The sequence below is a fragment of the Arvicanthis niloticus genome, chromosome 15 (assembly GCF_011762505.2).
Source record: "Arvicanthis niloticus isolate mArvNil1 chromosome 15, mArvNil1.pat.X, whole genome shotgun sequence".
NCBI classification, from domain to species: Eukaryota; Metazoa; Chordata; class Mammalia; order Rodentia; family Muridae; genus Arvicanthis; species Arvicanthis niloticus.
In genome coordinates, this window is record NC_047672.1 from 25017888 (window position 1) to 25132897 (window position 115010).

General features: G+C 40.5%; 1 protein-coding gene across 6 annotated transcripts; it reads right to left on the reverse strand.

The window, feature by feature from the left end:
• Window positions 1–11130: 11130 nt before the first annotated feature.
• Ubn2 (ubinuclein 2) lies at window positions 11131–104424 on the reverse strand. 6 transcript variants are annotated; one of them, XM_076913527.1, is made up of 18 exons: window positions 101974–104424; window positions 95877–95966; window positions 86533–86634; window positions 78291–78428; window positions 76796–76899; window positions 75788–76283; window positions 66573–66643; window positions 59892–60021; window positions 57269–57387; window positions 56526–56639; window positions 54340–54483; window positions 52828–52878; window positions 50540–50582; window positions 48372–48422; window positions 45755–47302; window positions 38675–38906; window positions 38319–38408; window positions 26930–34311 (listed from the first exon to the last, which is right to left on the reverse strand). In XM_076913527.1, exons 1-18 carry the CDS (start codon window positions 102397–102399, stop codon window positions 34262–34264), a joined length of 3999 nt encoding a protein of 1332 aa, XP_076769642.1. In that variant the 5' UTR covers window positions 102400–104424; the 3' UTR covers window positions 26930–34261. The 6 variants fall into 6 exon arrangements, with proteins under 6 accessions (XP_076769645.1, XP_076769642.1, XP_034375013.1 ...); XM_034519122.2 differs by having other exon boundaries at window positions 75794–76283; window positions 95877–95969; XM_076913526.1 differs by having other exon boundaries at window positions 95877–95969.
• Between the last annotated feature and the right edge of the window lie 10586 nt (window positions 104425–115010).

The window sequence follows — 115010 nt, forward strand, 5'->3', positions numbered from 1 at the left end:
TCTGAGTTTGAGGCCAGCCTGGACTACAGGGTGACCAGGACAGCCAGAGCTACACAGAGAAACCTGTCCTGAAAACTCAACAAAACAAACAAATCCTCCTGATTTAATGTCCACTAACAGGAATGAATAAATAAGTAAAACATGGCATCCTGGATTAGGGAGGTGACTTAATGAGCAAAGCGTTAGATATTCTAGTGTGAAGGCCTGAGTTTAGATCTCCAGCAGCCCCCAGCACTGGGGAGTTGTAGACAGGGAGATCAGATCGCTGGGGTCTGCTGCCAGATAGTCTAGCCAAAATGACAAGCTTCAAGTTCAAACAATCCTGTATTCAAAGATAAGGTGTAGCAAAACAGAAGATAACCAGTCAACCTCTGACCTCCATTCATGCACAAGTGGGCATACTGGCAAGCACACACTCCAAAACACACATTTTTAAAATTAAAACTAACATGGAGTTAGAGAGATGGCCCAGTGGTTAAGAGTACATATACCATTCTTCCAGAAGACCCAAATTCAGTTTCCAGCACGCGTATTCATTCCACATTTTAATTCTGGTTCCCGGACGTCTGACTTCTAGCCTCCTTGGGCATCTGCATTTACATGACCATACATCTAACACACACAACATAGACACATACAACACTCACACACACACACACACACACACACACACACACACACACGGGTGGTGAATGTCTTTAATCCCAACACTCAGAAGGTAGAGGCAAGCAGATCTCTGAGTTCAAGATAGATAGATAGATAGATAGATAGATAGATAGATAGATAGATAGATAGATACATGTGTCTTAGGGTTACTGTTGCTGAGATGAAAAAAACGCCATGACCAAAGCAACCTGGGGAGGAAAGGTACACTTCTGTTTAGCAGTTCATCATCAAAGGAAGTCAGGACAGGAACTAAAATGGCAGGAATCTGGAGGCAGAAGTTTATTCAGGGGCTGCAAAGGACTGCTGCTTACTGGCTTGCTCCTCATGGCTTGCTGAGACTGCTCTCTTGTAGAACCCAGGACCAGGTGCCACCCCATCCCAGGGATGGTACTACTCATAAAGGACTGTGCCCTCCCCCATCAGTCACTAATTAAGAAAATCACTAATTAAGAAAATGCACTACAGGCTTGCCCACAGCTGGAGCCCATGGAAGCATTATTTTTTCAACTGAGGCTCCTTCCTACTGACATAATTTTATGTCAAGTAGACATAAAATTAGTGTGTTTAAAATAAATTTTAAGTATACATATAAAACAATAAGATGTGGTATACCCTGATGGTGGAATATTGCTTAGAAATAAAAGGGACAAACAAGTGACTCATGCAGTAACATGACTCGATATCAAAATCATCACCCCGAGAAGAGTGACTCACAAAGCCTGTATACATCTGTGCAAAATGTAAATCTGTGGTGACAGAATCCCAGTGGCGTGATGACTCAGCAGGTAGGGGCACCTGCTGCTGAGCTTCACAGCCTCAGTCTGACCCCCAAGCCTCACCTGGAGGAAGGAAAAAATGAGCTCCCACAGAGTTGTCCTCCAGGCTCCACACAAACACGGTGGCACACACAGGCCTCCTGTTGTGTTCTATTGCTGAGGGGAGATACCATGCCCAAGGAAATCATATGATAAAAAGCAGTTAACTGAGACTGGGTGTAGTCCATGACCATGGCAAGGAGCAGTAGCCGAGGGCCACACCCTGATCTGAAAGACCCCCCCCTCCCAGAGGGAAGACCTTCACTCAAGTCTCGGGATGTCACGGCCACCCAATAATTCACAAGACACCGATTTAGATGCAATCATCAAGAGGTATATTTCAGGATCGACCAGCTGATGGATTCTCTTTTTTTTTTGGGCCAGTTAGTTGTAGCCCGTTGGGTAGGAAATGTATCTGGGTCCCCATTCTGGGGAGTCTTGACCCAACAAAAGGTAGGACAGTCTGGGATGACCATAAATGAATGGGATACCCAGCCCATTTCTTGGTCCATTATTTTTTGGGTAGTCCATGAATATATTTTGGTAATCGGGGCCATCGGCTTGGAGGAGGACTGAGTGTTGAGTCCCTGTGTCCACCAAGAGTTGGGTGGGTCCAAGCCCCATCTACCTCAATCACTGTCTTCACACAGAGCTAATACCCTCGCCATTTGGAGTGTTTTTCTCAAGGCCTGGGATTTCCTGACCCTGGCTTCTATTTGTTAGGGCCCTCTCGGGCTCAGCAGCTGGCTCCTTTACTTGCAATGTGCACACTGGTCCTTTTCAAGGAGTTTCCTATCTCCCTTTGATTGGAGTCTCTCTTCTCTGCTTTTTCTTAACTACTATAGCCAAGCTTTTCTGTAAATTCCTTTTCTGTCACCTTTCTTTTTCTTCATCTCTCCTCTTTTATCTTCTTTCTCTGCTCTTTTTTCTCCCTGATATGGTAGACTTTCTTTCATTTTTTTTTTTTTTTCTTTTTTATTTTTTTTTTTTTTTTTTTTTTTTTTTTTTTGAGACAGGGTTTCTCTGTATAGCCTGGGCTGTCCTGGAACTCACTCTGTAGAACAGGCTGGCCTCAAACTCAGAAATCCACCAGCCTCTGCCTCCCAAGTGCTGGGATTAAAGGCGTGCGCCACCACTGCCCAGCCTTAGACTTTGTCAGCAACTTGCACTAAACCTTTTAATGACTTATCTCGTAGTCCCTCTAGCCTCTGAAGCTTTTTTTTCTGGTATCTAATAGCCTTGTCTATATTGATAGAATGTCTCTGTGAGCTATTATAGAATGGCTATGGGAAACTCATCTGATCCCTGCTTAACCTCATGTGTCTTAGTCAAAATTAGTGGGGTCTCATGTAGCTCTCTCAAGATCTGCCAATGGAATCTGGTGTGGGCTTTCAGGTGCCCCTTACCTTCTGCCACATGAAGGTCTCAGTCAGATCTGGTCAGAAGTAACCCACTGTTGACCACGGCCTGGTCAATTGATGGTGTCCCCATGTCTGAGGGAACATTCTTTCTTTTCAGTATCTTCTCTTGCTCTTTAGTCCTGAAGAGCACTCTTGACAACCAGAACCTACGAGGGTCTTGGGGAAGAAAGGCTTTTATGGGGCAGGGAAGGGTGTTCTTCTACTGGATTCACCTAGGTGACTATATTGGGCACTTGGTCTGGGTGCCCGAGGGTCCTGACCTAAAGACTTTTTCCTCTATTGCTTTGATCACCTTTATGGGCGGCCACCCTAAGCAGAGACACTACATCTTTATATCTTTTTGTAATTGTTTTGTCTGTTTGTTTTTGTTTGTTTTTTGTTTTTTAAAGACAGGGTTTCTCTGTGTAGCCCTGGCTGTCCTGGAACTCACTCTGTAGACCAGGCTGGCCTCGAACTCAGAAATCTGCCTGCCTCTGCCTCCCAAGTGCTGGGATTAAAGGTGTGCACCACCACTGCCCGGCCTTTTTGTAATTGTAACTGTATTAAAGACTAGATAGCTTGCAGTAGCAGAGACCTCAAACAGTAACATACATTTATTTATTTACTTACTTATTTTACATATATGTATATTTTATGTATGTGAGCACATTGTCACTGTCTTCAGACACACCAGAAGAGGGCATCAGATCCCATTACAGATGGTCGTGAGCTACCATGTGGCTGCTGGGAATTGAACTCAGGACCTCTTTAGAAGAGCAGCTTGTGCTCTTAACCACTGAAGTCATCTTTGCAGCCCCACACAGTAACTTTTTAAAAATATCTCTTATCCTTTGACCATTTCACACATGTAAATCATGCAGTTTGAACATATGCACCCCTAACTCCTCCCTCCCCATCCTCAGAAGTTCCGATCATCCTTCTCACTTGCCCCAGGAATTTTGAAATCTTTCATCTGTGAGACCCTATAAAAATCAAAATTACATTAAATAAATATCTTCCAGAGGGAAGAGCCAGTCACATTCTGAACCAAGCAAAACCAAACCCGATAGTATAAATAACTCAGTGCTCAATTATCTAGGATTCACTCATGAAGTCCTAGGCTCCTCCAAGGAGCCACTTCCCGGCTCCGCCTTTGCAGCACACAGGGCTTGTCCTCTAGGCTCCAGCTGGCTCCACTTTACTGCTGTTCTTCATGGACACCCCCATGGTGCTGGCATCTTAAAAACCTTCTGCTGCCACTAGGCTACACTTTCACCAATAGCCTCTCATAGGCTCTCACAGTGCTGAGCCTCAGCTGTTCCCCATGCCTCCTTCATGTCTCAAAACAGTACCACCTGGGTGACGTGAATCAGGTTTTCTTAGAACTCTCTCTCTGTAGACCAGGCTAGCCTCTAGCTCAGAGATCCACCTGCCTCTGTCTCCTGAGTGCTAGAATTGAAGGTGTGCACCTGTTGGTATTTGTTTTGTTTGTTTGTTTACTTATTTTCTATGTGCATTGGTGTTCTGCCTGCATGTATGTCTGTGTGAGGTTGTCACATCCTGGAACTGGTGTTACAGATAGTTGTGAGCTGCCACGTGGGTGCTGGGAATTGAATCTGGGTACTTTGAAAGCAGGTAGTGCTCTTAACTGCTGATCTATCTCTACAACCCCCAACACACACACACACACACACACACACACACACACACATACACACACACCCCTGGGCGACTCTTACACTACCAAGCTCAGTGCCAGCAGGTGGTAAAACCTTGGCTGCCTCTGGAAAATAGCTTCTGTGTGCTGACTTGGGAAACACTTCCCAGAAGATTTCAACTCAACTGAAGACCCCCAAACTCGGGAGACCCTTACTCAAGTCTTGGGAAATAAGGGCCACCCAAAAATCACAACACACCGTACCTGGATGCAATCAGCAGAGATTTATTAGGGAGAGTTGGCTAGCCAACGGTCAAATTGCTTGCCCACACAGGAGCTGAATTTGACAAAGCCAGTCAGTCTGAGAAGGGTTTTTAAAGGGGGAAACCACAAACCTGAAGAGTGAGAAGGGGGTGAAAGGTTGCTAAGGAAATATAACATAAAAATAGCAGAGAATTCCAGAGGAACCCAGCCTAAGTGAATCAGGGTCATGTGGAAAACACTCTGTATACCCATTCCTCTCAAAATGTGGTCTTGCCCTGTCACTTGCTCAACTATTTCTCAGTTGTTGTCCTGTCATTGTTGTTTCTAGTTTCTCAGCCCCACCTAGATGACTTGCATTTTTCTTTGAGGTCAGGAATGTGTCTTCCTGCTTTGGGCCTTCCCCACCCACAGGTGGGTTCTCTTCCCTGAGGCTTGAGGAATGTTAATCCAGCAAGTGTCCTCTGACTCAGGGATAATGTACTCCTCCTGGAATGTATCCCGGGGCAGTGAAGGCCTGAAATCTTACATTCGGTTCCTCTTCCTTGGAACTAGTGAACCTGCATTCTTTTGCTCAGGTCTAGGGGTCATAAAAACTTTCTATATTTTTCATGTCCTTTAAAGAAAAGTCTAAAGAAAAACCTGTATATATTTTATAAAATGATCTTTATAATATTTCACTCTACACAACCATGCTGATATCATTGCTAAATTCTCAGCTCCAGCCAACCAGCACAGAGCACCTCCTTTAAAGCAAAGGTTTCGATTTAATGGTTCTGGTATCTTGTTAAGCACAGCTGATTCTTCGGCCCCAACTAACCAGAATGACAGCATCTTAAGTCAAAATAGCAAATGGCCTTAATAAGAGTCATGAAACTTCCCTCTGAAACATCCCAAGCCAGGCTTCCATCCTCTGCATTGCTCTCAGCAGTCTGATCTTCCAGGCACCCACAGAACATCCCACAGAGACCTCAACACTCACTGGCTTTTCTAACCCAATGTTCCAAAGTCCTTCTATAGTCCTCTCCCAAAACAGGTAAAGTCTGTTTGTTACAACAACACCCAACTATGCTGGTACCAACTTGTCTTAGTTAGGGTTACTGTTGACATGATGAAATACTGTGATCAAAAAGCAACTCGGGGAGGGGTTTATTTGGCTTACACTTCCACACCATTGTTCACCACTGAAGGAAGTTGGGACAGGAACTCAAACAAGGCAGGAATCTGGAAGTAGGAGCTGATGAAGAGGCCATGGAGGGGTGTTTCTTACTACCTTACTTCCCAAGGCTTGCTCAGCCTGCTTTCTTATATAACCCAAGACCACCAGCCCAGGGTTGACACCACCCACAATGAGCTGGGCCCACCCCATCAACCACTAAAATGCCCTTACATTTTAAAAAATTAAAAAATGCCTTTCAGCTGGATTTTATGGAGTCTCTCTCTCTCTATCTCTCTCTTTCTTTCTCTCTCTTAAAAATTTATTTATTTGTATTTATGTGAGTATACTGTAGCTGTCTTTAGACACACACCAGAAAACTACATCAGACCCCATTACAGATGGTTTTGAGCCATCACATTGTTGTTGGGAACTGAAGTCAGGACCTCTGGAAGAGCAGTCAATGCTCTTAACCACTGAGCTATCTCTCCAGCCCTTTTAAAGATTTACTTATTTTATATATGTGAGTACACTGTCACTGTCTTCAGACACACCATAAAGGTTATAGAGGTAACTTACTATTTTTGTATTGAATTTCAGGCCTGCTTCACAGGAATGAATTCAGGCCTGATATTGTAAACCTGATCAATGGCTTTGGGAGGCTATAGGTCATCTACAATAAGCCTGACAGGTTGATACTTGCAGGGCAGCCACAGGATACAACTGATACCGTTTTCTTACCTAAAAGTCTGAATATACTTTCCCCACTGTGAAAGCCACTCAGCTTCCAGCACTCAGTGCTAGCTTGACTTCTCGGCACCCAAAGCATGTTGTGTCTTCATCAATAGGTGCTACATCCTTGCACAGCTTAGATCCTAGAAACTTGATTAGCAGTGGCAATGGAATGAGAAAAGGATACACACACACACCAAAAGTCCTGGATTAGATGTTCTGGCCTCTCAGATGGAGAAGCCTCAGCATCCCAGAAGCTTGGCATGTTTATTGTATACAGTTGAACAGGGAGGCAAGGTTAGTGCATAGAGATAAACAAGGAAACAGTTCTATTATTTTATATACAGCAGAACAAAGAGACAGGCTTAGCTAATCCTGGTAGGAGCAGTCTATGCAGAGGAGATTTCGGCACATACTGTCAATGGCCTCACTGGAACCCGAGAAGGCTTTGCTATCCTACTGAGCCTCACTGGAACTGTGGAGGCTTCCCCAGTTTCCCACGGGTGGAAGCCTCAGTCTTTGACATGGCTGTGTTCACATCAATAGTAGAATTACTCAAGACTTCATTCACTTAGGACTTTCTATTCTCCCTACAAATAGGGTCTTATCATGGAGGTCCAGTGGGCAACCAAGAGCAATGGCGCTGACTGTGTTGTTTAGAGGGCCCTGTGGACTTCCTAACCAATAACTAGTAGGGAGGACCCTACACGTGCTACTGAATGTTTATTAACACATGTCTTCCTGAGGGAATCACTGTCCTCCCATTCAGGGTATCTGAAACGCAGTAACTTAAACTTGTAAAATACTCTGTCTTCCTTACAGGATTGTAAAACCTACCCCATAGCCAGCAAGGCTAAGTCTCTGTGAATCAAAGGATACTCCAAAGACCTGAACGGGGTACCAGGGGACTTCAAGTGTTTGATCTCAAGAGTAGTGCAAAGAATGTGCATCTCACTTTTATTATTAAAGCAAGCAAGACATGAGGTGATGTTTACAGCTAGCTTAAGCATATACAAGTATAGCGAAGGAATACACCTGGTGTTATGTCTTATCATCTTTGGTCTCACTTGAAAAGAACCAAGTATATTCCTCCTGGGCCTTTGCCTTTCCCACAGAGACAAAGTACACATGCCAGGACATCCACTCCCTGTCCTGGCTTTCAAGTGCATTTGCTCATCACAGTTTATGTAATACATCTAGAAGGCCGCCTGTGGGAAGAACATTCTGCACTCTGCCCATACTCCTCTGTAACAGCTTTCTTACAAAGGCCCCGACACATGATGCTCTCTAAGGGGTTGTTTCAACAGGGACTTCATCTTCTTTTCAGCTGCTGCCCTCCTATCTTGTTTATCAGTGTTTGGTTGCCACGAAAACATACAAATTCAAAGAAAGTTATTTCCTTTTGAACAAGGTGCAGAGGACTCACATTATTTTTCTTGTGTAAGAGCGAAGTTATACTGTTAGACTGGGAGGAGAAGCAGGGAAATATACTCCAATTAGATGCACATAAAATTAGTATTTCGTTATGGATAACAAGTGTGGTGGCATATACTTGTAATCTCAGCACCTGGGAGACTGAGACAGGATTCCTTGATTTTGAGGCCACCGTGGTCTATAGAGCAAGACCTTGTCTCAAAACAGCAAATATTAATAATCACTAAAGTGCTGCTATTATGGAGGACAAGGTAAAATGGGATGCCTTCTTACAGACTCGGCTCTTCACCTCTGTTTCCAACTTCCTTTGTTGTCTCTGCAGATCTCAAATTCACTTTTGTGTGTGTGTGTGGGGGGGGGGGTGGTGTTTCAAGATAGGGTTTTTCTGTGCAACCCCATCTTGGAACTTGTTCAGTAGATCAGAATGGCCTCTAACCCAGAGATCTGCCTGCCTCTGCCTCTGCCCCCGCCAGGGTCAAGGGCGTTGGCCACCATCATCCAGCTTCAAATGCACTCTACTTTTCATTTGCTCAGTCCATACGTTTTCAAGAAACAAACATCCTAGAGAAGCCTGGACCCCTGACACTAGGGGAATCATAGGATGGTGTCTCCTACCAAGGCAGAGTGACTAGAACAACCCCTTTCAGCTGCTAGGAAAGTGGTCAGGGTTGGCCTGCAAATGAAGCCTTGTATTTGCCTCAGAGCACTTCTCAGTTCCACCACTCATTAGATCCTGCTGAGTTGCTAAGGTGGTTTGTGGAGCTGCAGGGTTTTGGTATGTTGACCAACCTGGCCTGGAATTCACTAGGCTTGGAATCCTTTCTTTCTTTCTTTTTTTTTTTTTCTTTCTTTCTTTCTTTCTTTCTTTCTTTCTTCTTTCTTTCTTTCTTTCTTTCTTTCCTTCTTTCTTTCTTTCCTCTTTCTTTCCTTCTCTTTCTTTCTCTTACTATCTTTTATTGAGTATTTGGAAACTTCACATAATGAACCCTGATTCCATTCACTTCACAGTCCTCCCAGGTCCATCTCCATCTCTTATAACCTCCCCTAAAACAAAACAAAAACAAAACAATAAGGCCGAGCAGTGGTGGCACGTGCCTTTAATCCCAGCACTTGGGAGGCAGAAGCAGGCTGATTTCTGAGTTCGAGGCCAGCCTGGTCTACCGAGTGAGTTCCAGGACAGCCAAGGCTATACAGAGAAACCCTGTCTCAAACCTCCCCACCCCCCCCCCCCAAAAAAAAAACAACAACAAATTTAATTTGTGTTGCCCATATACTCACTGGAGCATGGTCAAAGTCCCTGGGGCCAACCCTTAGAGATAACTGATTTCTTCTCCTACCCAATCCCCACCAGAAGCCACCAACAGTGAAGATCTACATTTCAACATCCTTATTGCCCACTTCTTGTTTTGGGACAGAGGGAGAGGCGAGAGCAAGTATTTTATCATTTGATGAATTTTATGAAGCACCTGTTATGAGTCCTTGTTTCTCTTCTAGTGTTTGGGAAACAAAAACAAGCAAAGTAGTTAACAGCTATACTCAGAAGCCGCTCTACTGAGCAAGGTGTAAAACACATGAGCGATGTGTGGAGATAAGGCTGGGGTTGTTGGGATCCGGGCCTTTGTAAGGCGTTCAGGGTCTTTGGTAACAATGCGGTATTGAGCACAGAGCCAATCCTCCCACTCTACATGGTGTCTTCAGCCATGTGTGTATGTCAAGGACAAAGCCCATACATTTTGAAGTTGCTTCTTTTGAAATTATACATTTCCCCCTTCACTTCTTTCCCTCTAAATCCTCCCATATACCCGGCCTAGCTCTTTCAAACTCATGGCCTCTTTTTTTGTTTTTGTTTTGTTTGTGTGTGTGTGTGTGTGTGTGTGTGTGTGTTCAAAACAGAGTTTCTCTGTGAAGCTTTAGCTGTCCTGGAACTCACTCTGTAAACCAACCAAGAGACCTGCCTGCCTCTGCCTCTCCAGTTCAGGGCCTTTTTTCCATTACTGGTCTGTCTGTCTGTCTGTCTGTCTGTCTGTCTGTCTGTCTATTCCTAAATACAACCTGTTCAGTCTGTATAATGTTACTTGTATGTTTTCAGAGCTGACCATTTAATATTGGATAACCAACTGGTGTGCCCTTCCCTGGGGAAGCCTATTTCCCTCCGTCTGAGCTTTCCTGAGTTTCCTGTAGTTGTAGGAAGGTTGAGGCCTTGTGGTCTCCCCTCCCGCCCGCTTTGGTATGTTTCAGGCAGTCCTGTTGGCAAAGCTTTTTAGGTCTAGCTCCTGGTGTCACAGGAGACGTGGGCTCACAGCTCTAGCTCTTACCATTTTTCTGCTCCTTCCTCCAGAATGTCTCCTGAGGTGTAAGAGAGTTGCTTTATAGATGAGTCTATTGGTACTTTTAAGTAGCAAGGTCTTCTTCTGCCACTTGCCTCCCATGTGGTGAGCTGACAGGCAGGCTGTTCATCCAGCTCTGCATAAGGGGGTTCTGGAATATCAGCTTCTTCTACCCTGAAACTAGGGAAGTGGGTCACTGTAGGTCCCGTCCTTACTGTGTGAAACGTGGCAGTGACTGGTTACCTGGCTATGCATACAAGACTGTGGAAAAATTGTATGGGGGCTGGAGAGAGGGCTTAGCCTCCTGCTCTTCCCACACTATGTCCCCACAGGGCAGGAAACTGCAGTTCCAGGGTAGTCTGTCATCTTCTCTGGCCTCTGTGAGCATTCACGCACACGGCACGCTTTCATACACACACAGAGTGTACACGAGAGTAGACAGATGCACATACCTGTTTCCTTCAACAGTGATGTCTGCTTACTTGCACCCTCCAGCAGGGAGCTCTAGACTTTCTGGATTGTGTGCCCAATAATCTTGTACCCTCTTCTGCAGGTACTTGGAATTTTCAATTATAGGCATGTAGTAAATATTGAGCCAATATAGCATAGATATTGGAAAGCATTTTAAGGCAGAAATGAGAGCTATTTTCAAAAGTAAACAATATTTGGAAAATACTTTTATTAACAGTAAAAAGTCCTAATTTCTCAGTAAAGATTATTTTATTGAAAACAATGTAATTCAATAGTTTCAGTATTTTGAAAAACATCATTGTTTATCACACTGTTTTGGACAATAGAAATCACAGTCCTAAACACTTCTAAGCATCCATTGTTAAGTTTTTCTTCGTATTTCTTTTAAAATGACAGTTAACATCTCACTGTTTTAAGAAAAATCACCTTTTAACTTAAAGAGACCCATGAAATACATTTTTTTCTTTCTGTGTATCAGCTAGGTAGGTGGGTCAGTCACAGTTCAATTGCGAAACCACTGCAGGGCTCTGATGCAGGCAGCAGCCGAGTTAGGAGTTAGGGATATTTGCGCCACACAGCACTTCAGAATATAGGAGCTCGTTTGAGTCTGGTGCTTAGCGCAGAAGACTGCTGATTCCTCTGTCGCTCTCGGTGGCTTGGAGGCTAGTAGAGAATGTGAAGTCTACCTTAGCCTCCACAGTCACTGAGTACTGGACACTTTTCCCTCCTACCTGAGGCTTTGCTTGAGTGCACTGGCAGGAAGAAATCACACCCAGGACCTTGAAGGCAGAGATGGGAAGTTAAGTTTCTAGACTTTGAGTTCCCATGGCTTGCAAAGAAGCCTTTAAGGACATGGAATGAAGGCTGGTTCCCAAACTATCCAACCGCACTGCAGCGCCCTCCTGAAAGCCTCTGCCCCACCCCTGGTGGGCGGAGAGCAGATGCTCCACCCCCTGGTGGGCGGAGCGCAGGTGCCCCTTCCACCTGAGCAGGCTTTTTGTCAAAGGAAAATAGGTGGGTGGTTTCTGCCACTGCCTGCTCTCTGGAGGGGAGGTCCATGCCTATTTCCCACCACATCATGGTTTCTACAGTTACTTAAATGTCTAACTTTCAACCGATTTTTTTTTTTTTCAGACAGGCTGGCCTGGAACTCACTTTGCAGTCCAGACCTCAAACGTATGGGGATTCTCTTGCCTTAGGCTCCATGTTAAGGCATGTGTCACCATGCCCAGCTAAGGTCTTAATTTTGATCAGATCCACTCTGTTGATAAAATCCTGTAGCATTTAAATTGCAGAACAGTATAATCAGAAGAAAATGTGACTATTAACAAGCACGCCAGGACAAGCTGTTTCTTTTCCCTTTGGCCACCGAGAACCTCCACGATGATTCCTTCCTCTCCGGCTATAAACCGGAGGTGGTTCACACAGCTTTTCCAGGAGATGCTGGACCATCTTCGGTTCTGAAAAAGTTCAGTCTGTATCACATTAAAATACTGAGCGTTACTGGATGAAATGGTATCCACTGTCTGCTGGGGTGCCCTAGGCTGCAGTGTGGCCAGGAGCTCCAAACACAGCCATAATAGATTACTGAGCTTCGCAGACACAACTTTAAACTTCCTTCTGAGAGAGCACCCTTCCTTTCTCATGCGTGCTCTCACAAATCTACTGCAATGATACGTTGTTTTTCTATACCTGGATGAAATGTACAGCTTTAGCAGGTTCTTCCTGGGTAACACACAGGTTACGTTTTGTGATTTTTTTTTTTTTTAAGTCTCTTTTTCTAGGTATCAAGTCTCATACACGGTCAAATCAAAACACCAAGATTCGTGCCACTGGAAACTTTGCCTGCCGTGCGTGGGTCAGCATCCTTCCTGTTTCACACAGCCCTCCTCCGAGTTTGCTAGCTTCTGTGCCAGGGCAGCAGAGACCGGGTTTCCCTTGGTTGTTAGAGCCGGACACTGTCTGAGTGGCTGGTTTGGAATGTTGTTTCTCTTCTTGTTGCACTTTCTCACAGGGGTGCAGAGGCGGCTGCAGTCTAGCCCTGTAGGGGCCTCCTCAGTTACATGCTAGGACATGCGCCCAGGCTTCCATTCACCAGCAGTTCTTCCTTGCATCAGGCCATCCCGTCCCTCTGACCTTTGGCTGGACCCCAATACCCACCTCCACCCCCACCCCTACCCCAGCAGTACTGGGGACTGGATTCAAAGACTCCTATGGATTTCTTCTCAAAAATGGTCAAATTGGTCTCCCGTCCTCTGAGGTGAATGGAGATTCTGAGAATGCCAATGATTCCATGAGCAGCTGTCTTCTGAAGGTACTGGCCACTGACTGTCCATTTGTAGACATGAGAGCAAGTCTGGTACCAATCTCTTAAGTCTCTCAGACTCTAGGTGGTGTGCTGGCCACACTGGTCCTCTGGAAGGCCCCTCACTGGGTCTGAGATGAAGAGGAGCTGCTGTCAGAGAAATCTTCTCCCAGTCCATGGTACAGCCCAGAGGTAGATGCTAGTGGTCCTTCCCGACTCGGAACTAAGGGCTGCAAGGTCTCTTAGCATGGGCTGAAGAATTAGTCATCCAGCTCCTCCCTTTAGAACTCAGAAGGACAACTATTGTTTTGTTCTCAGCCTTTGGAGTCTCTGGTGAAACTGACTCAGAAAGAGCCTCATTTTAGTAAGTGGGGTTACCATGGTTACCACGGTTAATCTTCCTTTCTTACAGAACGCCTGTTCTTGAAGTAGGTTATCTGATGGACCAGAGGTGACACACAAGTTTGCCTTATGAACTGGGCTGTGTGGAGATAGTTAAACAGAACTATTAACTATTTTTATATTGTATTCTTACCTGGGTATTTCAATAAAAATACAGGGGATGTATAGTTTTCACATATGTACAATTAGACGTGCAGAGATTTATGTCAATAAGCACCTTAAAGTGTTTGTGAAAACTTTACCATATAAACCACTCTTCTAAAGCCTGATATAGCTGAAACAAGTGGGAAGTGATGGTCAGATGGAAGGGGAACAGGCAACAGACCCTGCTGCAGCATTTCCCCTGACAGTGTATATTGATATCAGAGGGAGGGTTGGGCTGTGCATGCCAATTTGTCTCTGGAAGTCAAGGGGAACGAAAGACTCAGACTGGCACAGGAGGAGGGCAGGTCACAGATCCACAAAGAAGGCTGGGGCTGAAGGAGTAACCTTTTAGCAGAGAATGAAAATACCAAAACAAACCCCTTTCATCTCTGGCTTCCTGATAGATTTTTCTATGTTACTTCAAAGTCTGGGCAAGTGACAGGGTAGGGATCCTCCCATGAGAGTTCTTAAGCTCTGGTATTAACCATTCACATATGTTAAAATTCATTCTATGTAGTCCCAATATCCTGAGCTAAAAACTCAGTTTAGAGTGGTCTTGGGTTAGTAATGTCCTTAGAGCCTGGAAAATGCAAACTTGGATACTCTTTTTAAAAATAATACACTTTTAGCCAGGCATGGTGAGATACACTTTTAATTCCAGGAGAGGCAGGAGAACTTCTGTGAGTTCAAGGCCAGCTTGGTCTATATAGTGAGTTCCAGGACAGCCAGGACTCCATAGAGAGACTTGTCTCAAAAAAAAAAAAAAAAAAAAAAGATTAACAATACACTTTAGGGCTGAAGAGATGGCTCAGCAGTTAAGAGCATTGCCTATTCTTCCAAAGGATTGGGGTTCAATTCCCAGAACCCACATGGTGGCTTAAAAACATCTGTAATTCCAGTTCCATGGGGCATGACACATTCTTCTGGCCTCTGAAGGGTGAGGCATGCAAGGGCACAAACATACATGCAAATGAGACCAAAATAACGGCAACAAAACATTTAAACCCAGGACTTGGAGAAATCATAGCTAACATTCCAATGTGTAGAGATCTCTAAAGAATGATCCAGGAGCATGGGACTACACACTGTAAAGTTACACAGAACAGTAAACAGAAAAATCAGATTGATTAGGGACCGAGGTGGTGCCTGTGCTTTGCTCTGGGACAGGTTTGGTGCTCCTAACTGACTTGCTGGTCTTAGGACCTTGGTCTCATCTCTTACTAGATATCACCAGCTAAGAAGGCCGATAAACCCAGGGAAAAACATAAACACAGGCTAAAACAACCAGTTACGTTAAGAGTATATTCACAACAAGAAAACGGACTGAGCAGAGCACTAGGTAAATCCAAAAGGATTAGGAATGGGCACACAGGCTGGGGCGCTGCCGGGCTGGAAGAGGGTCTGCACAGATTAGGAATGGGCACACAGACTGGGGCGCTGCCGGGCTGGAAGAGGGTCTGCACAGATTAGGAATGGGCACACAGGCTGGGGCGCAGCCGAGCTGGAAGAGGGTCTGCACAGATTAGGAATGGGCACACAGGCTGGGGCGCTGCCGGGCTGGAAGAGGGTCTGCACAGATTAGGAATGGGCACACAGGCTGGGGCGCAGCCGAGCTGGAAGAGGGTCTGCACAGATTAGGAATGGGCACACAGGCTGGGGCGCTGCCGGGCTGGAAGAGGGTCTGCACAGATTAGGAATGGGCACACAGGCTGGGGCGCAGCCGGGCTGGAAGAGGGTCTGCACAGATTAGGAATGGGCACACAGGCTGGGGCGCAGCCGGGCTGGAGGAGGGTCTGCACAGATTAGGAATGGGCACACAGACTGGGGCGCTGCCGGGCTGGAAGAGGGTCTGCACAGATTAGGAATGGGCACACAGGCTGAGGCGCAGCCGGGCTGGAAGAGGGTCTGCACAGATTAGGAATGGGCACACAGGCTGAGGCGCAGCCGGGCTGGAAGAGGGTCTGCCTGGCACCCATAGGACCTCTGCTTTGTTTGATCTTCAAGGTGTCTAAATCTGGTGTGGTAGTGCACACCTGCAATCTCTAATCCCAGTGCTAAGATGGTGGAGACAGGGCTAAGAGAAGATCAAAGGCAGTCTCAGCTACATTTCAAGTTCAAGGCCAGCCTGGCTACATGAAACCCTATCTCAAAAAACTAAAAGACAAAAACAGAAGAAAAAGACATGGAAAGTATGGAGGGGGGGAATCTAAGACAACATAAAGTCTCAGCAAAAGAGAAAACAGATGTCGTTAGGAGAATAAATCCTAAAAACGAACAACAAGCAGCACCAACTCAAGGTCTCCAGGACCCAGGAGACAGAAAACCTAAACCCAGGCATTCAAGAGTGAGATCTGAGAGCAGCAAAACAAGCAAAGCGTTAGAATGATATTAGCTTTTCAAACAGAAGCACCAGGGAGGAAGGAAAACAATGAAATCGTACTTTTAACTGATTTTAAGTAGCAATTATATTTAGTTCAACTGTTAGTTATAAACAGGAGACTTAGGAAGCCCATCTGGAAACTTTCCTGAAATACAAAATTTTATAACAAATTAAAAATATACTAATCAGTATCCTTAATATATGACTTAATAAGCACATGGAAAGAAAGGGAAATGATATGGCACTCTATACCTGTGAGGACAGGCCAGATACAATTTAAAAACTGTACCTAGGGACTGGAGTGGGGGCTCATCAGTTAACAGTGAGGACCTGAGTTCAGTTTCCAGTGCTCATGCTCCAATTCCAGGGCATATGACATCTTCTGGCTTCTATGAGTAGGTACTATATATCCATCCATCCATCCATCCATCCATCCATACATACATACATACCTCATACACCCACATGTATTTACATATATGCATACATATATGTGCCGCACATACAATGAGGAAAAGCACTCATACACATAAAAATATTTTTAAAAGATACAATGAGCATGTACCCACTGACATTCAGAATTCTTTGAAAATTTAGGAGAAATAAGACTGAATAAGGGGGAGATATACATAAGCAAAATGGGGTGTGAAAACTGAAAAAAAAAACAGACATAAAAGATTATACAAATAAAGGGGACTATGAGTATCTTTCTAAGCATTTTGTGAGTGTTGCTAGGGAAAATACTAGAAATTATTTAACTTGAGCACACGATGATTTACATTCCTAAGCAACTCTAAGTTTATAAATACCACACATCCAAACTATAACCCAGGCATAATGGTTCAAGTCTGTTATCTCTGGACTGGGAGGTGAAGACAGCTGAGTTCCAGGCCAGCCTGAGCTACCTTGTCAATAGCCCATCTCATAAAACAACACAATGAAGTCTGAATATGGACTACACTAAAGAAAGTTTTACTCTGGAGTAAAGGTTTTAATGTTTATCATTAAGGAGTAGAGAGGCTAACATGACCACTGCTTAGCACCATGGCAGACAAGCCAGTATAATGCTCCAGAAGACGAAAGTCAAAGAATGGGATGAGGAAGTAAGTCGGCATAGTTTGGTGGCACAGTGCTTGCTAAGCTTGTTCTGGGCCCTAGTAACAGGAGATACTAGAATAGAAAAAGCTTAGTGCCGGGATGGAGCTTGGGAGTCAAGCTCATGTCTTCTGTGGGTGAGGTTCTGCGTTCAATCCCCAGTACCATCACCACCAAAATTAAAAAAAACATTTAGCATCAAATATGAAAAACCAGCGGATATTTGGGTGTGGTGGTGCAAACCTGCAAGCCAGTACTTAGGAACCTGAATCAGGAGGGCTTTCTGTTCAAGGCCAGATCCTGCCACAAAATAGCAGTGATAATATATGGCAAATAATACATGGAGCAGGCTGGGCTGTGGTTCCATCATGGAGTGTCTGGGCCCCGTCTGGGCACAGCAGAAAAGAAGGGAAAAGAAGTGAGAAAGAAAAGGGAGAGCAAAAAGGACCCAAGGAAAGGAAATAACAATGGTAAATGAGGTGCCTTGTTGCACATCTGCAGCATTCAGATGAAGAGGAGAGCTGAGGAAGAGAGGCGAGGAAGGGAGGGAGTGTGTGAAACATGGACAGGAATCAGCAGTAAGCTGGGCAAGGTAGCATGAAATCTCAACGATCAGGAGAGAGCCTGAGGCAACAGACCAGTCAGTGCTTCAGTTTAAATGTCTTCCATTCCATGCATTCCAAGTCTTTCTCCTTATCTGTCCATCTTTCCTGTCACCCTCAAATCTAATGCTACTTTAAGAACAAAATTATAAGGATTTTACCTCATTATAATTATTATTTCAAGTGTATATGTTTTACCTACATGCATGTGTGTATACCATGTGCTTGCCTGGCACCAGGAAGTCCAGAGGAGGGCATTGGGACTGGAGTGGCAGATGGCTCCCAGTTGCCACGTGGGTGCTGCTAATCAAACTTGTATCCTCTGGAAGAGCTGAGCAAGTGATCCTAAGTGCTAAGTCATTCTCCAGTCCCTAAAGCCACTCCTGCTGGCCTCCCCACTGAAGTTCCTGCTTTGACATTTGACAAGGTTGAGCTCAAACTCCAAATTTTTGAATTCAAGAGGTAATTACAGGAGTGTGTGAACCTGCTTGGCTACACATTTTTTTTTTTTTTTTTTAAGATTTATTTGGTCGGGTGGTGGTGGCGCACACCTTTAATCCCAGAGGCAGGTGGATTTCTGAGTTCGAGGCCAGCCTGGTCTACACATTGAGTTCCAGGACAGCCAGGGCTACACAGAGAAAACCTGTCTCGAAAAACCAAAAAAAAAAAAAAAAAAAAAAAAAAAAAAAAAAAAAAAAAAAAAAAAAAAATTATTTATTTTATGTGAGTACATGGTCACTGTCTTCAGATACAAGACACACCAGAAGACATCAGATCTCATTACAGGTGGCCGTGAGCCACCATATGGTTGCTGGGAATTGAACTCAGGACCTCTGGAAGAGCAGACGGTGCTCTTAACCACTGAGCCATCTCTCTGGTCCAGCTAAACATTCTTTAACACGAGTAGCACAAGTCCAGAAAATAGAGACTAGGGTATTTTTGTGAAAATGGCAACCATTAGGTCCCAAGATGACAGTCTGTAAGACTTCTACAGAGAAAAGTAGAGAGCACAGAAGGCAAAAACTATTTGAATAAATGAACAAACCACAGATATTTGTCTTCTAGTCTAAAACCACTCTACAAATTGAATTCCATCTAAATAAAAATTTCTACTTTGTGGTGGTTTGAATGAAATTGGCCCTCATAGGCTCATGTATTTGAATGTTTGGTCCCTAGTTGGAACAGTTTTGAGAAGGATCAAGAAGAGTGGCCTTGTGGTGGTGTCACTTGGGGTGGGTTTTGAGGCTTTAAAACTCAACACGAGGTCCAGCCTCTCACTCTCTGCCTTGTGCCTGTGGATTAGATGTGAGCTTTGAACTACTTCTCCAGTGCATTGTCTGCCTGTGTGCTGCCATGTTCCCCGCCATGATAATGGACTAACTCTGACACTGTAAGCAAGCTGCCAATTAAATGCTTTAAAAACAAACAAAAAACCTAAAACAAAACAGTTGTCTTGGTCAGTGTCTCTTCCTAGCTATAGAAAAGTAACCAAGACAAGCTTAAAACATTTTTTTTTTAATGTGTGTAAGTGTTTTGCCTGAATATCTGGGCACTATGTATGTGTACCTGGTTCCCCAAAGAGGCCAGAGGGCATTGGATCCCCTGGGACTGGAGTTACAGTTATGAGCTGTTGTGTGGGTGTTAAATCCCACCTGGGTCCTCTAGAGGAGAAGGCACTGCTCTTAACTTCTAAGCCAACTTGATACCCACTTCAGCTTAGTTTTTTAATGCAATGTGATTTTTTTTTTTTTTGAGAGGGGTGGGGGTGTCTCACTATATAGCTCTGGCTATCTTGGAACTCAGTATTTAGACCAGGCTGGCCTTGAACTTAGAGTGATCCACCTGCCTTTGCCACTGGAGTGCTGAGATTAAAGATAGGTGCTATTCATGCCAAGTGCAATGGGAATTAATTTTTAAAAAAAAGATTTACTACATTTTTCTGTAGCCAGCAGATGGGTATGAGGTTTTAATTGCATGTATGCTTGTGCACCATGTGCGTGCCTGGTGCCCACCAAGTTAAGGAGAGAGCACTGGATTCCCTGGGGCTGGAGTTATGGGTGGCTGTGAGCTTCCACAGGGACAGCTGGGTCCTCTGCATGAACAAGTGTTCATAACCACCAAGCCACCTTGCCAGCCCCACAAAATGTGAAATTTATATGACAATAAAAATCCACAATTAGCTCAATCAACACAGGTGCACAGAGGACAACTGGGGAATTGATGTGACACATCCTCTAAACCCACAGGTGTCAGGGCCAGCCTTGCTTATACATTGACGGTCTAAAATTAGCCATAGGCCTAAGTCAGCTTGCTAACACAAAGTCTTGGGTCTCTGTGGAAAAACACTGAAACAGATAGCTATAAGATATTGTAAACAGGCAGCTTTGGTGGAAATTTACCATCCTGGATGAGAAAAAGTAGTCATAGGTCTTGTGGATAGTCATAGACCTTGGGTAGCGGTGGATAGTGCCAACTTAGATAAGGACAAGTGAATCATAGGTGGAGTCATAGTGACCTGTCCCCTGAACCTTCACCTAGCTGATACCCTGTTCTGGAAGATATCTGTACTCCCCCTGAACACCTATGCTCCTGCGTCATCCCTTCCCCACATCCTGCCTTTTTGTGTAACCTGTGTGAAAAAGTAAAAATTGCGATTTGATCAGCCTATAGACAAGCCGCTGTTCTTTGTGTCTGCCTGTTTCCCCATTCTCTCTTTCAGGTGATCTCCCTGGACCCCTGTTCACTGCCCTGCTGGCCGGGGCAATAGGAGTGGCAAGCAGCATGGTGCTGGTGCAGAAGTACAGTCCCACGGAGGAGAGCAGACAGAGCTCAGGGGCAGAGGCCTCTGTCCACGAGAGCTGGGCAGAGGACAAGACTGGCACTCCCAACTGAAAGGGGAGGACTGATTAGGTGATTCTTTTCAGGGAAGTAACTGAGTGAAACAGAAGAGGAGAGAAAGGTAAGCTAAGTCTTCAAGGAGAAAATGAAGGGGGAAATCTGTGGTCTAGGATAGAGAAGCACATTAAAAAGAACCCCTGGCAAATACCTAATATTCTCATTCATCTCTCTCCCAGCCCCTTTGTGACAAGGTCTCATTATGTAGCTTAGGTTGGTCTCAAAACTCACAATCCTCCTGCTTTGGCCTCCTGAGTGTACGCTACCATCCTTGCTAAATTTGACTATTAAAAAGCAAAGATTTCTGTTCAGTAAAGAATGCCATACACAAAGTTAAAAGGCAGGGGATGGGTAAGTGTGACATCCAAGACTGACAACAGGAGTGTCCACAATGAAGACAGAGAAGACTCTCAAAAAGCAAGCAAGGATCAATGAGTAATTTCCAGAAGGGAAGACTACCTAGAGCCGTTTTTGGTTTGTTTTTTAGTCTTTCTGTGGTAATAAGGAATTAAAGACAAACTAGGGTGCCCACCTCTTGGGAATGAGCAGTATGCAGTAGAGTAGGAAACAATATAAATGATGCCACAGACCATGACAGCACACAAATATGTAGACCAATGTAGAGAACCCAACAGCAAAGGCAGGAAACTTTTATACCTTAGTATCAATTGCATACATCAAATCTGAGTGTATGCAGAGAAATATTACTTACCAGGATGCACGCACAATGGAAGGCATCAAAAAAGCAACGGGGCAGTGCAGGGCAAGAGACTAAAGGATGGACAGAGGAACAAAGTGTATGATCAGAGAAGAGAATGCTTTTGAATGGACACATGATCAGATATTTGGAAGTGCAGTAGCCAATTGGCTATGAAGCAGAAGCCTGAAGCCGGCAGCAGGTGGGCTACTGGTAAAGAGATGAACTTTAGTGACCTCGAGATAGACTTCTCCAGAACCAAGGTAACTTTTGAAAGTCTGCTAGGTATGCAAGATGCTCCTTACTTTGTAAGTCAGGAGTTGCTGCTCCTGCGATGAGAGTGTTTTAACTGGGTTTTATCCATGCCTGTATGCTAAGCAGTGATCGCAGCAGTTTACAAGGCTGTTTCGTTTGTTTTGGAAAAACGGGAAAATGAGGAACCATGCACTGAGAAGTAAAGGCATGAAGAGTAACTGTAGTAGCTGTCATTACTGGTACATGCTAGGCACTCTGCTAGGTCCTGTCTGCACACAGGGGAGCAGGGGAATAGGTAAGAACACATTTTATGTGAGACTTTCATAGAGGAGCCATGTGAACCCAAGACTGTCTAATAACAGTGTCCTTCACACTATGCCACCCTACTAGTAAAAAAATAGTGAAGAGACACACACCAGGACACAGGACGGTAAATACAAAGGGAACACTCATATCAAGGCATGATACACACGTCTGTGAGATGACAAGATGTACTAGTATATACCTGGAGAGGAGGTGACTGCTATTATCCTTTGAAAAGCATAGATCCCTCCTGACACGGACTCACGCTGTGATCTCAGGCTCATGATGTAGCTGAGGATGACCTGAGTTCTCATCCGTCTCCCAAGAGGTAAGATTACAGGCAAACGGTGGCACGCTCAGCTCTGGATCAGGAAATGCTATGAAGTGTTAATCTGATTTACCAAGCCAATTTTATGTCAGACTGCATTCCTATACTGCTACTGTAATGCTAGCGACACACTTGGACCCAAACCTCTGCACACTTCCACCCCTAGAATTTGTAAAAGCAAAAAAGCAAAGTATCCACATCAACGATTTGTAAATCTGGCTTGAAATTGCACATAGCACCCCTCCTTAGCCACCTTCCATTTTGTTGCCTCCATGGTGAATAAAACTGGTTTCCTTTGGCTCTCTGTGTCTCCCTCTCCCTCCCGGCCCCCCTCTCTCCAACAGTATGACCTTATCTAGCCCAGGCTGGGCTGAAAATTGCTGTGTAGACCAGTGTGTCCCCGACTCAGCCTCTTTATTCTCTACTAGCATTAAAGGTGCTGTACCACGTCTTTAGTTTTCCACATCACTGAGCTCTACAAGTCAGCATCAGTCTTACCCAGTCACTCCTGAACTGTAAACCATCCGCTTATTCTGAGACCCTTTACCTCCTTGGATGAATTTTTCTTCAAAAAACGTTTCTGAGTTCCATTTTCATATACAGAATAAGTGATGAGACAGCAAGATTCCACCAGGAGCATAATTACAGCACCAGCTGTAATCTAGCATTTAGGAGTCTGAAGTACGATTACAAATTCAAGGCTAGCATAGGTCACAGAGAAGTCCTGTCTCAAAAACTGTTTTTAGTATCTATGATTAGCAGTAAAGCTATTGCTTATCTGCTACTTTGGGTAAGACCATGTGTCAAACCAAGGATGGGGCTTTTTTAAAAGTATATTTTGAGAAGGAGAGAGAGAGAGAGAGAGAGAGAGAGAGAGAGAGAGAGAGAGAGAGAGAGAGAGAGAGAGAGATTGATTGAGATTGATTGTGATTGCATGGATATGTGAAGGTCACAGAGCAACTTTCCTGAGCTGGCTCTCACCGTTCACCCTATGGGCCAAGGATCAAATTCACGCTATAGGCTTGGCAACAGGTGCCTTTACCCATTGAGTCATCCTACTGGGCCAACGGTAGATCTTTTAACCACCTTGACTGACAACAATGCATCTTTAGGGACCTGGAGAGATGGCTCAGTGCTGAAGACCACATTCTTTTCCTCTTCCAGAGGACCCAGACCCAGTTCCCAGCCCCTCTTAGCCTGTTCCGACTCCAGCTGCAGGAGTTGGCTCTTTTGGCCTTTGTGAGCACTCACATGCATGCTCCACTCACGTACCAGTACTTGGACACTTACATGTAAGTAAAAATCAAAATAAATCTCTAAAAAATGACCAAATGGTATTGTTAATACATCCATATTATACACTGACAAAAGAATGACATCATTAATTATGTCAAATTATTTAACTCAGGTGTTTTGGAGTTTTTTTGAGACGTGTTAAGTACCTTCAGGGCCAGGAAGAACAACAGGAGAGACCTCAGACACAACTTGTCTTTAATTTGTAGTTCAAAGTGGTTGATCCCGTTTGAAATTCTTAGTCTTTTTTAGCTTCAGGATAAGACACTTTTACACCACGTAAAAGAAAAGAAAGTGAGAACAAGCACTCAAACCACTTCGGATCTTGGGCGTCTATGTTCTTGTCTCTATTTTCTATGCACAGATGCGTATCACTCAACATGTTGCCCACAGGAAGGATCTAGTGAGCCTGCCTGTAGGACTCTACCCACTCAAACACTCACCTCCCAGCACACCTAACTGTCTCTGTGTCTGACTGCCAATGGCTTGGAGGGCCACCTCAGGCCTTCTCTATGTCCTGGAGCCCTCCTGTGCTGTTCCAGAACAGAACTCAAAATGTCTGGTGGCAAAGTAAGAATTTGCTTTTTGTACACTGACAAGTGATTGCAAACTGTTTAGGAATATACGAGCAGGCCATGCCCTTTCTTTTATTATACTGTATCTAGGCACAATATAAGACTCTCAACTCTGACAGCGGAACATTTGAACCCAAGTTAACCCAGTAACACAAGAGACACAAGAGTGATATTTACATTCCTTTTATTTAATACAACAAACACATAACATATACAAAAAGAAAAAAAAATCACTCATGTAAAAGGTCCTGTCATGGAGGATAGACAGGAAACATCTATACTGAATCAAATAAGGCTCTCATTTCAAAATGGGTTTGCTAGCTACACCTGGAATATGAACAAGGCTGTTTCAAAGCAAAATGAACACAGAAATCCCTGCACGGAGGAGTGCATCATGGGGCCAGTTTAATAAGTTCTCAGATGCATGTTTGGGAATATCCAAAATCCACCAGCAGTCCTAAAAATGTGAGGCTCTTCTGTTGCTTTTTATTTAGTTTTTAATCTGCCCCTTTTTTTTCTCTCTCTCTTAGGAAAAGTTATAAGATCTCTAAAACCAGGGATCCTCCAAGTGTGGGAGCTTTAATGCCTGAGTGCACAGAATGCTGGTGCTAGACCAACAACACAAAGGCAATATGGCCGCACAAGAAGAGCTTAGCTCCTAACTGACTTCCAGTTTGCTAGTCCCATGGACCACCAGAGGGCAGCATGAAGGACCACCTCCTTGCTCACTGCAGGATCAATAGCAGCAGTTTGTCCATATTCCTGCTGAGTTGAACTAGAAATTCAACAAGCACCAGTTTGTCTCAAAAGAGCCTTACACACACACACACACACACACACACACGCACGCACGCACGCACACACGCTCACACACTCACACAAACATACACACATCATTACCACCCCCTTTTATTAAATTTATTATTTATTTATTTATTGTTTACTAAAATAATACAAAAAAAGGGAGACAGGTATATTTACAAAACTCCATGGCTGGTACAGTACATAATTTTTAAGACACACTAAATGCTACAATCTTTCAGGTCCTGAGATTATTACAAATACCAACTCAAAGCTGTGTTTAGGTCCAGTTTTAGAGGGAAAAAAAATCCCAAAGTATTAAGTCACACACTTATTTGAAGTACAGCATTATTCCTTCAAGTTAGCAAACACACCTTCCTACAAGCAGATGCAACCCAGTAACTGGGGCCTTTCTCCTAAAGGACTACCAAGTCTCAGGCTCCTTTCTTGGAGACTGGCTTGCTGACATGGTAGCATCTGTGTAGGGTGGAAGTGACCAAAGAGGAGGAACTGTCTCCCTGTGGGAAGTGGCTTTGCAGGGTGGACACTCACTGTACAAATAATTGTTTTTCCTTCTGCTACTAAACAAAAGTCTCCCCTTATTAAAAACTTTCACCATAGGGTTAGAAATCTGTGCTTAACCGACTAAAATTCACTCTTGTTTTCCAGTTACAGCAAATCGGTCTGCAGTTCCATGGTAAGTCTTACAATCATAAATAAACCTTGCTCAAAAGTAGAGAGAGAAAACACCCATCATCTCTTAGTCACCTTGGTTAGACTTAAGTTCATTATTTGGAGCACAAAATTCACCAGTCAGAGATTTCTCTTCCTCTCCTTGAAGTCTGATGTGTTTAATAAGACAAGAGACAACAGGAGGGTCAAACTAGCACACTCTCCTCCAAGAACAGTTTAGCATGCCAGCAATTTCTAGAATAAGACAGTCTTTCAAAGACAGCTGACAACAGGTCACTGAAAAGCTTGGCTCTCTTCCCTGAAAGCCATATGGGAGGAAAACCAATCTTTACTGGGAGAGGGCCCCTGATGATCACATGTCAAAGTGTACATGCAATCTATTATGGAGTCAGAGCTGAAATGTCAAGAAAGCTGACCAAAGATGGCTCAACTTTCTAACTGTTTAAAACAAATACCTTTGTCAACTGAGAAAAATGTATTTTTCTTTTTATGTTACTAGCCAAAATTGGGCAAATCCTTGGTAATTTTGCCAGTGAATTTCTGACAGGGTTTAAGTTTCTGTCACAGTAGAGGTAAGTAAAACAGGAGGAAAGTCTATGGTTATAAGTACAGAAAATACAATATGGTTGTGACATTTTAAGAACAGACTATCACACACACACAGTGGCTAGCTAGTCTTGGTTGCTGCTGACTCTCGTGTTACCTCAGGTAACTAGTCTAATAGACAGAGCTGCTGACGCTCGTGATACCTCAGGTAATTAGTCTAACTGTATTCCAACCAGAGTTCTATTAACAAGCATCTAACAACCAGAGTTAGCAAAAAATGGAATACTGTAGCAAACTGGGGGCAAATAATGGTTTTCTGAAGAACCTACAATTAGGACTAAGGATTCAATGATCTGGTTGGCTCAGACCTTGGCAGAAGAGCTTTGCTGTAGGAGGTATGAGCACATAGGGAGGTATAGCAAGGCAGACTGTAGGAGCCCCTAATGAAGACCTGCATTTCTCCTCAAGAGTCTTAAAAGATACTGGTCTTACCAGGCTATGTAAAAATGAGATCTATTTATTGTTAGTTTGCACTGCTGTGTATGGACCTCCAGCCTATGCACATGCCGGGCTAGAGTTCCACCACTGAGATATACTCTCAGACTATAAAATCTATGTTTTAATATAAATGAAAAGAGAAAAAAAAAAATCCCAGTCATCAGTGACACCCCCCTCCCACTCACCCCCCCCCCCCCCCCAATTATAGACTACTTGTACCATAAAGACTTCAAAACGTGTCACTGACTAGTTTGGGTAGCAGTGTAAAAAGTACACAAAGTTTGAATACTAACCGCTATGGAATGGAAAGACAGGACAGACAGACAAGTAGAAACATCACAACACAAGGAATCACAAATAGCCACTTTAAAGCAAATGGTACTTTGAGTGTGCATAAGAAAAGTGTCATTAGCATCAGGCCAGTCAAAGGTAATTCCACTAAACTCTAGAGATAATCTCTGCTTGCATCCTCCACTGATGTAAACTGTCCCCTGTGCTATCTTTGCGTTTGACAGAGACTGACAGCAGACATCAACGTGAGGGAGAGGAGGATGTAAAGACAATTTGCCTTTTGTCCCTAGATCTAACAACAGGCAACTTATACTGCAGTGGAGCAAGTGGTAACTTAAGAGCTCACACCAAAGGCAAGCCTGAAGACTGAAAGAAATGTAGAAAAATTCAACATTAATATTCGGAGCTATTTTTAAACAGAGCCCAAGGCGAGTTTGTAGCTGTGCCGACCTGAACGCTAATCTAAACTTCTCAGCATTACGCTGAGGCGACTTTATCATAAAAGCACAAACACATTCCACAACATCAACTCTAGATCTGCACGGGCAAGAGGATCTTCAGCCAGCGTTTTATGTAAAGCTCACATTTTAGGGCAGACAAACACAGATGACAGCAATCTTAGGCATCTGTTACTCTTCCCCAGAAGAAACACACAGATTCAACAAAAACCGCAAATCTTATTACTTTGGGTTAATCTTAACATTTGTTATTGAAGAATAAGAAAGAATATCATGTGGAAAATGAAGTGTATGCTTATCTGCATAGCTGATATTCAGAGGCTACTGAAGAGAGAAAAAAAAAAAAAAATCAACAAAAATCCCCAAAGTGATTTTAGAAGAAGGACTAGAGAAAGACTAGGTCTGAGCCAGTTCTGGGTCAGTCCCGATGTGCTGGCTGCTTCAGCCCAGAGCTACCTCCTAACTCCCTTGAGCTGTGTGACTGCTCTTCAACACCCTGCACCCCAGTCTCTCTGACCCTGGATAGGTGCTGCAATTTAAAGTCACCCATACACATGCTTTCACATACATGATTCAGCCCTAACAAAAACTGTAGCATCCATCTGTTCCTGTTGTTATATAGAGAAAAATATTATGCATTAGTACTTAGTGTGCATGAATGGAGGGTAAGATAAAATGATCCTAATTTCCTCCCAGGAGCTAGGGAAATCATATTTCTTTCTATCCTGACCATCTTCACCTCTGCCCTAGCTAGGTAAAGAATCCTCTCTTTCTTCCTCCCATTTTACTACAACCTGAGCAGCTGATGGCTCTGACTGAAGAAGCATGAAATAAAAAGTTAAAAGATGCAAAAGAAAAAAAAGGTTAAAAAAATGTACAGCTGCCCAAGTGCAGGCCTGCCCCACCCCCCAGGGCAAAGGTGGATAATCCTACTGATGCTGGAGTCATATGCAGGGTCTGACGTACTCTTAGAAAGGTAAGAAGTTTCCATCACCAGGCAAGTACTACAAGGAAATTAGATTCAAAAGGTAGACAAGGGAGGCTATAAACTTTCAGGATCATTTATCCATAATTCAAACTTTATCTTTACTTTCACAACCTTTGCAAAATATCATACAAGTAATAACATCATAAAAGCTTTAAAAAAATCTATTGGTAGTTAAGAAACTTAGTGTTCACCCCCTTTGATTTAATCTGAAACTAATAATTATACCACACGACAAATATGGTATGTTTAAATATCAAATATACATCTAAATTAAAATTCCAGTGATTTTTTTTTTTAACTTAAAGACCATAGGGTGCTCTTTATATCTACTATAAGGAAAACGTTTGTTTTTTCAACCTCTGCAGGAAGATAATACTATAGTTATATAGAATGTTTTAGAAAAACAAAATATTTTTGAAATAGTAAAGTCTCTGATATCCCTGGGAGGTAGGTGATTATTATTATACCCAATTGTCTCATGGGTAATCTGAGGCACGAAGGTTAAATGACTTCCCCCTAGATAAAGTAGTTTAGGAGTTACACTCACTACTGATCCTAAGCTGGCTAACAACAGCTTTGCCAGCAGGAACCTCTTCTTTTAGCCACAAGTCTCCTTTTCCAACTAAAATTTTACTTAAAAGGGGGTCCTTTGTAGATATAGAGGATCAGTTCAACTTAAGTCCCTTTCAACATGACACATCTAAACAAAACAAAACACCACCACCCCTTAAGTCTTAGATACTGAAAGTTATATTATTTTGCTCAAGAAAGACTTTGAAACAATCATGAAATCAGAGCAAATCTGATCATGTGGCAATAAACAAACTGAAATCTCTCAAGTATGTCCAGATTATGAGTGTCTCCTCACTGTCTAAAATCTGAGCTCGTTCAAGTTTAAGCTATACAACTTCAACATCATTTTCCAGAAGAAAACATCTTTTAATATTAACATGAGTGCCAACTTCCTTCAAAATGTATTCAGATACCACCCCATGGTTCTAGCTCTAGCCTCTGTGTACTGAATCTTGTCTGCATAGGGCACCATGCCAACTTGACCAACAAGATACTCTTGTTACTCTGATGCTTTCTCATGTACTACTTCTGCAAGATTTGAGGGGCAGAGACAAGTGGATTACATCCAGATAGTCAATGAGTCCACCGAGTTTATTATGTTTGCAATAACCAATACATATGTTATATATATATATATATATAAAATGCCCTATATATACACACACATATATATTAACTTCTACAGATATTCAGAAAGGGAAGCCAGCATCATGTGCAAAAGACTACTTCCCAATCTGCCCATCCGAATCAACTCAAAGCAATGGAATAAACAAGGCAGAAGTTCTGAAATGTCAAAAGGGCAGTGCTTAGAAAGATTGCCATAGAACAGCTGCTCCTGGTTTATACACACTGTGCATCTCATACTTGTGTCTACACACACAAAGCAGAGGAAGAGAGTTATTACATGACATGATTTTGGCAAGTCTGAGATTCTTTCTCCTGAATCCCCTGACTTAATCAGTCTGTACTTGAGGGTGTCTGAAAGTTTCAAAAGAGGGAGAAAAAGAAAGAAATAAAAGGCACTTAACAAAGACAAAGGCCTGAATTGAGCATGGTTTCGAGGAGTAATATAAGCATTTACCAGAGATAAGAACTTATTTACAACGAGTTAAACTTTTCCCTTAAAACTTTATAAAATAAAATTGCATAACATGTTTGTGATCATTTATCTACTACTGTACTTTTCTCTGCTTTGTTTTTACAAAACCAAAAGCACCCCCAAAGCAAAACCAAACAAAGAGTCACACATGCACAACTAGAAGTCAAAGTGCCCTTCAGAGAACGTGGATCAGCAGAAGCACCGTGCTGAAGCACAGGGCAGTTCTCGAGTCTGGCCTGGATTATAGACTTTTCTTTCTTCTATTTTTCAATTAGAAAAATAAAACAAAACAAAAACCAACAAAGGAAACAAATTCAAAACCTATATAATAACAACAATACAAGGACCAGTGTGCTTTTATAGTACACTCCTAAAATAAAGTACCCTAGTTCTTCTACACAGGTGTGACATGACAAAATCTCCTACAAATTAAGCAGGTAAAATCAACCAACACAGGCAAAGTTCATCTTCCAATGTAGCAGCAAGTAGGACAGACAATGAGTTCTAGAGACCTTCCCAAAGGACAGAGTTCTCATAACCAATGGCAGTCGCAATAAACAGTAGAAGTTTCATTTCAGAAAGTCTTGAACCAAGTAGAGGTGGGAAGGGCTGTGGGAGAGGGCAACCAGAGGAGAGAGAATAGGGGTGCCTACCCTTTCCATCTCTGCATAGTAAACAATTTAGATCTGCTTTGGGAAAAATATATCCTGGATTAAGATTACTTTCAATAAACTGTTTCCAAGCAGGTGTCAAACCCACAGTCTTCATACAGGTATATGCCCGGTTCTTTCCCCAGTGTTGGGACCCAAATAAGCCTTATTCAGTGTCTGTGACACAAAACAATATAATTTGGGCTAATAACATCCATCAAAGGGGTGGTGGGCATGAAAGAATGTACTCATTGAATCTTCTTGATTTCTTCAAAGTATCAGGACTTTGTTATGATAGATTAACTTGGCTTGTTTTCCCCAAATCTTTTCTCCAGATTGTTTTAAAATCATGATTTCTCACTCTTTGTTCTCAGAATCATGAGAAGAACTATAATTTAATTTTGATAGAAATTATTGCTTGCATTTCCTTTGGAGGCTCTGAATGAGCTTGACACTTTGCTCCCAAACAGTCTCCAACTGCGGTTCAGCACTGCTGCCCGAGGACAGCTCTGCTGACTGTTATTGCTTGTGAATACTGAGGGTCACCTTGTATGTACAGTAACAGCTTATACATCAGTGAAGGCAATTTCAAATATAAGACAGTTGGAAACAGACAGTTTAATCTTCCTGAATCAAGTACCCCATTGAGTGGGCCCTAAGTGTGCTGATTTACTTCTGCATTTGGATGTTGCTATGTTCTGTAGCGATACACATTGCTCTCTCTACAGATATCCTTTCCAGTTACTCAACATTTTAAAAATAACATAATTTGACTTTAAGTGCAAAAATACAGTATGAATTGCAAGTCTCTGTTAAAAAATAACCAACTTATATGCTTGTTTAGTAATAAAAACTGTCAAGACAGGTAACCATAAAGTATGGACACCATTTTCAATGTTATGATATAGAAAGGAATGTATTTACATTTAGAAAGGACTTTGATTCATTTGTATAACATGAGGGGTTGCTGGAGTGGGGATCTGGCAGCAGTCCTTAAGGAGTCGAGACTGACAGGAACAGGATATACTTCACACATCATATTCTCAGTGCCCAGGGTAATTTTATAAAATGACATGGGAAAGAGAATTACAAATAGTCTTCTTTTCTAATGATGGCAAAGAACCATCAACGGTCTTCATATGGCATGGTTCAGAACTGATGGATTTAAGAACCTACAATTACTGTTTGTCTTTTAATAGCGATTGATTTATATTAATGTGTATATAGCAAGAGAGACACTAATACACACGGACTTCCCTCTGGGTAGAGAAAATGAGGCACAAGGCTGCCTTCCTCAACAGACACCCCAGCACAGCAACCCATGGAGTATAAGCAGGCCTGTGAAAGGAGGTTCCCCGGGGCTGCTGTAAAGCCAAGAGCTGAGCAAGCTTCTCTAAGAGACCTTTCAAATGAACCTTAACATGCTAAATTCAAGTCAATTATCTCTGCAACATCCCAGTATCTTTCCAAAATATCTACTGGGGCTTACATAGCCTCTGTATTGTTTTATTGGTAAAGTTCTACAGTCAAGAAATTATACCAATGATTTCTTTCCTTTGTTTTTCTTTTTTTCTTTTTTTCTTTTTTGAGACAGGGTCTCATTGTTAGCCCAGTACAGACTAGCCTGGAACTTGCTGCAAAATACTTCAGGGTGGCCTCAAACCTGAGATCTTCCTGCCTCAGCTTCCTGAATGCTAGGATTACAAGCATGGGCCAACATGCCTAGCTTCAAAAGTTCTAAACAAATCATCTTCCCTTACTGTAACGAGTTCTTGGAACTAAAGCTTTCAATTATTCATTGACTTTTTGCTATTAAGCATGCCATTGTGACTTGGAAGTCAAATTATAGGCACACCAATTGGAGCAGATTTGTGGTTGGTTATTAGAGTCCTAGAGGCTTCTTGGGACTTTTGCTTATCAAAGGAAAATGGGGTCTGGTTAACACTCTCATCTGAATAAACTCAATGATATAGGGTAATATGTAATGAGACTATGAGCGCAACCTTGTTATTAACAGGTCTGTCTGTCACCATATATAAACTAAAGTTATATCACTCAGAGCTTATTCTTGGATAGTCTGAAAATACTCAGAAGTTTAAAATTCAAGGGCCACCACAAACATAGCCGAGGCAAAATAAAATGTGTCCCAAGAGAATTGTGTTTTCCTCTTCACACCCTTCACTGCCTCTATCTAGAATTAAAGAATCTTATAATCTGTAGGCTGACTTCAATATTAAGATTCTGAGTAAATCCTAGTAAAACTTTTAAGATTCCAAATGCTGAAAATATACTATGCTGGATATGGGTCATAAAGCTTCATTGTGATAGCTATAAAGGTGAATCCTTGTGCACATCCACATTCCTATTGGAATTCATCCCTTTAAAACAGCACTTCAGAATGAAAACAGTATACTACTATAGTTTGACCTATAGCTTAGCTATTTGTTTGACCCATGAATAGACAGATGCTGTGCGCACTCCTGTTTACATCAACAGCTCTCGTCACCTAAAGGACCACTAGTCAAAGAGCATTGTGCAGGGAGGGAACCGGGCATTTGCAGTTCTTGGCAGGCTGCAAGGGAGATGAGCAGCAAAGCAGCAGCCCAACAACAAAGACCCACATGTCAAGAGAAAATGCGAGCAGTCACATCTGCGCATCAGGACTAGAAATAAATATTAACCAGTCAATACCAGACGACACGTCACCTGCTTCTGGAAAGGATTCAGTACTTACTTCTGAATGGAGGGTGAAACCGACCCTTTTATAAAAAGGGGATTATTTACATTTAGTCTCTTAAGAGCACGGGCTCATTTTCCTGACTTTAAAAATCTAGAAGCTATAGTAAGTACTATATATCACTGTGTTACAGCAACTTTGCTGAAGCATCTTCAGTCCGCTGACTTGCACCGGGACCTGCTACATACTGGAGAAGATTCAAGTTTGCTCAGGACATTTCAGGGTACAGTACTCTTCTGCTACTGTCTGGAGAGCATCATGCAACTGACTGTGGCAAATCTGTCCACTAAAGAACATGACTGATTCTCCTCAAACTGGGCTAATTCTACTTGCAGCTGCTTTTATTATGCACGTATATGTAGAGCGTTCAGATCTAACCCCCAGGATGGATGGCCATTTACCCAAATCCTCTCAACTTCCTTCCTTCTCCCCCAGTTTTCTTTTTTATAAAGTCAAATTGATACTTCTGTGGGTTTGACAGCTGAGGCTGTTTTAAGTAGGTTAACATGGGAACTTTGATTTTAAAAGACCAAAGGTCACTAACTTTGCACAAAAGCATTTCTTCTTCCTGCACTGGCTTTGCTCAAGTAACATTTTCTTTCTTTTCCTCCTCACCACAGTGCTTGGGACAAGAATGTAAACATGGACAGGAACAGCAGCCCTGTGACCACCAAGACTTCCATCAGCTCGGTTCGCCAGCCAGCCAAGTGGTTCCTCTCTCGATTGCTGGAAAGTCACTGAGGTTTCCGTGGTAACTTAGTGTCCCCTTTACTTTGGCCTCCATCTGAGAAAAGAAACATTAACTTGATATGTTTTGCATATTGTAAAAAAGCAAAAAGCAAAAGCAAGAATTATCAGTTTATTGTGAATTACATTTCTAAAAAAATAACCTTTACCTCACATGGTGATGGTATTACAGAAGCTGATTAAACAAACAGGTAGAAAGCAGTGACTGAAAACTATGAAAACCACCCTGGCAGGCATGTACCATTTATTTACCTCATGACCATGTTCAATGCTGGGTTCTAAATAAATCAGATCACACAATGCCCACCTTCAAGAAACCTACTCCACCTTTTGATTTCTTTGGAAGACTAGGCCATTTTTACTTTCTTGTATGTGAAATTAAGTATTCTGGTATAATATGACATGTGATAATTCCCATGTACTGTGAACACAGCACACTGGTGGTCAAGAAAATGCGCTATGTGTTTGTTTAGGTCCTAGCCTTGTGGTACCAGATGCAAGTCTGCTGCTGGGCAGCTTAGTCTCGACATCCACCTATGCTGCTGCACGGCACTGTTTGCAGAAAATATCTGTGTGTTCTACGTAACTCTCAGCCAAACATTTCTAAAAACATTGGAGGAAGAGAAGATGGGGTTCCTCGGGTAAGACTGGCATCCAACAACCCAGAGCACTGGATAGTCTCGGTTAGTTTTCAAAGCCCTAGTAAGAAAAACAAAGACCCAAAGAGAAGCCAGGCCTGAGAGAAAATGACAAAGAAAGGAAACTTCTCAAGAAGAGGAATCCTAAGTCACTCGTGTCATATCCAAGTAGTCACTCATGTCATATCATATCAATGTTAATGGTTATTTCAAACTTGTATTAACAGTTTACTAAATAATCAGGGCTTTTTCATTCACAATATGTTTGTAGAGAGAAATGATTTGATCTATGGTATAACCAAATTATTAAAATGGTAAGGTACTATTAAAATAGGATTTTGTTCGAAGTAATATTGTTAGAGAGAAAATGACAAAGAAAGGAAACTTCTCAAGAAGAGGAATCCTAAGTCACTCGTGTCATATCCAAGTAGTCACTCATGTCATATCATATCAATGTTAATGGTTATTTCAAACTTGTATTAACAGTTTACTAAATAATCAGGGCTTTTTCATTCACAATATGTTTGTAGAGAGAAATGATTTGATCTATGGTATAACCAAATTATTAAAATGGTAAGGTACTATTAAAATAGGATTTTGTTCGAAGTAATATTGTTTAATTATCAAAATAATTTAACTATCAAAATAAAGCAATCCCGTTAACTGGACTGTGAAATTCTTTATAGCAGTTAGGTACAGTATGGCCCATGGCCAAGTCTGGCCACATTTGTTTTTGTTAATATAATTTTATATTGGAAGTCAACTTTACTTGCTTGTTTAAAAGTCATTTGTGGCTAATTTATAATGATAAAGTTGGGTAGTTATAAAAAAAAAAAAAAAAAGACTGTAGAGACTACAAGTCCAAAATGTTTATTATTATTTATGCCACCCAAGTATGATGCCACACAGCATGCAATGGGTTCAAGGCTGCTATGCTCTACAAAGCACACATGACAGGCTAGCCAGGCCTACACAGTGAGATCCTGTTTCAAACCACAAACCACAAACCAAACCAAACCAAACCAACCAACCCACCCACCCAAACCAATCCCTCTGTGGCCTGTTTTCGATAAGATTAAGAGAATGAACACTGATGGGCTCTCACCATCAACCATTTAACAGTTATTTATTAGACCCCACAGGACGTCCATTAAAAGCTCTTCTGTTCTGTTTCAGTGTGAGTAAAAGAAGTGCTGCTGAAGCTTCTCCGATGGAGTCCAGACTTTAATACACTGAATCCAGACTTTAAGTTTAATACACTGAATCCAGACTTTAAGTTTAATACACTGAATCCAGACTTTAAGTTTAATACACTGAATCCAGACTTTAAGTTTAATACACTGAATCCAGACTTTAAGTTTAATACACCGAGTGCCATAGACTGTACTTTTTGAGTGCAGTTTTAAACTTAAATTTTAGTGATTTGGAAAATGCTTTGTCTTCCTTTTCTTGTCCTGGGAGAGTGGTGTTAACCAGACAGGAAGGTAGTTTACATAGAGTTTGAGTCTTTTGAACAACAAGAATCCTGTTTGTCGGAGGACTGGAGCCATTACAAGGTCCACTTTAATTACTGGAGGTCAGGCCCTCTATCCCCGCCTTGGCAAGGTTAGACTCGCCACACCCCTTCTATACTTGGAGAAGGGAGGAGATGTCAGGGGCAGCTCTGCTTATACATTGATGGCCTAAAATCAACCATAAGCCTAAAATCAGCAATAGGCCTGACATATATGCCTGCTAACACAAAGTCTTGGGTCTCTGTGGAAAAACACTGAAACAGAGGGCTATGAGCTATTGTAAACAGGCAGCTTCTGTGGAAATTTACCAGCCTGAGTAGTCATAACCTTGTAAATAGGCAGCCTTGGTGGATAGTACCAACTTAGATAAGGACAAGTGAATCATAGGCAGAGTCATAGTGACCTGTCCCCTGAACCTTCACCCAGCTGATACCCTGTTCTAAAAGATATCTGTACTTCCCCTGAACACCTACGCTCCTGTGTCATCCCCTTCCCCACATTCTGCCTTTTTGTGTTTATAACCCCTGTGTTAAAAAGTAAAAATTAGATTTGATAATAAAAAAAAGTGAAAAAAAAAAAAAAAGAATCCTGTTTGTCTACTTTCTTGTTGGTGGTCACATTCACACCAATCAGCAGAGCACTCATCTTCAGCTGAACCACACAACAAAAATAGATTTAAACTAAGTCAAATGCAGAAAAAGAAGATGGAGCTGGGCAGTGGGCAGTTTAATCCCAGCACTTGGGAGGCAGAGGCAGGCGGATTTCTGAGTTCGAGGCCAGCCTGGTCTACAGAGTGAGTTCCAGGACAGCCAGAACTACACAGAGAAACCCTGTCTCGAAAAACAAAAACAACAACAACAACAACAAAACAAAACAAAAACAACAACAACAACAAAAAAACAAAACAAAACAAAAACAACAACAACAAAAAAGATGGGGCTTATGTTCCTTCTCTCAAGACAAGCCTTGAGCAGAGCTGCTCACAGGAATAACCACAGGATTAATGAGGGCCTATTGCCTCAAGACTGCTGCATAGCTCTAACTTCTGCCCTGTGCTCAAGAGTAAAGCAGTTAAAGACAGTTTATTTTAATTTGATGTGTATGGGTGTTTTGCCTGCATGTATGTCTGTGCACCGTGTGTGTGCTCTGAAGCCAGAAGGGAGCATCACCTCTCCCAAACTTGCAGATGGTTATGAGTTGCCATGACCTGAACTCGGGTGCCCTCTAAGAGCAGTAAGTGACTTGAACTGCTGAGCTCCTGACTGTGCCTGCAGAGAAAAACTCTATGTGTGCAACAATGTACACAGCACAGTGCTCACTTGTGTGGAAGTGAGAGGACACTTCTGTGAAGCTGGTCTCATTTACCTCTTTTTGTGGGTTCTGGGGACTGAACTCAAGTGCCTTTACCTGCTTGTGGAGCCATCTTGTTAGCATCGATGACTTTGGTTAATTATTTTATAAATTCATACTTAGGCAACACATCTATATAATAAAACCCTTTAAAAAAGTCTTCTTGGGTTTGAGAGATGGCTCAGCAGTTAAGAGCATTGGCTGTTTTTACAGAACACCTGGGTTCAAGTCCCAGCACCCACATGACAGCTCACAACAGTCTGTAACTCCAGTTCCAGGGAATCTGACATACATGTAGGCCAAACATCAAATGTACATAAAAACCAAACAAACCTAGTTTTTTTTTTTTGTTTTTTAAAGTCTTATGTCTAACAGATCTCACTTATCCTTTTCTTTTTTTCTTAAAAGTGTTTGTTGCCACTGAGGAGACAGTCAAATGAAAAACTTCCCTGGCATTTTGTCATTTCATCCCCACCATCTGAAGAACGCTTAATCAGCATCTATAAACACTTATAGATGATAGAGACAAGCAGTTTGCTTACCATTAAATGCTTGCTGTAAGTGTGTAGGCAGAGGTGAGTGGGAAAGGGTTGCTGCGTGCTGAGTTCCTGGTTGTAAACTCTTTAGTAAATCTGAGAGGAAAACACACTTGTCAGTGATCTTAAGATGTGAGCCCCTTAGATCAAACTTAGAAATAATGCCTTTTCTAATACCATTGTAAGCCCAAGCTCTAATATGTAATACTACAGCACACACACTTAAAAAGTTGACTTATGTAAATATAGTCATGATTATGCTAAGAAACCCCCCAACTTTGACTTTCTCTTACATACTGCATTGCAATAACAATGTGGTGTTAGGTGGTTCATTTGCTCATTTAAAACAGAGCCCCACTTACTCTGAGTTAGGCTATGATGGAGAGCCGCTGAGGTAGATCCCGAGGTGGTTGTCACTCCAGCTGTGTCCGTTCCAAAGCCAAGTAGCTCCAAGGGAAACTGGAAGGGCATGGTCACTGGAACAAGGCCACCCAGCATCCCAAAAGGAGTCACAGTTTGATTTGTTACAGACAAAGGTGATGTCATGAGAGTCAGAGGTGAGGCATTAGCCAATAATGATGCTCCTGCTGTGGACTGTGTAGAAACCAGGGGTCAAAATAGATAAGCAATAAAGCATTGTACCTAAATTAACATATTCATGGATGCAAGACTGTCTCTTTATCCGTTCTAACAAATCAGGAAGAAATTAAGACTGAGGTGAAAAATATAATCCAGAGTTACTAATAACGGTTCTGAAAATCTGCAAGTGACATTTGAATACTTCTGTGTACACAGCTCTTTTGTTGGCACTGTAGTCTACATCTTAGATGTCAATGCCCATTCTTGCTGGTAAGCCTCAAAGTCCAAAACTTACACTTCTCCTTCTCTGCTTCTCCTTCCAAAACCAGACACGAGTCACCAGGAAGCAATTCTAGCCACCTCCGCTGGGATTCTGCAGGCTCAATCCCTGGCACTGGATTAGCTGCTGTCCTCATCCCTCCCCAAGTTCGTGCTCTTACATGTGCTTCCCTAGAGCTGATAACTGCTCAACCCCAACCCACAAAGTGCTCCAACTGTAGGACAGCACAGCGCCTCTCCACACCCCACCCGACTCTCTTTCCTTTTACATCTTCACTGTTATTTCTAGATTCCCTTCATTGCCCAGTAATAATCTGATATTATTTGTATTCCTTAAAAAAAAAAAAAATCCTCCTGAAGGACAGCCTCCATTTCCACAGTCTAGTTTCTCCAGAACTGCTGGAAGCTGGCTTCCATTGCGCTGCTTTTCTGAGATTAGACTAAGTGTAAATGTTTTCTCACCGGGTGGTGGTGGTGCAAGCCTTTAATCCCAGAACTTGGGATGCAGAGCCAGGTGGATCTCTGTGAGTTTGAGGCCAGCTTGGTTTACATAGCAAGTTTCGGGCTTGCTAGAACTTCCAAAAAGTTTTTTTTTTTTTTAAATTGACAGTACATATTAGCTATTGTTAGTTTTGTGTGCTTACTTCTACTAAAATACTTCATATTAAGAGTTGATGTTTTATTTATTTTTTCAAATAGGTTCTCTGTGTAGCCCAGGCTGACCAGAACTCATTATAAAATACCATCTAACCTTGAAATCCAAGTCTTCCAGCCTCAACATCTTAAGTATTGTGACTACAGGAATGCCTCAGACACCACCATGCCTGGTAAGGGTTGAAGGTTTTATTTCTTAATGTGCTAGAAAATACATGTAACTTTCCCATACATGTGTGGCATATTCATATTATACATTCCAGGGTTCACTACTGCTGAACAGAAGTGGTACCACTCTGCAGAAGCCATCTCGTTTTGCTTCCACTCCACCATTTCCTCTTCTTTCCTCCTCTCCTTTGTTACCAAGGAGATTTATAAGGTCAGTTCTGACCTGTCACCTCAGGTTTAATCCTATGAATCAGAGTTTAGTGAATAACACCACGTGGGCTTCCAACACTTAATGTGACATTTCCAAAACTGGTATCACCTGGTCTCCCACATTTCCTGCTTTCAGCAGGCATTTCTTTTTCAGGTGTGGGGACTGAGATCTTAAATCTGCAGGTCTCAAAACTGAAGGACAGTTTCCTCTTTACCAACTTTCTCCTTACACCTAAGTACTAATCCTCTGTTAAGTAACACTTGGAAAGGTTGCCAGCCTTTTTCTTTATTATGCTGATTCTGATAATACAGTGGGTACATTTATGAAAAAATACCCAGTTAAAGCAACCAGGATAAAAAGGATCCTGTATCAGTTTAAAAGTAAGCAATAATGATTCCTTCTTTGTAAACATTAAATCCAGTGTAGTTTCAAGACAGTCTCCAAGGCTGTATCCTGAATGGACTTCCTCAGTGAAAACAGAAAATAATGCAAATGAGTTAAACCTTTTAAAGTCTTTCTGCAAGAATCTAACTGAAGTGTTACCACAGACAGAGAAGATAAATTGGGGCAAGTCCTATTTTAAAAAACAACTTGAATAGCAGCAATTTAAAAAATATGTTATAACTAATGTTTTATACTTTCTAAGAATTTTCCAAATCTGATTTTATTATTAACTGGAATGTCAGGTAATCTCTATGTTACACTGTCATGCAGAAGTTTCTGTAAGGGGCACTTTAGGAAGTAGAAAACCCACTGTTTATAACATTTGGCAGCACTATCTAGGTAAGCAGAATATACAGCGTCCATAATCAGACATGTTTTCTAAGCTTTCTCCATTCTGAGAAAAAATATGAATGGAAATTGCTTTTCTCAGGCAGGCACTTGTTCTTCTAAAGCTATTCATTCTGTCTGGTGAGACAGCTGTTTCTCATCCACCCAGAATAATATTCTGAAATGTAGCCATACCATTCTCCTAGTTAAGACCTCTTTTTAACAGCTTCCCTTCCTCACAGTGTAAATCCCAGTCCCAGGTCCCCTTGACACAGTGTGGGTCTCTCCCCATACTTTGCTCACACAGCACACGAGGGCTCTTTCACTTGGCATTTTTATACTGTTATTTCCTCTAGCCCGTCCCAATTTCTTCTTTACACATGGCTGTGCCCTGTTTCTCCAACTCTCAGCTCAAATTCCTTTAACAGGCCTTCTGTAGTCTATGGTCTTAGCAACAACCAATTTTTAACATATTTTCATAGCACATGCTTTTAAAAAACCCTTGTGTTTAGTTTATCTAAAAGGTATGTTCCATGAGAGCGGGTATAGAATGTAGTTTACCCTGGTCCCCCGGCACAGAGAAGAGAGCTTGGCACACAGTACTTGGCACAGTTTGCATACTGAATGATGACTTCTAGAATCATAAAGAGGCAAATATGGGGTCATACCAAGTCAGTAAGTTGAAGGTCAAGAAAGAGGAAGAACCTTCTGGAAGGCAAGTTATTAAGTAGAAGTAGACAGAATTAATAATAAGATTTGAACTTCCAGCCTTTGTTAAATGACCTATCTTTTCACTGTGCTTCAGATAGCCCTGCAGATGCCTTGTAGACAGGAGGTGCAGCTTTCGAGAGCAATAGGCCCCAAATTTACTCCCTCATCAAGGAACATCTGCTTTCAGCACCTGGGTTCAGTAGGCATCTGGAGGCTACGAGCAGCTGAGAACACTTCAGAGACGCTATTGCACAGTTGCAGAGGCTACATGATGTTAATAAACTCTTGACTTTTTCCTGAGTCAAACCAGTAAGAGATAAAAACAGATCAAAGAAGGCAGGCATCTTGGGGTTTCTGTGTCATAAAGCCACTTGGGAGTGGAAGAGTACCAGGAAGAAACTTGTCTGGAGCACAGATATTGTCATGCACACAGATTTTCTTGCTGACAGATCAGTTATTCTTAAGATAGTGAATGGCTTCCTTTGGGATAATTGATAACCAAATACAAGAAGGTCAGATAGATTTCCGAGGTGAAACAAAGTGAAGGACAATTTAACCAGGTACTTGAAGGACAATGAAGTAAAGAATAATACACAAAACCAAGTTTTAAGTATAGAAAACTCCTTTAACCTTTCATAATAAGAAAGTAATGAAGCCATAACTCTGATAGTGCAACAAAGACAATACTTATGCCATGGGGGATTTAACCAAAATCTGATTACCTTTTCAGCAAGACGGCACAGTTATACAAGAACTGAAATTTTTATTTTTATAATGGATGTCACAAGGTAACTAATGGCAACATTTGTAAAATTAAGTTTGTCATTCATTCTTCCTTGTACGAAGTCTCATTATGCTCACTATGTGTAACCTTGACTGATCTGGAACTCACTGAAGACTAGGCTGAACTCAAACTCAGAGATGTCCTGCCTCTACCTGGGACTAAGGTGAGCCACACCACACCTGGTTGCCATTACATTACTCCTTCAAGCTGGGCATGGTGGTGCATTCCTATAACCTCAGCACACAGGAAGCAGTGACCTTCTTGAAGGCCTTGCTCAGAAAAAAACAAAACTCTGGATGGTAAGGAGAAGAGTACAGACCAGGAACTACTACTTTTGTTGAAATTTCATTTTTTTTTCTTTGATTAAATTAAAGGCTAATTTTAGAAAGTTGCTTCTTTAGCAAATATGAACAGTAATGAAGGCTAATTCTCAGATTTTATCTATAATTAACAATTTTAACAAATAATCCCCATAATCAGTGTATTTGAGTTTTGTTATTTACCTTTCTACCCCTTTTCTTTAACCCTCTCTTTGGCGACAGGTCTAACTAACTTGCCGGTCTTGAATTTACAGGCTCAAGTGAATCTTTTAACTTAGTACTGGGATCTAGGTGAAAAACATCACGCAGCTTTATTTTATGATGAAAACTTTTTTAAAAAAAAAACAAAGATAAAACATTACTATGGAGTTGAACCAGTGAAGTGCCAGTAAATTAAATTAGTATTCCTGAACCCATAGGAATGGAGAAGAATGATTTAAGTGGAAGAATGATGACTTGCTATTATTAAACATATATTCAGCACCAAGTCTTACACTATACTGAACTACATGACACCTCTACAAATAGGAAGGAGAGAACTTCATTAAATTACCATTCCACAAATTAGGAAGCAGAAAGAACTTAAAGCACTAACTTAGACAATGCATTTCACAGATGAGTCACATTCTCATGAGCCACAGACTTAAGTACCTGTACCTGATAAAATACATATTTTCAAAAAGGTCTTTACAACATAGTATTATGTAAGACAGCTTTTTGAAAACACCCTACAAATAAAAGGCGGTGGGCACAGGTGGCTTTCTCTTGTCTCTAAATTTGCTCACAGTGAATATACATTACTTCCAGGAGGAAAAAATGTGAAAGAGGCCACATCATTAATGTAAAGAGCAAGCCTCTCGGAAGGCTCAAAATATAGACAAGGCAGAAAAACGAACACAGTACAAGATGATTTAGAAGTCAGAGCCAAAAGTGTATGAATGACATATCAGACGTGTTAGTCCAAGGCTGTCATTCAACAGTTGGGAGACTGTAACAGATTGCTACAATCCCAAAGTAGCCTGGGCTGAAACTAGCCTGCACTACAGAGGAAGATTCTGCCTCCCAAAACGCTAAGTTGGGTGTGGCAGCACATGCTGCGAATCTCAGCTTCAGGGACAGGTAGGAGTGCAGTAGGGTCCTAGCCAGTCTGGTCTGTATACAAATGTCTACTCTCTAAACAAATCTAAAAAAGCACTGAAGCACAAACAACTACCAAACACAGAATAACACAGTCTTTATTTTTATCAAAAAAAAAAAAATCTTAAAATTACATTTATTCTTGGTGCCATGGTACATGGATGTGGAGGCCAGAGGACAAATTTCGGGAGTCTGTTCTCCTTCTACCATGTGGGTCTCAGAGATCGAACTCAAGTCGTTACACTTGGTGGCAAGCACCTTTACCCATTCAGCCATCTCACTGACTGAAAATAAAATATTCTTGAGCTGAAAAAATAGTCAGGTCTGAGGTTCTTTATGTCCTAAGTACAAAATTAATGTAATTAGATAAACACAGCTATAGTCTAAGAATACTGAGATTTAAAAGGTACATTTTGTACTCATTTCAGAAGAATAAACACATCACTTATAAAAGGGTATAATATAATCATCACAATCTCAGACTTTTCTATAATCCTAAATGCCATACAAGGAATCCTGAGGGGCAGTTTAAGAGCCAGGAAGTGTACTCTCAGTAAGTGTTACAGTACACAAAGATGTGACCAGTTGTGCAACAGCAATGGTGAAGGAAATACTATTTCTGTCCCTTCTAGCAAACAGGCTTTGACTAACTGAGGGCAAATTTACACTATAAATTAACAAACTGGGAAGATGTGGTATATAGGCATTCCACATTAAGCAGACAGAATTACACATAACTAAAAAGTTAATGTAAAATAAAATTTTAGAGAGGATAAATGCTTAAAGAAAAATAATACAAATGTATACATTTGATTTAATAACTAAAGAAGGTAGCACAATGGTTAAGAACACTTGCTGCTCTTTCAGAGGACTAGAGGTTGGTTTCTAGCATCCAAGTTAGGCTGACACCTGCCTGTAATGCCAGCTCCAGGGAATCTGTCGCCATCTTCCGGCCTTCTTAAGCACTGCACCCAATATGAACATCATGCCCTCTCACACATTTATAAAGACAGAAGAAAATTAGTCGAGTGAAAATATGCTAAACTCCTGCACTACTACTATTCTGTTTTTTGCTTTTAGTAAGAGAGAGTTTGTGGAGATTTTCTTTCCTCAATAGAGTGTCATACAGCCCATGCTGGCCTTGAACCTGATGTGTAACTAAAGGTAACTTTGAACTTCTGAACATCTGGCCTCCACCTTGCCAAAAATTAGGATTGCAGGAGTGCACCACCATGCCTAAGAGATAAAGTTTTAAATATCCACTCAACTTTTGCTTTTCAGAACAAATGTTAAGGTAAATGTGATTTTTTTCCCTGGTATTGGGGATTGACCTTGGGGTTTCACAAGTGTTAGAGAGACTATCACTATGCCCCTTCTAAAGCTTGCTTGCTTGCGTGTTCTCTTTTTCTCTCTCTCTCTCTCTCTCTCTCTCTCTCTCTCTCTCTCTCTCTCTCTCTCTCTCTCTTTCTTTCTTTTTAAGACACTGTTATACAGCCCAGGTTAGCTGAGAATCCCCTGAATATAGCTCAGGCTGGCCTTCAACTTGAGTTCTTCCTGCTTCAGCCTTCCATGTGCTAGGATTACAGGTGTGTGGCACCATACACATGGCCTAACATGGTACTTGATTGAAAAATAAAAAACCCACATTCCAATGAAGACTTCCCCCAGCACTATGATGTCAACACTGAGAGCATTTCATAGGCATGGCTGTCACCGGCCCATTTTAAACACATACTATGTGCTGTATGTATCACCTGGAAAGTCATAAGTGACTCAGAAAGTTTGCTCAATCTTACATTCATTATATAAATACACAGTCCATACATACCTGCACACTGGCTGTTACCACTGAAGTCCCTGAGGCAGAGGTTGGTCTATGTGGAGTAGACAACGGTTTAGTAGCACCCTGTGTTCCACTTCCTGTTCCCCCAGATAGACTAGTCCTATTAGCTCCACTTGAGTTAAGGTTGCTACCTCTGCTGGCAGGTACATTCATTGGGATTCCACTCAAGCTGTTCTTCCCAACAGTTCCAGTGGATGATGAGTTTGTTAGTTTAGAAGGGGCCTGAAGAGTTTTTGTAGTCGGAAGGCCAGAAGTGCGATTTGAGGGCAACAAATTCAGAGTGGGAGACTGTCTGCTGATGTTCATTCCACTGGGCTGTTTATGGACAGGGTTGTTACTTGTGGAGTGGCTACTCTGGGCTACTAGTGTGTTTGGACTAGAAGAACTTGGGCAAACAGCAGGCTTGGGAGTTGGGCTGGATTTAGAAATCAGTTTAGTAGATATTGAAGGCTTAGCAGACAGAGAGGGCTTGGGTGAAACAGAAGGCTTAGGTGAGGGCAAAGGTTTGGGAGATGTGGCAGGTTTGGGAGATGCGGCAAGTTTGGGAGATGCAGTCATTGAAAAGGGAGATTTGAAACCCTGCGTGGAGATTTGTGACACCATAGCCTTGGCTAAATAGTTACTGGAGGTAGTGGTACTCGGTGCTGTCCTAGAGACCAGGGGGTGGGGCCCCTGAGAACCATTTCCAGGTGATGGGGTAGACAAAGGGAGGCGATACATCAGTGGCTTATCTGAAGTCTTGAGTAGTTGGGACGAACAGGAAAGTTGGGGGTTATTACTTAATTTCACAACTGGGTTGGTCTGTGATTTACTAATGGTAGCTTGTAATGGAGACACATAGTTCTGCTGGACAGCTGAGTGCTGGTGCACCTTTGTTACTTGTGTTAACGAAGAAGCATCTTGGGCCTCTGATGTTCCCAGAGCATGAGAGGAGGCAGCAGCTTGGACTTGGGAGGAGGAGACATGAGTCTGTGAAGAGGAAGAAGCATGTATCTGGCTTGACCTTTGCAGTCCTTGCTGGAGTAGCCTGGCTGGCAAAGGCTCTAAGGAAACTTTAGGGTTCTGAATTGAAGAACCAGCAATAAGGCCTGAAGAAATACCAGTATGAGCTAAATCCTGGGGTTTCTTTGGTACTGGCCCCGAGTGACCAGCAATAAGACTTGATGAGTGAGCAGTCTGAGCAGAATCTAGCTTTTTGGGAGCAGCCAGTGGTAGCTTACTCATGATACTTGCCAGCTTCTCTTCCCTCAGTCCTGGCCGAGGTTTCGTAGTTGGCACAGTTAGCCTTGAACCAACTGAGGGGCCCTTGTTCCCATTGTTGATGACAGCTAAAGCTTCAGACACAAGATCCAGTGAGGCTGAGGGGAGAGACAGGTCTTCATCTAGGGAGTCATCAAGGCAGATGGTTTCTTGAGCTGGTACTGAGCCAGAGCTGGCTGAGGCAGCGATGGATGTGCTGGAGCTCGTGGAAGGACCACCACCTGAAGCCGCCATGGATGCAGGAGCTTTGGGGTCTTTTTTGGGGCTACATTCCTAGCATAAACAGCATTATATTAGAAAAAAGATATAGAGTTAATTTGCAAATTTTAAATTTAGTTTTTATAAGACTAAAATTCTTATGATGACTAAAATTATTATTTTTTTGGTTATTTTGCTTGTTCTGATATAGGTCTGTTTATAGCCTTGCCTGTTCTGGAACTCCTTATGTAGATTAGGCTGGCCTTGAACTCACAAAGATCTATGTGCCTCTGCCTCCCAAGTACTGATATAAAAGTCATATACCAAGGTATGGGCTCTCTATTTTAAAGCTAGAAATCTTGAAAAGATTGCCAAAACCAAAATAACATTAAGACAGTACTCTCTACCCAGCTCTCCAAATAACAGTGTGTGATACATTACACCACCATGTCCTTTGAAAAAGGGGCTAAAGGACACTAACTGGCATCACTCGTTAACTCCACTTAAATCAGAAGTTCAGAACCTGTCAATCCCTGCTTATCAGACACTTTATTGTCCTGTGCTTGGAAAGGACTTCACTTTTGCATCAAGACTATGACTCTTGTCTTATTAATGAGATTTGCTGGGATGCTGGCTCTTGCTCTCCACTTCCTTGTATTTCGACAGCTCCCAACCACCAGTGTATTAGGAAACTAGTCAGTTATTCAACCATATTTAAATCATTCTACTTATTTTGATGGACATCATTTGTAATGTATCAAATATGTGCTTACTGTCTCCTACAAGTGAGAAGACACTCGTCTAAATCTTAAGTCTAAGTCTTACTGTCATAAGAAAATGAAGGTATCAGTATTTAAAATGCTAAACATCTAAGTGAATATTGTCTGTTAAATTAACTTTCTTAAAATTCAAGGAAGAGTTAAGAGAATTATAGTTTAAAATATTCAGAGAAAAAATACTAGCAAGTTAGAGAGCACCCATTTATTTGTTGAGAGTAATATAAAGTGCTAGATTTCATGTTTAAGATAAGACAAAACTATTGCACAGATCAAGAAATCATTTCAGAGTTGCTGTTAGTTTCTTAGAATGAAAGCATCCCAAACCCAGAGTCGTATAAACTGATGTGTACAGCCACATCACTTACCTTTAGCATAGTGGGGAAAGAACGAACAGGAAGGGTCTTTACCATCACCTCCTATGGTGTTACAGTAAGTAAGCTGTTAAGAATGCTGTTATACTCTGACTTCCATAGCACTTGTCCTAAACTTTTATTCCAAGAACTCCAACTTAAAAGCCTCACTCTCTACAGAAGTGTGGGTAGGAGCCCATTAGGGTCCACTGCTTGCTCAGATGAGGGGTAAACGTGGGACGCATGCTTGAGCATGTTGACAGTCCAAGGACACTGTTACTAAAACTCCGTCATTACAGAGTATAGGACTGTGGTGGGGGCAATAATATCAAAGGTATCACCAGCACAAAGTTTCTATTTTATGTCTCTTTTGGGGGAGGCAGCATCTTTTTTATCCCAAGTTAACCTCCAACTCTATCAGCCAAGGATCACTTGAACTTCTGACGCTCCTGTCTCCACCTCCTGAAGTGCTGGGAGCACAGTTGTGCACCACCGTGACTGCTCTATGTGACAGGAGGGCTTCAAGGAAGCTAGATAAGCACTTACCAAGTGAGCCCTATGCATGGCATGGACATGCCTGCTTTTTATTACCTTTCCACCTTAAATATTCATTTTGGTAGCAAAGGAAGACTTGTTCCTGGCTAAAGAATAGAAGAAATGTGGGAGGGCTCACAATCCAGCTTCTCCTCAGCACTGTTAAAATTATTTTATGTTCTTTTTCCTTGGAGGTAGGAGCAGGTCTGTGTATCCCTGAGTGACCTGGAGTTATGTAGAAGACAGACTGGCCCCAAACGTGCTGCAATTCTTCTGCCTCTCCCTCCAGAGCGCTGGGATTACAGATCAGTATCACTATGCCTAGGTAATTTTATGTTCTAAATTAACAATTTATGGACTGTCCTCTTGAGTATTTAATTGTTTGTGGTATCCACTGACTCTATAATAATATACAGCCCCCCTCAACATAGTTTATATTTCAGACAGTAAGCTCATAGCTTTTGTTTGTTGTTTGTGTTTTTTGTTTTGTTTTATTTTTGTTTATTATTATTCTGGGTCTTTTCTGTGGTGGTGAGATTAAGAACAGACCTCTGCCATGCAAAGTCTACACTCTGTCTGAGATGTCTATAGCCTGTATGTTTGACTGATTAGTATGTAAGCCTAGGATGTGAAACAGTGCATGGCACAAAACCTGTTTTTATCTGCTGTCCTAGGCCAGCCACCTTAAAGGCTTTGCCAAGTAATGCAAAAAAAAAAAAAAAAAGTCCTAACAAAGGGGAAATTTTCAGGCAGGACTGTCCTTCTCTAATCTAGGCCCTTGGCCAAGACATAACTGTCTTCATGTCTCTGCTGTTCCCTCTCTCCTCATCTGTAACTAAAGATGTAATTCTTTCAGGGCCCTGATTGTTTGCTTTTTGTTTTTTAAAGATTTATTTTTATGTGGGTGAATAGACTGCTGTCTGCAGACACACCAGAAGAGGACAACAGATCCTATTACAGATGGTTGTGAGCTACCATGTAGTTGCCGGGAATTAAACTCAGGACCTTTGGAAGAACCACTGAGCCATCTTTTTATCCCCCTCTGGGACCTGTTTTATACCGGCTTCTTTTCTATTTCTGACTTGTATTAACCCCAGAAAATCCTACCTGCTATACTCTGAAAATAAACTGAAAAGAAACCATAATGTCTCACTCCATATGTAGTCTCTCCATACATAAAGTGACGGGTAGTCTTTCCAAGGGCAGTGAAGCCTCAGTCACAGACCATCAACTGGGTAGTTTCTCTTTGCCTCTGGAATCGCTCCTTCCCAATTACAATCTTGGCTATGTTTTTTGAAAGAGAGTTTCTCTGTGTAGCCCCAGATATGCTAGAACTATCTCTGTAGACCAGGCTGGCCTGGAACTCCTGCCTCTCAAGGGCTGGGATTAAAGGTACATATAACCATGCCCAGTCAACTATGTTTTAAAAGAACATTTGTTTCATTTTATCCAATATTTCTATATAGAATTAATGTATGCAAATTCTCACTGCTCCACAACCTTTCAAATGGACTTTTATGAAGTTGAAATCAAGGAATTTAGCATAGCACCTATTAATCTTTGCTAATCAGCATATGTTCTTTTCATTTTAAAAATCCATCCCAACACTCACCAATTAGGACCAACTACAGATTTTGCTGGACTCTTACCTTGACTTTGGGTTTTGATGCAGGGATCACCTTTTTCTTTGCCCTATGATAAAAGATTAAAATGAGGGTCATTTCAAAAGCAGTTATATGTTACAGATGACAGCAGACTAATCTAACTCTTTCCACTATTGGGAAACATCCTTGAAAGCAGAAACTACATATAAGTATTCATTCAGCTTGCCTGGGGGTACTTAGCAATATTTTTCTAATTCAAATTGACTTAAAGGCCAAGTAATTACTAAAATAAGAAATATAGATAATAAGAAAAATTAAAAACCACATATAAATACACAAAACATAAAATAACTCAAAACAGGTGCCTACAATTATATGCAGAGAAACAGCTTCAAGGTATACCAAATACAAATTAGGGAAATGGGTTATTAATGACATTTTACTTAAGAAAAAAAGGTTTTATTAAAAATTATTTTTAATTGCAAAAATCAAATAAAATGGTCAGAATGATAAGAAATTAATTAATTAAATGGCCAGAAGAAAGCTTTGTGAGTTTGAGGTCACTCTGGTCTATACTGTAAGGTCCAGGCCAGCCTGGGCTATATAGTGAGACCCAGAATCAAAATAAATGAAGCAAGAAACTTTGAACAATTAGGAATTGGCATGAAACACCTTTCTTTCTTTTTTCTTTTTGAGTCAGGCTGCTTTCTCTGTGTAGCCTTGGCTATCTTGAAACTCACTCAATAGATCAAGCTGGCCCCAGAGATCTGCCTGCCTCTGCCTCCCCAGTACTGGGATTAAAGTACCAACACTGCCTGCCTTACCTACCTTATTTCCTGATAAAAATACAAATAAATATATATACATACATGTATACATACAACAAAACACAAAGGTAGCAGTAACAATGGAACGATGTTTTAAAAGCTGAGGAGTGGGCTAAGATGTAGCTCACCGCCCGGCATGGACGGGAACCAGACACAATGGCATGTACTCATGATCTGAGCTATTTGAGAAGCAGAGGCAGTAGAGTCACATGGAGCCCACTAAGACCAGACTGGGCAACAAAGCCAAGACTCTGTCTTAAAGGCGAAAACAGTGTAACTGAAACACAACAGATCTCTGATAATACACTAGCAGTGCCCTTTCTATACACTAAAAATTTCTATTTCTTCTAACTGTATGCATAAAAGGAGAGCAACAGTTTTATAATAGCATCCCAAAATGATAATTAAAAGTACACAGAAGTGCTAAACAAACTATAAGTTGATAACTTTATATATTTCAATATATATATTGAATATATATTATATTCAATAACCCCTTTTTAAGTGCTAGAGATAAAACTAAGGGTAGGTAAGTACTCACTGAACTGAGCTATTTTCCCAGTGGATCAATATGTAACCCCCAAAGCAACCATGACATTCTCCTATGTATTAGGAGAACAAAGGCTCATTCTTTCATAGTAGTCTCCCTGCACTAGGCATGTGGCTGAGAGAAGAGTACCTGCCTAGCTTATGCTGGGACCTGTGTGTAATTTCTGGTAGTAACATTTTTTAAAATTTGATTTTATTCATGAGTGATAATATGTGTGTATAGAGACAAACACGTCTCAGTGCATATGGAGATCAGGGTGAGCTTTCAGGAGTTGGTTTCTCCTTTCACCATTGGGTTCTAGGGCTCCAAGTCAGGTTTATAAGGCAAGTGCTTTTATCCATGGAAACATTTTGCAGACCTAGAAATTTGTTTTCTATTTTTACTAAGGAAATATCCATTTCTGTGTAACACAAGGAAGAAGAACACTAGCTGATCAGCTCATCTGATGCAGTTAATCATGCAGACAGTGAGAACAAGAGGAGCTAACCTAAGCTCCCTGCATAGCTCTCTACTGGAGAGTGCTAACCTAGACTGGGACAGGATCTCAGGACTGTTTCCAAAGTCACCAGTCAAAACAACATGAAAAACAAACCAAATCAAAGGTGGCAACAGAGAGATGACCTAAAGTGGCCTTCAGTCTTACCTATGTTAACCAGCACTTTAGTGAACATCTTCTCTCCTCTCTCTCTCTCTCTCTCTCTCTCTCTCTAAGAATTATTTATTTTATATATTTGACTACACTGTTGTTATCTTCAGACACACCCAGAAGAGGGCATCTGATCCCATTACAGATGGTTATGAGCCACCATGTGGTTGCTGGGAATTGAACTCAGGACCTCTGGAAGAGCAGTCAGTGCTCTTAACCACTGAGCCGCCTCTCCAGCCCCATCTTTGTTTCTTAAAGCCATAACATGAATAAGAACAAATGGAGAAATCTGGAATTAGGATTTACTCACGGAGCAGAAGTAAGATGATTATGTACACTCCGGCTCTCCTTAAAAAGCATTCTGGAAACATTAAAAGACAACATTATTTTTATAGTAACTAACATAGTAATTACTTCACTTTGTGTTTTTGTTTTACATACAAGCTCTTGCTGTGTGGCCCAGACTAGCTTCAAATGTAGTATTATATAGGTCATGTTAACCTTGAACTCAAAATCCTTAATCATTTGATTTTTTTTTGTTTATTTACCAAACAAAAGTATTAACTTTATTCAATAATGTATTTCATGAAAAGTTTTATATGGTTTCTTCATATTCAGAAGTTTTAACAAATCAATAGAAAAAGTTTATGTTACTTTAACATAAAAGGTTGAAGTGGGGCATTGGTGGCACATGCCTTTAAACCCAGCCCTAGGGAGGCAGATCTCTCTGAGTTTGAGGCCAGTCTGGTCTATCCAGAGAATTTCAGAGCAGCTAGGGCTACAAAGAGAGACGCTATCTTAAAAACAAAACAAAACAGGATGACAGGTTAATAGCCAAGTTTGGTTTTTTTATTCTTTTAAAATTACTCCAGCCAGGCATGGCAGTGACTTCCAGTACACAGGAAGCAAAGGCAAACAGATCTTTGTGAGCTCAAGGTCAGTTTGGCCTATGCAGACCCAGCTGGCTTTGAACTCACAGAGACTCCACCTCTGCTTCCCATACTCTGAGACTAGAGGCTTGCATCACCATGAACAGTGATTTTGTGTTTCTTTTTTTTTTTTGGTTTTTTGAGACAGGGTTTCTCTGTATAGCCCGGGCTGTCCTGGAACTCACTTTGTAGACCAGGCTGGCCTCGAACTCAGAAATCCTCCTGCCTCTGCCTCCCAAGTGCTGGGATTAAAGGCGTGCGCCACCACCGCCCGGCGATTTTGTGTTTCTTAAGATGGGTTTTACTACATAGCCCAAGCTGGGATTCTCTACTGCAGCTGGCTGCAGACTACAATCCTTCTGTGCCATTCTCATTAGTGCTTTGTTACTAGTGTGTGCCACCTTCTCAAGCTCAGCTCTAAATCCAGCCCGGAGTTCCTTTCTATGCATTAAAAGCCCCTCAAATTTATAACTATCAGCCCACAGCCCTTTTTCCTACTACTAAACTCAGAAGAAAAAAAAAAAGGAAACAAATTTTAATTTAAAACAAAATAAAATATTTATACTTATTTGTTTCCACGAGACATGCTTTGTTAAATGGTGATGATCTACCCTCCCTCACATGTAGTTGTTTTACTGAGATAGAAATCTCTCAATGTAGCCCGAGCCTGTAATATTACATATTAATAGAATGCTGAACATGTACATTCTTATTTTAAATAATTTTTTGAGATTATAGTCTCCCTTTCCCTTTCCTCTGTCCAAACCTTCCCATGTACCACCCCTCCTAATGTAATTTCTTAGCAAAATCAATGTAGTGTGTTTTTGCGCAAATATATATTTAATAAAATTAACAAGAAAACACATCAAAATCCCAGAAGGCACATTTCTTACCTTGCCTGCATCCAACCCTTAGGCCACAGTGGCTTCACCTCTGTCTCCATGAAGGATTTAAGATAGTCCTCGGCAGACTGGCTTTTATTTGGCTCTAATTCATAGCATCCCAATTTGATCTCAACAAGGTTACATAACAAAGTTCTAAATAGATTAAAAATATATATTGATACAGAAATATGAACTGTGAAACTAAAGAAAATAGAATTCCAAACAGGTATTTTTGAAGCACACAAATCTGATGACAATAAAGAATATTCACTAAAGAATTCAGACAATGATAAAAGAAATAAGTTATAACACTAACCATTCATTGCACACACTCACCCCCACCATTAAACAATGGCCTTTGCCATAATCAGCTTGAAGAAGTTAATGAAGAGTCAATGCCCCTATTCCCTGGGCTTGGGGACTGAGGTGGTTAATATTGGGCTGTTTTTCTAGGGAAAAGTAGTGGTTTTGTTGGAACAGGGAGGATTAGTTAGGATTTATTGAATAGCCATAATCTATTGATAGAAATATGTATAACTGTTATTAAGATGAAGTTATAATTTCTTAAATGGTACAAAATTTACTTTGATTTCAAATTTAAAATTTTCATTGGTATGAGCTTCTTATTAATATAAAAGTGAGATTAATACTGTTACTCTCAATAGGCACTGTGCCTATATAACACATTTAGGAATACAAGACTGAGACCCTTAGCCTGTGAGTTAAGGGCCTATAGCAAATTCATGGCTCTGAGTTTATTGTTAGGGTATTTTCTATGTTTTATTTAGAAATAGCTGAGAGGAGTTAACAGACAACAGTCCAGATTGTCTTACATGGATAGTTGGTTTTCAAAACATCAGAAGTCCACATAATTGACGATACAAACATTTCTGTATTAATGTTCATTTTGATTAGAGACCTGTCTGCTCCTGACAGCTTCCTGTCTTGGATTCTAAGAAGAAATTGAGCATCTTTGGAGTTACTCCAGTTGTGGTGAGACAGCCACTAGGCAAGAATTGCCTCTTTCCATCTACAGACAAATTATTGTCCAGAAAAGGACACACTTGCGCAATAGTCGACTGATTATATCTGCCAAGACAGAGTAATCAGCCCTTAATAATTCTGCATCACTAGGTCTGTCAGATGATCCTGGGCCAGAAGGCTGAAGATTGGATGCTCCAACATTCTGTAGTATAGGGATTGTCCAGGTGTTCAGTGGTCTCTATAATTTGGCTAAGTTTTAGAAGCTATACTTTGTGCTTCCCATCATTTGTTACTCAGTCATTCTGGATTTCTGATGGGGTTGAAGACTTAAGTCTCATAGCCAATCCCAGCTATTTACTTTGAGAGAAAAGATTTGAAAGGATGGTTTTCAGCTGACATTCATTCTAAAGCCAAGAAAAAAGCCAGGTTCAGAACTAAGTCTCTTAGTTAGGAGAGATGACAGAGGTTCTGGTTAGTCAACAAAATGATGGACTGGGTATTGGGTCTATCTTGTACCTTACTGACCCAAATTGGTATAGTTATGCTCTAACTGTATTTTAAGAGAAAAGTTTTATTTTAACAGGAAGGGTGATATGTAGGAGGAGCTAAGGTGGGAGGAGTAAAGAGAGAAAGAGGAGAAGTAAGAAAAGGAGGAAGAGAAGGAGAGGAGGAGCTAGGTGACAAGAGAGGGGGGGAACATGGAGGCAGATGTTCGAGTGTCTCCGCCAGTCAAAGGTAGTTGGTATATCTAGGTTGGGTATTGGGTTACACTTCTGATTGTATGGGCATCTTGTTATTGAGCATTACCAAACTTATAAAGCCTTTGATTAACATTAAAAAAATAGTATAAAAGCAAAACAAAACAAAAACCCAAAACCAACAATGGCCTTTGGTACCTTTCTTTAAGTGAGTAAAGACTGAAGGGAACAGTTGTTTCCCCAGGGTACAGCAAGCCAACAGTTCACACAAGTATCTTTATTACATGCCTGTCCTCTGCAACCAGAATGGTTGCCCTCCACTGAATAGCTGATTGAATGTGTTGTATAGAAACCAAAGCCCCAACACCCTGAGGTGACTGCACCAAATTAATATCCATGAGCTTGTTTTCTTACACACTAACTAGTCTTTGATTGCTTCCAGACTAGTCCTCTTCTGCTGCGGATTCTTCTCGTCACTCTATTTTTGACTAAGTGACAACTGACAGAGCTCACCTGATGGTATCATCCCAGTGGAATTTCTTTCGTGGGCCTATGACTCGCTTCCCTGGTTTATCATCATCATCATCATCGGATCCATTTTTTTCCCGTTCTTCATCTGCTTGCAACCTGAAAAATGAAAAACATTTTATGAAGAGAAGTTTTCACCCAGAGTTCACAAGACTCAAAGTTGCTCAGCCAAATGCTTATTTAAAACAGAACAAACAAGGAGCTCTATTTCCATACAATATGCTGAATTCTGAACTAGCATAAAGTGGCTGAGTAAATAGGCCTCTGAACTACAATACAGAGGACCAAACCAAATGCTCACCCTTTAGGTTAAAAGCTGTCTGTGTCCAGCTCTAGCTTAGCCAGATTGGTCAGCATGTGACCAGCCTAACCAGTGTCAGAGCTTAGCCTTTTTTTTTTTTTTTTTTTTTTTTTTTTTTCCTTGAGACAGCATTTCAGTATGAAGTGCAGGCCAGTCTGGAACCTGAATCACCCTGCTGAAACCTCCTAATTGCTGTTATTATAGGCATGTCCCATCATGCGTGACTGGGTTCTTGTTTTCTTAATATGGAGATTAACTAGATAAAGCCTTGTGCTTTTGACAGCAAAGCAGTTGAGTGGGGAGTGACAATTAGGAAAAATTCAATTATATCATTTCAATGACACACATGGTTTCACAAAGATGAGGACTACTTAAGAACATCAGCTAAAAGTGATTTTTGTAAAGCCAGCCCAAAGCAGGTACATACTTGGCACACTTGGCTTGACTGCGAGCCTGACAGTCCTCCTGGTATTTAAACAGCTGTTCAGGCATGACGTTGCTAACAGCCAGCTTCAGTTTCTGCAGAGGTTCTCTTAAACGATCATCCTAGAGGGGAGAGAAGATAGAGTTGGAATTTTCTCAAACATCCTAACAAAACTTACTCTATAATCATATCTTCAATAGGTGAAATCACATGTCACATATTGATTACAGACCTGAAATGATTATCTAACATGGCTATTTCTTCAACAGCACTGATCTGTCAAAAGGCACATTGGAGGCAAAATTAGGATGATTGAGTCTCACCAACAGAGTCCCTGTTTTTGCCTGCTACTTCACATTCTTAAACATGAACCCAAGTTTTGGTCAATATGCTTTAGGAATGAATTGCAATGCAAATAATCTAGAGAATGGGAGAGACACTGCCCAGACTACTGTTTAACTCCTGGCTAGTAGATATACCCAAAGAAGGCACTACACTCTGAAATACTACAATACGTAACTGGTGACTACCAATAGGATGTGGACATCCTGTTCTCCCAGCTGTTGTTAGCAATTTTAAGTTATGCTGCAAGCAAAAGTTAAGTTCAAGGGCAAATGATAGAAGAAACAGAAACTCTTCTCCATATGGGTTCAGCATAGAAAGAAAGAATTTTATATCTGACACCTTAAATTGGCCAATAGCATTTTCATCTTGCAAATATCATATACTTAGTGCTTAAAAATCTTTATTACTGTCATAGGTCCAGAAATATCTTAACTGTTTCTTCACTGATTTTCTTTGTTTTTTTTATAATGAGGTCTGAACTCAGAGACTCAGGCATACTAAGTGAGTGAATCTTTATCCTTGAATTGCACCCCAAGGCCATATATATATATATATATATATATATATATATATATACACACATACACACACACACACACACACACACACATATATATAAAATTTTTGATAAAAGATGTATTTGGAACATGAAAATGACTAGAAAGCATGTTAACTATTCCATGGATACTAATTAATAAACTATGGTATCTGGAACATACTATTTTTTTTTTTTTTTTAATCTCAACATTTACTATCAAGGTTTCTTGAAGAATTATGTAATTAAGACAACCTCCCTGGAAAATATCAAATATCCATAAACAGAAAACAGAAGCTAAATGAGATATAATAGAGAACTTTATACACATCAGCAGCAATGGATTTTGACTATATGTAGAGACACACATCTGAGGCATAGCATAGTGCTAGAAAGCAAGTGACAGAAGAAAACAGTTTGTTTCTATTTATATGAAGCTCCAACAATGTAAAGCTTACAATGCAATGTTTAGGGATAGAAATGGTGTGACAAAGCTTATATAAATACCAACAAGGACAAGACAGATGGTGTCTTTCTCTCATATCTAATGGAATATTAAATAACTTCAATATCAAATTTCAAATGTTTCTCTGAAACTATTTTGTTTTTATGATAGGGTTTTACTATGTAGCTCTGGGTGTCCTGGAAGTCACTACATAGATGGAATAGGCTGGCCTCTGCCTCCAGAATGCTGCTATCAAAGCAGTGAAGCTGATGCTGCTGGTCCCACTACAGCTGGCACAAAATATTCTATAATCTGGGACTGGGGATATAGCTCAATTGGTTGAAGGTCTGCCTAACAGGGAACATTCATGGTCCACCAATATACTACAGAATATCCATTCAGAAAATGAAAATACACACTAACAAAGACAAGCAAAATGGCGAAGGCCTACAGTCCCAGCACCCAAATGTAAACTCTGCTAAATCTGGGCTAGTTTAGGTCTTATGTCCTTTTCAAAAAGGAAAATAAAGTGTTTTTACTATGTAAATGGTGCTTCTCCGGGTTGGGTATGGTAGTGCATACCTTTAATCCCAGCACTGCTGCTTGATCTGTGATTTTAAGGTCAACCTGCTGTCTATAGTGAGCTCCAGGCCAGCCAAAGCTATGTAGTGAGGCTCTGTTTCAAAAAACAAAAACTAAAAAGTGTTTCTACTTCTAGTTCTATTTTATCAGTTACTTATTTTTGTCATTTGAATTTTGGCTTCAACTGTCAATGTCTCAAGTTGCCAGCAAAACCACAAGATATGAGATAGCAATACAATTTCTTTATTCACTAATTTGCTTTGAATCAAGAAGGAACTATAATTTCTCAACTCAAAAAACCTCTTTGTTAACAGAAATCAGTGCCTCAATAAAGAATTCTGTTTGTGGTGCCTACTAAAGAATCTATGCCTTAGAAATCAGTATTTCTTATCTAAACCTACCAACTGTTGAAATAACATTTTAAAAAATTATGTGTTCACACACCAACACCCATGTGTACATGTGTATGTTATTGCTCATGCCATGGTAGATTGTGAAGTTCAGAGGACAATTTTGTTAGGCTTGTTCAGCAGGTGCCTTTACCTGCTGAGCCATCTTGCCAACCCTAAAGAAGGGGCTCTCAAACACCCTGAGTAACGCCATGTTTATTAAAGATATGCAAATAGAACTATAAAGTGACAGATGTGCAAAGACTGAGCAAATATTTTCTTGCTTACTGGTTACAAAACCCAAGATGTAGAAATTGCTCTTCCACTTACCTGAACATTAAGATGTAACTTCTTTAGACGTTTTACCAGTGTTTCCTTATTGCATGGCACAAATGCTTCAAGATGGGAGTAGACATCACTACGAATGACAGGACCTAGTTCTTGTAGCTGTAACTCGATGCTGCCCCCCAAAAAAAACCCGAAAACAACAAAAAACACACAACAGTAAACAACACAGAATCCTTTTTACATAGCACCATATAAGCCATAAAGGAGCTGGGTGGTGGTGACACACACCTTTGTCTTAGCAGTAGGGAGGCAGAGGCAGAGACAGGCCACTGAGTTCAAGGCCAACCTAGTCTCCAAAGCAAGTGCCAGGACTACACAGAGAAACCCTCTTTTGAAAATCAATCAAACAAACAAAATAAGGAAGGAAGGAAGAGAGGGAGGGAAGGAGGAAAGGAAGAAAAAAGAAACAAAGAAAGGTAGACGTTTCCAAAACTGCATTCCCTACAGTCCATACAATATGTTCCCTGAAGGTATCTGAAAAGGTAAAGGCCCTTATGCCCGGCTGTATGTTCAAGCTATTTCTTCATTTACAAAAATGAAGCTACATTCCCTACTGTAACTGTGACATGGCTGTGGATTTAATAGTTTACTCCATTTATTGTAAATGATAGGTCATGCCTCCTTTTCTTGGAGCAGAAAACTAATTGTTAAATGTGCATTTTGTCTAGTAGCTATTTTATTTTGATGGACCAGTCTGACTCGATCTTAAGATTAGAAGCCATCTTGTTACAAGGTCAAGATAAATTCCTTCCAGTTTTCTGTATAACTTAAATTTGACCATGTCTTAATCCATTTTCTGGACTTTGACATGTTCCACATCCTACACTTCAACTCCATCCTGATGAGATGTTCTGCCGAGTCATGAGTAAGGCATCTCCTTCTATGACACCTGGTATTGGTCCGCTGGGATCCTGTCTGGGACAGTGAGGATACCTGAGGTTAGAAGAATACCTTCTATCTGAAAGTCCTGTCCCTAATCAAAAGATACAGTTGGACTATAAAACAAAGAGTCAAGGGTACAGGTAGAAACCAATGCCCAGGGACTGGCCCAACACCAAGTTCCTATAAAGTTCCAAGTTCCTGGTTAGTCCAACTAACCAGTTTAGTCAAGTCCACCCAGATTAAACAAAACTTAATAAAATATTAAAGCTGCACCTCCATGCATTTATATCAAAAAATGTATCTTGTGTTGGCAACCAAACTTTGTAATGTAAGAGTTAACAAGATGGTATTAGTTTTAAAAGGCATGAAAGGAGAGCAGCTAAACCCTGGCACCATACTGCAGGACTGGAATTCCTGGAGTCCAGATAAGACTACTGAGGAAAATGCAGCCCAACTGCAATGAGGGACCTGATTTGGAAATGCCAGTGCCATATAAGGACCATCAAAAACAGCAGCCTTCTTCTGGCCTGCAGGCATACATGCAGGTAGAATGCTGTATACATAATAAATTTTTGGAGAGACAGATGGCTCAGGTTAAAAACAGCAGCCATAATGAAATGAAGCCAATTGGAGCCTAGGGGGTAGGCTATATAGGATGCTGTCAAGGGTAGAGCCAGAGAGGTGACTTGGGCCCCTTACAGGGCCCCAAAGGATCACAAATGAATCCCAGATATTAAGCACTGAGTTGTTTACATTGTTAAAGTTTGGTTTTTGCCTTGTTCAGATTATGACTGTGCCCTGTTTCTTCTCTGTTAAGAGATATAACAGGGCCCCCAGAGGTGCTCTAGGATGTTCCTGTCTTCTGATACAGCAGGCCAATAACCTAAGCAGTGCAGCAAAGAGCCTATAGAACGTCTTTCCTTACTTAAAGGTCATTCAGGCTAAACAAACTAACTGAGGAATATATGTGTAGTCTCTTCACCTCCCCCTTTTCTTAAGCTCTAGCTATTCTGATAAACTGAGTCAGACAGGAGACTATGATCGTCCATAATGATGTACCATGAAAAGACCAGGAAAATAAAGTTATCAGTCTCATGACTTAAAAGTTCATTTTGATACTCAAGAGACCTTCAACTCAAAAACTGTAATTCTTTAAAGGCTAAACCTAACAGGGATAAAAATACAAATTCTAATCTTATAAAAGCAAGTAGCTTGTAAACTGTTAAAGATAATTAAAATATGAAAGTTAGTAATAAGATACCTTAGAAATAACCAAATTTTTAATATGTCCAAAACTATACTTGTAGTCATGCTAAATACAAATTCATAGGAACTTTTTTTAGATTCCTGTATGTTTTCAAGGTTAAACTTAAAACAAATAACTAAAATCAAGAAAATTTTATTTAAAATCAGGTATACTTAATAAATGCCCTCACAACTTTACAGAGTTCTACTGAATATGACATTTAATCTATTTAATGGAAAAAATATTCCTATAATAGACAGAAATGTCAGCTCCTAGGGGCAACTCTAAGGTCTCTAAAGGCAACGGGTGAGGCACAGCCCTGCACAAACTGTGGGCACTGCTGGGTTGACTGCCTTACTCTGCCTAAGTCAAGGGAGGCCAAGTTCACCAAGTTCTTCATCCCCAGGAAAATCTCTCTAACCTTGTGGGTCTGGCAGCCAAAGGCCGACCCTGTCTTTGAAGCAGCTGAACATGCAATGTTGTCCTATGTGACAGCTGAAGACAGACCTCTGCTCCCCCCACAAATTACCACTGGAGCCTAGGATAACTGTCTAAGTAGTGTTAAGCCTCTTGTCACGTTAATTGATATTTCCTGCTATAATTTCTCTCTTTCACATCTCTGATGATGCTGATGGCTAACTGTGGCTCTATCAATTCAGCAACAGCTTGCCTGATAACTAATTTCATACATGAAAACCAGGCCTCAGCCAGCTGCAGTGATGCACATCTGTATTCCCAGCACTTGAGAGGTAGAGGCAGTCTAAGTTTGAGGCCAGTCTGGTTTACAAAGAGAATTGCCAAGTTCCTATGTGATCAAAAACTCTAGGAAATTCCTTAGTCTTGAAGTTTTTTGGAGCTATATAAGCCCTACTTTATCCTATGTTCAATGCTATTTTCTCAAATCCCATTTTAGGGAGATAGCCCTGTCTGACAGAAATAAAGCTTGCTTAATTTGACCAAAAACTTTAGGTTGCTGTCTTTAAATCTCACCCAATGGGATTAATATTTTTCTCTTCTAAAAGTAAACCAGCAAAGCTTATAATAATTACCATATTTTAACAGAGAGAAAATATTAATAAATAAGGTGTCTCTCAAAATGGAAAAGATTATAACTGGCAGCTACTACTGAAAAAAGAAAAAAAAAAAAAACAGATGTCACTTTGAAGGCCATTATTGAAGGCTCTGAGCTGGGTTGATGATGTATACTTAATCCTACTCAGAAAGAGGTGCCATGGATTTCTCTGAATTCAAGGCCAGCCTGGTCTATGTAGGAGACCCAGGCCAGCAAAGGCTAAACATCAAGACTGGTGTCAAAATAAACAAATAAGAAAGTAAAAGAAACTGGGGTTCTTTGTAACAAATTATGTCCAAGTCACCATAGATAACTGTTGAACAACATACAGGGAGGCTACAAAATCATCCATATCAAATGAATTTATCACCTTGAAGATACACTTCAATTTCATCTGGGTAGCAGTTGGGTCTACCTCTAATCCTGGTGCTCAGGAAGCAGAGGCAGGCAGATCTCTGTGAGTTTGAGGACAGCCTGGTCTACAAAGCCAGTGCTACACAGATAAAAAAAAAAAAAAAAAAAAAAAAAAAAAAAAAAAAAAAACAAAGGGAAAAAATAGATATATTGTAATTTCAGAAAAAAATAGAACAGACAAAATTGCATTTTTTAGAACTGGTTAAAAAAAATCCCTGGTATTAAAAAAACTAAATGTGAATAGAAGGTTAAATACAAGCACCAGCATGGAGAAATGTCATGGTCATGAGTGTGCTACTCAGAAATGCTTGGTTGGTGCCATTTGGCTAGACAGTTACTAGGGGCCTAGGCTCCTCCAGACTTGTCTTATTGTTACAAAGTTAGTTGTGCCTGAAAGTAAAATACAAACTGTCCAAGTACAAAGAGATTCTATTCTATGTAAGAAAGTCTAGACTGACTCAAGGAGAACATGTAAAAAGTCACTGGTTTTCATGTCAGCAAACAGCAAGTACACAGCGAGTGCAATCTGAGCGGAAATGCTCGGCAGCAAGCAGAAGCCCGTTATCCATTAGGAATGCCTGCTTCAGGCAACAGGGGAGAAAGTGAGTGAGGATATGTACATTTGTTGACTCAGGTCAAATTCAACTATGAAAGAACAGTCGAACCATGAAAGTCATCTTGCTCCTCAACAAAAGGAAGAAATATTGAGGCCGGTACACCTGGGCAATGTCAAGGGAGTCTATTTCAATAATCATCACAACTATTACAGCACCGACTCTGCCTAGAAAAAGTAAGGCATGTGGGTTTAGGACAGAAAGGAAACAATAAAAAGTGCCTATGGAAAACCAGTCAGCTCCAAGTCTGAGGACTGAAGAATGAATGGTGTGAGGAGGGGCTGGAGAGCTGGTGTAGTGATTAAGGGAGCTAACTCTCTTCCAGAAGACCCAGGTGTGACTCCCAACACTCACATGGTGCCTAACAACTGTGTGCAATTCTAATTCAAAGGAATCTGGCAAGCTCTTCTGAACTTTTTGGGCACTAGGCAAAATATCTGTTAACATTCCTTCTAGGTTCCACTCAGCAATTACCTGGCAATAGCCAGGTAGGCCTGGCTTACTATAAAAGGGGCTTTTTGCCCCCTCCTCACTCTCTCTTTTTTAAAAAAATATTATTTATTTATTATTATTTATACAAGTGTACTACTGTCTCTGTCTTCAGACGCACCAGAAGAGTGCATCAGATCCCATTACAGACGGTTGTCAGCCACCATGGTTGAGCCATGGTTGCTGGGAACTGAACTCAGGACCTCAGCAAGAACATTCAGTGCTATTAACCACTGAGCCATCTCTCCAGCCCATCCCTTCCCTCCTCACTCTCTTATTCTAACTCTATTCTCTCCCTGACCCCCTTTTCTCCCTCTTTCCCCACCCCCCTCCCACCTCTCTTTCTACAAGCTCCTGGCCGGCCTCTTCTCCTCCTCCCCTCCTCCTCTTCTTCCTCCTCCCCCCTCCCCCTCCCCCCATCCCTGTAGTCGTCTGTCTCTACTCCCTCATCTCCCCTTCCCATGCCCTAAATAAACTCTCTTCCATACTATATCCACTGTGTATGACTGCTACCTTAGGGGAAAGGATGCTTCAGCACGAGCCTGCCGAGGCCCCACTCCCACCTCACCATACCTGCCTCTATCAAACATATCCTTGGCTTTTTTTTTTTTTTTTTTTTTTTTAATAAAACACAACAATACTCACACATGAAATAAATATATCCTTAAAAAAGAAACAAAAGTACATGAGCTTCCCAATTAAGAGATTTGTTTTGTGACAGAGGAGGAAAGAATGAAAAGAGAAGCCTTGTAATGGAATGCCAATAGTATGTCTACCTGTGCTGTCAGAGCACAAGGATGGGCTCCGGGCTCTCCCTGGGGAAAACACATTTTCCCTCTTATAGAACAGTGAAACGGAATGGGAAAGGAGGGAGAGAGTGAAAAGGCCAGAATTAGCCACGAGAAAAGAGTTGATCTAGTATAGTATATAAGGAAGGAAACAATGGCTAGTGAAATCTCATGCTGGAACCTAGACAACATGAGAAGTAACAACAGCTGCACTGCCTAGGGGCTCTGGAGTTAAAAGCAACCTAATCAGCACAGGTATGATCAATCCTACACCTCTTCCACACACCTGCATTCAACCTGAAAAACCGAGACTGATAAAGAACTGTACTGCCACTCCACTAGAGACACACTTATGTTTGAGGAGCCTAGTTTTTAAGTATGGTGATAACAAACTGCAACTAATTATAAATAATGAAAAACAATAGGTATAAAGTACCATGCTCAGTTTTATGCAGTACTGGGGAATCTGATCCAGACCTTTATAAATTAAAGGCAAGAACTATACGAGTTGAACTATATTCTTAGCCCTTCAACCACCTACTTAGTATAGTGTAAGTGTATGTGTACAGATGTGGGTGAATGCCAAGTCAAGTGTGTCGAGCTCAAGACGTAATACCAGGAGTGGGCTTTCTCCTTTCATCTGGGTTCTAGGGTTCAAACCAAGAACAAGCTTGTACACCAAGTATTTTATCCACTGAACCATCTCATCAACTAGCTCTCAACTTAGATCCCAAGCTAGCCTCAAATTTCTTGTTCTTTTGCCTCAGCCTCTTGGTGCTGAGATTAGAGGCATATACCACTACTCCTGCAAAGTTTTGTATTAATTATTTTATTATTTAAGATAGGGTAGCCCAGGCTGACCTTGAACTCACAATGTAGTTGAGGGTGACCTTCAACTGTCCATCCTTCATTTCTGAAGTGCTGGAATTCCAGATGTGCCAGCACACACACCCAGCTGACACAAACCCCAGCTTCAAGCATGCTAAGCAAGCTCTTCACTAACGACAGCCTCCGCAGCTGCCAAGTTCCTCCTCTGTTCTCTTTCCTTTCTCTCCAGGTAGGAATAAACTTAGGGCCTCATGAATGCTAGGCAGGTATTCTATCATTGAGATTTATTTCCAGTCCATGTTTAAAAAGAAAAAGATAAAAATCACTTACTCCAGAAGAATATTATTCATATCTTGTGTAAAGAATTTTTTCCTTCCTTCTTCATCAAAAAGTTTGGCAGCCTAGAGAAACATAAGAAAAGCAGACAATGTAATTCACAACGAACAGCACTGACATGAATTGTCTAACAACAACATGACAATAATTAGTAAGCAATCATCATCAGTAAAATAACACAAATTCTGACCCAGAGTCAGGCAAAGTTGTTTGAGATCCAAATCGAACAGGCTACCATGTATTTTTCAGGCAGCCACCACAGACTTAATGGCATAAAAAGCAGAGACTTGGGCTGGAGAGATGGCTCAGAGATTAAGAGTACTATTTGTTTTTCCAGAGATCCTGAGTTCAATTCCCAATAATTACCATCTATAATGAGGTCTGGTGCCCTCTTCTGGCCTGCAGACACACAGATAGAATACTGTATACATAATAAATAAATAAATAAATAAATAAATAAATCTTTTTAAAAAAGCAAAGACTTATTCTGTCATTTGGACAATCAAAATCAGTACCATTGTGCTAAAATCAAAATGGCAACAGGGCTAGCCTCTCTTTCAGGGAACATTAAAATAAATAGAGAGAAACTCTAAGAAGCAAAAATCAAAGCATACAGTGGGTTAAAGATGCACACAGAACTGACAGTACCACTTGAAATAAAGCAACTTCCCAAGGGCCATCTGAATGACAACAACAGGGAAATACTATCCTTAAAAAGAAGCAATGTGAAAATACATTAGCACTGCCTATTTTAAGACTTTATCATCATCAAAGGTCACAAAAAGCATGAAACTGAAAACTGATCGTCAATCCTGTGATTAGATGGTGTTTGCCAAACTGTCTAAAATAAAAAACAGATATTTCCTATAAGTAAAAACATAAAGAAGAACTATAACACATACACATACACTAAAAGACATAGCTCAGGCTAGTCTTGAGCTTGGCGATCCCCCTGAATCAGACTCCAGAGTACTGGGATGACAGGCACTTTTCCATTATGTCCACCTTAAACTTTATAATTTTAAAAGCTTTAATGTGATTAAAAATTAGATTTAGCCAAAAAAAAAAAAATCAGACTTAGTACTCAATGTCACAAATATATACATATCTAAACAAAAATGCCAGGCAATAGTACTTTCTGCCCTGTCTTTGATGTGTTAGGACTTCCAGTTAATTTCATTAAACTGCTGGATTTTACCTACCAATACATCAACCCACATCGCATTTTCTGTACTGAGCGAAACCAGGACCATGTACATGGTAGGCAAGTTCTCAAGCATGGACTGAGCCCACAATTCTTCTCCCAGCCCTCAAACCACAATTTTTTAAAAACAAGATTATTCAGTTTCCAATAAAATATAGAAAGTCCTTGATGATAGGTCTATGAACTATTTAAGTTTGTATTTTTTTTTTTAGTTTGTAGTCTATACTTTTATTTATTATCATATAGAATCTACATAAACAGCCAGAAGCTTATAAATAAGGAGAACCATTACACAAGATGCTCCTAAATCAGACTGCTAGCAAGCTGTGCAGACAGTGGCTGACTGCAGTAGTCTGGCTTCTACTTTATTAAGAACAATAAAAAAATTATCAAGGAACCAGCTCAAACTAATTACATAAGTTTGAGGACAATATTGTCATTGCTGTAGTTCTCTTAACCAGGTGACTAGAAGCAAACGAGTTTTTAATGAGGAAACTCTGCCATAATCACTTACAGCACAATAGGCTGAGGAAGTCAAAGACACAGCTCCTGTCAAAAGCCATGAGATGCACACTGGCAAACTTGAGCAAACCAGGGCACCTCTGCCAAGCTACCAAAGTACTTGACAATTTCATATGCTTTAGGTAGAAAAAGCAAATTTCTAAGACATGATTCTTACACAGGATGAAGATTAGGCATGTGTAGGGGACAGAAATATACAAAGAAAGCCAGAATGAAAATGAATCTTAACAGAAAAAAAAAGAGTCAAATGGTTCAGCATGAAAGGATATTTATTCATTGCAAGGTAAAATATGAACAGCAAGTTTATCAGGCAGATGTAAATGTTCAAGCCAAAGATAAATTTTCATCTCCTGAAGAAAAAGCACCATTCTCATATTTCAAAGTAAGACATGAAGAATTTGTAGATATCAGTGACTCTTCTAATTGGTAATTTCCTACTAAAGCCTTAGGGGAAAAAAGCTGTTGTGGCCCTGTCACGGCTACTACAGACAGCTTGTTGTTTGATATGAGACATCACTGAGCTTTCTCAGACCAGAGCATGTCTACAGCTACCTCAAGAGTGTGCGAAGAAGCATGGCTTATATGACAGAGTGTGTGTACTATGGCGTGCACTCTGAACCTTGCCTTGGAAACTTAAAATCATTAAGCCATGCTGCACCTTAGTTTCCCCAGCCTGCAGACTAGTGGTATGGAAAGTCTCTCAGACACAGTCAGGACTACATCTCGAGAGAAATGACAATAGCACACTCGAGACAGAGCATCGTTTTTTATTTTGTTTTGCTTTGGCTAATCAAACAGTACTTAATATTACTAATAACTTCATCTTTGAAAGCCAAATCACATCACCATTTCTTTTTAAAAACTAGAAGAAACTTGCAATTAGGGTTAGGGCAAGAGGAAATGGAGAAAGCATGAAGATGAGGTAACTCCTGAGGCTTACATCACTTCTGTTACTTTCAAGATGTGTGCTCCTGCTGAATTATTTAGCCACTCTCCACTTACATAAATAATGTTTGTACTTCAAATACAAAATTGTCAAGAAAATTAAGAAAAAGAGAGGAAAGAAAAATTAAAAATTCTTTTAATTAATTAATTAATTAATTATTTTAATTTAAAAATCAAATTAAAGAATTATGGCAATAATTCAATAGTACAGTGCTTGCCTGGCAGGCACAAAACCCTGGATTCAAATGCCAGGACAATTAAAAAGAAACAATCAAACAAAAATTCATAAACAAACAAAACCTTCCAAACGCACTCAGTTAAGGTCTACAAACTTCAACTTATATATTACCTTTAAGGGAAAACTAAAATGGCTGAAGTCAAAATGGCTGAAGGCACATGACGGCAAAGATACTCAAGCAAAAGTAAAAAAGAAAGGAGTCCACAACAGAACAGTACAAAGTTGGAGTCTGCCATTCACAGATCTCTCTGCCATTCACAGATCTCTCTGCCATTCACAGATCTCTCTGCCATTCACAGATCTCTCTGCCTCCTGCTATGACTCCAGCCACTGCTCTAGCGCCATGCCTGCTGCATGCTGCCATGCTTTCTGCCATGATGTGCATACACTAACTCTCTGGAACTGTGAGGCTCAAGTTAAATATTTTCTTTTGTAAGTTGCCTTGGTCAAGGTATTTTGTCACACCAATAGAAAAGTAACATACAGCTGGGCAGGTCGTGCATTCTTTTTTTTTTTTTTTTTTTTTTTTCGAGACAGGGTTTCTCTGCGTAGCCCTGGCTGTCCTGGAACTCACTCTGTAGACCAGGCTGGCCTCGAACTCAGAAATCCGCCTGCCTCTGCCTCCCAAGTGCTGGGATTAAAGGTGTGCGCCACCACCGCCCGGCCGTGCATTCTTTTAATCCTTGCACTTCAGAGGCAGATTTCAAGTTTGAGGACAGCCTGGTCTACAGAATGACTTTCAGAACAACCAGGCCTACGCAGAGAAACCCTGTCTTGAATAAACTAAAAGACAATGACAACAATGATGCTGGCAAGGATGAAGGAGGGGGAGGAGGGAAGAAGAGAAGGAGAAAGAGGATGAAGAAGAAGAAGAAAGTAAGATTTATCTACAGCTCCAGGAGAATCAGAAATCTCCTCTGGCCTCAAAGACATTGCACTCATGTGTACAACTCCACTCCACCCCCACACATCCACATACAATTTAAAAAATAAAACAAGGGGTTGGAGAGATGGCTCAGTGGTTAAGAGCACTGGCTGGCTGCTCTTCTAGAGGTCCTGAGTTCAGTTCTCAGCAACTGGTGGAATGAATCTGTACATGGAATCTGATGCCCTCTTCTAGTGTGTCTGAAGACAATGACAGTGTACTCACATATATAAAATAAATAAATCTTTAAAAAATAAATAAATAAAACAAAATCTTTAGGAAGGAAGGAAGGAAGGAAGGAAGGAAGGAAGGAAGGAAGGAAGGAAGGAAGACCGTAAGTCACAGGTCTGGAAGGAGAAGATCAAAGGCACAATATTTTCTTTTTTCTTTTTTCTTGCTATTTTTCATTTGTTTATTTTTGTTGATTGTTTTACTTTTTGGTCTTTTAAGACAGGGCTCATTATGTAGCTTTTGCTTCCTGTTGCTATGTAGAGCAGGCTGGCCTTGAACTCACAGATATCCACCTGTCTCTGTCTCTTGAGCACTAGGATTAAAGATGTGTGCCATCATGCCCACCTTAACAAAATCATAGTGAAAAAATTTACAAAACTAAGAAAAAATGCCCACCAAAGTGCAATAGGCATACAGAATATCGAATAGCTAGGACCAAAAGACAACATGTCGTAGCCAAAACACTAAATGTCCAAAACAAAGAAAGAATATTGAAAGCTGCAAGACAGAAACAAAGTCACATCTAAAGCCAGGCCCATGAGAGCAGCAGCTGGTTTTTCAATAGATACTATAAAGCCAGGAGGGCTTGGGCAGATGTTTTACATCTGGATGACTACTGATGCCAGCAGATTTATCTGTACTAATCAAAGGAGAAAGGAGAACTTGCAAAGATAAAAGGCAGTTTAAAGGAATTTATGATCACCAAGCCAGCCTCACAAAGGAAACCTTAACGGAAAACTTGGGACTGAAGAAAGAGTTTGGCACATTCAAGAAGTAGTAACAGGAAAGCATAACAAAGGAAGACTAAGAAAAACAAACACAATAAAAATCAACAAAATGACAGTAATCAATGTGTGTGTGTGTGTGTGTGTGTGTGTGTGTGTGTGTGTGTGCATTTCAAGAATAACTGTGCCGGGTGGTGGTGGCGCACGCCTTTAATCCCAGCACTTGGGAGGCAGAGGCAGGCATATTTCTGAGTTCGAGGCCAGCTTGGTCTACAGAGTGAGTCCCAGGACAGCCAGGGCTACACAGAGAAACCCTGTCTGGAAAAACCAAAAAAAAAAAAAAAAAAAAAAAAAAAAAAGAATAACTGTAAGCATCAATGGTTTTAACTCTCCAATTAAAAGACCCAGACTAGCAAAATGAATTAAGAAACAGGGCTGGAGAGATGGCTTAGGGGTTAAGAGCACTGGCTGCTCTTCCAGAGGTCATGAGTTCAATTCCCAGCAACCACATGGTGGCTCACAACCATCTGTAATTGGATTTGATGCCTTCTTCACATAAAATAAATAAATAAATAAATCTTAAAAAAAAAAAAAAAAAACAAAAACAAAAACAAAAACAGTATCCATCACTTTGTTACCTCCAAGACACATACCTTACCACCAGAGATAGAAACCACCTTAGAGTGCAAGGATGGACAGAGATACACCAAGAAGATAGACTTCTCCAACTAACATAAGGATAACAAATACTGATTAAGGGAACAATCCATCAAGACACTACAATCTTAAAAATATATGCTCTAAATTTTGCACTTACCTCTACAAAGCAAATACTTCCAGATGTAAAGTAACAGGTATACACAGACACATACACACAGACACACAGACACACACAAACACACTCTATCAGTAACTGGCTTCAATACCCCATTTTGACCACCCCTCTCACCAATGGATGGATCATATAAATAAAAAATGAACAGAGAATTAATTAAATGACATCATTGATCAAATGGATCAATATATACTTGATCAAGATATATCCATTTGATCATATATATATAAATACACACACACATATTTATAAAACATTCCATCCAAACACTAGATCATATACATTCTCAGCAGTCCATGGAACTCTACACTAAAATATTGAGTTGTAAAACATACCTCAATAAATAAAGAAAATTAAAATAATTCCTTGAATTTTATCTGGCCATAGTAAAATAAAGCTATGTATTAACAGCAATAGGCACCATAGAAAACACCAGGCACGGTGGCAAAAGCCTGTGATTTCAGAAACTAGGGATACAGGGGACCAATGTCAACATATTAATAGTAAAAGACAACAAATCCACAGCCAACATATATTAAACAGAGACAAACTTAAAGCATTTCCACAAAAATCAGGAACAAGACAAGAATGCCTGTTTTCCCCAGTCCTGTCCAACATGGTGGTTAAAGTCTTAGACCGACAAGACCAGAGGAGGAGGATAAGGGATACAAACAAGAAAGGAAAGGAAGAAGTCAGGACTCTTATTTGCAGATGATGCAATTCTAAACATAAAAGATCTTAGAGACTTCACCTCAAAACTCCTACAGCTGATGAACACATTCAGCAAAGCAGCAGGATACAAAATTAACACACACAAATCAGGAGCCTTCCTATGTACCTGAGACAATAACGCCAAGAAAGAGACTGGGGAAACAATGCCATTCGCAACATATAAAAACAAAAACCAAAACACTTTGACTAAAACAAAGCAAGGAAGTAAAAGACTTGTACCTAAGGCATAGGAAAGAACTTTACAAACAGAACTCTGATAATATAGGATAAATGGAACTTTATAAAACTAAAATCTCTCTGTCCAGCCAAGGACATTATCATTCAAACAAAGAGGCAGCGTACAGAATGGGAAAAGATTTTTACCAGTATACATCTGAGAGTTGGCATCTAGACTATAAAAAAAAAAACCAAAAACAAACAAAAAAATCCAAAAAGAAACTCTAAAAAAACTTAACACCAGAAAAGCAAACAAACCAACAATTGCTGCTCTTCATAATAGCCAGCAAATAGCCTAGATGTCAATGAATGGAGAGTAAAAGGTGGTATATTTAACTGTAAAGAAGATTCAGCTATATACAAAAAAAATGCATCTGCCAGAGCCTGACATATACAGAGGTGGATGCTCACAGCTAACCATTGAGCTGATCATGGGGTTCTCAATGGAGGAGTTAGAGAGAAGACTGAAGGAGCTGAAAGGGTTTGGGGCCCCATGGGGAGAGCAACAATACCAACAAACCAGAGTTCCAGGGTCTAAAACACCAGCCTGGGAGCACATAGGGAGGGTCCCATGACAATGTCAGGCATAGGTGGGTGAGGAAGTCCTTGGTCCAGTGAAGGCTGGACGCCCCAGTGGGTGGGGAGGTGGGAGTGGGAGGGTGGGTGGGGGCATATCCTCATAGATGCAGGAGGAGGGGGGATGGGATAGGGGGTTCCTGGGTAGAGGGAAAATGGGGAAAGATGATTACATCTGAAATGTAAATAAAATAACCAATAAAAAAAATTTAAAAAATAAACAAAGAGTGAAATAAGAACTCTTAAAAAAAAAAGATGAAATTTGCAGGTAAATGGCTGGACCTGGAAATAGTCATTCTAAGGGAATTCAGACTCAGAAAGATGCAGTCTCTCTCATTTGCATATGCTAGCTTTGAATGTTTAGATATGGATTTAATTTAGAGCAAACACTGAAGTCAGGAAACTAGTTACTCCAGCTCCAAGGATCCAGTGCTCTCTTCTGGCCTCCATGGGTACCTGCATTTATATGCACAAACCACTTCACCTATACACATAATTAAAAATGAAATAAAACCTTTAAGAAATATAGTCATCACTGGCAATTAGCCCTCTTTTTAATTTTTTTTAAAGCATATAGTTTTTTAAAGATTTATTTATTGTATGTGATGTGAGTACACTGTCACTCTCTTCAGACACACCAGAAGAGGGCATCAGATCCCTTTACAGAGGGTTGTGAGCCACCATGTGGTTGCTGGGAACAGAACTCAGGACCTCTGGAAGAGCAGCCAGTGCTCTTAACTGGTAAGCCATCTCACCAGCCCACAATAAGCCCTCTTAACACACTTCTTTTAAGTTCTGCACTGAGAAAGGAAATTCAAATAAATAAAAATATAGAACATCTAATTAGCAAGTCACAACCTTCAAAGAAACAGTAAATAACACACAGACCCAATCAATAAAACCAAAGGGACACTTGACGAAAAAAGGCAACTCTTTTGCTCCCCTACACAGGACATTTAAGTTTTTCAGAGCTAGAGAATAAACGCAGTTATAAGGATGGTTTCAACGGAGAAAGGAGAATAAAGGAAAACTGAGAGGAATTCATACATAAGGAAAATGGAGAGGAGTTCATACAATATTACGAAGAATGATTTTAGTAAAAAACAATTTTAAATTCATGAATTAAAATTCAGAAAGACACCAGTTTAATAATGGCTACTTCTGCTAGGGGTGAGCAATCTGAGTCTTTTCCTTATGTATTTATTAAGTACATCCTAAGTTGTTTGTAGCAGATGGGCCAGGCTGGCCTCCCTCTGCAGATCCTCTAGTCTCAGCCTAGAACTGCAGGCATCCACTACCATACCTACCATTATAAACGTTTATATTACTTTTATAATGAGGGGAACAAAGTTTAAAATGACTAAAATCTGGCATGGAATCAGACAAACATGCAAGTAACTAAAGATCAACTTAAGCCAGGTCTGACAAATTTGAAGACAAACTATTCTGTATCTCAGATGAGGGGTGTGTGTTGAGAGTGGGTTTGCAGCTGGTCAGACTTACAGTGAGTCAAAGTATGAGGAGAAACCAATGTGACACCTGTCATGGTGGGAATATAACTAATGCTTACTATAGCCTCTGATTAGCTAGAAATATAGACCATAGAATAACTAGGGGCTGGAAATGTGGCTCAGAGGTAGTTTCAAGATAGAATTTCTCTGTGTAGCCCTGGCTGTCCTGGAACTCACTTTGTAGACCAGGCTAATCTCAAACTAACAGAGATTTCCCTGCCTCTGCCTCTGTCTCCTGAGTGTTGGGATTAAAGGTGTTCCAGTCACCACCCTACAACTAGCAGCAGAATTCTTAACTAAGTTATATGAAACCCCGGATTTGATCTCTTGGAATTGTAAAAACTATATAACAAAATAAAGCAGCTACAAGTTAAAATAGCTTCCACCAAGTAACTTCAGGTACAATTCCCACAATACCACTATGTATATACAGCCAACTTCTAAAATGGATTATGGAAAAGAGCAAGTTGTTGAGATTGTGGGTTGTTTTTGTCTTAAAACTTCAAATTGAGTGTTTGCGCAGCAAATAAAAAGCAAAAGCATCATTACACTTACTACACGAAGGTCCTCAATGCGTTTCTCAAGCAGCACAGGGAGACCATCTGGAAGTGTAGGTACCACCTTGGGCACAACCTGAGAGGTGAAGGTGGGTTGGGTGGTATTTCCATTTTCTCCCCCTGACTCAGAGAGGGGACTTCCGTCAGAAGTAGCATCCAGTAATCTGTCAAAGTCAAAATCATCTAGCATCTCTAGGGCATTTTCAGCTTCCTGAAACAGTTCCTGTTCATTTGTGCTAACAAAAATAGGGAGGTCTGGATCAGCACTGTTCAGACTTAAGTCTGGGAGGTCATCCCCCAGGGCTGTTGCCACACAAGGGGGCTTAGGCAGAGAGGAAGTTGATGGGGTCACTGGGACTTTAGGAGTAGATTCCTTCTTCAGTGCATCCTTCTCTTTTTGAAATTTTCGTATCATGGCAGCCAAAGAAAGGGAATCTTTATACCGCTTTTTCTTTTTTTCAGACTTGTGTGAATTGAGAGCCACAACCCTGAGAAAGGAAAAAAAAAAAAAAAAAAAAAAAAAAGACTGGTTAGGCTTTGTCATTTTAAAAAGTTAATCCCCTACGTAAGTAAGTGAAATAATTAAAAGAATCACATGGGAGATGGCAGAACAAAATTGTCTTCTTAGTTTCTTATTGGATTATACTTTCATGTTAGCACCTTCAACATCTGGATAATATGACAGGGTTTCACACTCAAACTCCTTATATGTCATCCTGAGGATGCCCTGAACTCCTGCTTCACCCTCCCAAGTCTTAGAATTACAGATTTGTGATAACACATGTGGATTAAACTGGTTCTTTTAGGTTAAAAAGCTGTATTGAACGAGACAGTCAAATGAAAAATCTGTAAGTATAAACTGAAACACCATGGGACTCTCAGATGACATGCAGGAGGTCAAATTAGACGTAACTAAATATAATAGTGGTAAATATGTATGTCTAAAATGAAACTGGGAATACTGTGGTAATAATTCCTAATAGGCTTCTTTTTAGCATACCCCAGTTGTTTGGGTACTTTTTTCCTTGGCTTCTTTTCTTTTTCCCCTTCCTCTTTTCGCTTCCTCTTCTTTACCTCATTATCATCTTCTTTTATTTTGGGAACCTACAAAATAATAAAAGACTGTATCATTTATCAATATAGCAATATTTCCTCTTTGATGTTAGTAATGCAGCATCTAAAGCAGCAGGTTTTAAAAGTCACTGTTTAAGTGTCAGAATTTCTTGCTGAAAGTACAGACCCTTGGGGTGTATGAACACTCTTGCCTAGGTTTTTGTTGTTATGTTGTATATGTGTATAGTGTGTGAGTACAGATGCATTATGAGCTAGGGGGTGACAATGGGTATGTTCTTCAATTGAATTTACTCAGTTTCTCACTGAACATGGAGCTCACCAATTAGGCTAGACTGGCTTGTGGGCAAGCCCAGATATCCTGTCTAACTGTGGCTGTGATTGAGTTCACTGGGACCTCAGAGTTGATGTTTTGAATAAGGATTTTAGTGATTCTGGTAAAAAATGAAGTCTCTGACTCCATAGCAGAAAACAACTATGGATAATCTTAGTTTCTCAGCTATAGTACATCAACAGAAGTCACAAATTAGGTTTGCAGGAAGCTTGATAGTTACGAGAGGTTCTTGTACAGAAAATCCTCCTTTCTTATTTGTTTATTCATTTTGTTTTGCTTTTGGAGGCAGAGTCTTACCCTGTACCCATGGCTGGCTATGAAACCAGGCTGACTTTGGACTCATTAAGATCCACCTGCTTCTACCTCCCACATTCTGAGATTAAAGGTTGTTTTTTTGTTTTGTTTTGTTTGTTTCTTTTAAATAGTGTAGAGATCAAATCTAGGGCCTTGTGGACAAGAGACAATTATTCTACCACTAAGCTATATCCCCTGCCCACAGCAATAATTTTAAGCAAATAATTAAGTACAATTTCACTAAACAAGAGTATTTTACTTTCCCTTATGTTCATAGCTATGGCACAAATAATTTAAAAAGTCTATCCTAAGGCTAGGTGTGGTGGCACATGCCTTGAATTCCAGCACTCGGGAGACAGAAGCAGATGAATGTCTGTGAGTTTGAGGCCAGCCTGGTGTGCATAGCAAGTTCTGGGCCAGTCAGTGCTACAAGTATATCCTGGGGCAAGAAAGATGGCTCAGCAAGCAAAGTGCTTACCATGTAAACCTGACGGCCCGAGTTCAGTTCCCAGAGCTCACAGTGGAAGGAGAGAACCAACTCTCAAGAGTACTGCATACACATACTTACATATACTCACCATATATACACATATAATAATAATAATAATAATAATAATAATAATAATAATAGAATAATAAAAAAATTCTGGTTTGAGTGTACAGATCAGTAATAAGAGTGCCTATTTAGCATATAAGAAGGCTAAATTTTTAGCAAGCACAGCAAAAATATAAACAAAATAAAACAGAAGATCATATTAATTCTATGCTTTCCTTACCACTGAGATGTCAAACTCACCTTGGGTGGCTTGTGCTTTTGGTTATCTGTAAAATCATCTTCTTCAGTATCTGAAGCTTGGCGAAACTGCAGAGTGCCAGTGTTGATATAGAAGCCTCCATATTTTGTTGTTAGTGAAGCAGGGACTAATTCATCATACTAGAGCAAGAAAAGTTTCAAATATACTCTCCTGTGTATAATTCTATAAACATGTCAAAGAACAGCACTTGCTGACACCTTCCATAAATACTAACTGTATATCCAGCAATCCCACTACTAGGTATACTCCCAAAGACAATGACATCAGTATGGCAAAGACATGCCATGCTTCTGCGTCAAACGCAGCATCGTCTGAAGAGCCAACACTGGAGCAACGTCCAATAGTAAATGAGTGGAATATTAAAATGTGGTACATTTACTTATATAATGAAACATTATTTGGCACTAACAAAGAAAGGCAGAGCTGGGTGTGATGGCACATGGCTTTAATCCCACTATTTGGGCAGAGACAGGTAGGTGAATCTCTGCGAGCTCAATGCCAGCCAGGTCTATATAGTGAGCTCCAGGACCACCAGAGCTAGATAGCGAGACCCTTTCTAAAAAGAAAAAGCCAGAAAACCCAATTCAGTATATAAAAGAGATTATGTTAAGTAAAATAAGCCAGCAGAGAGAAACCAGTACCACACACTACCCTTTATATGTGGACTCTAATTATACCGAATTCATAAAAGTACAGAGTACAATGTTAGATACCAGAGTTTGAGGGCAGAAAGGGGTGAGGGAGAAACTGGTTGATAAACTTTGTATTTCAAAATAGCTAGGTGATTATCCAGGCTAATTAGTGCTTGCCTAATCACCAAAAATATGGACATTATCGAAGTGTTAAACTGTACTCCATAATATATGTACAATTACTAATTTTAAATTGTTTTAAATTATATTTATTTTAAATCAACAATTATTAATTGTTGATTTAAAATAAATGAGGGGAGTAGATCAAAACTGCAATAAAGGTGTTGATGGAGTAGCCTAAATTTAGAAAAAGTTAGTATCTGGAATACAAGGCAATTCTGACCATTCAGTACATTTAAGAGAGGAGTTTCCAGAAGAACCCTGACAGATGGTAAGCTAATAAAGAATTAAGACTCATGGTGCTGTTCTTTATCCCCTTCCCTTTGCTATTATTGTTTTGTTCTTTGTTAGAACTCAGTTTATTTGTTAGATGATGTTCCAAAAACACATCCAACGAGCCCAAAATAAATAAATAAGGAAATAAACAGCAGCTTAGAAACAAACAAACAAACAAAAATCTTTTACCTCTGCCCCTTTTATAAGCATATTGGACAAACCAGGGACTTATAGTATTCCTTGCCTCTACCCTTCATGACAGCAACTCTAATGAAAATTCAAAATAAATTAAAGCAGAGAACTGACTATTCAGATAAAAAGTCAGTCCTTCAAAACCCTATCAATATGTAATTTTACTAATAAGGAGATGATAAGAAAACTTCTTTGTCTTGTCTCTGCGTGTAAGTAGAGGTACATTTTCAAGTATTCAAAAGAAGTAAAGCATACATCTTCAAGAAAAGCAGAAAAGCAGCTTCACAGCAAGGAAAGAAATACAGTCAAGCAGCATGCTGGGAAACCAACTTAGACGAGGCCTCAAAAATCCATAGTTTAAGGTTTATCATTTCACCCAGTGGAGATGGATGAAAAGCAAGTATTAGGATGGAAGCCAATCCTAAGCAATCAAAGTGTTTATTTGAGAATGAAAAAAAAAAAAAAAAAAAAAAGCATTCTGTTCCTAGCAGTACTCAGATGCAGTAACCGTGATACCTCACTACTCTATGCCTGGGATTCTTCAGATTACACTTTGTTTTGTGTTTAAAGCAAACATCCTTAGGAGTGGAGAGATGGATTAGCAGTTTAAAGCTCTTGTTGCTCCTACAGAGGACCTAGGGCTCTAGTCCCTGCGTCACCCATATGGTGGCTCACAACCATTTCTAACTCAAGTTTCAGGAGACCCAATGCCCTCTTTTGATCTCTGTGGGCAAAAGGTGCACATGTGATGCACAAATACATATTCAGAAAAAATACTTGTACATATAAAATAAAATCTTAAATAAATCTTTAAAAGAAACGGATGCCAGGCATAGTGGCACACACCCTTAATCCCAGCGCTTGAGAGGCAGATCTCTAGGAGTTCAAGGTCAGCCTGGTGTACACCGCAGGTTCCAGGACAGTCAAAGCTGTTACAGAGAAATTCTGTCTCAAAAACAAAAATAAACAAAAAAACCAAACAAACTGAAAGAAAGAAAATAAAAGAAAGACAGGAAGAAGAAAAACATTCTTGTCACAAGCAAGAAAAATCCATATTCTACTGGTCACTATATGAATATAAGCCATAATGGCACACATCTTTAGTCCCAGCATTCAGGAGGTAAAGGCAGGTAGAACTCTGTGAGTTCAAGGCCAGCCTGGTGTATGAGGATACCCAGGGCTACATAGAGAGACCCTGTCTCAGGAAGAAAAAGAAGGAAAGGAAGGAAGGAAGGAAGGAAGAAAGAAGGAAAGAGGGAAGGAGGGAAGAAGGCAGGGAAGAAAAAAGGAAGAAAAAAAGAAAATTATCAAGGCTAAGCATAAAAGTTATGATGTGATTTTTTTTAACTGATTCCTTTCAAAGATTATGGAAAAGGGATAAAGTTTGTTTATGCTGAATTTCAAAGAGTGAAATGAAGAAGAGAGAAAAAAAATAAACTACTCTTTTGATTTCCTAGATGTACTGCTCTACACACCTCATGGAAAAAAGATCAGTACTCTGACAAGTGAAGGACTGAAAGAGAAAGAGGAAAATGACCACCTGATGACATAAACATCCCTGTATCTCTGGTTTCACATATTGAAAAATACTACTAGTTCTCAATGGTTCTTCACACAGATGCTTCTCTTTGGTCCTCATGACACCCTTGGGAGGCAGGGAAGGCAAACATTATTCCTATTTTACAAGTGGAAAACAGGTAAGAATCTATCCAAAGCCAATTTGTACCTTTAGTAAAGTCTCCAGCCAACTCAAGTGGTTTGCTAAACCAAACCACTTCTTCATGGGGGAAAACACGCACCCCAGATATTGAGGGCAATCTTAACTGCTCTAAGCCTTCTGATGGGGCTCAGGTATGTAACTGAGCCATCTAAGAATAAAGTTAAGAGGTAATGAAACAACTTAAGATATCCTAGCTCTAAATCCTTTACCAAGACTAACAAGAACTAGGGCAAATCTAGCAACATTAACGTCTGGAAGTTACACATGCTCAGTCCTTTTACAGTTTAGAAAAATAAAACAGACTGATTTTAGGCCTTTTAGTAATAAGGTAGCAGAAGACTATAAACCCTCAACTGGGAATAGATGATTTTTAATTTGGAAAGCTTATTGACAACAAATCAATACAAGCAAGGTGTCCTTTGATTGGATCATCATTGTTTTATGTTTGAATTATAAAAAGAACAAGGTGACTTTTAAAAGATCAATGACAGGGCTAGTGAGGTGGCTTAGAGGCTAACACTGTTCTTTCAAAGGTCCTGAATTCAATTCCCAGCAACCACATGGTAGCTCATGGCCACCTGTAAAAGGGAGCTGATGTTTTCTTCTGGCATGCAAGTATACATGTAGACAGAGCACTCATACCTAAATGAATAAATAAATCTTTAAAAAGTTTTTTTAAAAAAAGACCAGTGACAAAATGTTATTAACTGTACAAATCAACAACTTATACCTACAAAATTCATCCTTATTAAAGCATCAGCTTTCAAATTTTCTTCAAACCAAGTAAAAAAAAAATGATATATCAAAACCCAGCAAATACATACAGAATGGAAATAAAATCATCTATGATAGACCCCTTTCCGTTTGATTTTGGGTTTTTTGTTTTTAATACAAGTGAGAGCTAGACAGATGTCTCAGCAGTTAAGAGCACTAATTTGCTGAGAACCCAGATCTGATTCCTAGTACCACATGGTGGTTCAAAACTATAACTCCAGTCCAGGGATCTTGTCTTCTTCTGACTGCTGCAGATACCAGGCATGCATGTTTTGCACATAGATACACACAGCCAAAACATGCATATAGATAATTATAAAATAAACTACTAGTCATATGGTCAAAATTGGTACATAATTCATATATTAGATGCAAAATTAAGTTGAAAACTGCTTTATTCAAATATAAATATTATAATTAATATTAAAAACATCATAGATGAAAATTCATTATATGGTTTCCATTATAAGAGTCAGAACTGAGGCCTAGGGGAATGGCTGACTGGGGGAGTCACTTGATTAGCATGCTTACGGCCCCAGGTTTGATTCCCAAAACCATCCATCAAAGAGTCAAAACTGAGCCAGGCAGTGATGGCACCTTTGATCCCAGAACTTGGGAGGCAGAGGCAAGGGGAATGTAGATATTCAAGGACAGCCTGGTCTACTGAGCGAGTTCAAGAACAGCCAGGGCTATTCAGAGAAGCCCTCTCCCAACCCTTTGCCCCCGCCACCCCCCCCCCAAAAGTCAAAACTGAAGACTAAGATTTTTAGAGTTGCCAGAGATCAGGAGGGCTGGAGGGATGAACAGGCAGAGCACAGAGAATTTTTAGAGTGAAACTACTCTGTATGGTCATAAGGGTGAACATATGTCAATAAACACTTGTCTAAACCAACAGAATCTAGCATACCAGCAGGTACACACTATAAACTTAGGTGATAACAGTGTATGGATTAGGTTTATCAACTGTAACAGTTATACTACCATGATACAATATGTTGATAGTAAAGGAGGCTCTCTCTCTCTCTCTCTCTCTTTCTCTCTCTCTCTCTCTCTCTCTCTCTCTCTCTCTCTCTCTCTGTGTGTGTGTGTGTGTGTGTGTGTAGCCAGTGGATATGGAAGCTCTTTGTACTTTCTGTTCAGTTTTGCTGTGAATCTAAAACTGTTCTAGCCAGACATGGTGGCACAGCGAGATCTCCGTAAATCTGAGGCCAGCCTAATCTACATAATATGTTCCAAGACACCCAGAGCTATACAGTAAGATTCTGATGCAAAGAAAAAAAGACTAAAAAATAGCTGGGGGTGATGGTACATACCTTTAATCCCAGCACTCAGGAAGGAGGCAGAGGCAGGAAGATCTCTGAGTTCAAGACCAGTCTGTTCTACATTTCAGGACAGTCAGAGCTATACAAAGAAATAGTGTTTCAAAACAAAAGAAGCCAAAACCAAAACCAAAAGACCCAAAAACCTAAAAAGAATTAAAAAATATATCTGTTCTAAAATACAGTATTAACTTTAAGAAGCTATTTAAGTAAAAGTATGGGTTTATGCAATGGCCATGAATGAATTTCCTTTTGGGTAAGTCAGAATTTTAAATCTACACATTAGCATTATTACTAACGGCTGATACTTGTTAATGCTCTTCACCATATTTAAATTTACGTTATTTTAATCTCAAAGTAACTCTGGGAGATAGTAATTGTATAGAAAATTAGGTAACACTGACATATGCTTTCTTGATCAAATGTCAAATTAGGAACTAATATAAAACTAGAGCCCTGGACTTCTACACTGAGTTCCAAGCAGCAGTCAATACTCTAGACAGAAACATCCCAATCTTAATGTGCCAATAGCTAAGTTTTAGTAATGGTAAGTGTTCTCTACTCTAAACAGCACTGCTAATAAGCCTTGCCAAGAAACCACAAGTGATTTAGGAAGATATCCAGTGTGCACTAAGCTGACAATCATTCCAATCACTCTGTTACCAGTATAAGCTCCATCTGTCACCACATATGCAAACAAGTGCTGTATCACCACGCAAAAGCTATACTAATTTGCAAATCATAAAATATTTAAGTACTGTCATTAAGTACTGCAGAAGATATGATAATCCTAAAAGATATCATAATCCTAGGCATTAATCTAACACCCAGATAAAAATGGAAGAACATAGACCTACTACAAAACATGGCAAGCCTTAATTTATATACTAAGACATAATTCTAATGATTCTTATATGTTGTCCCCAATTTCATCTTCCTTTTGTAAGAAAAAGTGGATGCTAGAACTCAGGTTGTAGAATTTGGTCAAAACATACTGGTGATAAAGCCTGGTGCTTAATATACCACTACTGGCGTAAAGTATATAACAACAGCAACAAACTAAACAGTTTTATAGTTATCTGCCAAACTAACTTTAACTCTAGAGCACCATCCTTCAGGACTATTTTATAAGTCATTCCAAAATGACCTCCAGACGTTTGCTTCAGGATGGAGATCCCATGACCAATAAATTCTATTGCTAGCAATTTGCCTCAGCCATATTATTTGAACTCTATAAAGTATTCTGAATATATGTTTATTCAAGTAGATGAATGCACCCAAGATGCTCAACTACCTGCAAACATAACCCTAAGAAATTAAAACTACTTTCACTAAATCAGTAAATAATATACTGTAACAACCATTTAAAAAGCGTCCCTATGTGTTAATATATACTATTAAAAGATGTTGAATTTCAAGAAAAGAATATTTAAGATATATATAATGATAATATTTGTTTCTTTTTTACAAGGATATATATAGGTTGAATGTTTGTTAGAAACAGATTTTCTTGACGATTACAAAAAAAGTTTTCTGTTTACTTCTTGGTGGGGACATTTGGAGAATCCTTTACCTTGTACTTAGGACCCATCCTGTGCTTTGTGGCTGGTTTAGCATCACTGACTTATGGACGTATATGCTGCATGTGTGTGTATGAGGGTGCACTCCCTTGCATGTGGGTATGGGGGCTAGAAGCCTACATCAGGGGTCTTCCTCAGTTTCTCTTCATCTTAAAATTTTTTAGTCTCTCATTGATCTCCTCAGACTGCCTGAATGACAAGCCCTGGGATCTGCCTACCCAGTGCTCAGCACTTTTATGTGGGTGCTGGAGATTTAAATTTAAGTTCTCATGCTTGCATGGCAAATACTTTCCAACTGAGCCATCTCCCCAGCATCATAAATGATTCTTTTAAAAGCTAGAAAAATAAAACCAAAGAAGTCGTAATAACAAAAAAAATTCTTGTTTAAGCCTTATACCCAGAAATTGTAATTCAGTAAGTCTTAGTTTAGACAAATGTAACAGAGGGCTGGAGACATGGCTTAGTGTTAAAAGCACATATAGTTCTCACAGAGGACCCAAATTCAATTCACAGCATCCATATCAGGCAGCTCATAACTGTCTAGAACTTCAGCTTCAGGGAGCTAATGCCTCTCTGACCTCCCTGGGCACATACAAAGACACATATACATACACAAATAATAAAATTCTACAAAATTAAGAAAGCATATCAATGTTTTCCACCATTGATTAAACTTAATATAATCATTTTCAGCATTTGGTTATAGAACATTATTCCTTTTCCCATGTATGAGTATCAATGTGTGTGCTTGTATAAAAGCGAGTGCATGTGCTTATGTTTTTAGATAGGGTCTCATATATCCCAGACTATACCCTCAATTTGCTATGTCTCAGGAATGACCTTGAGCTCCTGATTCCTCCATCTCTACCAATGCTGGGATTGCCAGTATATAATACTGTGCTTTTGTCCTTTTTGAAAACTTTACTTCTCAATTTGGGCAAGCAATAATGATTTCTCTAGGAATTAATGCTAACTCTGCACCTGAAAATAAGCAACTGATTAACCTCAAAAGATTCTTGAAAGACCTGAAAGCACAGCAAACTATAAGTAATGGCCTACTATCTTGTTGGCAAACCAGGACTTGCTGGCCAAGCTCAGCCTAACAGTCTGTTACACAGCCTGCCTGAATGAATTTTGCATTTTTTAAGTGGTGGGGAAAACATCAAATTAAATATTCTGTGATGCATTAAAATTACATGAGTTTATATTTTACAGTCTATCAGTAAAGTTTCACTCTTAACATCACCACACTGGTCTATGTACATAGTCTCTGGGGCTGCACTCATGCTAGAGAAGTGCTCTAAGAGACACCATATGGCTCACAGTCCACAATATTTACACATGGCCTTTCATAGTTTGCCAAAACCTGGCCTATGACTAGTAACAACTTACCATGAACAAGCCAACATTACAAAAATGTAAATCTACAGTTAAAAAAAAACTATACAAACAGCTTTAAAAAGCACAAATAAACATCCATTGAAATATTTTAAGTTGACTTGATGTCTACTGCCAAGAGCTTACTGCCATATTGAAGAAATACTACTCACAGCCTCTGAGTTATCAATAAATGGATCTGTCTCATCATAGCCAAAGCCTATATCAATTAAATCTTGTAGCCGATCCTTCCGGTGTTTACGAGCTTTCCCACCCTGCAAAGAAGAGATACATTAGACTTATTCAGTACCTGCACTGTTTCCAAAAATTAAAAAAAAAAAGACCTGTTAGAAGAATTCATGTAATTTTCATAGAGAAAACCCTCTGTAGGATCTCCCCATATCTTGCATGTAAAGTGCACTTAGTGACTGCTTTCTTCAGAGTAGAACAAGTTGGACAAAGTAACTATAAGGTAGAAAATCTGTCAACACTTCCTCAACCACACAGTCAGCACTAACAATGAATGAGAAATCAAATTGATGGCATCTATTTTTGACATAATAAAAATTACTTTTCAACTCTGTGATCTTCCATTTAAAAGCCTGTAGCCTTTGTTTGGCCATGAGGCTATAAAATAACTGATCAGTGTTTTGCAAAGCCATCATGATTACCAAAGCCAAGGAAAACATAAAAAAAAAAAAAAAAAAAAAAAAAAATCTGCTAGACATGGTGGCACATGATTTTAATCTAAGCACTTGAGAAGCAGAGGCAGATGAATCTCAGTGAGTTCAAGGCCAGCCTGGTCTACACAGTGAGTTCTAAAACAGCCAGGGCTAGCCTGTCTCCAAGAAATAAAAGAAAAATAATTAATCTACATAAGCCTAAGGAGAGAGCCGCACTTTGAACATTTTTACATTTACATATTCAAGCTCAACTATGATTTTCAAGCATCCCTGAACCGTCTCCTCATCCTGTGAAGAGGGAAGAGGAGGAAGAGGAAAATACCAAGGATCTGGCCTATCAACATGTTACTTCCAAGCCACAGTGGGCTTTGCAGAAAAGATAAGAACTTGATTCCAGTTCTCACAAGGCTGACTTTAATGCAAATTAAGTCTAGTGTTTAAAGATGGTTACATTTAATGCTACGTGTCTTTAAATAAAAAACTGAATGAAAAGAAAATGATACTTAAGGGAGAAAAGGCTACACTGAATTATAAACAATGTCTCTAAGGCAGTACTTACCCTCGGAGTAACTTCCAAAGGTAATTCTAAATAAATGCTGTTCGCCATACATACTGACATTGAAACAGCTAAACTACCTCAATATATGCCCCTCCCCAGCGGAAAAAACCCTCAGTGGGGAATAGGTAATAAAATGGGAGCCAAGTGGTGATGACACATTCCTTCAATTCCAGCAGGTAGATCTGTGTGAGTTTGAGGTCAACCCAGTTTACAGAGAGTTAGACAGCCAGGACAACACAGAGAAATCCTATCTCAAAAAACCAACCAAGCAAACAAAAAAGAAGTATATTAAAACTTTTAAAATTCTACTAAGAATTATTTCTCCCCCCCCCACATATACACATATTCTTCATATCTATAAAAATATATTTTAAATCAGTACTTAAGATTTTAAAGTATCTGCTAAGGGCTTGTGGTTTAGCTCAATGGCTGAGTGCATTCTTAACATATGTACAGTCCTGGATTTTATTTCTGGAAGTCCTCCTAAAACATGTCAAGAATTAAAGCTATAGAGAGAGTGCCTGCAATTCCAGCCCTTGGGAGGCTGAGACAAGACAGAAAATTCAATGCCACTCTTCTACCCAGTGAGTTTAAGAAAGCAATATGATAAAATGTCAGAAATGATTTAAGTTCTTTTAAAACTTTTATTTTTATTTTATGCCCGTGAGTGTTTGCCTGCATGTTGATAGGTATGCCATGTGCATGCCTGGTGCCCACAAAGTCCAGAGGGGGCATTGAATCCTCTGGAAGTGGAGTTCTGGACAGCTCTAAGCTGTCTGTGATATTGGTGCTGGGAACTCAGCCTAGGTCCTCTGCAAGAGTAGCAGTGCTTTCAAACACTGAGCCATCTTTCCAGCCCCAAGAATTTAAGTTCTTATTCCCAAACAACTAAAAGCAAAGATAATCTGATTAAGAAACTTACCAAGCACATAGTGAGCCAGCCTTTATAGACTGTATAGTACTGTAGCCAAAAGAAAGATTAATGATTACACTAATTATTAACAGTAAAAAATGAAAATTCTATGAAGGTTGTATGGAGTCTTTTATAATAGATGATCTACTCAAGTCTTTCCTAAGAAGACATTTATATTCTTAGACAAGACAACTGAAACTAAACACTCGTGGGAGCCCTTGAGTGAAATCACTTGGCTACCATATGGGGAACAAATGCAGTTAAACGAGAAAAAAAAAAGTGTAGTGATCGCAATGTCACCAGTTAGTGGAGGAATAAAATCTGTACTTAACTCCCCTAATTATGTAACTAGATCATGATGACAACAGCTACTATTCGCATCAGACACCGAACACTTTCATCTTTTATTTCACATTCCACAAATGAAAACACACCAAAGCTTAGGAAGGAGAGCTAACTGGTCAATAGTTACTGTGGTGATTTGAGTAGGAATGGTCCCCACAGAAACACTTGTTTGAATGTTTGGTCATAGGGAGTGGTACTACTAGGAGCTGTGGCTTTGCTGGAGGAAGTGTCTTTGAGGTCTTAAAAGCTCAAGCCTGGACAATGTGACAAGGTCTCCTTTTGCTGCCTGCAGATCAAGATACAGACCTCTTAGCTCCTTCTCCAGCACCATGTCTGCCTGCATGCCCATGTTTCCTACCATGACGATGACAATGGACTAAACCTCTGGAAACTGTAAGCCAGCCTCAATTAAATGTTTTCCTTTGTAAAAGTTGTTGTGGTCACGATGTTTATTCACATCAATAAAACCCAAAGTAAGACAGTTTACAAAGACTTATGTGTATCTAGAAAAAGAAAATTAAGAGATGTTACAGAGCCTGTGGGGGTCACTCTTTAGCTAGAGCATTCAACTCAATGTCTGAATTCAAATCAGTGTCCACATTGCCACATGTCTCCAGATTGGCTTCTCCCATGGGCACATCCAGTACCCATGTTTTGTATGTAGTGTACTTAGCTAGCTAGCGGAGAAGGCTCGGAGGTTAGAGGCACTTGCACAATTCAATTCCCAGACTTCACTCATGGCAAGAGAAATGTCCGTCCTCATCTCCACATGCATGGTATGGCATGCTTTTACCTACTCTGGATCACACATACTTCATTACCTGATAACATTAAAAGTGATAATAGCAAGTGTTAACAAGGATGTAGACAAACTAAACTTCTATTTCACTTGTAGAGGCACAAAGGGATCTAATAGCCTGGTGTGGAATCCACACTTAAAATCCCAGCAGGAACAGGAAAATCTTGAGTTTGAGATTAGCCTTGGCTATATATATAGAGAGAGAGTTAAGATATTGCCTCAGAAACAAAAAAACCAAACAAACCAAAACCAACCAAACATACATACATATAAAAGCCAGACATGGTAGCATATGCCTTTAATCCCAGCCCTCAGAAGGAAGAGGAGGGTCTTTGTGAGTTTGAGTCCAGTCTGGTCTACATAGAGAGCTCCAGGACAGGCAGGACTACAAAGAACAAACCCAACAGCCACTTTGTACGAGTGGGCATGATAGTACGTGTACGTAACATCAGTGCAGGGTGTAAGAGAGAGACAGATTCCAGAGCTCACTGGCTAGCCAGGCTAGTCAATGCGAAGGAAGATCCTGTATCAAAAAAGTAAGGTTCTTTCTCTAGCCTTCACACACACCTGAGAGCACACTTGAATATATAACAAACACAAACATGCATACTACATGAAAGAGAGTACACAGTAAAAAATGTACAGTCTTTTTCCTTTTACATGTATTTTTTCTGTGTGGGTCTGCAGCACGCATGTGGAACCCTGATGACCACCTGTAAACACTGGTGTTGTTCTACCACCAGACAGGTTCCAGGGATCAAATCAGGTCATCCTGGCTTGGTAGTAAGTGCTTTTTTTTTTTTTTTTTTTTTTTTAAAAAAAAAAAGATAAGTTATATTGCCAGGCACTAGAGGTAGTGAAAACCTTTCATCCTAGCACTCGGGAGGCAGAGGCAGGTGGATCTCAAAGTTCAAGGCTAGCCTGGTCTACAGAGGCAGTTTAGGACAGCCAGGGCTACACAGTGAAGTCCTACCTCAAATTGGGCCAATCCTCCTGCCTCAGCCTCAGTGCTAAAGTTACAGGCCTGAGACACCACACCCAGATTAAAATGTATGTTAATATAAAATGTATGCTGTGATTTCTTTGGCGCAGTTTTATGTATGGTAGTGTAAAACTTAAAACTAAAATTGGGGCCTAGTAAGATGGCTCTGAATACAGCTTTGCAGCCAAGACTTGAGCTTGGTCCCTGGAATTTACAAGGCAGAGGAGGGAAAACAACTCCTATATGTTGTCCTCTGACCTCAACATGAACAAAAAACAGAAAACTTTATTTTATAAAAATAAAAAAAAACCCTCAAACTCTGAAAACAGTACAATGTCCTTCATGTGCTGAATGAATAAAACACTGGAAGACCCACTAACACATACAAATGACTCTCAAAGACCATGTTAAACCAAAGCCCCACACAGACAAGGTTCATTTACAGGAAATTCCAGAAAAACAAAAACCTATAGAAACAAAAACAGCCCAGAGGTTGCCAGGGCTTGGGCTAGTGGCAGAGGCCTGTCTGCCGAGATATACAAAGAAACTTTATGAGGAGATAAAACCGGCCTACGCCATGACGATAGTGACACAGACCACATGCCTTTATTAAAACTCACTAAGTTGCACAATAAAAATTGAGGAGTTGTAATTAAACTATACCTCAATAATTCTAACCTTCAAAGTCTGTCTTCAATTCTTCTCTACTTTCCTTCCTTCTCTATCTCTCCCTTTTAACTTTGAAATTTTTACCAGAGCTGGGGTTAAACCAAGAATAATTATTTTTACCTCAAGTCTATCTCTCATGAACCTTTGCTTACAGATTTAGTCACGCCTCCATCTTCCTTTCCATTCTAATATGAATTTACCTAACTGTATTCAATCCCTTGGCTAACCTCACTTCCCTTATGTTAACTCTTATTACATCTGATAAATAGTACAAGTATATCATTTCCTATAATCCTGCCTCAGAAATATGCGACTCTAAGACAAATCCGAAGGCCTTGATACTCACAAGTTCAAGGTTTTCTGCATGGAACATCCGATTGCCTACCCATCTTTCTCTCATAACTTTCTAACATGAACTTTTTGGTCCTTTGACATCCCTTCTTAAGCACATGCACTCATCTTCTCTCATTTGTCCCTTCCTTTGGATTGTATCCCCCACGGACTCATATCTTTCAAAGCTCTGCCCGACTTTAAATTTTTCTCTAGAATGCTAATTAAAACCACAACTACACCCAACACAGTCACTGCTCATCAGATACTTTCAGGGCAGAGGCACAAGGTTCAATTAGATAAGTATAATTTTCCTGGGGAAATCTAAAAACAAAACAAACAACAAATCTATGGTCTGTTGTAATGAGCAAATACAGAAGAACAAACAGTTATTGGTAATCTGACTTAGGAACATGTGTGTGTGTCTAGTCAAGGTTACCAGCTTGTTGCCACTAAAAATGACTACTGTTAATTGTTAGTGCTCACTGGAGCAGAATAGTAGTACTGTTAAATAGGTGTGAATCCTTTTAAGTGTCAACCTTAAAGAGATTATCAAAAAGCTAACTAAAGCTTTGACTATTAGATTAATCTGAAATCTCACAAAAATCCTATCAATAACAGCATCAAATGATATAAATATAAACAATATAACTATGACATGATCATTCAATGCTAATAGCCATTAAAAAACAAAAGGTTATATATAAAGACTAATAGAAGCAGTTCGTTAAATCTAAAATTCAGGTTAATGACACTATGAGTGTTTAAACATCTGAGGACCAACAAGATTCCCCAAAGACCTACATAAGTAGGAGAAACCAGACTCCATAAACTGTCCTTGTAATAAATCCACACATGTAATGTGAATGTGCACACCCAAACACACACCACATAAAATACATAAATATATAATGTTTTAAGTTTAAAAACAGGTGGTTGTAGAGATGGCTCATACAGTTAAGAGCACTTGTTGCTCTTGCAGGGGACCCTGGCCGTTTGAGTCTAGTACCCACAAGGTGGTTTACACCCATCTATAATTCCAGTCCCAAAGCTGGAACTTGCTATGCAGCCCAGAAAGTTCTCAAAACTTGTAATCTCCCCATTTCAGCATCCAAGTACTAAGATTACAAGTGTGCCCCACAATTTCTGCCTTGGAACAACACATTCAACAGATGCCCAAAAGGAACATATGCACTGTGAATTTTAAACATTAAAATTTACCTAAAGGAACTCAAGACAGATTGGCAATGTGCCCTGCCTAGTAGACAAACCTATTTTGAATCACTCTCATGTTCAGTATCTTTAGAAAGATTGTGCCCGGGCTGGTGAGATGGCTCAGTGGTTAAGAGCACTGACTGCTCTTCCAGAGGTCATGAGTTCAAATCCCAGCAACCACATGGTGGCTCACAACCATCTGTAATGAGATCTGATGCCCTCTTATGGAGTGTCTGAAGACAGTGACATATAATAAATAAATAAATAGTTTAAAAAAAAAAAGAAAGAAAGAAAGAAAGATTGTGCCCTACAATACAATCAATCTTAATTCATAATTTTCTGAATCTTTTTATACTGTACAATTTACACATTAAGTAGACCTTATAAAAAAATCAAAATTTACTTCCATTTTGTTATGTCTCAAATGATGAAGAAGAACCCTTTTGCCGGGCGGTGGTGGCGCACGCCTTTAATCCCAGCACTTGGGAGGCAGAGGCAGGCGGATTTCTGAGTTCGAGGCCAGCCTGGTCTACCGAGTGAGTTCCAGGACAGCCAAGGCTATACAGAAAAACCCTGTCTCGAAAAACCAAAAAAAAAAAAAAAAAAAAAAAGAACCCTTTTAAAGTTCTTTTTCTAAGCACTCCTTCATGACTCAGTCATTAGCACTGAGTCATTTAGTACTGGCTTAACCTGATAATCAGTATCTCAAGCCAATGCTGAATGATTCCATTAGTAAACTGAAAAACAAACAAGCTATTCCTAAGACAGGACCCCTACTGCCTCTGTGACAGTCAATAGAACAAAGCATCAACATTCATTGACCATGTATGGCCGACAGAGCAAGCAGAACATTAACTAGTAAGACTCTGGTCTTACAACCAGAAAAAAACACCCTGATTACAAAGCATCTCAATTTCTACTCCAGTCCCCTAGAACTATCTTTTTATATCCATGCTAATTTCAACCTTCTAAATAAAAAGCCTACAGTTTTAAATCAATGGAAACAATTACCAGCACAGAAACATTAACATACACTTTGATAACCATCACTTATGGGTGTAAGATCTTCCACATGTCCTAAAACTGCTGTTTCACAATATGTCTGGAATTTAAAGACACTGAAAATTTATTTAGCTCAGAGGACACATAATAAAAATGGCTCAACAAAGCAAATGATCAGAATTAAACAAAAAGGTACTGTTTGAGCAAGGATTTCTTTTCCCTTTAAGACTACCCACTCCCTTAAAGTTTTTAAAAGAGCATTTATGATTTTAATATACACTCAACCCTTGATATCCTGGATTGGTTTCAGGACCTCTAAATTTATCACTGTTCCCTTAAAAAACAAAAACAAAAAATAAACATCCTGACGCTATTAGGACTTTGATACATGCATTAATATTGATATTCCAAGTCTCTAAGATAGATATTTCTTTCATTTTAAGTAGGAGACTTTAAAGCTATAATTCATCGGTGGTAGTAAATGCTTGGCAAGAGGTTGCTCAGAATCAAAGTTAACTGAGTCCCATGTGAGGCACTAGGCACTGTGTTGGACACCTTCACAGAGACTACTGAATTTACACTCAGTTCTAGAAATGGGAGTTACCAAGACACATGTGGTACAAAAGGTAGCAAAATCCCCAAAAGTAATCTTTTGGGCATCACAAGTTATATTATGTCCTACACCAAACTAAGAGAACAAGTCTGAATCCGTTAAAATGAACCTTGTTCCCTGCTCTGACATACAACACCTAGAAACTATCTTAAAGCAGACAGAACCTAGGATGTTCGGCCTCAACATCTGAAACCTTATTCAGGAGAGAGAAAAAGGAAGATCATGACTTTCAGGCCACTCTCGGCTATAGAGTAAGACTGTCTTAAAACAACAAGGACAACCAGAAAAGACCTCAGTACAAATGCGTATGGATTTTTGGGTATCTTTTCTTTTAGAGCACCTACCAGTTCATCTGTTTTAGTGAAGAGCCACAGAAAATATACCCAGAAGGACTCAAAACAAAACAACCCCAAAACTCCATTTATAGATATGAAAGCTGGTCTTAAAGAGCAAAACAACTTCACTCAAAGGGCACAATTTGTTGGAAGCAGAGAGTGGCCTACAAGCTGACACAAATTCTACTGTATTATGGTATTTCTCTCATGCAGGAGCCAACAAATGTCAACTCTAATTCAAGTTACACTTAGAAGATAATAAGAATGGCAAAGCCAGTGAATACTGATATCTCATCCCTGTGAAGCATTTCTAATGCTCACAGAGGAACCAGAAGTGCAACCTCATTTCTCAACTCACAAGAGTAGTTAATGCCAGAGACTAAATAAGACATAGGAGTAGAGCTTTCTACAGTCTGGTATATATTTTTAAAATTGGAGGAAATATTATATGAAAAATTGTATTATACTTTTATAATATAGTTATATTTTTATTAAAATAAGAATTAATATATTGTTGCATGGACTAAAGGATATACAAGAATATTTAAGGTAAATATGACATAAAGAAGTTTCATAGTCATTCTGATCCATGAGGCTTAGAAGTACAGTTTAAAGCACTTCTCTTAAAGTAGTCTCTTAAAAGGGAAGAAGGCTGATAAACTGCCATATTAAAAAAACAGTTCTCCACAACAGTGGTAGGGAAACAGGGCTAGAGCTACACACAGCTGGATGTGTTGCCTATTCTTGACCTTGTGTGACCATGGACTAAACACTTAGAGCCTCTTCTCTTCACCTATAAATAAAGTAAATATTACTTACCTTACAATTTTTTATTGTAAGATTTGTTAAGCAAACTGTTTAGATTCTAGAAAGACTGACTGTAATGAATGCAGCCTACAATACAGTCAGGACAAACCTGTAAAACTGTCTGGCTGTCAAAACCATTCATTCAGCTTCAATTTGTGTGATCAAGATAAGTAAGCAGTTGCTATTTATAGGCCCTCCCAACTAGCTGCACAAAGAAAACAGGCCAAGAGGGTAAAATTACCTAGGTGAACATTATTGTACTCACATATTTCATTTCAAACTTCTTAGCCAACATTTCCACTTCTTGCCTCTCCTTATGCTCATCAGTAAATGGATCTTCTGTATGAACAAGTTTCTTCTGATTCAAAGGCAACAGGAAAGAAATGCAAGTATTAGTACTACTTCGACTACACTGCCATGTATTAATCATATATCAACTATAGTACAGTATAACTAAACATTTAATAGCATAACATATAGATATTCTCAGTATTATATATTTTATAACTATATCCATTGTATTATTTTCCAGACTTGAATATATCTTTAAATTTCAATGAGTCAATTTTTCCTAATATTAACGAATAGGTCAAAAGCATTAAAATCTATTTTTTAAAATGGTACACAGGAGGAAAGTATCTGCAGCTAATAGATTTACACTTGTACTGTTTTTTGATGGTCAAGAAGTTAACAATCTAAATAGACTCCACTTGCAAAATGATCCGACCACAAATAAAGCAATCTCTCCCCAAAACTAACATATATTTTATTTTGATATTATCCCTAAAAAAGACTAATTCAGCCATTGAATATCCCTAAAACAGTATTCAATTATAGACTCAGGCTCCATCACATGCTTACGTTATTACTAAAGTATTTGCAGCTGTCCTGGCTTTCTGCTGAGACTAATAATCATTTCTGTATCATCGACCTCCTGTCAATGGATATCAATTCAAGGAATACACAAAGCCAAAAAGTACAATGACTCATCATGGCATCCTTCTAATAGTGTGGAATGAAACATTGTAACTCATTATAGCTTCGGTCTAATAGTGTGGAATGAAACATTGTAACTCATCATGGCTTCCTTCTAACAGTGTGGAATGAAACATTGTAACTCATCATGGCTTCCTTCTAACAGTGTAGAATGAAACACTGTTCTAAAATACAGTTTCAAACACACGCACACAAAAACACACACACAATGAGCATACTTTTGAAAATGAAAATATTATTGTGTGCTGCATGGTGGGGATGAGTGAGCATGTGTATACATGTGGAGGTCAAAGGGCAAATTTATCAAGTTGGTTCTTTCAGTGCATCTTTCTGTGGATTGTGGGGATTGAGCTCAGGTGCCAGTCTTACATATACGTGTGTATTTTAGCAGATGTGTTTTATATGCATGCTTTTCAATGTACAAAAAAGCTAAGAGCTACTTTAAAAAATACTATTTTTATCTAATTTTTAAAATTTTACTTTGAAAGTAAATCTAGTTTTGTTGTTTGCCTGTCTTGTTTTTTGGACAGAGGGTCTTTACGTAGTCTTGGATGACCTAACTTACTACATAGACCAGGATGGCCTCCAACTCAGAGGTTCTTCTGGTTCTCTCTAATGCTGGGATTAAAAGTATACATCTGAAAGTAAATGTTTTAAAGGTTTAATTTTTTCAAACTGATGTAGCAGCTTTTTTTGTTTGTTTGTTTTGTTTTTCGAGACAGGGTTTCTCTGTGTAGTCCTGGCTGTCCTGGAACTCACTCTGTAGACCAGGCTGACCTCGAACTCAGAAATCGCCTGTCTCTGCCTCCCAAGTGCTGGGATTAAAGGTGTGCGCCACCACCGCCTGGCGATATAGCAGCTTTAAATAACTAAAAATGAAAATGTATTACAACCAGGGCAAAGAACTGAATTTGGAACTAAGGCACTTCATCCTAAATATAAAGAATGACACAGAAAACATGACAGGGAAACATGGACAGGATGAAGGCAGAAGGGTTCATCCTCAAGGTACATCAGAATAAAGAAAGACCTCTTAAGATTTTTAAGTAGTGGATTTTAGAATCAAAATTTAAATGTAATAATAAATATCTACAGACTTTCTTATCCTAATTGGCATTATGAATGAAAAACACAAAACAAGTCAAGGGGAAACAAACTAGCAAAATAAGACTGGCAGGGAAAGTAAGCATTAGACGGGGTACAGCAGTCATCTGAAGCTAGTGGAACTGACTGAGGAAATCAGCATGTTCCCTCCCATCACTGTGTAGCCCAAATATTAGGTCCTTATTCTGAGGGGGACTTTTACTGAACCCAGAGCCTTTCACATGCTAATCAAAAGCTCTACCACTAAGCTTTACCTTCAACCCAGCCTGACTCATTTATTTATTCATATATATATACACACACATACACACACATATATATAACTCATATATATGTATTTATATATATAACTCATACATATACATATATGTATGTATATATATGCACAAATATTTATATTATTTTAACTAAGAATCACCTTAAAATATTCTAAATTTGTTTTCAAGACAGGATTTCACTACACAGCCTCAAAGTCACAATCCTGCCTTAGTATGCTGATACAAAGAGTATTACCATGCCCAGCCTGTTCTAAAATATTTTGTGCACTTAATAAGGGCATCAAAATCTATCTCTTGTTTACATATGCTCTATAAAATTAAAACAGACTCACTTCTTTACAGTTAAGAATAATTGTTAGCAATCCCAGTATTTAGTAAGGCTGAGGTACAAAGTCTGACAGAAATTTGAGGCCAACCTGGGCTACACAGTGAGACCTTCATTTAAAGCAACAAATACCCACAAAGAACCATCTCTTTCCCCAATAAAAACTCAAGAAGAATCTCCGACACTCAGAGGAAACAAATTTCAAGTTATCAGCTACCTATGTGTGATATCAATGCGATGATTCTGTCCTTTGAGCCTAGCAGCACAGTCAAGTCCTTTACAGGTTTTATCCAACATATACAAAGGAATACCAGAGTTCTGTAACTGTGCAGGCATCACCACTGTTATCATGGTTTTTCTCTTACCAGAAACATTTAATTCATTTTGTTCTTAAATGGGTACTCAGGTTATCTGATTTCTTGGTTTGCTAAGAACTGAACTTTTTTCTTATGTATTTGTCAAGTCCAAAACATGCTTTATAATGCACTATTGCTGGCAATGGGGAACACATCTTTCAGGGCAGGGATGACTCCAATGTCTCAGGCAGCTCCTGAACCACAGTTATGGCACCAATACCACAAAGAAAAAAACAAATCAAAAGGCTGACCTTTTGATTTAATTATTTAATTATATTTAATTATAGTAACACAAAATTAAAGTTACTTTGAAAAATAAATTAATCTGAACCAGTCTTGGTGGTACAGGACTGTAATCCCAGCTACTCAGAAATCTGAAACAACAACATCACGAATTCAAAAGGCTGCAGTGTGATCTTGCTAGTTAGAGTTAGCCAAAATATACTTTTCCTCATAAATACAACAGTATATATCTGTTAATTGAGATTGCACACTTCATTTAGCAGGTAGGAAGGGGCTTATTTAAATGTACCGCAGTGCAGATGGCACTTACACAGACTGTTTTACACAGCCCAACTTTCAGTTGACAAATCTTGTTCACTGACATACAGCTATTTAAAAGTTGAGATTTCTTTTTCTAATTTATTTGACTTAGCCTACTAAGGTACACTATTTAATTATAGTAACACAAAATTAAAGTTACTTTGAAAAATAAATTAATCTGAACCAGTCTTGGTGGTACAGGACTGTAATCCCAGCTACTCAGAAATCTGAAACAACAAGATCACGAATTCAAGGCCAATATGGGCTACAAATTAATTCATGGCCAGCCTGACCAACTTAAAATTATCTTGTCTCAAAAACAAAGGAGGGAATGTACTTGGAGTCATGTCAATAATATGGCATATCCCTGGCCTGGCATGTTCAAGACCCTTGGCTTCATTCTGGCATTAAAAAAAGAACAGACTTCCCAAAGGAGGACATTTTGGGATCACCACTTTCCAGACACTCTCCAGTTGGTCACTCTCCTAGGCTGTCTTTATGGAACCATCATAATCCAATTAAAGAAGTGTATTTTACACATTCTTAAATAATAAACATGGGACTAATCATTGGAAAATGTGGCCACTTTTCCTACAAAAGTATACCATATTAAAAAACAATAAATTCTTTTGTGGAATTACAAAGAAAAGATATATGGTTGAATATATGAGAAAATGCCAATAAATCCCTAAATTGATAGTATCTATGAAGCAAACATAAAAATTAAACCTAATTCATATGTCCCATAGAATATAAAAGTATAGCCATGTGCCAAACATTGCTTTTAAGGTCAAGGAAAGATCACATACACAACAGTAAATACCCCAGAGCCTATATAGCAGGTTAAATTTAAGTATGATATAGCTAAAAACAGATTAAAACACCTAGGTTAGCCTGGCAGGAAAGTGCACACCTTTGACCCCAGAGCTCAGGAGGCAGAGGGATCTGAGTTGAAGACCTGGTCTACAAAGTGAATTCCAGGACAGCTGGGGCTACACAAATCCTGTTTCAAAACAAAACATCTAGGTTAGTATAGATAGGGACTTCCTATATATTTGCACAACGACAAAACACTAACTAGCATTATGTATTTTTACCTAAAAATGGCTTTTGTCATGCTGTTTTATTATACTTATTTGTGTGTATGTGTACAAACTGCAGAAGATGGTTCTCTCCTTCTACCATGTGGATACTGGGGATGGAACTCAGGTCTTTAGGCTTGGCAGCAAGTGCCTTTACCTGCCAAGCCATTTTGTCACCCAATTTTTGATTTTTTGAAGCAGGTTCTCATTATGCTGCCTGAATTCTCCATCTTCCACCCCAGCCTCCAGCGTGCTGAGGTCACAGACTAGCATTCACAGCTACAAAATGTTTTGCATCTGTAACTTAGGCAAATTGTAAAAATTGTACACCTACTTATATTAGCAAATCAAGGGTAAGTTTTTCTTTTTTTGGAAAATGCTCCAATTTAATAGACAAAAAAATGACATTCATATTATAAAAACAAAGAGTTATGAATGGAGTCCACAGGAGAAAATATTATGTGGAAGTAACCAAAATGGTCTCTATCCCTAAAAATTCAATTTCTCTGAAAACATTTAGTAATGATGGCCACACAATACTTGTAACTAGCCATCAAAGGATTATCTGCCACAAAATGAACACAGACTAATGATATTATTCAATGTGAGACTTCTGACTAAAGAGTAATCCACTGCAACAACAAAGATAGTTGAAAGGAACTATACATTCTGGAGGAGAAAGCCCAGCCTAAGAAAGAGCATAGTCGCTAAACAAGAAGGCAATGTCTGTCTGCCTGCCTCTGTCTCTCCCATCTCCCCCTTCTAAAGATCACCAACCACCAACCCACAACAATAAAAATTACAATCACCGACAAACCGCTGTCCTAATCCCATTGTTCACCGGTTCCCTCAAGAGCATACCGATGTATTTTCCTAAGTTTTTTTTTTTTTTTTTTTTAATTCAAAGCGAATGTTTTTTCCGTAGTTCTCCAGAAAACTACAACTGACAAATGCTCCCAATTCGAACTAATGAGAACCACTCAAATAATATGACTGGGCAACCACCGAATAAGATGGGAGACCTTTCCATTCAAAGACAATATGCACAAACTCAATACACACACGCGCGTGCACAAAGCTAACAATATTTACCAACACAAGTGCAACCACATTACGAATCCACTTTTTCATTCCTAACGTAGAATCATTAGTTTCTGAAAACGTTTAATTTCTCTTATATCCCTTCAATCAAGGAAAATAAACCACCCGGCCACGAGCCCATCTCAGCAGCCCTGGCGCACGGTATAGCTGGGTTGAGGAAGGGTGAAGACGAGCCGAGAAGGGGGGTCACACAATCTCTCCGCTTCAGACCGGGGGGCGTGTCCCCCCAAGGTTTTTTTTTTTTTTTTTTTTTTTTTTCCGCTTCCCTTCTACCGGAACGACAGATTGAAGTGCCACAAGAAGCTAGCCGCCCGGCTCTCGCAGGGCCTCGGGATTTGGTGTGGGGAACAGAAAGGAAAAGGAGGAAAAAGCTGAGGTTTCGAAAGGTGCACAGGAAAACCGGCTCGGCGCGGTGTGCAGGGGACAGCCTCGGCCACCCAGGTGGGCCGAGCCGCGCAGCTCCCGCCCCGTCTAGCCGCCCGGCCCCCGCCACCCCACCCCCGGGGCGAGCGAAGTGCAGAGCAGCCCGGGCAGGCGGCGGGTCCGGAGGCGCCCGGGAGGGAGGGACCCTCTGTACCCGTTGTTCTCCGCACAGCAGCAGCTCCGGGTAGCTGAACTCCACGCAGCTTTCGTCCGTGGGGTCCTTGAGCACCAGCTCCAGGCGAACCGTCTCCTTCGGCGGTCGCGGCGGCGGCTCCGCTCGGGAAGCCGACTCCCGCGGAGGGGGAGTCTGCAGGGGCAGCGGCGGCGGCGGCGGCTCGGGCCGCGGGGGCTCGCGCTGCAGCGCCATGGGCGGCTCGGCGCGGCTGACCTCGCGCTGGGGGAGCGGCTTGTCGCGCGCCGGGGGCTGCGCGTCAGCGCGGGGGGCCGGCTCCGCCCGGGCCGGCTCGCCGTACGGCTGCGGCTCCAGTCGGGGGGGCTCGCGCTCCGCGCCCGCGAAGTCGGCCTCGCGCCGCCTCACCGGTGACAGGCTAATGAACGCGACTCTGCGCGGCTCCGCCATCCCCACTGTTCTGGCCCTCGGCGTTCGCTCGAGCCGGCTCTCGCCTCGACGCCGCGCGGCGTGCCTGCCCGCCTTTCCTTCTGCTCTCCGTCACTTTTCTTCCCTCCAGCACCCTCAGCTGTCCCCGCGGACGCCACCGTGAGTGCGGACCGGGTCCCTGTCTCCGCTACTACGTTCTGATGGGCTCCACCGCCATCGCCAGGGTCGCCGCAGCCGCCATGTTGGATCCCCCACATAAATAGAAGCAGGCCGCTGAGCGGGCGCATGCGCACACTAGAGACGCTCGCGTCCACAGTCGTGGCTGTTGCTCAGTTTTCCTCTTTTTCCTCTCAACAGTCTGGAGGCCAGACAGCTCGGAGGAAGTGACGTCACAGATAGACCTGTCTCCGTGGCAACGGGGACGCTATCTCTGCTTTGGTTTCAAAGGAGGGGTTTGGGGTTCCCGGAGTGATTTCCTCCTCTCGCCCGGAAACCGAGGCGCGCTCGCGGATCCCTTAGGGTGAGCGTCGCGATGTGCCTGGGACCGACCCAGTCATGGCGCCGGGTCCCGCCCGACGTTGGCCTCTGGCTCTCGTCGCCCGGGAACGGGGCTGTCAGCTGAAGATTCCAGGCGGACCCAGGAATGGGGTGGGGGGCTCGCGTCCCGGCTGCCGGGCTTGCTGGGCCGTTGCCCGGTCACCTGAGGTGTCCAGCGTAGAAAAGCGAAGACTCGATTCTATCCAGACCCCTCCCGAAAGCGCCACGCTGCCTCCTACACTTCTCCCTAGCCGCTTTGCGCATGGCGGCGAGACGCTCAGTGACGCGCCTCAGTTGGGAAATTGGACTGGCAAACGAACAGTTCTTGAAGACTTGAACGTCTTGGCAGCGTTTGGTGTTATTTTAGGGGACGTGCTCTCAGGGAAAAAAAAAAATTCACGGCTCATTTCTGAGTGGGAAGGAGCGTTGCTTAGGTTTCGCTGGAGCACCCGTGGGAAACGTACTGGAATTCAGATTTTAACGGACATGAATTACTGGCCCTTTTAATCTATTCAGTAGAAAGTGAATTTGAAAGCTCCCTTTCCGCATCTTCAAGGAAACCCAAGCTTGTTAATTCCATTAACTATATTAGAGGTTGAAGAGCTGAGTCAAAGAGACGTCACAGACATTTTTAATTGCTCTTCTATTCCTTAGCAAAGGTATACCAAATGGTGATGGAATGTTCATCCCAAAAGGTCCTGCTAGCTCCAAGCCAGGTGTGGAGACGCACACCTTTAAGTCTCAGGAAGATACAGGCTGAGACTGTATTTCAACATGGTCCACATAAACAACTCCAGGTCAGCTAGCACTTCTTAATGGAAGTGGTGGCACTCTGGAGAGCCAGGTAGATCTCTATGAGTTCAAGGCCAGCCTGGTCTACTTAGTGACTTCTAAGCTAGCCAGAGCTACATAGTTGAGACCTTGTCTGAAAAAACTAGCAACAAGGGAAAAAAAAACAGAGGAAGATGATTTTTTTTTTCTTTAAAATGCTGCAATATTTCCTTGACACTATATTTGACCTCCAACATTCCTTTCAGTACTCCACATTCTGATTGGGGTCTCCTATTTTGGACTGAAGTGACCTTTCTGCCCGTAGACTCTGTTTCTGCCATCAACAGGGCAATTAATGTTTCTGGAACACTTTTTGTTTATCATCCTCTATCCAATCTCCAACTGACTAAGTATACCCGTGTTCAGTTTCTGCAATTTATCCCAGAAATAATAGTCTGTCTGTCCTCCAGCCAAGCTCTTCTGTAGGTAACATGTCATACAACATTATCTAGTGCCTTCCAAATACTTTGAACATCAATCCACAGGGAGAAGTAGATGCTAATCGGTGGTGTAAACTACTCAAATCAGCACTTGAGAGGCAGAGGCAGGGCCGGGCGGTGGTGGCAGCGCACGCCTTTAATCCCAGCACTTGGGAGGCAGAGGCAGGTGGATTTCTGAGTTGGAGGCCAGCCTGGTCTACAGAGTGAGTTCCAGGACAGCCAGGACACATAGAAACCCTGTCTCAAAAAAAACCAAAAAAAACAAAACAAAAAAAAAAAAAAAACAAAAAAAAAAAAATGTTTTGCCGGGCGGGGCAGTGGCGCACGCCTTTAATCGCAGCACTTGGGAGGCAGAGGCAAGTGGATTTCTGAGTTCGAGGCCAGCCTGGTTTACAGAGTGAGTTCCAGGACACCCAGGGCTATACAGAGAAACCTTGTCTCGAAAAAAACAAAAACAAACAAAAAAACAAAACAACAACAAAAAAACCCCAGAGGCAGAGGCAGGTGGATCTCTATGAAATCGAGTCCACCCTGGTCTACAGAGTGAGTTCCAGGACAGCCAGAGCTATGTAGTGAGACACTGTCTGGAAAAAACAAAACAAGAAAAAAGTGGTTTCTCCAGTGTATACACACCCACCCACCCATGAAATTTAATCTATCTTACTAAGATAATGTAGTATAGAGTAAAAACAAAGTTGGAGGTCAAAGTACAACTGTGGCGTCTATTCTCTCCTTCTAGGTGGCCAGGCTTATAGAGCAAGTGCCTGCACCTAATGAGTGATCTTGTTGGCCTAGAATTGTTTAAATGTTAATTTCTACTTTTGAATCTATTTTCCTACACAGTAATAATTATATAAGACTGGTTTGTCACATATATCTAACATAAAAGTGTTCTGTACTTTTTCATTCTAAATGCTCTGTGGCAACAGTTTAGATTGTGGCAGTACCACAACAAATTTTTGTTTAGCTTCTCTAAAAGCATATTGCCATATTTACTGTATCTGTCTTAGTCAGGGTTTCTATTCCTGCACAAACATCATGACCAAGAAGCAAGTTGGGGAGGAAAGGGTTTATTCAGCTTACACTTCCACACTGCTGTTCATCACCAAAGGAAGTCAGGACTGGAATTCAAGCAGGTCAGGATACAGGAACTGATGCAAGGCCATAGAGGGGTGTCACTTACTGACTTGCTTCCCCTGGCTTGCTCAACTTTGCTTTCTTATAGAACCTAAGACTACCAGCCCAGGGATGGCACCACCGACAATGGGCCCTCCCCACTTGATCACTAATTGAGAAAAGGCCTTACAGCTGGATCTCATGGAGGCATTTCTTCAACTGAAGCTCCTTTCTCTGTGATAACTCCAGCTTGTGTCAAGTTGACACAAAACCAGCCAGACACCATCAGTGCTGAATAAAGTTTTTGTTTTATTTTGCTTTGCTCTTTAAGACAGGCTCTTACTATGTAGCCTTGGATGAGCTGGAACTAGCTCTGTAGACCCGGCATGTACCACTGGGTGTGACAGCATACGCCTTTGATCACAGCATCTAGGAGGCAGAGGCAGGCAGATCTCTGTGAGTTCAAAGCCAGCTTGGTCTACAAAGTGAGTTCCAGAACAGCCAGGGATACACAGAAAAACCCTGTATTAAGGCGTGTGTCACTACACTTGGTTTCTATTCCTTTTTCTAATACAAAAATCCTCTTTGAGTGTAATTTATAGTATCTTGAATAATATCACTAATGTACAGATATGATTTTGATGACATTCTTTTCTGAAAAAAAAAAAAAAAAAAAAAAAAAAAAAAACATAAGATCTCCTCCATTCCCCGGAAACTCAATATAAAATTTCGAGTTTTCTGTCAGCAAACAACATTCTCATGTGCTTGCTTGCAAATATCTCAGGGCATTGTGATAATGTAAAATTGGTCTTAACAGTTATACTCTAAATTAAATAAGTTATAAATTAGGACTATTGTGTCATGTACTGATGCTTTCTCCTAAATTCTATTGTAGTTTGCTTTATTTTGTTGTTGTTGTTGTTTTGTGGAGTTGGGGAAAGAGGGATTGGGGGGTAGCGATGAGACAGGATTTTTCTGTGTAGCCCTTGGCTGTCCTGGAACTCACTCTAGAGACCAGGCTGGTGTTGAACTCACAGACATCTACCTGCCTCTACTTCCTTAGTGCTGACCACCACCACCTAGCTGCTTGCTTTGTTTTTAAATAATACTTGTAACCCTCAAAAGTAGTTTCTGAACCCTCTAACTGGTTACAGTTTTGAAATTGAAGTAAATGTGCATCTTAGCAGTTAAGAAACTGAACAAGTCAGGGAAAAGTGATTTTGCTCCTAGGAACTAGGGATAGAAAATAGATACATATACATTTCTGAGAGAATTTCATTTTTAAGAATGATTTATTTATTTTATGTATACTCATGTACACTGACACTGTCCTCAGACACACCAGAAGATGACATCAGATCCCATCACAGATGGTTGTGAGCCATCATGTGGTTGCTGGGAATTGAACTCAGGACCTCTGGAAGCAGCTAGTGCTCTCAACCACTGAGCCATCTCTCCAGCTCTTGTGAGAGACTTTTTAAAACCCTAAATGATGCAGTTGAAGAAAGGGACCCTTAAAGAGTCTAGAAAGAGGTCATAGTCAGTTCCTAGTGAGTACCAAGTCAGAGTATTTTTATTAACTATATATTACACTCTTGTTTTAATGTGTATGTATTCATTTAACCATTATATAGCCCTTGAGATAATCTATTGAGATAGTCATCCCTTATCTGTGTATTGTATGTATATGCTTATGTGTGCACATATGCCTGTAGGTGTTGATGTTGTATGTCTTCCCCAATCACATTCTACCTTATTTTGAATTTATTACATTTATTTATGTTGAGTTTGTGGAGGTCAGGAGTTTGGTCTCACTTTCCACCATGTAGGGTCTGGGTGTCGAACTTGAGTCCTAAGGCTTGGTGGAGCCTTTACCTGCCAGGTCATCTCATCAGTCCATCTACCTTAGTTTTTTGAGACAGGTTTCTCACTGAACTTGGAGAGCATCAATTGGGCTAGGCTGGCAGGCCACCAAGTTCCATGGATCCACTCTGTCTGTTTCTCTGGTGTCAAGTGCCACACCAGGCCCAGCTTTTATACATAGGTGTAGGGACATGCGAGCTCAGGTCTTCATGCTTGTGTTGGCAAGCAGTTTATTGACTGAGCTGTCTCCCTGGCCTCCTATTCATGCCTTTTGTCAGCACTCATGTGAGGAACAAACATCTTGCACAAAGCCCTGAAGGAAGAGACTTGAAGAAAAAATATTTAAGCCTCTGGAGGGAGTGAGCTGGAGCTTTGAAAGAAACTGAAAATACAGAGATGAACTCCAAGTAGAGATGATGGGTCAGGTCATTAAATCTTATTATAAATGGAATGAGAGACTGGAAAGTTGGCTCACTGATTAAAAGCAAGAACTACTCTTATAGAGGACCTGAATTAAGGTCCCAGCACCCACTTCAGGCAGTTCCCAGCTCCCTGTAACTTTAGCTCCAAGCGATATGACATCCTATTGTAGATGCAACAGGCACCTGTACCCACATAAACAAATACAGACAAATAACAAAATAATTCTTCAGTAAAAACAAAACCAAAAGATAATAGAAAAATGTTTAAAGTGGCATAATTATACAGTAGTCAGCTAGCTTTAACTTTTCAAATGCTGTTAACAAATCTGCTTGTGTGACAAGGTCTCTACCGATTGATCCATCTCCCTAGACCGTCTATACTTTATTTTTAACATTATTATTGGAAAGGCCAGCCCAAATCAAACACTAGAAACCCTTACACCTAATTTCAAAATCCTAAGGAAGAGCCAATGATTGGCTGTGTTGGTGCCAATCCCCAGATCAGTCAACTGCCAGGAAAGGTCTGGTGACCAGGCATCTGCTGAGGTAAATGAGTTTAAGCAAAAGGACCCTGTTCCTGGAAGAATTTGGAACCTATTAGACAACTACTCTGAGGTCTATAACACAAAACAGCAGGATAAAATTGCTCATAATGACTAATGGCTAAAGGCAATGACAATTTCTTTTCTTTTTTTAACTCACTTGAAAAAAAATAGATACAATGTAACTCAGGAAAGGAAAGAAAATCTAAGACAAATTAAGAATGCTATAAAAGAGCTGCGCCCCCCTCCCCCACTTCAGAAAACAAAACAGAGGAACAAAGCACTAAGACTAGACTCCAGACAGTTTCATAGGGGAGTTCAACCAAACATGATAGGAAAATATATTCAGTAGTATTTAAATTGCTGCAGCATAGAACAGAAGAAATTCCTGTTCCCTCCAAACTTCGCTTCTTTACAGGTATCCAGTGAAATACTGATTCCAGTTCCAGCGTGCACTGACTTGCAACACTCAAAGGAAAAGTTGTCTTTAGACAGGCATTGATCCATTTGTTGATGAGCTAGTTAGAAATGGATGACACTGAGTTTCTGAGGATGTAGAGAAACATGGGGTTCCTTTTGTTGCTGGAATAACCATTGTATATGGTAACTTAGAAATAACTGTGAGAAGTATATATGCTTTAACCAGTACTCCCAGTTCTGTGAGTTTATCAAAGCTGTAGTTTATTACATTTTATTTAGGTGTGGGGGCTGGGGAATAGAAATCAGAGGACAGTTGGCAGGAATGGGTTCTCACTGAATGGTCCTGGGGATGGAATTCAGGTCCTCAGGCTTGGTGGCAGGTATTTCTATCCACAGAGCCATCTGAACCAGCCTGAAGAGCTATAAAAGTCTGTACATCTTTGGTTTTATCCAACTTGATTGGTGATATATACAGGATTTTTTCTTTTAGTGGTTTAACTTCTTTTAATTTTGAAATACACTTTCAAAGCCAGCATATTTGTGAGTAGTATAATTTTTCTAATTTTTTTTCTTTGAGACATTGTTCTGTATAGGGCATACTGGTTTCAAACTGACTTCTGAGTGCTGGGATTCTAGGCAGGCACCACCATATGGCTTCTATTTATAACTTAATTAATTTTAGAGTTGATTAGTATTTCTTGTGGCAGCCTTATGCTTATTTCAATAATTTTTTATAATTCTCAAGAGCCCAACGTCATTCATTTTCTTTTTCTTCATGTTTTTTTACTGTAAGGATTCAAGACCTTGTCTTCTGAGCTTTAATACAAATCTAGTTTATATAGCCTCTTTTACTTAAATGTTAAAGGAAAATTTTAATTTTGGTATTTGTTATTTTCTCTGTCTCTGGTTTTATTTATTTGTTTATTTTAAACATCGTAGAGCTGGCTGGGTTGGCTGTTTTGTGGCAGGATGTTTCCAAGCTTGCCAGAACTCCAGAGTTAGATCCCTAGGCACAGAGGAAATGCTGTCGAAGGCACAGCACATACCTAGTTTGGTTTGGGTATTAACTTCTGCTTTATATCATCATGATTAAAAATACACACACTGAGCTGGGCAGTGGCACACACTTTTAATCCCAGCACTTGGGAAGCAGAGGCAGGAGGATCTATGTGAGTTTGAGGCCAGCCTTGTCTACAGAGTGAGTTCCAGGACAGCCATGGGTACACAGAGAAACCCTGTCTTGAAAACCTAGAAACAAGGAACAACCACCCCCCCAACACACACACACACACACACACACACACACACACACACACACACAGGTTCTTTTGCATTTACTGAAGAAGGTCTTGGGCCTTGACGTTAAAACTACAGAGTGAGAATAGGCTGCCTGGGTCTAACGCTCCCTCTGTTGCTTACTATCATATCCTTTTTTTTTAAAGTGACTTTTACACAGTCACTTAAGCACTTGTATTGTGTCTCAGTTTCTGTTTGTAAAATGGGGATAATAACCTATAATTTAAAGCACTGGTGTTGGGGCAGGTGAGTTGGCTTAGCTGGTAAAAGTGATTGCAGTCAAGCCTGACGACCTAGGTTTCATCCCTAAGATCCACATGGTGGAAGAACAAAACCAGTGCCCCAACTTGTTCTCTGATCTCCACACATTTGCCACAGAACACACGTGCCCATATACACATAAATTAAATGTATTAATCGTTTAAAAATAGTGTTTGAATCAATTGGTTCATTGGGTTAATCAAGTATGAAATGTTTAGAACAGAGTGTGGTACATGGGAAGTGATGTTATTTTCTTTGTGGTTTAATGTACAGTAACTTTATTGAGCGGCCCAAGGGTCCTTGAAGGGGAGGTCTATTCTTTGGCATATGATGCTATTCCTTTTTGCCAATAATGCTTAGATGACTGCAGCTTTACTTACATCTTCATTTCACCTTTCATGACCTGCCATTATCTCTCATCATTTTTGTTTTTTGAATATTGGTGCCTTTCCTTTGTTGCATGTTCATAACCATTGTGTTCATCAGGAAACAGAGCCTTTATCATTCCAAGTGTGTCTGTCTGACCTGCTTAATGACTTCGACCTGAATCCAGCCTTGTTTGATTACGGCACCTGCTCTCCCTCTATTTGCATTTTCCCAGTTGAACTGCTGCCTGTCTTCTCACGTTAATGTTCACAAATGACTTGGTTCTCAGTAAGAGCCAGCAGCCCAGAGATGGATTTCACTTTGTGATCCAGTCTACCAGTCTCTTTGCTTTAATAGGTGACATAAACCCATATTCACGCCGGGCAGTGGTGGCGCACGCCTTTAATCCCAGCACTTGGGAGGCAGAGACAGGCGATTTCTGAGTTTGAGGCCAGCCTGGTCTACAGAGGGAGTTCCAGGACAGCCAGGGCTACACAGAGAAACCCTGTCTCGAAAAACCAAAACAAACGAAAACAAAACAAAACAAAAAAACCCATATTCAGGTTAGAACAAGAGGTATGTTTGAGCAGAGGCATTAGTCTATCATATTTTCTCCTTTATATCTTTCAATAACTCCTTTAAATTGTCTAGTTGCTTCATTTTTGTGTATATTTTTTTTGAGAATTTAAATGTTTTGTATTGTTGTGTAATGAAGTAAAATTCAAATGGCCTTAATTCTCAGTTTCTTTGGATGTTATCTACAATGTTATATGTTACTTGTATTCTATATTTGATGTATTATAAGGTACACCCATGCCTGTAACTAGATTTATCACCAGTATATGACACTACTGTACCAATACTACTGTCTACCTTTCTGTCCAGAGTAAAATGTTGTCTGACAACTTTCACATACATGTACCAATTTTCAATGAGTTTTTTTCTTTTTTTTTATATTTTATTTACATTTCAGATGCCATCCCCTTTCCCCATTTCCCCTCCCTAGAAAACCCCATCCCATGCCCCCTTTTCCTTTTTGCTTTTATACATTTTTTGGCCCTCATTTGATGAGAGATAGAATGGGACACATGGATCCACTGGCATAAGTTATTTTCATAGTATCCCTAGTCCATCCTTAGGATATATTACCTCATAAACATGGGGAAAGGCTCTGTTTACCAAACTTGTATTGGTGACTAATACTGGAGTTTTCAGTGATACATTGAAAATAAGAGCAACATCAAAATGTTACTTTGTAACCCACTTTTCCAACTCAGCAATGTGGCCTTTGTTTTAGTAGTATGCTAGTTTCCTGTGGCTGCTAAAAAATACAGAGAACACTGGCTAAACGCAACAATCTTACATAGTCAGAAGGCTTAAAATGGGTCTGCTTGAGCTAAAATTAAGTCCTTGGCTGGGTGGTAGTCCTTTCTGGAAGTTCCAGGGAAAAGAGAGCTTCTGGAGATCCTTGGCCCTTGGCTCCTGGCTCTCTTACTTCATTTGCAGACCCAGCAGCCTTGGCTGAGATGTCGTCACCCTCTTAGACTCCCCCACTTCCACTCTTAAGACCCTCTGTGATTACACTGTGTCCAGTGGAGAATCCTGATAATCTTCCTAAACTAAGGTTGGCTGCTTAGTAACTTTTTTTTTTCTGCAACCTTTAGCTCTGCCTGTGTGTCACCAGCCACAGGAAAACTAGAATTGGCTGGTAATCTGAGTGGCCTCGCCCCATGCCAGCTCCTGGCTCTCCATCTTGGTAACCTGTATCGACTTCTGTGCCATCCTCCTGTTTCCTTTCTACTACCAGTGCTCATTTCAGTGTCTTTAACTTATGGAAAGATCATTGCTATGAAGCAGTTTTGTTGAATTCACTCCTACTGCTGCAAGAACCTGTAGTGTGTGTTGTACACTATTACATGCTAACTTCACAGAATTTACTCCCTCATCGTAGTCAGGGCTACATGGGTTTTTTTCAGGCGGTTCCTGGGCATAGTGGTTCCCGGGCATAGTGGTTCAAAGAAGCATTCTTGTGCATATTTCTGGTGAGATTGTAGAGACTGGCTCTTGGACAAGTAGCTAAAAGAATGGGATTGCTGAGCTGTATTGTGAAGTTAACAAGTAAGGCCATGCATGTTGTTTCTTCTTCCTTTCTTTTCTTTGAGACAGGGTTTCTCTCAGAGCCTTGGCTGTCCTGGAATTTACTCTGTAGATGAGGCTGGCCTCAAACTCAAAGAGCCACCTACCTCTTCCTCCAGCATGCTAGGATTAAAGGCATGTGCCATCATGCCTGGCTCTATGTTGTTTCTTAAAGAACCCAAATGACCAGCAATAGTGGCTCACACTGTGAGCCTAGTACTTGGGAGGTGGAAGTAAAAGGATTTAAAGTTCAAGGTCATCCTCCACTACAGGGTTACAGGAGACCCTGTCTAGAAGAAAAAAAATACAATAAAAATAAAAGAACTTAAATAGATCATGCCTAAAATAGGCAGTCAATCATGGTGGCTGGTACCTCTAACTTTAGCATTTAGAAGGCAAAGCGGGCAGATCTCTGTGAGTTCTAAGCTAACCAGGGTCACATCGACTGTACGAGCATTCCTCTGTGTGTGTTTGTGTGTGTGTGTGCGCGCACATGCGTGCAAGTATGACTGTACATAAGATATAATAAAGTGTATCTACAGCCTATTGCTCTCTCTCCTGAACTTAGCCTAAACCTCCCTGGGCAGCCCTTAGGTCTACATCAGACATTTAGATTTTATTTACAAAGTTTCTGGTGCTCATAAGTGTGTAAATTTGTCTACATATGACACATTCAAGATACATGTGAACTGATGGTGTTTCCAGATCAACTTATTGTGTGCTCTAGAGTTAAGGGATGTTACAAGTACATCACTAAGTCCCAGATTCTGCTGCTCTTGGACCATTTCTAAATAGGCCAGACCACTGTTTGAGCATTTCTCTAAAGTGCATATGATCTTGTGTTTTATAGAATGAAGAAGAAATGAGAGGTAATTATCTAAATATAATTTAGGGTTTGGGATATTTGGCTTCTGGGCACTTGGATATCTGCTGTCTATGCGGTACACAAGGCAGGATCTTGCTGCATGTTGATGTTGGGGATCTTTTCTGATTGGTTCTCCCAAGTGAAGCAGAAGGCATCTCATTTACATGTCTAGAAACATCTCCATTACCTTCTTGTATTTTCTTCTTTTCTGTATCTCCCCTGCAAACTCCCTTTTCACTAAATAGCCAAGGATGGCCTTGAAGTCCTCATCTCCCCAACTCTGCCTAAGTGCTGGGGATCTACATGAGCCACAGCACTTAGCCCCGTTACCTCTTTTTAAAGATGTACTTGTGCATGTATTTTATATAGCATGTTCTGTCTTCATGTACATCAGAAGGGGGAATCAGTCTCATTACAGATGGCTATGAGCCACCATGTGGTTGCTGGGAATTAAATTCAGAGTCTCTGGAAGAATGTCAAGTGCTTATAACTGCTGAGCCATCATCTTTCCAGGCCATCCCACTATCTTTTTAAAGAGATTAATTGTAATAATGTCTATGCCCATCTGTCTACATTAGCGCATGTGTGCATAAGAGCTGTTGCTAGAAGAGTGTGTTGGGTCTCCTGGAAGGTGGGAGCTATCTGTGGTGGGTGCTGGGAACTGAACTTGGGTCCTCTATAGCAATACGCACTCTTAACTGCCCAGCCATTTCTAGAGCCCCACCATTGCCTTCTTACTGTTCTTACTAATTTGTTCCTGCTGATGACATCGGCTACCTGGCTGAGTTAACCTGTGTGTACTTCTGTTAGACTGGCTTTCTTTCAGTCCCAGATTGTGTACTATCTTGGCATTTTCAAATTGCTAGAAATGCAATACAAGAATTGGGAACCAGGCAGCATGAGGTCGGATCTCATGAGCTCCTTGCTACCGCGGTTATGTGTTCAGGTATTTAATCAGACAGTAGTTGGATACATGTTCTGTGTGAAGCACTGTACAATGTGATGGTCATACAACTTCATAATAGACTGCAGTCAGCAAAGAGCCAACCCCAGTGCCCCAATGATCTGGTAAGAACCACTAGGTCCTCTGTGGAAAGGCTTCTTTGGCATTATCTCCTTTTTTTTTTCATAAAAATTAACTCGTGGAGCCCTAAAGTCTCTTTTCCTGCCTTCACTCTTGATTAGGGAAGGAAGATGACATATGACATGTCTAACCCTGTACTTAATGATGTGAAACAGAAGATCTGATGAGAATCCAATGATAGGATTGGATAGATGGCTCCATCAGCAAAGTACTTAGTATGCATACGGAAGGACCGGAGTTCAGATCTTTAGCATTTATGTAAGAAACCAGGCCTGGTAGCATGTGCCCTAATCCTAGCACTCAGGGAGGATGTTGTAGGAGGAACCCAGAGTCAGGCTGGCCAGCCAGTCCTGCCAAATGAGCAAACCCAGCTTCAGTGAGAGATCCAGATTCAAAAAAGAGGGCCATAAGGGCTAGAAAATGGCTCAGTGGTTAAGAGCAAATATTCTCACA

Bases quoted from the DNA above. Each gene is read 5' to 3' on its own strand.
- Ubn2 (XM_076913526.1), bottom strand. From the start codon at position 102,399: ATGGCGGAGCCGCGCAGAGTCGCGTTCATTAGCCTGTCACCGGTGAGG. The intron at 76,284-76,795 runs GTATGCTAAAAA...TTCCTTTCTCAG, and splicing joins AAAGTACCCAAACAACTGGG to GGTTGTGGCTCTCAATTCAC. The intron at 52,879-54,339 runs GTAAGAAATGTG...TAATGTTTCCAG, and splicing joins AAGGGTTGGATGCAGGCAAG to AATGCTTTTTAAGGAGAGCC.